General features: G+C 47.3%; 1 long non-coding RNA gene across 1 annotated transcript; it reads left to right on the top strand.

The window, feature by feature from the left end:
* The first annotated feature begins 40,005 nt into the window (after positions 1-40,005).
* Positions 40,006-96,160, top strand: LOC146810459 (uncharacterized). The gene is made up of 4 exons (XR_014965690.1): positions 40,006-40,136; positions 41,297-41,373; positions 42,832-42,974; positions 93,024-96,160. It is a non-coding gene; the product is annotated as an uncharacterized LOC146810459 (long non-coding RNA).
* The last annotated feature ends 48,019 nt before the right edge of the window (positions 96,161-144,179 follow it).

The raw sequence follows: 144,179 nt of genomic DNA, 5'->3' as shown, positions 1-144,179 counted from the left end.
TTGGTCCGGCTCCCATTACATGACAATTCCCTTCATATTCTCTTTTGGATGCAGCATTTAAGGCCGAACTGGACACAGCAATAGAGGTTTTGTTCGACATAAACATAGGTTCGGTCGAGCCCTTTTCCACGGCCTATGGGGAGGGGGAGAGATTGAGATCAGTGCTTGCAGCAATTGCATGCCGCCAGAGAGAAGCCAGCTTAGTAACTGAAATACGAGATTCAGGGGGCGAATTGCTAAAACATCCTGAGGAAATAGCCAGCAGGTTTAGCAGGTACTACTCGGACCTATACCGCTCTAAAGTGGTGTCGGAACGAATTGTAATTCAGGAATACCTGGAACATTTACAATTTCCGTGGCACACCAATAGGCATAGGGAATATCTCATGAGACCCCTGGACCCCTCTAAGATTCTGGTTGCCATCAATTCAATGCGAGATGGGAGCGCACCAGGACACTATGGGCTAGCAGCCGGCTTCTACAAAGCTTTTAAGGATATATTGGGGCCGATTCACAGAACTAATCTGAGACAAAATCCTAAACTTACTACTTTTGGTATTCACAGCAGGCATTTAGTAGTAATAAAGTTAGGATTTTGTCTTAAGTTTGACTTAAGACAGATTTAAGACAGACTTAAGACAAACATAGGACAGACTTAAAGACAGACTTAAGACAGACTTAAGACAAAATCCTAACTTTACTACTATTAAATGCCTTCTGTGAATACCAAAAGTAGTAAGTTTAGGATTTTGTCTCAGGTTACTTCTGTGAATCGGGCCCATTGATCCCACATTTGGGCACTTTGTTTGAAAAAATGGGGGAAGCTGGTGTGAATCCTCAATCAATGAGGGAGGCCCTAATACTCACTTTATTGAAGCCAGGGAAGCCCCCTGGCAAATGCGCATCCTATAGGCCCTTATCAATCCTAAATGTGGTTACTAAAATATATGCCAAAGTCCTGGCGAATAGGCTTGCCCCCCTGGTCCCAATAGAGGTGAGACCGGAGCAGGCAGGGTTTGTTTCAGGTCGTAGGTTAACATATAATTTGAGAACAGTATTTAGTACTATCCAACACATTAGTCCTGTGGTCGAGGCTGTTGTGGTCTTCTTATATGCCTAGAAGGCATGCAACTCTGTCGAATGGGCCCTCATGTTGCAGGTATTGCTACGAATCGGAATGGGTGAGATTTTCCTCAAGCTGGTTTCGGTCCTCTATTATAGACCAGTAGCTAGGGTTCGGTTGGGGGATGTGATTACTCAACCAATTACGATATCGAGAGGCACGCAGCAGGGCTGCCCTCTGTCCCCACATTTGTGTGCCATCGTAGCGGAACCTCTGGCATGTGCGCTGTGTGAATACCACGGGCACAGAGGGATTCGCTTTCCAAACTACAATCTCATAGTATCTGCTTCTGCAGACGACATCCTGCTGTATGTCAAGGAGCCGCGATCTAACCTAACACCGATAATAAACAAAGTGATGAGGTTTGGGGGTGTTTCTGGCCTGAAAATTAATTGGGCTAAATCTATTGTATTCCCGCTGACCCCGTCTACAAAGCAAGTCCCCCAAGACTTCCCTCTGGGGTGGTCCGCGGACCCGGTGAGATATCTTGGGATACAAATCAACACCAACTCAGAATTAGTAATCAGTGATGATTACGGCAGGGCGACTGTGAAATTAGAAGAAGATATTGATACGTCTTCCCTTGTCACTGATGGGACGTATCTCGCTAATGAAGATGGTGATCTTGCCTAGATTTTTATTTCTCTTCCTTCACATTCCCATGGTTCACCCCAAACACGCATTTCAGATCCTACGCTCGCTAATGGTGAAATTAGCATGGGCGGGTAAACAGCCGCGAGTCAAATGGTATACTTTTACACTTCCCTATTCAATGGACAGACTAGGAGCCCCGGATCTTGAATGATACTACAGAATTGCTCAATGCTCACACGCACATTTCTAGGTGCATGGTCCGTAGGATCTCCCTCATCTGTATATTGAACGGGTGGTGGTCGAATCGGACCCTCTCCAGCAGAGACTGTGTCGTAACCCGATTAGACGACATAGCATACTTGACTCAGTCAATTCAATCGTCCATGTTTGGCATGACTTAGCAAAGAGGCAAGCACTTGCACTGCTATACTCTCCGCTACTGCCTGTGGAGTGGTGCCACTGGCTTCCAATGAGTGTGGAGAGGGAGACGGTGCGGGCTTTACAATCCGTTAACATTTCTACTATGGGCGATCTATTCACTGAGGGCAGAGCTCGCACGTGGGATGAGGAAGCTGCAGAAGGACAGGACTTTACAGCACTCTCACAATTTCATTTCTTCAGGGTGCGACACGCTCTGCAGGCACTTATGCGAGACGATCTACAGGAATCACCTGAATTACTTACCATCTCATACTTGCCACGCTCCAAAATCCCCAAAATATGAATATCTAATCTATATGGTATATCACAAGAATTTAGGAGAACTCAGTATAGTAAGTCTAGACTAGACTGGCAGAGCGATCTAGGGGTAACAATAGATGATGATAAATGGAGATACTGCTGTGAGGTCACTCAGTATGTCTCATTAAACGGTAGACATAGACTCATACATTTTAAATTCCTAAACAGATATACTACGCACAGAGAAACTGATGCGATATGGCTTGAGAGACTCAGCCAGGTGTGATCGATGTGGAGAGGACCCTGCGGGCTTGCTTCATGTGGCCTGGCATTGCCCTCGGATAGCTGAGTTCTAGTGTTAAGTATCCCAGAGGATTAACGAGATTACTGGTCTCTCGCTTGCCCCAGATCCCCTGGTGGCACTGGTGGGTTACACTAGGGAGTTACAGAAAGACGTCCGAAAATTAATGGCAATGGGGCTGCTACTCGGTAAACGCAGAATAGCAATGCAGGGGGCTCTCTGGCCTGTCCCTACGGTTTCAGAACGATCCAATGATATGTTGTATTGCAATACACAGACTGAGTTGTATAATGAATTGTTACCCCCTCAAAGTCACGCTAAGAGCTTTTGGGGACTGTATAAACAATTCCTCACTGAAAAAGAAGCGGAGGTGACAGAGGAGGAGTATTAAGATTTCATGCATGCTGAAGGTAGGTAAAGGCGAACACACCTTTAATCATAGAACGCTGATATTGTCTCATCCTACTGCTCCAAGATGTATAACTGAGAAGGTCTTCGTGTGGTCTTCTGTACTTCTGGTGTGCTCTACTCTTGTAAAAGGTATTGATTTGTGCAAATATGTAATGTTTTACTGTGGAACGTTTAAATAAAACATTTTTTTAAAAAACTTTCACTATGACCATAGCAAAGCGACCCAAGAGTAGCATGCACGTTGAGAAGAGACCAATGATTGCAGTGAGTCGGAGGAGCTGTTATTATGCGTGACTAATGCATTTTTGTAGAATTATGTGTACACCAGCACTAAAATACGTTAGTCTAACTCCGATGAATGGTACATGGCATGGCTGAATGTGTAAAATATTTTCGTTCTATTGTAAAGCTGTCTATTGTTCTTCACCCAGGTTTGTGCTAATAAAAAAAGTAAAAATAACATACCTTTGCTTTCAAAATTAGGAGCGTTATGCATAAATTTGGAGTGTTGACATATCTTATAGTATTGTCACCAGGGGGCATATGTATCAAACCATTTTGTATTCGCAAACGCTGCGAATCGCAAAAGAACAGCGTTTGCGAATACAGAATCGCAAAATGTGATGTATGAGGCATTTCAGCCTTGCATTCTTAAGGAATCGCTAATTTTGCGATTTCTTAAGTTTGCGTAAGCATTTAAGAAATCGCAAATTGCGATTTCTTAAATGCTATGTAACACGCACCCAAGTTGTGCGATTTCTCCTTAAGAAATCGCAAATTACCACCAACTTCAAGTTGGTGGTAATTTGCGATTTCTTTGAAAAATTCACTTTTTTGCATTTTTCAAAGTGCCATGTGGCGCACATACATGCCCTTAGGGCATGTATGTGCGCCATATGCGCACACATGCTGATTTCAGGGGTGCATCAGGGTGTCATCATGACACCCTTGCACCTTTGCAAATATTCTCAATTTGCGATTAGCAACTAGCGAGTCGCAAATTGAGAAGACTTCCCATTCATTGCTATGGGCCTCCTGGCCCATAGGAATGAATGGGAAGGTATTCCTTAATTGCGATTTCGCAATTTGCTAATCGCAATTAAGGAATTTTAAGAATTCGCAAAATTTGTGCGAATTTTTAGATACATCCCGTTTTCCAATTCTCAAATAGCGATTCTCAAAAAATCGCTATTTGAGAATCGCAAATGGAGATGTTGATACATATGCCCCCTAGTCGTATTTTACCGATCTGGCTCGTATTTTTATGCCCATGTCAGTAAAAAATTTGAGTAAATTAGTGAAATCCAGGAATTGTTTTCCTTTTCAAATGTATACCCAAAACAGCACACTCATGAAAAATCACTTCAAAGTATTTGAGGGTGGGGTGTGGCGGACAGCCCAACATGGCGGTTGCACTTGAGTGAGGCTCCCCCATCCTTGTCACCTCACCCAGTATTTTGCCCTGTATCTGACATTGCCCCTGCTCAACATCACCATCCAGGGACGTGAAGAAAGATTGGCTGTCCAGGAATGCACCCCCCCCCCCCCCCCCCCGCCCCCCATAATGCATAGCCCTGGGGGAGGCACCGCTGTTACAGGCCCGCAACGATTTGGGCCACAGGGCCGACATGGCAGATCGCCGATAAGGCCCTATAGGCCGGGGACAGAAGAAATGGGCTCCACTTGGCACGTGACAGGATGTCAGCCACCGGGCTGTCATCTGGGTCCTGAGGGGCCAGGAGCCTGGTGTGGGGCCTCCTCGGTGGCGGGAGTCCCGGCTGGTGGATTCTAATGGTACCGGCGAAGACAAGGACATTTCCTCCAGGTGCCAGTTCATCATGGTTGGCGGCAGAGGGGGTAAAGTGATATAGTAAAACAAGATGGACAAATATGTAGTCCCCACAGGCACACAGCATGAGACTCTGCTCCCAGACGCACTGCTGAGCCCGACCAATGTGGCACCAGAGCCGAACCTCAAAGAGATCATGGCTGCCATCCAAGGCATAAAGGGAACACTGGAGCCCAAAATCGACTCCTTTGTGGTTGAAATGTCACTGTTACAGGTCGACGTTAACAAAACAAGCAATTGTTTGAAAGATACTGAAGAAAAGTGACAGAAATCCAGGACACTACCACCACTCTGCGAAAGCAAGCGGACTGCCTCCCAAAAGACTATGCCTTCATGCAAGCAAGATTGGAGGACATGGAGGGTAGGTCTAGGTGCAACAATCTCCACCTAGTGGAGGTGACTGAGCATTCTGAGGGACCGACCATGGATCTCTTTATAGAAAACTTCACCACCAACATCCTCCAGCCTAGGGGCATTTCAAAGTTCTTCTCTGTGGAGCGGGCCCACAGTGTGTCTATGGCTAGCCAGAGGCCATTGGCGCCGTCTTGAACTATAATAGCCAGAATCTTTAACCATAGAGATCATGACCCCATATTCCAGGCTGCACAGCAACAATCAGACTTAAAGTTTGAAAACACCTCGATCAGTTTGTATACGGACTTCACTCTTAAAGTCCATAACAGTGGCGCAGCTGCATCGAAGTCGAAAACGTCCTCCGTGGAAAAGAACTCAAGTATATGGTGCTTTTCCCAGCTAATCTACACATAATAGCAGAGGGAAAAACATGGTACTTTGACTTCCTGAGGAGGCATGGGAGTGGTTGGATGGCAAGCACCTGGTTTCCAGTAGCGGATAGCGTAGTGGCCCTCGCAGAGCCATGGAGGACATCGGTAGTGAAACTGATGGAGGCGGACCTGCATCATCCAGAGAAGAGACCATGGGCAAACAGAAGATTCATGCCGGATGGAACCTAGTGGCTAATGATACTTGATCTCACCCCTCTTCAAAACTGACACTGTGCAATGAATTACAATATCAGAGGGGGAGGAGTTCACTAACCAACAAAGTCATGCAAAATGTGAAATAGCCCGCCCTGAGTAGGGGACAGCCAAGTACAACTCACCCACCAGTTCTAAGGCTTGCTAACATATCCGGAGGTGCAAAAGCAGTGCTCAATTTATAAAAATAGAAGTGGCAGGGGACTTTTCAGAAGGCCACTTCTGCTTGTACCGCCCATTGCTGCTGTCAGCGCTGCCAATAACAGGAACAACACAACTACAAACCATAACACACCTACAAGTGTGACAATTCTGACTATTCCCTATTCCCCAAAGCTATAAAAATGGCTTTGGCGGAAGGTATTATTCATTTTTAAAGTCTATTCAATTAACAAACAACTGTAGTTATACTTGTCTCTAAATGAGACAAAGAGCACCACCATGCAGCAGAGTGTCATACGCGCTGGTGTTGACAGTTAAGTGCTGGTGTCGAGCACCAGAAAGCAACAGCTCAAATTAAGCACTGGGCAAATGGCGCTCTGCAAGTTGCAGGATGGTGGATAGTTCTGAGCTCACTAAGCAGTGTGGCAGGGAGGGAGGCCTTCATTGGGGGCAAGAAAATCATGTTTAAGTTACTCTGCAGTGACAACACCTATCGCAAGCGCACCACATAGGACATAGGTCTATTACATGGGGCACACTACAGAGATTAGCATGCAGGGAGCCACCATGACATATAGCCTTCGTATCTGTCTGAAGGTCCAGTCCTGGAATATGAACAGACTGGGGGACAGGCTAAAATGGGGAATAATAATTGCAATACCTCAACGTCACAATCCTTTTATTGTATTGCTACAAGAAACTCACCTTTTGGGTAACTCCTGCAAAGCTATATCTAGATGTCGATACAAGATGACCGCACATGCAGGTTTAACAACTGACTCCAGAGGGGTGGGAATTCTGCTCAAAAACAATGTCCCCTTCACCCCACACAAGACCTGGACCCCCCTCCAAGAGAAATACATGGCCCAATTGGGTTAATGGAAGGGTCTCCCTATCAATCTATGCTCTGTATACATCCCACAAGACAGCAGCGGATCACACTCCCGGGGTTGAGTGGCTTCTTACTCCAAATGCCGGAAGGCCTTTTACTTATGTTTGGGTACTTCATTGCAGTCATGGCTGAGGACATGGAAAGGCACTTGCAGGCACAGTCACCACGCTTAGACCCTTCTCTAGCATCCTTTGTGGCAGCACTAGGATTAGTAGATACCTGGTGCCTCCATCACCCGGAGGAGCGCCAATACACTTTCCATTCAGGAGCACACCACAGCTTCTCAAGGCTGGATGTTGTGGGTCCTACTCACTTGAGGACCAGGTACTGCGGGAACTGAGATAGTCCAGCATCTCGTCGAGTGGTTAACCTTCTACGCTGACTACTGGAGAACAGCCGTGGGCGGTAAGTCACTGGGGAGAATGGGAAAATAAGGAAAAAAGAGAAGGGCTCTTTAGGATGTGAAGTAGCTCACTCAAGGTAGGTTCTCTGGATGGGTTGTTTCACCTGGCCAGTATCCCTTACTTCAGGGACGGTGTTCATCAATATCTCCTTTAAGACAAATGAAACAAAAGATGAAAAGGGACTAGGAGCGTACATAATATTCATACCAGGTAGACACAGTCTGATTCATTCTACATCTATCAGGAAATTGTACGGGCAATGCTCACCCAATAAGATATCTCATAGCCACTCAGAAAGCACCCCAAAGCCATAGGCAACAGAACAGTACCAGGATAGCTCGTATTAATCCATAGGAGAGGGTCCAAACATGATTCCTATTAATACCATAAGAAGCGCTGAGAAGAATGATATGTGCCCTTCTTGTAGTGATTGCAAAAGGCAGTCAATTGAGGAAACAGGTAACCCCAGACAACAAACAATGGTGTGACTAGGAGTTTGAAAGGTAGCAAAATAGGAATCTTCTAGCAAAAGATTCAAGGGAAGCAAATCTCCAGAAATAGACTAAGATGTTGTTGGGTTCGATGTGCTGACCATAAGGGTTATGACAGACAGGAAAATGAAGTACAAGGTATAGATAGGAGCAGGCTTGTGGTTTCTGGCATTGGAAGGCGACGGGAGGCGGGACCAGCATCAGCTGAAGACAACATGGCCAGGGTAGATAAGATTCGACACTAGCCGGTATGGCTGGAGCTTTGGGAAAACTTGCAGAGGCTAAACGAGCCCAGGGCTGTCAGTGCCTGGCACCTAACAGATAAGACACTGAACAGGTAACTTCTTCATATTTTGAAACTAATGAGGGAAGGTTCCACTCGCAGCTGACGCTCTTGGAAGAGTACAAAGCAGTAATTAGGGGTCAGGCTTACTCCCTGATTACTGAGAAGAAAAAGATGAAGAGGGAGAAGCTTGATGCCTTAGAGGCACATTCTGCAGATCTAGAAACACAAGCACAGGACAGGAAGGCCATAGTGGACACACATGCCCGTAGACTAAAACAGAAAGAATGAAGGCATCAAACTGAAGACAGCGAAAGGTCATTCCACATACTGGCCCATAGAAGAATATATATAAAGTGGACAATAAGGGAGGAAAGCTGCTTGCATGGATGCAAAAATTATACCAGGCCCGCAGTTGGTCCCTACACATAACCACCAATGAGGAAAGGCAAGTTCTGACCCAGAGAGCATAGCAGAGGGATTCACAGATTATTGCGAGAGCCTCTACTCTGCTAAGACACACTATACACCATCTGACATCAAAGCTTTTCGAGATGACATTAAGGTCCCTCTGCTAACAGAGGAACATAGGCAGATGTTGGATACTGGCAAACAACCTAGCGAAATAGGCCAAGCCTTACGTTCCCTCAGCTCCGACAAGGTGATGGGATGTAATGGCCTCCCCATTGAGCTCCACAAGTGACTAACCTGTAAGCTAGAGCCTCACTTATTAAAGATGTGTCTGGAAGCCAAATCTTTAGATCAGCTTGCAGAGGATCAAAGGCAGGCCACGATAGTAGTGATCCATAAAGAAGGAAATCCCCCGCACAGATATAGCTCTTACAGGCCGATATCCATCTTCAATGTGGAGATAAAAATTGTAGCCAAACTACTAGCCAACCGACTCCGTTAGGTAATCATGTCTCTTGTACATCCGGACCAGTCGGGTTTCATGGCAAACAGGTGGACTAGGCTCAACCTTCAACATTTCTACGTGGTTCTGGCTGTGTAGACAGCTGCTAGGATTTCCACCATGGTGTTGTCGATGAACTCCACTATGGCATTTGACACTCTTGAGTAAAACTACATGTTTGGAGTGCTAGCAAGGCTAGGGTATGGGCCAAAATTCATAGGTTGGATATGCCTCTTCTATCAGCCTTGTCCCGGAGCATCTGACAACCTGGTTCAGTCAGGACCCCCTGGTGTGAGGCACACACTGGGGAGAGGCCGGGGAAAAGCATATTTCCTGATACACTGACAATATTTTATTTTATGTCTCAGATTCCCCCCTCTACAATAGCCATACTAATGCAGATCCTTCAACTCTTTGGAAAATACTTGGGGTATACTATTAATTGGAGTAAGTTCCTCATGCACCTGATCATGGGCCCCACGCCCACCTCATGTTGGGAGATCCTGATTCATGTCCAACTACGGATTTAAGTACTTGGGGATCTATGTCACGACTGATCCACAGTTCTATTTTTTTTTTTACCTGGCCCTATATTAGACTGCTTTTGCTGCAGATGTGCTGCATTGGAAAATGTTGCCGCCCTCCCTATTGGGTAGGGCGGCAACGTTAAAAATGATGACAGTACCTGGAATGATCTATCCTCTCCAACATACTTCGTACCAAGTACCCGAGGAGTTTTTCAGTAAGTCCTCGCTCTAGCTACTTCTCTGAGATACTGGCCTGCTCCGAATAGCTCTTCAAAAATTAATGTGCAGAGTATGTGTTGGGAGGATCGGCCTGCCGACATACAAAAATACTACTAGGCTACTCAGCTAGTGGTGGTTAATTAATGGGTTTTCACTGCATGGGAGGAACAAGCATTCAGGCTGGAGGGACTGGCTTGGGGACAGGAGGAGTATCTGGGGGTGCTAAACAGATCTTCCACCTCAAGTCTAATGCCGTCACATACCCAAACTGTGGTGCGAACCTGGAGAGAAGCAACTGCCTTTTGGGGATGGAAAAGGGAAACCAAAGGAAATAGTCCCCTTCTGGTCCAGTGACATTCTAAATAAGATGGGGAAGTCACGGGGATTGAGGAAGTGGAACCTAAATGGTATATCCATACTCGGGGACATATGGAAGGGGGACTCCATGCTCACACTAACTGAAATGCTAGAGAAGTATGAGACAGTGCCCTTGGAGGCATACAAATACAACCAGCCTCGACATGTGTTAGTGGTACACATCCCCAAAAATGCCCTGCTCGAAGACTCCTTGCCTTTAGAAAAACGCATCCTGACAGAACCGCTACATAAAGCGGCTATCTCACTAATATACAAAAAACTGATTAATAACTTCCTGAATATCCTGAAAAAACTTACCACTAAATGGGGAGCCAATCTGGGAAACTTTGAGGCAGGTGATTGGGAAGAAGTCATGGGTGCCTTCAGGGAGTCAGCCATTAAAACAGGATTTAGACTAGTCCAACTGCCTATCCTGAACCGATTCGAGTATTACCGCATGACTTTGCCTATTCTGAACTGATCTTACTATTATCGCATGACTTTGCACATCATGGGCAGATGTCCCACAAATCTTTGCTTCTCGGGATGTTGGGAAGCGGATGCATTCCTTCATATGACATGGCCCAGTCCGGAGACACGATCCTGCCGGTCAGCACTTAGAGGAATTATGAGAGAGGTCCTGGGCGCAGCAGTCCATGACACAGCCAAATGCTGTATCCAGCATATCCGGGGGGTAATCGCCCACCCAGATATGGTAAGCTCTGGTTGTCCCTGGGCCTAGGGTGGCAAGTGGACTACAGTCAAATGCAGGGGACAAGAAGCGCACCAGAGGTGAAAGAATGTGAGAAAGACATGGATTGGTGCATGTTAGCAGAAAAACGATATATAGTGGCAAAGTAAGCCCCGGAAAATTGGGAAAATCTGCCATTGATTCATACTGTAATGCTTTCTTATGTTTTGAAAACTCAATAAAAAAGATTAAAAAGATAAAAAAATATTTCAGAGGTATCTAAAGTATTGATGAATAAGTAATAAAGCACATAGCGGGATAATTACTATTTAAAAGGAATGATGAGGATTTTACTCTTAGCCAGTATCATTTCCGAGACAGGTGGACACCATCTTTGTAGGAGATTGTCAGCCTTTTAAGAACTCCTCTCAGACAACGCATCTGCTGTCAATTGCAAGATCTTTTGTTACCTCAAATAAAAATCTAAAAAGGGCTTAGAGCCCAACCCTTTCTTACCACTGGTTGTGTGAATCGTCACTCTCATTGTTCAATGCAAGCTGGTTTTACTTTCTCTTGTCGTGTGTTTGTCTCTTCAATGGAGCATAAACCAAGTACTCATTAAAATCTTTATCAGTATCCTTCCGCTGCTCAGATATAGTTACTTTTTTCTGTTGCTTCCCCCATTGTTGTTGCTTCCTCTTCATTGTTGCTTCCTCATCGTTGTTGCTTGCACCTGCCCATCTCCCATCCTCTTAAACACCGTAGCCCAACCGATGTTGTTGCTTGTTTTCTCCTGCCTGTTTAGTTTTGCTGTATCCATTTACTTGCTGCTGTGAGCCAGAGATCCATATTGTTGTGAAAACGCTGATGTTTACCAGACATAATGGTGATTAATCTGTTAGTATGAAACATGATGAGGTATTATTCAATTCAACATGTTTGCAAGACACATAATATGTGCAAATACGCCCCAGAATCCCAGCTTTGCTCATAACGAATGATGTTAATGAAATCACTCCTGATATTTCCGTATCACAAAGTTACACTATGGCGCAAGGATGTGTGCATTGGCACATGGCTATCAATAGAGTGCCAGAGCACAGAGATAGATACAAATGTACCATATCCTAGGAGGTAGCGAGAAGATATAGTCTATGGCACATTTAGGGCCTCATGTAGGTAGCGAAATACCGGTCGGTAACGGCCGATTTTCGGTAAATATGCCGTTACCGACCGGTATTCAGACAAGTGAGATGTAGGAGTCCAAAAACCACTGTTCGGTAAATATGAGGCGGTAAATACCGATTCATAGTTACCGAATGCTAAAATACCGATTCATATTTACCGAATACATAATTAACGAATCGGTAAATATGAAGTGGTAAATATGAAGTGGTAAAAATTAAAATGACATGTAGGAGCAGTCGGTAATTAAGAAATCCAGGAAAATCGGTAAATAAGAGTCGGTAATTAACACGGATTGAAAGCAGGTGGTAACCATCAACAATGCACATAAGCAATCCCAAAATGCAACAGCGTGGACAACATGGCCGCCATGTACGTCATTGCAAGGCGCCTACGTCTACAGGCAGCAGGACTGAGGGTGTGGCGACGGGAGGAACAAATCTACAGACAGCGCATCACACTATTCCAGCTGACTGATGCAGAGATACATGAGAGGTACAGGCTACACCCCGAAACCATCATGGACCTGATAAGGGACCTGCACCCACTCCTGGACCAGCCAACAAGAAGGGCGCACGCCATACCACCACATGTGCAGGTGCTCTGCAGCCTACATCTACTGGCATCCGGCAGTTATCAGGTGGTGACAGCTGTGGTGGGTGGTGTATCCCAGAGTTGCCTGTCCCGTTTCTTCAGGAAGTTCCTGGATGCCATGATGCAGAGAATGCACCACTACATAAGCTTCCCAAACACACAGGCTGCACTGCAGAAAACAAAAACAGACTTTTATCACATGGCACAGTTCCCCCATGTCATCGGCTGTATTGATGGTACACACATCCCAATCTGTCCACCAGCTGATACAGAGCACATCTACAGGAACAGGAAGTCCACCCACTCCATCAATGTGCAGGTGATCTGTGATGCAGGGAACATCATCACAGATATTGTTGCAAAGTTTCCTGGGAGCACCCACGACTCTTACATCTTCCAGAATAGTGGGATCTACACACGACTGAGTGCCGGCGAATTCGGAGAGGGATACCTGCTGGGTAAGTAACAGTGACGCCCCTTGAAACCTGCAAATCAGAGTGTATAGAGGCATGTAACTGATGGTTCCCTTTTACTCATCCAGGCGACAGTGCATATGCATGCCGTTCATTCATCCTCACTCCCTACCTACACCCAGCAACCCAGAGTGAGAGACGATACAACGTGGCCCACAAAACAACACGCAATGTGGTGGAGCGCACGTTTGGACTACTGAAGAGCAGGTTCCACTGCCTCCACAAGAGCGGAGGCGCACGCCAGTACAAACCCATCACCTGCTGCAAGATAATTGCCACTTGTGCAATGCTGCACAACCTTGCCACGAAAAAAGGTACAGATGTGGAACTAACATATTTTGAGGACAACGAGGATGAGTCAGGCCAGCCAGAGGGCAGCGCAGCTAGAGTGCCAACTGCAATCGATGGGAGAGAGAGACGGGCAGAGATCACATGCAACTATTTCTGAGTAAGTGAGGGGACACAGCGAGTTGTGAGAAGTCATGACGTAGTTTAATGTGGCACCACGCCATGAACACATGAACAGGCCAATCTGGCAATATACCATCTATACAAGGAGTATGTCCAGGGTTACGTCACCCAATGGGAAGTGGCTAAGCAGGGCCACATCAATGTTTGCGCATACGCGCTGCAGTGGTGGATTGCACGGCCTGTGCATCCTCACTAGAGCCAACCCCAAGCCGCCTGCTGCTCCTGCGTGCTTCGGGGACGGGGGGTGTGATGCTGCTGCTGGTGTCGATGCTCTCCGCAGCATCCCCTGCAGCAGTTGTCGACGCCTGACTAGTCAATAGCACCCCTAGTGCACTTGTCACCTGCACCATCCCCCGAGACAGGTCGCTGCAGCACTGTGTTAGGCCCTCCTGCATCGTCACAGAGCGCCGGCAAAGTAGGGAAGTCGCAGTTGCCAGACGGTTGAGTGCCCTGCTGGTAGTGTCCCTTCTCTGGCGTTCCCGGCGCCGTGCTTCGATGTCAGCATCTAATTTGCTGCACAACTGCTGGATTGACTGGGACATGTCCCGAATGCCCGCAGCCATGCCGCCAATGTTTGTGTCCATGTTGACTAAGCTTGTCTTCATCACCCGCATGTGCCTCTGGACTGACATAACTGCCTTTGATTGCAGGCGCTGTTGCTTCAACATTTGGCCCTCGAGCCCCAAGAAGACACCATGGCCGTCAGTGGGTGCTGGTGGACTCTGGACACGCGACCTGCGGCGCCCTCTTGCTCCCGTCTGTGCTGCCTGTGAGGTGTGGGGCACAGTGGGATGGCTCCCTTCCTGGGGCCCGGTGCGGTCTTCTGGGCCCATGCTGTCGTCTGACGAGGTGTCGAAGGCTCGTAGCCTGGCTGCTGGACGCCTCCTCATTCTCACACCTGCAAGCGGAGATGTGGCCGGTGATTCGAACATGAGTGGCGATGCTGGCTGTGGTTGTGGTGATGCTGGCTCTCGGTGAGGTGATGCTGGCTCTGTGTGCGGCGAGGCTGGCTGTGTTGGTGGTGCGGCTGCAAGTGGGCCTGCTCCCTGGTCTGAACTCGTGCTGGCTAGAGGTGATTTTTGTGGCCGGTGTGCCGTCTCCCCTGCAGCATGCCCTGTACTGCATGATGTCACATCTGTGGACAGAAAAACAACATTGGCTCAGTGTCCCCGAAGGGCTGCATTGCAAGCGTCACAATAAATCATTTCACATTCCAATCTGTCCTCTGTCTCCTTGTGCCTCGAGTGCGTGACATGCCTTGTTGCCCTGTAACATTTACGTCATGGTTAGTGTTGCCCTGACTACATCTCCCGGAATGCATTGCCTGTCTGCACTGACACGTGTGGACTGCAGTGTGATTCTCGTTTCACAATGGGGGATGTGGGATAGGGGTAGGGGAGGCTACATTGCTGTGCTTTCGTCTTACCTTGGTGTGTTGCGGCTCTGGCAGAGCTGTCGGCGTCCCCAAGACCCACGACGCTCTCTTGCTCGAGTGTGGCCGCCACCAGCTCCTCCAGTTCGGTGAGGGCAGGTGCCCTGTTGGTTCCACCTCCGGTCTGGCTGGCCTCCTTCTGGATGTCGCCCATCTTCCTCTTGGTCACAATCCTCAGGTCATACCAGCGCTTTTTGAGGACCTCAATGTCCCTGTGGGTCACTCCCACAGCATTGACCTGCGCCTGGATGGCCAGCCATATGTTGCGCTTTTCGGCCTCAGGCACTTGCAGGGATTGCCTCCCAAACAGCTTCTGGTGCTGCTTCACCACCTCCTCCACCAGCACCTGGAGTTCCTTGGGGCTGAATTTGAGCTTCCTCCTCCTTTCCCCTCCGTCTTTCTGTGTTCTCTGGCTGGACATGCTGTTCGTTTCCCGCTCGCACATGCAACTGCTCCCTGCCTCTCCTCTGCACTCCAAGCCTCTCCAGGGTCGGCTAATTATGTACACCTGCCTGGGTGTGGCCACTTCGGCTAATTGTGTACACCTGCCTGGGTGTGGGCAGTTCCTGGTTGGGTGGGCTGTCGTTGCACAGGATTAGCTGTTTCGTCAAGTCATGTGATGTTATTTACCGAATCCGTACATACCGATTCGGTATTTTCCGATTCGGTAGATACCACCTCGGTATTTTCCGATTCGGTAGATACCACCTCGGTATTTACCGAATCGGTGAATTCCGATTCGTATTTACCGAATGTTACCGAATCGGTAACTGTTACCGAATTTTTACCTACATATAACTTACCGATTCTAATTTACCGATTCGGTACGGCTCGGTATTTAAGAACCGGTAAAATTTATTTACCTACATGAGGCCCTTGATGTCTTCCCTTTTGACACTAGGCAGCACTGCAACTTTGGTGCATAGTAAATCTAGGCCTCAGTGTCACACAGTCTAACTCATTACCTGACACTGCCTCACTCGCTTTCATTCACACACATGCTTACACACACAGACACACATATACATGCTCTCTCTCACACACACTCACCCGCACACATGCACTTTCTATTTACTACAGCAGTCACCAAAGCTCCCATTCCAGCTAAGTGTGCTTAATTCTTCTATTACACTAACAGTGAATACTAGAATGTTATTCAATATTAGTATAATGAAAACAGGCAGCAAATAGGGAATGCAGAGCTGCCTCTGTGTTCTTGGCACTGATTTTGCCACCTCTTCTGCTAGGGGGGTCAAAGGCAGTGCCAGGAATCACAAGGGGCAAGACAGGGGTAGCAGCGTTGACCCCTGGTGAGCGGTAAATGACTTCCAAGAAAGCTGTCTCTTGCGCCCTGCGTTTGGTTATGCACAAAATAATGATAACCTCTACAGAAGATGAGTAATTTTACATGTAACACATTTCTCTATTTTTTTTTATAGTAGTGCTCATTTTTTGGATGCAGAAGACTGATTCGAGGTTGCATCAGAGCATGTTCACTGTGCCTGATACGTAGCGTTACATTATAATAGCCAGGGTATTTGTAAGGTAATTGTATGTGAAATGATACCTCAAGTAAACAAGGATTGGGAAAGCGAGTAGATATCGTCTATGCAAGATCTGCTGGCTTTGTCAATGGTTTTTTTAGCGATGTCCTACACCAGCTCAGCTGCTCCTTGTATGTGCACCCCTATAGGCTATTCAAGGGTTTCCTTTCACCTAATATGGCCGCCACGTTAAACCGTAATGATGTGGCGGTATGCAAAGGAAACTCTCGTTTCATTTTCCTTGATTTTCTCTTCTTAGGCACGGTACAAATAAAAATATTTTTTGCAGTTCTATGAACCGCTTTAGTTGAACACCAGTTTCATTACACAGGGTCTCATTCATGTTTTTTTTTAGGCAGTGGGTGTTGAGATGATACCAAGACCCAAACTTAGTTCCACAGTTCCAAAGTCGGCAGCTCTGGCCATAAGGCTACAGCCTCATGGGCTTCAATTAAACTTTCGAGAAACTTTAGAAACTCATAACGTTATACTTTTTGGGCAGCCACACCATCTGGATAGAAACAGTACAACAGGCTGTAATATTCAGCAACAGTCCCTGAAAACTGAACAAGAAAAGTGACTGGTTCCTGTCTGTAACGCACAGTGATTAGATTTCTATCATTATAGCGGAGGAGCGTCACCCTACTGCTGAGGGGCAGCAGAGGCAAACGTGAAAAAATAAAATGATAACAAAACCATTTTATTGTCATTTTATTTTTTGTTACCGTGCCATTGCCAGCTGACTCCTAGGTCGGCGGCAGGGCCATCCTAGGAGCATCAGTGCATCTGAAGGAGGGAGGAGGAGTGGTGGATTCACTGTAAGTGCGCATGTTGGTTTGGTTGGCCGTCTGAGGACTTACATATTTCCAACCCAGCTGTGTTGCACAGACAGGTGGAGAAATGGCACAGGCTCCCTGTGCATCAGTGAAGTCAGGTCAGCCCCCTCAGGCCAATCATGGAGCTGCTTTCCTGCTGGAAATAGCATGAGAGCAGCACCATGGTTGGCCCCTGGGAGCCTTGTAGTGCACCAGAGTCCGCAGAGGCGCACGGAGGCGGCAGCTGCAGGGCAGGTAAGTGAGCTAATCTAATATTTTCCGCTCATCCCCCCACAGCCCGCATGTTTGCGTTGCCCCTACACTTGCAAATTAGAGCAGCTGCCACTGTTTCTATCATCCTTGTTGCATGAGACACACTCCGAATTTACTATTACAAAGCTTATTTTATTTTTCTCGATGATGCGCTGCATGTTAAACAACAAAGTTAAGTTAGATTTTGTTTGAAGATAAAAAACAGACAGCCATGATTGCATTAATTGTTAGGGATAGAGATATATTTGCAGCCCTCTCTGTAAGAAGTTTACAAAGCATCAGAAAATGCAGAAGAGGGGAGCGTGGCCAAGCGACAAAGCAAGATGGCGGCAGGCTAGGGTTGCTCCGCTAACGCCCTTTCTCTCCGCAGTCATCCGTGACACTGATCCGTTCCCCGAGGTGGGGAATAGCTGGCGGAAGCACTGCAGATCATCCGGATCCTAAGCTCGAGCCGCTGGGACCTTGGATGCCAGAGATTGAGCCGCAGCAAGAGGGAGCCTACACGGACCCGAGAGACCGGGGCCTTCGTTACAGAGGAGCCCGCAGAGATGATGAGAGGTGCGGGTGAGACTCCGACCCAGCTTTGGAAGCGGCGCCGGTGCCGGCACGGACATCGCAGCACGACACCAGCGATAGGCAGCTGTGAATCCGCCCAGCGGACCTGCATCGCAAAACAGCAGCGTCGGCCCGAAGACACGAATTCCCGCTGAGTCACGGCCACTGTGCGGAGCTTCGGCATTGCGGTGGCCATATTGAGCAAGGGAGCACTTGGGAGCGGAGTGCAGGTACAGCCTTTGCGGCCCAGTGGGATAATTGGTGACTCTCCGGGACACTATACCGGCGCAGCCGCAAGCTCTCCATAGGAGTTGGACCCTTGGGGGCGAGGACCCGATAGCCAGTGGGTAGAGACCCAGCATATGCCCTAAAGATGCCGGATCTCCTGCCCGGTGGGTGCATGTCCCAGACAATCCTTGTCCGCTGGGCCCGCACTCGCATTATCCGACTCACACACTGACTCCACCGCTCCCCCCTCCCACAACGTCCAGCAGAGTGTGGGGGCCCATTTGATTCCCTTGACCCGTGGGGATATAGTGTAATCCATGGGAGCAGCTCCGCTGGGGAGCTGACTGGAGGGGCTGTACGGGGAGGCCTCACGACCATTGAGACTCCCCATTGAGCGTCGCCCAGTGCCTTGGGGACACCAGGGTGTGGAGAACCCCTAGAGTGGAGGCTGAACATTAACAAGCAGCAGGCTGCATAGGGTGGTGCTTTGCCCATTGAAGTGCTGGCAACGCGGCCGTTGGATAGTCGCTATGTCAACTTCTAGAGGCCCCAAGATCGCCCAGCAAAGCAAACTGGCCAGGCACACCTGCCCAAAGGGGGCCGTTTCCGAACAGCAGCAACCCCGGGAAAAATCGACGGGAGGATCGGAGGGGGATGTCCCAGAGCTCACATTGAAAGACGTCATGGAGGCAATCGGCGGAATCCGTACGTCGTTGGAGCAAAGAATGGACACTATCTCCTCTGAGGTAATGCTAATTAGAGCGGACCTTGCGACCAATAGGGAAAAAGTCAAACAACTCGAGCTCACAGCATCGAGCCTGGTGGATGATACAAATTTGTTGCAAAAAGAGGTCCAAGAACTGCAAGCATTCCGCAAGTTCGCAGAAGGAAAACTCAACGACTATGAAGGGTGCTCGAGGCGTAATAACGTGCGCATTTTAGGTGTACCGGAAAAGGCTGAAGCGCAGGTTGCCGACCTCTTTGTAGAGAACCTAATCACGGCCCATTTACAGCCCAAGGGCCTGTCGAACATCTTTGTAGTTGAAAGAGCCCATAGGGTACCAGGGGGTCGACCGAAGCCCGGGCCCCCTCGCGTCCAATGTTGGCGAGGCTCTTGAATTACCACGACTGCTAGAGTGGCGCCTCCGCCTAAATTTGAGAACTCAGTAATCACCTTCTTTCCGGACTTCACGTAGGCGGTCCAGAACCAGCGACGATTGTTCCTGGCGGTCAAGAAAAGTGTGGAGGCCGAGGGCAAAACCAGATTGTTTGACTTTCCAGATGCGGCTGCTGAATGGCTGGTGGGACGCTGGGGAGCATAACTCACGTGCACACTAGAAGGTACACCTGTATCCCATGACTCATGGGCTGACCCTGCAGCTCAGGCAGCCAGCCGGTCACTGTTGCGTCTTGACTGCTAGGATCGGGGGGCAACGGGGGAACTGCTGAGCCGGACAGTGATCTGAGGGCTACCGCCATGTTTTCATTACTGTACTGGGCCGGCCCTGCCTGGGGTACCTACATGTTTCCGCAATTGAGAGAGGGAGGGTAGGCCGGATGGGCAACCTTTATCCCCCCAGCTTTCTACATTTAGTTACACATGGGCGACAGGCACTCTGCATTAAGATAATATGGGCAGTTCTGTGCCCAGAGTGCAGGGAAGCAGGGAGGGGGGCAGTTGGGGGGGGGGGGGTTATTGCGTTGTAGTTTGTTTGTATTGAATCGACAATATATCACTGATCCAGGACTAAGTACAGTTGGTGACAAGTAAGTCCTAATGGCCACGCAATGGGATAAGAGTCTCAAACTGATGAGTTGGAACGCTAATGGTCTGGGGGATAAGATCAAAAGATGTGTAGTGCTGCAGTATATCAGGCACCATGCCCCCGATGTGGTATTGCTCCAGGAATCACACTTGCTGGGAAAAACATGTAAGGATCTTAACCGGTGGGGGTACAAATTGGTAGCACATTCGGGCTTCACTACGGGTTCAAGGGGTACGGGGATACTGTTGTGAAACTCCTTTCCACTGATGGTGAAGTCCATGTGGGTTGATGCTCGGGGACCGTACATAGGTATCACGGGACAATGGGAGAGACAGGCACTAACCCTCGTGTTGGTGTACGTGTAGCCTGGCCTCCAGGGGCTCACATTTAAGGATTTGGGCTCTATCATTCTGTCAGTTCCAGACGGTCTCTTGATGGTGGGAGGGGATCTCAATTCAATAGTCTCCGGCACGCTAGATAGACCCCACCCCCCGAGACCTTCGCCCCTCCAATAGCTGGCTTCCTGACTTCTTGGACACCCTAGGGCTCATAGACGTCTGGCGAGCTTGTCACCCTAACACCGTCCACCACACTTTCCACTCAGACACCCACAACAGTCAGTCGCGGATCGACTACCTATTGCTCCCTCCGACACAACTTACACACATACAGGAGGTTCGACACTTGGCGAGGGGTATCTCGGATCACTCCCTGGTATGGGCCCGCTTGGTAGTCGGACAACATAGAGTGGGTAGGGTGGTCCCCGTAAACCCGTGGCACCTCCGTAACCCGGTGATTTGCAAAGCACTACATATAGCAATAGAGCAGTATTTCCAAAACAATGACGGTTCGTTACGCTCACACCAGACGCTGTGGGAAGCTTTCAAAACAGTGATAAGGGGACAAGCACTCTCTCAAATAGAGGGAGCAAAGAAAGAGACATCGAAGGAGGTGGCAGTGCTAGAGAAGGACATCCTTCGCCTAGAGGAGGAGATGGGGGAGGGATCCATGCCTGATCAGCAACATGTCTTACATCTGAAGAGAGATAGCTACAAGGCGCTTGTAAGGGATAGAGCTAAGGCACTGGGAAGAGAGACGCAGGGTAGAGTAAATGATCAAGGAGATAAGGCCGGGAAATTGCTCGCGTGGCTGGACAAAAAAGAGCTCACGAGCAGACTTGTGCCTGAATTGACTGATGAGAAAGGGTGTCTGATTACCGACTCTCAGGGAATAGCTAACACATTTGCGGCTCACTACTGGGAAGTGTATCGCTCTCAGTCGTCACACACAGTGGATGATTCCCGAGGTCTTCTCAGGGACATTACCCTACCAGTTCTTTTGGCTGATAAACTAGCATATCTGGACGGAGATCTCACAACGGACGAGATAGCCCAAGCGATTAGAAGCCTTAGGTCCGGAAAAGCTTCGGGCTCCAACGGTTTGCCGATTGAACTATACAAGCTCAGACGTGACAAACTCGCCTCGTATCTGCGGAGGATGTTTGAGGAAAGCAGGGATAAGGGGGAACTGCCACGGGACCAAAGGATAGCAACTCTGGTCACCATACGCAAGGAGGGCAAGCCACAGACAAACTGCGCCTCCTATAGGCCGATATCTTTACTGAATGCCGAATCCAAGATCTTGGCTAAACTCCTTGCTACCAGGCTAGTCAAGGTGATTGGTGGGCTGGTACACCCGAACCAATCGAGCTTTATGCCTCAGCGCAATACGGCGCTGAACCTCCGCAGAGTTCACGGAGTAATGGGAAGGGTGGCCACCATCCAGGAGGCTGCAGTCATCGTGTCATTGGATGCCGCAATGGCCTTTGACACGGTTGAGTGGCCGTATCTTTTTGCAGTCCTCTGCAAAATGGGATTTGGTCCCAGATTCCTCCAATGGGTACAGCTCCTTTATTCAAACCTCCTAGTACAAGTAGTGGTGAATAACAAAAAGTCGGAAGTGTTCACTCTGGTTAGGGGGACTCAACAAGGCTGCCCACTCTCTCCTCTTCACATTGGCATTAGAGCCCTTAGCGTCGTGGGTGCGGAGGGACCCAGTGATACGGGGACTGAAGTGGGCAGACACGTGGAAGATCGTATCTCATTGTATGTGGATGACATACTTCTTTACCTGGCCTCCCCAAAGGCATCCCTTACATCTGTTCTAGATATATTAGCAATTTTTGGCAAATACTCAGGTTACTCGATTAACTGGAGTAAATCTGTATTGTATGTCCTTAACGGCCCTCAGCCTAATCTCCCTAGGGGATGTCCAGTGCAAGTTGCCGCGACTGGTTTAAAATACCTGGGTATCTATATAGCAGCTAATCCAGCGATTAGATTTGCCCACAATCTTCTCCCACCCCTGCAGAGACTGAAGAGGGACACTGAGCATTGGAAGACACTTCCACTCTCCCTGTTGGGCAGGGTGTCCCTATTTAAAATGATGTCCCTGCCTCTCTTCCTGTATGTCTTGCAAAATTCCTCGGATCCAGTACCCGCAAGCTACTTTTGGCAAATTGAGACCCTGAAGAGAAGTCTGCTTTGGGATGGGAGACCCCGTATAGCACTTGCTAAACTTTATCTTGCTTGGTACGATGGGGGATAGGCCTTCCTGACCTCAAAAAATATTACTGGGCAGCGCACCTAGCCACCATCAATGATGGCACATATAGATTGTGGGACCTCATTGGCATCTCCAAGGTTGGCGACCTCTGGGTTAAAGGGGAGGTTAAATCATTTCCGTCCTTGCAACAAGCATATGACATGGCTGCCACAGAATACTTTAGATACCTACAGGTGCGACATCCTCTCCTTGCACTCCTCCAGAAGGGCGACACCCCCCCTGAATCCTCGCCCCTTGAGGACAGAATTTTGGACGACTACCTTCCGGTAAAAAACCATATCACGTATATATAAAAAGTTGATAAACAATTCCAGTGATCCCCTTTCGACAATTAAGGGAGAAATGGGAAAGGGATGGTATAATCCTGGACGACGAGGCCTGGGTGGCAGCAGTAGCCTCCCCAAGGGAAGTAGCCATCTCAGCCAGGCTACGTCTGGTACAACTAAAGATACTGCACCACATTTACATTACGGGGCAGAGACTAGTGAAAATGGGAAAGACAGATGATGGGAAATGTAGGAGGGACTGTGGTGGGGAGGGAACATTCCTTCACATACTATGGCAGTGCCCGCACATCCAGGGATACTGGGCAAACATACAAGACACCCTCGGTGAGGTACTCACTCTTGCAATCCACCTAGAGGCCAAAAGATGTCTCCTCAATGTGTGGAGCCCACTGATTTGAACAGCAACCAAATCACATGGGTCACGCTGGGATTGATGATTGCAAAGCGTAATATCGCACAGATGTGGGGAGCAGCACAGGCACCGATGGTTGCAGCATGGGAGAGGGACATGGACTGGTGTATCTTCCGAGAAAAGACAGGGTATGCAGCAAGAGGGTCCCCCAGGAAGTGGTCCAGCATATGGAATGACTGGAATATATTTCGGAATCATATCTGTACACCCCCCAGCACGTAAACATCTGATGACCCACCATCACCGTGATCATGTCACTAACTGCGAAATACTAAAACACAACTGTCAAAATAGATTGTAATACTACAACTTGCCATCTGATTATACTATGTCATGTAATGACGATTCATGTTTCGTTTAATAAAAAGAATTATAAAAAAAAGAAAATGCAGAAGAAATGGGAAAACGATGGAGATGTTTGTAAGAGCTTACACAACATTAGGAAATAAAAGAGACAGCATGAACCCTAATAATAAAAAGACACCACTAGATGTGAAGGGTTTATTCATGCCGAACTGTGCTACTGATGCTGGGCCCGGTGATTGCAATGAGCGGCGTTGTGCACCGCCTGCGGCAGCGGATGGCCCCAGATGCAGGGGCATGGTGTGTAGAGATGGGCCTGTGTTGCATCAGATGGAAACCGATGGATGCAGTTCTGGGCAGTCCTCAGAAACATGACTGGGTATGGGAGAATGGCAGCGAAATCGGGAGGGGATGAAGTCAATTATGTTAAACATGTATCCTTCGGGACGCTATCCTAGGGGGCGCTGGCGAGGTCACAGGTGAACATGTGCTGAATTACTGTTTTGTCTTCAGATTTCACTTTGCTTTGATGTAAGTTCATAACACAGAAAAATGTGATAAAAAGATTTTTTTTAAATTACTTGCTTTTTGGCTCTTCTTTTAACTACACACTCTCTATTTAGGGTCGAGCCTGCGAGACCATGTGCTAGCGCATGCTTCTCGCTTGAGAGACACTTGTTTACAAAAGGGCTTGGAGCCCACCCATTGCTTACCATTTGAGCACTTCAGTGTCACTCTTCTTTCCTTCACTCTTCTTTCCAGTTCCTAATTAGCTAATCCTGCCAAAATGTCATTTCTGTTCCTTTCAGTGGAGCAGGGACCAAGCACAGATTTATTCAACTTAATCAGTGTCCGTCCCCTGCTCCCCACGTGATTGAGGTACAGTTTCTTCCTCCCTCCCACTCCTGCTGCTACCCCATAATGCTTTTTTTCTTGCTTTCTTGTTATTCCATACAGATGTTTAAATACAGAAGGGCCACTGCCTGTAAAGTGTATTCCCTGAGACAGCGCAATATAAAGGGGATGGGATGCCTTTTATTCACAATCATACATGGAAATTAAATTCTGAGCGTAGCCACACATGCCCATAAACGCTTTCCACAAAGAGTTGTATGTTTTATTTTTTATTTCAAGTTGACCTTCTTGCTGATAAGGAGTTTCCGATCTGGTCTCTCCTCACACTCCTTCACCCCCAGATGTGGGGATTAACAGCTTTCTTTCTCCTTTCTGTGCTTTTTGTAAAGCGAGAGTGACTATAGCAACACAAAAAGATGATGGACGGAATGCTGAACATTGTCAAACAGTCACCCCCAGTACACAGATCTCGGCCTAAGTCCATTGTGTTTTTTGCAAAGTAAGAGTGCGTACACCATCTCAATCAATTTTTAAGGAACAGAGAAAGTTGGAAATATTTACTTCGGCCACACAAGCTGATTGTTTTCAGTTGAATTATGAAATAAGGTAAGGAGACAAAAACAGCAAGGAGCTGGAGGGGGGCAAGTTACTGGGGCTATCTGACACAGCAGAGCCGCCATACCAGGCACTGTTGTTTATATGCAACACAGTGGCATATGTACTAGTAAAGTGGCAAAGCGTGTCGTTAAGCCAAGATGGCTAACGACACGGTCCGTCACTTTAGAAATGCAGTGCTGCGCCATATTTACAAGAATATGGTGCAGCCTTGCATTTCTCCCTGCACTGGCTCTAAATTTAGCTTCATAGTGCCAACGCAGGCACCCTTGCACCATAGTGCAAGGGTGGGGTGTCTGTGTTGTAGGGGAAGGAGTCTCTTTCAGCACATAAACAATCTTTAAATAGTGTTTTGTAACTTCTATGTGTGCTGCTCAATGCAGCACACATAGATGATGCAAAACGTTTTTGGCGTTTTGCTGTTTAGAAATTAAACATTTCTCCTCATTTGGAGAAATTAAACATTTCTCCTCATTTCCCCAGGCTAAGACCAGGTTTTCCCTGGTCTTAATTTTGGCACTGCCACATATTTACGCCACCCTTGTAAATATGGAGCAGCTTCAAAATCAATGGGTGTTGCTGTGGAACGCCCACAGAAACACCCATTGCCCTCCCCTTTCATGTTAAGTATAGCGTGAATGGGTGCCTTAATTACAATCGCAGCGTTAAGCCACGTTAAGTGGCTTAACGCTGCCTTGTAAATAAGTCGACACCCCTAATGCCATCGCAACCTCCTGAAAAGAGATGCTGTGGTGGCGATAGGGGCTTGTAAATATGCCCCCCCAGTGTCTGAGCTTTTTTAAACCCCTAACAAAACACAGCACTTCAGCACCAAGCCAGGTACTGCTCAGCCACCGGGACTGGCACGTGTAACCCCATTGCAGTATAGTCTCCAATTCGGAGGAACACGCAAGGCACTGCTCATCCACAGGGACAGGCATTGCTGCTTATCTGCTGCACAGTACCAGACCAATAAGTTCCCAATCATTGGAACAGGCGGTGGTGTTCACTTCCAATGTCAGAGCTGCCACACTGCATCAGAGCAGCAGCAGGCCAGGTACTGCAGGGACACCCGGGGTTTGCACTGGTACCCAATGTGCTTTAACTGGGCTGAGTGATACCGTCAGATACTGAGTACCTGACCTTCTTTAATTTCAATAGGCGCGCACCTGCACTTCTCAGCAAACGTGCAGTACTTTTCATGGGTGAGTACAGTACTTCTTAGTTGAAAGTGGGTACTTGGATATAATGAGTACCTGCACTTCTATACTTCAATTGCAAGAGCTGGGTGCCTCTTTGCAGGGGAGACTGCTGCCCACCTGCAGCACAGTGCCAGAACACTGAGCCAGGTACTGGTCAACCACAGGGACAGGCTCTGTGGTCCAGCTCAGAAAAGTATCAGACCTGCACCCGCAGGGGCACTGCTGTAGACCTCCAAAAAACACAACAAATTAGCAGCAGCAGGGGGGACACTACAACCCCCCGGGCTTGGCATTTCTGCCCACCTCCAGCACAGTAGCAGAGCAGCAGTACTGCAAAGTTCCTGGTCTGTGTCCCACCTGCAGCACAGTAACAGAACAGCAAGTGACAAGGTACCTTGCCCCTCCCCTGGAGCACAGTATTAGAGCAGCATGCAAGGTACTGTTTATCAGCAGGCAAGGGCACTGCCACTGACCTGCAGCACACTGCCAGAATGGCACCAGACCAGTGCCAGGCAAGAACTGCTCAATCACCGGGGCAGTGACAATCACTCACACCTCTCTTGTCCGTATTGCCTCCCTAATTCGAGTTCCCTATTACCCACCACATTCTAACCTGCAACAAAAACAAAAAACGCAATAACACATCCCAGCACTCAGACCTTTTTCCCCACACCCTCAGTTGTCTGTGACTGCACCCACACTCCTTCCCTGTGTTGCCTTCTGTCCTGCCAGCAATGAAACAAAGTGTGACGATTCATCTAGCGCTAGTAACGTCATAGCAACTTTTTCTTAACTTTCAGCCATGCTGCAAAGCAGCTGTACTGCTGAGCAACATGGCTAAAAGACATTCACAAAGCAAATAGCTGTCTTGTATGCGAGACCGACTGGCTTTATCAATGCTTCTTTTGTTTTGGAGTTTTGTATAGTGTGAAGCTGACCCAAAGGTATTTGGAGCGATATACATGATGCTTAGTTACATTACAGAAGGTCACATTCATTTTTTAGGAACAGGGAGGTCAAGTGATTTGCCCAGAATCACAGGATGTTGAGAGACGCCGAGACTCCATCTGTCTTATTTGTTTTATGATATGACTGAAATTCGGCTGCAAACCTTGGTCTTGTGTGCAAATGTAACTTTCTTCGGCTTCCTAGGAAAGGGATGTACTAGTATTGCAACATTGCAAGACTATAAGCTAACCTCCACCGTTATGAATGTGCAGAACCAGCTCTTTTGCTTTCACTTGTTTTTGTATTAATAAAACATATGGCGCCATATTCACAAGGAGCTATCGCCGAATTAACGGCACTTTATCGCAGCCAAAGTCGTGATAAATTTACCTCCCCATTCACAAGCTGGTGCTAACAGCCCACAGCTCCAGTTTACCCACGATAGCAGCCGTAAAAAACATCGCCACAGATGACCCCCACAACTATCGCTAATGAGATGCAGTGTGGGCTTTCCTGTGCCAAAAGCCGCAACCACACCACTCCTCACCATTCTCAACGACCAGAGAGATCGGCGATAAAAACACAAAACAGGCGATAAGGCGCGTTAGCACCAGGAAATATACACATGCCCTGACCTGGTGTAAAGTCGGACCACAGCCAGCACCACAAAAGGGATACCAGACCAGGGCCACTTCGGAAGTGCAACAGATGCCAAGGAGCCACTCATCATGCGGCCCGGACACCCAAGAGGGCCACAACACACACCGACACCACCCCAGGACCCCACCCCACACCCGGAACACCCCCACTCCCCCGAACAGCCACAGAGGCAGTGAAGACAAAGACAGCGGACACCCAGGAAATGCACCAGCCTCACAGACCCAACATCTGATAATGTCATCGTCCACTACAGGCTGAAAGGGACAACCATCCTACGCATCCTGACCATCATCGCCTAACAGGCCTACGGCACCAACACAGCGGACAACCAACATCCCAACCCACACCAAGCTGCTGCATTGGCTGCACCTGTTGGCCCCTGGCACCCCCCCAACAACACCCGCCAGAGTTGAAGGAGTCTCACAGCCAGCCACATCCATGTCCCCCACACCTGTCCTGGACATCACCATCACCCTGGTACCCCAGTCCCCATATGTCCAACACAATGCGCAGGATCCGCTGGAGACCAAGCAAGGATCATAAGCCATAGCAGGATGCACGCAAGTGTTGGGGGCAATCCACAGCACACATGTCCCACCTCTGCCCCCTGGTGACACAGCACACAATCACCGCAACAGGAAGCACACGTCTCACATCAATGTGCAGGCAACAACAGAATACCTTGGAACCTCCAACAATGTCGCCTCCAAATACCCTGCCACTGTGCACGATTCCTTCACCCTCCGACAGTCCATCAGCAACCAGCCTACCCTGGATGGCAACAATAGTAATGCACAGCCCCATGGCAAGTTTCAAATGGACACCCTACTCACCTCAACTCCACAACCATGCAACTCACAACTCTGGCAATGCACACGTCACAAAATCCCTACCAACATGCACAACAACATGACCACACACCAGACACCAAAGAACAACTCACAATGGTTACCTGGCCAAGACGTGAACATGATCCATCAACGGCATGGCACCTCAGCCACACAACAGCCGAATGTGTGGAGAGGTGGCAAACAGGCATGTGTGAAGGAGGCAGTAGTACCATGATTGGGAAAGTACACAATGCCAAGAGTGGCGGAGATGTGCTGGACAGACCGCAGTATGCAGCACACACCCATATCCATGGCGACATAAACCTCTGGTGTATGGAGTGTAGTGGACAGTGGACGCAACCATGTCACCACAGCCAGTGGGGGACCTCGCGGAAATCTTGCCTGTTACGCCCCCCCTAAGCGTGACCGGAGTGGGACGGCCCGGCATACGCCATGCCAGCGTAGGGGTGTGAATAAGTAGCACGTTGCCCTGGGCGTGGTCCTCTTCCGGAAAGCCCAACGTCTCTGCCAGGGAGGCGTCTCTCACAACGCCACAGGGCCGACGCCATCCTCTAGAGCAGAGTTGCCTGCGACGCTGTGCGTCTGCCGGACCACGAACCTGTCAGGCCCGCCCCTGCGCAGCCAGGCCTGACTGATCACCTGCCGACACCGGTGTGTGTCAAGGAGGGCCCACCACGTTCCAGATCAAGGTCCAGGCCCAAGTCCCGCGACCTTGGCAGCCTCCTCAGACCATCCCAGCCTCCATGACTCTGGCCCGCTTGAGTCCTTTTTCGTTGACGTACTCTACTGCCGCCTCAGGCCTACTCCTTGGCCCAGTAGGTCCCATATGTGAAACTGTGTCCTGAGTCATGAATGGCAGTGACCCCCAAATCCGGCGACACGTGGATGAGGGACCAGGACTACCCTGCGGACCAGTAGGTCCCACATCCAGCACCTAGGCGCAAATCACGAATGGCAGAGTCCACACCAGTGGTCACATGGAGAGGAGTAAGAGGAAGATGTAGCTCAGTCCGGACGAAACCCGGGTCACATACACGGAGGTGTCCCAACACGTGGTGCCACTGAACCTGAACTACGCAGGCCGGTGGGGCCATCCAACCTATGCTGGCGACACTCGGTGAATGGGCCGTGCTGACCGCTGCCTCAGGCCTACACCATGGTCAGGTAGGTCACACATTTGGTACTGAACATCAGTCATTCAAAAGGCAGAATACATGTCATCGCACGCACGGAGAGGCGTAAGAGGATGATGCGTTGCAGTCCGAAGGGAACAAGATCATCGTTACGGAGGTGATCGAACACTACCGACAACTGCCCTTGTGTCACTAACTCTGTGCCTCACCAGCCAATGACATGTGGCTGTGGGCCACTGCTGACCGCTGCCTCCGGCCTACACTGCGGTCCGGTAGGTCACAGAGTCTTCAATTTGCAATGGCTGAGTTCACATCAGCGTACCGGCATCATCGCACACAGCATCCCCTCTCAGCCCCGGTGCCACTGAGTCTGTTCCCCGACAATCATGGACACTCTCTGGTCGAACTTTGGTGGTGTCTGAGCTTATGGACTAGGGGGCAGTTTTCATCCTCATGTAGCTGATACCTAATTGGTGGTGGCAACAAAGCTGTCTCATTCCACTCCTCCATTTGCTGCTTCCAGATAAAATCAAACCTTTCGGCGTCATGCCCTGGAGGACACCTTCCACTGTCCCACGACACCCTCCGCAACATACACCTCGTACATTGATGGTGACCCGCTCAGGTCGCATGGCCCATCTGACTGCACTGCAAGTCACCGTCCCGTGGCTGGGTGCCTGTGCCGGCCGCTGTGCTGCTCAGGTCCGAGACCCCTTCTTCTGAGATATTGGATGGACCCTGAAGTGTTGGCCTCGGGTCATCAACACCATTTCTCTGTGGCCCTGTGCTGTACGCAGCCTCCGGGCCCAACAGCGTCCCACCATGGCTCACACACCAAATCGAGTCCTGACCGGCCCGGGCGTGGCATCACCGCAGGAGGCACACGCCACCACCGCAAGGACCAACTCCAACAGCCATCTGCCAGAGTCGAAACGGTGGTCCTGACAGACTTACGGAGTTGGACAGACCTGGCGTGGATGCCATCATCGTCCTGATACTCTGCTCAGCACTCAGGTGCCAGTGAGTTACTGATTAAGTAATGAGCTGTGGAGAGGTTGTGCAGCTATGTCACCCCAAACAGTGTGGGGGCCCTAAGACATTGATGGGGAAGATGATGCAGGTGTGACACACCCCACTGCATCTGCATCAGGTGCCTGTCGGAGGGACACGATCCTAGACTTTTTCTTCACATGGGTGTGCTCATCTCTAGTGTCCCATCCCCAGTGCACTTCAACTCACGGACACTTCTGTTTGCATGTTGGCTGTCCTCTGGACTTTCTCCAGCTCCCTCGATGTTGCTAAGCAGTTGACTCTTTTATTCATGTGTTTTCTGTTTCCGTTGCACTGGTGTCCAATGTTCAAGTGGTTGCCAGCACCAGACATTCTGTGCGTGCTGGCTTACACTCATCCCAAACACATCCAGCACAGGCATCACTGTACATGTGGCCCTGCCAATTAAGGGGCAGGGCTCATGTGCCCGTAGCCAGTTCAACATGGTATCTGCTTGTGTCCCTGTGGTCTTGTTGTATGCATGCGGGCCCTGGGCCCGACGCCATTACATTGTGCTGTGTACATCGGATGCAGACGTGTCACCGCAGGCAGCGGGTTGGAGCTTGGACATGTAGCTTTGTCGTCACCCACTCAATTCGTAAGGGGAGTGGCCAGGGCCGACGTACGCAGAGCCAACATGGGTGTGTGACTGGAATTTTAGCTCCCAAGCCCATGGTTCTGTACTGTGGTCTTAGTTTAAGCAGTCTGTACGATGCAGAGGCAGGGAGTTTGAATGTTGCGTAGGCCGTGGAAATTACGTCCGCAGAACAACGGTGGGCGGTATTGCGGCAAGGTTGCGTTGGGTCTGGAAATCCCGTCGGGAAAACAATGCGCCGTATTGCGGCAACCAGTGTGTAGGGTGCACACACAGATAGTGTGAATGTGCGGTATTGCGGCAATGTTCAGTAGGCTGTATAAATCATTATGGGAAAATAACAATGCGCCGTATTGCAGTATTGCAGCTTTCCTTTAATATAATGCGCAGTAATGTTTACTTATAATGCAGTGTTCACTTTTATCACAGACAGTGTCACTTTCTTAGACGAAATGTAATAATTTGTGGGAGGGTGTGTTCTGTTTCTGTGCCCGGAACCAAATTAACGTTTAACCCCTTGTGTGCCCATGACGAGCTGGACTCGTCATGGAGCACAGTCGCGCTGTGCCTATGACGAGTCCAGCTCGTCATGATGCATTCCCCGGGGAATCCCTCTGGTGCGGGCACCAGAGGGATTCCCTTTTAGTGAAAATAGCCTCAGGAGCTGGGGAAGAGCTTCCCCTGCTCCCGAGGCCCCCCCCTGCTTTCAGTGTAATGACGATCGGCGCGCACGTCGCGCCGACGTCATTACACTGAAACTGAAACTGAAATGAGCCAAGAGGCTCATTTCAGTTTCACTTTGTACGTGCTCAGGGGGCTATCTCAGCCCCCTAAGCACATAGAAAGACGGGAGAGGTATCGTTGGAAAGGGGAGAATCTCCCCTTTCCAATGGTACCCCTCCCCAGTGGATCCCTGCTTGGGGATCGCCACAGGAGGGCGATCCCCAAGCAGGGATCCACCCACTAGACAGCAGGGAGGGGGGAGCGGCCCCTTGGGCAAGGGCCTTTGCTCCCCCCACATAATTTTGGCCAAATTTAGTCTTTTTGCCCCCCCTGGGGGACAGATGGGGGCAGTAGCCCCCAATCTACCCCCCGGGGGGGGGCAAAAAGACCACTAGACACCAGGGAATTGTAAAAAAAAAAAAATAATAGGGGTGGGGGCTGCCCAAAACGGGCAGGCCCATGCCCCCACCCCAACCCCCAATTATCACAGTCTTTCTGCCCCCCCCCCGGGGGGCAGATGGGGCATTGGCCCCTAATCTGCCCCTTCGGGGGGGGCAGAAAGCCCACTATACACCAGGGATTTGTTTTCAGTTTTTTTAGGGTGGGGGCTGCCCGAAACGGGCACGCCAATGCCCCCAGCCACCCGCCACCATTACAGCCTTTCTGCTCCCCCTGGGGGGCAGATGGAGCATTGGCCCCCAATCTGCCCCCCCCGGGGGGGGGCAAAAAGACCACTAGACACCAGGGAATTTTAGAAAAAATAAAAATAGGAGTGGGGTCTGCCCAAAACGGGCAGGCCCATGCCCCCACCCCACCCCCCAATTATTACAGTCTTTCTGCCCCCCCCGGGGGGCAGACGGGGCATTGGCCCATAATCTGCCCCTTCGGGGGGGGCAGAAAGCCCACTAAACACCAGGGATTTTTTTTGCGCAATTGTTTTTAGGGTGTGGGCTGCCCGAAACGGGCACGCCAATGCCCCCACCCCCCCCCCCCACAAAAATGACAGTCTTTCTGCTCCCCAGGAGGCAGATGGGAGCTGTAGCCCCCAATCTGGCCCCCCCTGGGGGCGCAGAATGCCCACTAGAAACCATGGATTTTTTTGTTTTATTAGTGTAGGGGTAGGGGCGCCCCAAAATGGGCATGACAATACCCCACCCCACCCCCAGAGAAATTCCAGTCTTTCTGCCCCCCCCCGGGAGGGCAGATGGTGACAGTGGCCCCTGATCTGCCCGCTGGGGGGGCAGAAAGCCCACTAGGCGCCAGCGAGTACGCAGGCTTTTTTTATGCGTGGGGGTGGGGGCTGCCCAAAATGGTCATACCAATGCCCACACCCCCACAAAAAATAGCCACAGTCTTTCTGCCCCTTCAGGGGCATATCAGGATGAAACCCCCTTCCCTGATTCCCCCCCAGGTCGGCAGAAAGCCCACTGGGCTCCAAATTTTTTTTAGCAACGTGCATACCTGTGGATTTTGGGCCCTAGCGCAGTTGGCACGTAGGCAAACCTAGCAAACCTGTAAATTTTTTTAAACTAGACACCGAGGGGAATCCTGGATGGGGTGACTTCACTGGCTCTCACCAGGTTCTGTTACCCAGAATCCATTGCAAACCTAAAAATGTGTCCAAAATAACACATTTTCTTCACATTTCTGTGGTGGAAAGTTCTGGAATCTGCATGGGTCCACAAAATTCCACCCACCCTGCGTTCCCCAAAGTCTTCAGAGAAAAATGGTACCTCAATTGCGTGGGTAGGCCTAGTACCCGCGTCAGGCAAGGGCCCAAAACCTATTGAGGAGACATCAAAATTACCTATCACAAAACAACCTGGTTTTGAAAAGGGGGTCCCATGAGTTTTTGGCCCCGGGCTTGGCGGCCATCTAGGGAAACCTACCAAACCCACACATTTCTGAAAACTAGACACCCGGGAAATTCCAGGGAGGTATGGCTTGCGTGGATCCCCCCAACGTTTCCTTACCCAGAATGCCCTGCAAACCTCAAATTTAGCTGAAAAAAATCACCTTTTTCACACATTTTCGTGTGGGAAAGTTGTGGCATCTGGCATCACCGGGCTGACATAAATTTCCTACCACCCAGCGTTCCCCTCGGTCTCCCGATAAAAACGGTGCCTCACTCGTGTGGGAGGCCCAAGTACCCGCGACAGGCAAGCGCCCAAAACGGAGTGAGGCGACATGAAAATTGCCTACCTCAAAACGACCTGGTTTTGCAAGGGGGGTCACCTGGGTGTTTGGCCCGGTGCTCGGCGGCCACCTAGGGGAACCTACCAAACCCACACATTTCTGAAAACTAGACACCAGGGGGATTCCAGGGAGGTATGGCTTGCGTGGATCCCCCAACGTTTCCTTACCCAGAATGCCCTGCAAACCTCAATTTTAGCTGAAAAAATCACCTTTTTCACACATTGTTATGTGGGAAAGTTGTGGCATCACCGGGCTGACACAAATTTCCTACCACCCAGCGTTCCCCCGGGTCTCTCGATAAAAACGGTGCCTCACTCGTGTTTTTGGATCTGTTTGCTTGGGCCTTGTTCATGCACCCGACGTTTTTAGATTTGAATATTGTTCACTTGTCTTTTTCTGGGTACGTACTTTTCCTTCCTTTCTTGTTTTCTAAAGGTGCGGTCACTTTTCCCTTGGTGTCTATCCCACATTACTTTTCTGCCTCAATATAAGGAGACAGTCTGTGGTTTTATAATATAAACTAACCAGAAATATTTTGTGCTGTATATATATATATATATATATATATATATATATATATATATCAATTTTTTTGTATTTATGATTACTTCTACAGCCTTGAGGAAGTCACGGTGGTGACGAAACGCGCGTTGGCTGTTTCTGATGCTCTACATGACAAGAACTGGACTCTCAAGAACTTCGTGGAACTAATCACTTTTATGAAAACTTTTGATATCTGATGTTATGATATTAATCATGCCCTTGGTCATTTCACCAATTACTAAATTAGTGTTTGAATGATAAACTTATGCTCTCCTCGACGTTCTCTGTGTCAGGGGTTATTCCTTCACATCACCTTGTTTTTCTGCTCTGAGCGATTTACATTCAAAAACTGTATATGCATATAACTAGAATGTCGGGGTTTCTTTTTCTGTATATTTCTTACAAGTCATTTGGTGGCTTGTGTGATTGATACTCTTAGTAGTGGGGTATCTTACCCCAAGTTGGCACCTGTCATACGTTTGACTCTTACATGACCATGTTTAATTGATCTGAATACCCTAATATTTGTTAATACCTTTTTGAATGTGCGACAACGTATCCACCACTACCTTATGTGACATTTTGATATGATGTGTGGGAGTCTGCACTCAATTCTTCAGATTTAGGGGATCTAACTATAGGACTTATTACGTCCATTGGTATTACACATAAAATGTTTCACGAACTATGGCGACTTTTGATGATGAGAGGGACCAGCTGATCAGGGAGCTGTTTACAGGGTCGGTAGATAACATTTCTACAAACAAAATACACCCAGAACAAGAAGGTCTAAAGCTAAAGTTTATTAAGTTGGAAAGACTGAGAAAGCAAGAACTAGCTAGGTGGTGAGACCTAACTATTCTTAAAAGATATATTGATATCAAACAGGTCCCACCTGGCCTACGAATAATAATCTTCCCAACGTTTGAGGATCTAGATCCCAATCTTCTTAAAGAATGGGAATAACTAATTTTTTCATCATCATATAACATGATGGACATTTTGATTAGACATGCGGAGCGCAAACGGACCAAATTGTTAGATGAGATAGAGAAGTCAGAGTTAGAGATCAAGAATCTTAATCTACAAGAAGTGACTGAAAAAAACTTTAACATTTTGAAGGATGTATTAAGTGCACATCAACTTTATATAAAGGACAAGAAAATGAGAAGCTCAAAAGAGACGAGAATGACTATAAAAATAACAGAGTGTTCCCGTTCGCCAAAAAATTTGATGAGGTGAAATCACGTCCTGTCACTGTGAACACCAAACCCAATAACTTGGGGGTAGTGGCATCCACAAGTGAGTCTGACATCTCAAGTGTACATAGTGAAGTCAGCTTGGGGGGCGACGTGGATACAGGGCTAAGGGGCATTGTACATGAGAACACTTCCTCGTCTTTTTTAGAAGAGATGACACGGTTCAGGAAAGGTACCGGACAGATTTACAACAGACCAAATTCAAAAAAACAAGGAGGGGGCGACACCGGAGCAAATATGAGAGAAGGGGCACTGACCAGATCGGTTTCACGCAATCTGAAGAATTGAATCAGATCTTATCTTTGGTACAGGCCAGTGGAAGTACGTTACATGAATCATCTGAAGAAAATGTAACTATTGTTAATTTGTCTGATTGTGAACTCACAAAATGTGATGTAGATGTCCTAAGCAAGGGACTCAGCTTTGGTCCCACATCAATGCCAGACTTCACACGCATTCACATTGACTTATTTAAGTTTGTTCGCCGATTAAAATTGAAAACATTCTTTGAGAATAAAACAGCTGGCATGCAAGGTGTGGAAATGACAGCAACACCTTGTAATAAAACAATCAAGGAAATACAAGATCTGCATGTGTTGTTATCATTAGATGATTGTTCTGGTACACCCCCGTCAATGTTAGACATTCTTGCAGACTTGGATATTGTACCTAATCTCAGTCTAGACAGTGGCCTCAAGCAGAAATCCTCATTTATACCTCCTTTGCCACTGGATAACTTGGTGGACGCCTTCTATAAAGCAGTTACTTGTGACTTACATAGATTAGAGGATGCTTCAGCTTCTTGTCCTCAGTCCTCTAAATTTAATCTTACCAGACAAGAAAATGAGGCTCTGAAAGCTCTTGCTAAGAAGTCAGACATTATTATAAAGGAGACGGACAAAGGAGGGAATATAGTAATTATGCGAAACATTGACTATATTCAGGAGATTGAGAGGCAACTTTCAGATGGGCAGGCATACATCAGACTAACATGTAACCCACTAGGCGATGTCACTAAACTCATAAGGGAAAAACTGACCAATTTGAGGGAACAGGGGCTCATCTCAGACTTTGAATTTAAATATCTGTTTAATTGTTCTCCCAGAGCACCATGTTTTTCCACAGGGTAGACCGATAATATCTGATATAGGCTCTCCTACTGAGCGAATATCGGAGTTTATCGATGTCTACCTGCAACCACTGGTACACAACTTACCTTCCTATCTTAGGGATACGGGAGATCTATTGAATAAATTGGAAGATGTAAAGTGGTCAAACGATTTCACTTTTGTGACACTAGATGTCCGGTCGCTTTATACAAGCATACCATTAGAAAAGGGACTTCAAGCCTTAGGTGAATCATTATGTCAGAGAGATGCGCCGCTTTATGAACATACACAAATGCTCCTAGATCTTACCCGCCTTGTATTGGAAAATAATGTGTTCTTACACCAAGGCAGTTGGTACAGACAAGCGGTAGGAGTTGCTATGGGTTCGAAGTTTTCGCCATTGTACGCAAATTTGTATATGGGAAACTTCGAACGGAGACATTTGTGGAGAGCGGGTCCCCCAGAAGTGACTGAACATATTATATACTGGTCAAGGTACATAGATGATATTTTTTTTATTTGGTCTGGTGATGAGAGCTGCCTCTTGAGATTGGTGGAACACCTTAACAATAATATGTACAATTTTAGTTTCACACATAAATCCAATCGAACAGAAATTGACTTTCTAGATGTTTTTCTTTATGTAAAGGATAACAAAAGTTTATCGAGACTCTTCAGGAAAGAGACATCGTGCAATTCTGTTTTACATGCAACTAGTGCACATCCTAGCTCCCAAATTAATGCCATCCCATTGGGAGAAATGAGAAGAATTAGGAGAAATTGCTCAGACCCCTCAGTGTTTGCCTTGGAGTTGAACAAACTGGAGGGACGTTTTTTACAGAGAGGTTACTCACAAATAGTTTTGGATAAGGCAAAAACAAGAATCCTTAAAACTTCCAGGCAATCGTTGTTGCATAAAACACATAAGAAAAAGAGCAACCAACGAGACAGTGATGGCAAATTGGCTGTTGTCACCGGTTTCAATACCCATAGCCATGCAATTTACAGGTTTTTACTTAAACATTGGCACTTACTTCATCTGGACAAATCACTTGTTAAACACATCACAAGAAAACGTATGGTGGCACATAGGAGAGGTACAACTTTACGCAGTATCTTGTGTCCCAGCTATCTTCCTCCTATAAGTCAGAATGTAACCTGGCTTCCGACAAGACCAAAGGGTTTTTTCAAATGTACGCAGTGCAATGTCTGCCCATATGCCTTAAATAAATTGACTGACTTCCAATATAACACACAAATAAAGTACTCTGTACCGGGATTTATAAATTGTAACACCAGATATGTGGTCTACTGCATAATCTGTGTTTGTGGACTCTTCTACAAAGGCAGTACACTACGTCCCCTAAAAGAGAGAATTCGAGAACATATTAGGGCGGTCCGAAATAACAACATGGACTACCCCTTTGCTGTGCATTTTAATGATTCACACCCACTGGCAAGCATGACGGGTATCCGATTTCATGGCATCACCCAAATACAATCACAACAGAGAGGGGGACCGAATTCTCAATCTACGCAGGACAGAAACGCAATGGATAATTAGATTGAGACAGGTTGAACAGGGATTACATTTTGATAGCGAATTACATGTCTTTATATCTGAATAAACTGTGAATAACTTAGACTGTTTCCCTAGTGTGATGCGAAAGTGACGCTGTATTTTCAATAAATATAAACATGAACATGTCCATATGGTTCGTATAGGAATGTTTTGAATATATAGATCATGTGGTTAACATGTTTATGCTACAACTACTATATCATGTAGGATGTCTTTGAGTGTGAGTTAATAATGTAGGGAGTGAGAATTAATATTATGACTCCCTGCTGAAATATGTTGGAAGGGTTGTTTTCAACGAAAATTTGCCTGTTTAATAATGAGTTGGTACAATCCCTAGTCTGAATGTGTTAAATCATGATTTTGTTCCAATTGAGGCAGAACTGCTTTACTTTGTACATGGTGCTCTTGGTCTTTCTCTTTATTATACATAAAGATATATACAGATCTTAGTTGGTGAACCCAATTTGGGTGCTGTCTGATCTTTGGATATTACTGGCCTTGGGGATCTTCTTTCTTTTCACCTTTTTATGCCTTAGTTTTTCAATGTCCGCTCTTATTATGCTTTGTTATTAAGTCCTGTGTATTTTACATCGTTCTACCAGGCGCTGGCTTTAATACGTTTTTCCTTAGTAATCCTCGTTTTTGCATACTCCCAATGGTTTTGGAAATCAGTTTATTTTTGCTATTGGGTTAAACAATTGCACGTACTACGCATAGGGCTAAGAATGAAGATAACTGGTGACTAAGTCGCTTGAGGAAAGTTTATTTACCTTTCCAATATGGCTGCTGTGTAGTCTGGAACGGCAAGTCCGTCCTCTAATCATCGGATGCTGATGTGTGAGCTTTGTCCGGTTAACATTTTTATTTAAACACGATCGTGAGGTGAGCCTTAGGTGCTTGGCTACAACGGACGGCAGGGTACTATTGGTCGTTGCCACATGGATTCTTTTCCCCAGGTGAGTGAGAGCGGTGATTTTTGGACATGAAGATAGCAAGCTAGTGCGAGCATGTTTTTAATAAACATAGACTATTGACCTCTACTTTTCTTCGCTGGGAAATGCCTGAAACTTCAACTTTCCGAATTACCATCTAGGATATTGGGCGTTTATCGCTGCCTATAATGCACGATGTAGTTTTGAAAAACGTGCATTACTAATATAGTTTATGTACGTTTAAACGGGGACTTCCTTGTGATTTTTTTTTTTTAAAGCATAACTGGGTTGGTATACAAAACCGCCAGTCTATAGATGCAAGTAATGCTAAAGTCAAAATGAGATGGGAAACATTCTTACTTCTCAAATGGTTGCTGGTGTATCGGGTATAATTAGGCTTGCTCAGGGCTCGAGTCGGGGTACCACGCGGGTGGACGGCGTCCCCCCACTTATTTTACCGGGTTTTTACCGGGTGGACGCCGTCCACCCTGCCCAAAAGATGGAGCCGGTACCCGAGCCTGCGCGCGCGCTCAGCACTCACCAAACCTAACCTTCTATTGTCGAGAGAGGGCGAATAGAGCTCTTTAAGTTGTTTCACGTTGATGGAGCCGTTCAGTATGACAGACGGGCGCTCGTGGCCCTATATTAGAAAAGGTCAGTATGTGTTTATGCATTTCAGACGGAGACCGGCAAATTTACTGTGGGCAATAAATGCGCACCGAACAAGCGCATCTTTAATTTCCCCGCTCCTTTGAGTGTCAATACGGTGACTAATTCCAACGTAAACATTCTCCTTTGCCCTTTGAACCTGCCCCCATCGCCTTCTAACCTTTGTTAATTAGTGGGGACTCCATCTCGTGACGTCACTTCCGGCTGTGAGGTCACTTCCGGTGACACCACCTAACTTGGAGCGTCCCCCCACTTCTTTTTTTAGGACTTGTGCCCTGGGCTTGCTCATATAAACTTAAGTGTGTATTCACAATTCGCTGACTTTCTAGGGCCTCATTGTTTTACCTTGAGTCTTGGACTCTGAACCTTATGAATATTTACAAAGAAATCTTTAATATGTTAATAAACCTTGCTAGTTTAATACAAGATCAGTGTTAAAACTTACTTGTGTTAAAAGTGTTTTTCCTCTTTTTTTCCTCTCTTTTTTCACTTTATACCCTTTTGTTGAGCTACAGGGCCTTATCATGGTTCCCTAACTTGTGGATACACTTTTTCTGATGACAGCGACGACCATTACCTCGTGCTATTAAGTGTAAGTGTGATTTACAAATTGAGTTATAACACAGGTGTTTGTAGAAAAGTCGAGTGAAATTTGTATTTTTTGATCAGGGAAATGTTATTTTATGTAGTAATTTTCAGCTTTTAAATATGTCTCTGGCACTAAGGATTACTTCATAATACTATGGGACATCTGATTCGATTTCCATCCTATATTGACTCAAGACCTTGTGAAACAAAAAACACAAAAAAGGTTTAGTGTATTGAAAGTAAGTGTGGCTTCATATTCATTTTTGGAATCCTAAGTGAATGTAGAGATAAAATTAATAAATTCGATTTGTAAACTGTTCAATAATATTTGAATGTTTGTCCTTATTAATCAACAGATACAAACGCAGTACGTTAGACGTCCAGAAGAACTATTCTATTATACCTAAGTCATACTCAAACTCGTAGTAAGTAAAGACAAGGATCTAAAGCAGTCCTCAGCAGTATCTTATTAGGTATTCATCTTTTAAGACATCTTGGACATCCAGATACCAATGTATATGAAATGGAGTCTTACCAGTTGGTGTAACACTCTTCTTTATTCTTAGTCGGTTAGAATATTGGAATGTGAACCTGGGAATTTACAGTTATCCAGGATATCTGAGTCAACAGGGGAGTAGAGACTTTGAAGCCTCTATGTGAACTCCACTAAAGGTCATTAATTTTATAACTGATAATTTTCGGTTTTGGGGTATACTTAAGGCCTGAATGGCGACCCTCTTTTTCTTAAAAGTTTTCTTTTTCAAAAGTTTTTTTTTTTCTCAAAGGTTTTTTTCCTCTTGTGTTTACGTATTTTCTATTCAGAGACTTACTGTAATTGAAGGTTTTTTTAGACCAATATCTATACTATAGTGTTTTTGGGTCTGTTTGCTTGGGCCTTGTTCACGCACTCAGCGTTTTTAGATTTGAATATTGTTCACTTGTCTTTTTCTGAGTACTCTTTACTTTTCCTTCCTTTCTTGTTTTCTAAAGGTGCGGTCACTTTTCCCTTGGTGCCTATCCCACATTACTTTTCTTCCTCAATATAAGGAGGCAGTCTGTGGTTTTATAATATAAACTAACCAGAAATATTTTTTGCAGTATATATTTATCAAATTTTTTGTATTTATGATTACTTCTACAGCCTTGAGGAAGTCACTGTGGTGACGAAACGCGCGTTGGCTGTTTCCGATGCTCTACATGACAAGAACTGGACTCTCAAGAACTTCATAGAACTAATCACTTTTATGAATACTTTTGATATCTGATGTAATGATATTAATCATGCCCTTGGTCATTTCACCAATGAATAAATTAGGGTTTGAATGATTAACATATTGAATTGTATTAACATGCAGCTTCAAATCACACATCAAATGCAAATATGATATAAGTGAACAGAAACGGCAAACTGTTAAAGAAAGGTGTGAGTTAACTCCATGTTTAATGTAGTCTGTCTTCACAGTTTACGAAATGTTCAAGTCACATGTGTCCGCGGCTGCTGCTTTCCAAGGAGGCTTACAGCGGTTGGTGTGATGTTTTGAGCCTCGCCACCTCGCCGCGGACCGCCGTTGGAAGAGGCGAGGAGGAGGCGTTCTCAGTGCTTCGGTAATGTTTGTGTATTTGGATGTGTATGTATATGTGTGTGTATATATATATATATATATATATATTCACTGAAAAAACCATAGGTTTCACACATGTTATAGTTAGCTGGACATTTTACTGATAAAAAACCAATGAAATTCCCCCGTTATAGTTACTGCAGGCAACTATAACTCACGCGACCGCAATCTTCTGCTGATGACATATGTGTCTTTATGAAAAAAAAATATTTGTAATATATGTAAAGCTAAAATTTAATGGAAGAAGACATGGGCAAATAAGTGTCTAAATACAGTATTAGCATCAGCAGAAGATTGCGGTCGCGTGAGTTATAGTTGCCTGCAGTAACTATAACGGGGGAATTTCATTGGTTTTTTATCAGTAAAATGTCCAGCTAACTATAACATGTGTGAAACCTATGGTTTTTTCAGTGAATTTGCAAGGTTTTTTAAATGCTAATTCCTAACTATAACGTGTGTGAAACCTATGGTTTTTTCAGTGAATTTGCAAGGTTTTTTAAATGCTAATACCTAACTATAATATGTTTGATACCTATGGTTTTTCCAGTGTCTTTGCAAGATTTTTAAATTTCTAACTATAATGTGTGTGATTCCCAAATTCAGTGAATTTGTATTGTTTTTTAAATGCAAATTTTTTTTTTATGTCATTTTTTGTAAGCCTTTTTATATAATAATATATGTACTATATCCTGCATTATGGAAAGGTTTTTTTTTTTTAATGCATTTTTTTCCGTGCGCGTACGGTAAGCTGACGCTACGCGCTTGTAGGATACGCGTACGGTAAGCTGACGCTACGCGCTCTGGACGTCATTAGTGCAGCGCGCCTACGTGATACGTGCGTGCCGTACGCGTATACCCGGAAGCAACGTCGCGGTTACGCTGGGGCGTGTAATGCGCATGCGCGAAAGTGACGTAAGCGCTGCGTAAGCGCACCGTAAGCGTCACGTGCGCGCACGGCAGGTCATGTGACTTACAAAGATCACTTTTTATTGGTTGAAATTACTTTCACTTCCAGAAACTTCCCACACCACACCCATTCCCCTCATTACTGCTTGAAAGAACACTTTTCATTGGTTGAAACTACTTTCAGTTCCAGATTCTTCCCACACCACACCCATTCCCCTCATTTCTGCTTGTGATTCTCTAGGAGCAGGAGCTGGATTGACATTGGGATACAATGGCAGAACAGCAGACCTCTTCTGAGAGTGAGGCCAGCAGCACCACCATGATCCAGAGAAGGAGGAAACAAAAGACTTCTTTTGTATGGGAGTATTTCACTTTTCCAGAGGGGGAGAAAAAGGTGAATGCTCAATTGGTCACTTGCACACTTTGTGGTCGTGTTTTATCAAGAGGAAATCCAAGGAGGAAATATTCCTTTGGAAATCACTCTATGATGAGACACCTCCAGGACAGACACCCAAGGACCTTTGCTCGACATACTGGAGAAAACTCTTCAGTAAGTCACCAGAGCCCAGCTTCAGATGCTCAGCCGAGTACATCACCGGCAGCTCAGCTGAGCCCTTCCTCTGTTGTTGGAGCATCACCTTCTTCTTTTCCTTTGGACATCAACCCTCGATTTGGGAGTGTTGAAATGAGGTGTACAAAATGTGGTGGTCTTATTGTTTTTGGGGAGGTCAGTCTTCCCCTTATTAACAATAAGATAGACCAGCATGTTTGTAGACGCTTATAATACTCCCATTCTTTCTTTCCTCCATCCCTGTATGAACCCAACGGCTCTTATAAGAGCCAACCTTACCTCACAATTTTTTTTATTTTTTTTTAAGCTTTCCTTTTTGCAATTTTTTTTTTTACCGTGCGCGCACGGTACGCGTAATTCCGCGAATTTCGCGGAATTCCGCAGGTCACCGTGCGCGTACGCTACGCGCATACGGCGATTTTTCGAAATTTTTTTATTTTTTATTTTTGCCCTTGAGGGTCCTTCTGGGACCCCCTGACCAAGGCTAGGGGGTCAGGAACTGTCGAGCCTGCCCCCTTTTCACATTATCCACCTTTTTTATTCACCCCCCTGACAGTGCGAGTGAGAAAATGGCGGCCGCCGCTTCCAAGTTTCGACCGATTCGAATGTTTACTATGATCTAACAGCCAATCAGAATCGCGCTCGCGCACGGCACCGTACGCGTACCGTAAGCTTACCGTAAGCTTACCGTAAGCGCACCGTAAGCGCACGGTAAGCTGCCACAGATATATATATTGATTTAAATGCTATTTTCTCAGAATCTACTGAACAGATTTACACCAAACCTACAAAAGGCACTTCCCTGAGCTGAGGACTACCTCTCTGCCCAATTTCAAGTAATTCTGTTCAGTTGTTCGGGCTGTAGCTGTGTCTAAAGGTCCTATGGAAAAATGCATGGGAAAAACGCGTTTTGGGACCCCCCTTTTATCTCAGCCCCCGCTTGACGAATCCCCCCGAGACTTTCAAGGTAGGAGCGGAGCGTAGCGCCCCACCTATTTTGAAAAATTCGCGAGGATTCGTCGACCGGCGCCAAAGTTATTCAAAATAGAATGTTGCGGATTTCCTATGGAAAAGGGGTCCTAACTATAACTACCTACTGGCGACCGCCAGTAGGTAATATATATATATATATATATATATTCATTAAAAAACCATAGGTTTCACACAGGTTATAGTTAGGTGGATATTTCAATTGTAAAAAACCAATGAATTTCCCCCGTTATTGTTAGTTCAGATAACTATAACTCGCGCACCCGCAATCCACTGCTCATGACATCACATATTACATCACTCATGACATGGTCAGTGGCATCACTCATGACATCATCCTTGTGATAGAGTGGCGGTCGCGTGAGTTATAGTTATCTGAACTAACTATAACAGGGGAATTTCATTGGTTTTTTACGAGTGAAATATCCACCTAACTATAACCTGTGTGAAACCTATGGTTTTTTAAGTGAATTTGCAAGGTTTTTTAAATGCTAATTCCTAACTATAACGTGTGAAACCTATGGTGTTTTTTTAAGTGAATTTGTACGTTTTTTTAAATGCTAAGTTATGTATTTAGAATTTTTTTTTTTCTCAAGGTTTTTCACCGTGCGCGCACCGTGCGAACGATTTAAAAAAATAAAAAAAAAAAATGTTCCCCTTGGGGGTCCTTCTGTGACCCCCTGACAAAGGCTAGGGGGTCAGGAACTCTCTTCCCTGCCCCCTTTTCACATTTTCCACCTTTTTTCCCCCTTTACTTTTCAGTGCGAGAGACAAAATGGCAGCCGACACTTCCTGATTTCGACCGATTCGAATGTTTACCGACATCTAACAACCAATCAGAATTTCGCTCGCGCACAATGCGCACACGGTACGCGCGTATAGATATTTATATGCTTTTAAACGCTATTTTCTCAGGAAATACTTAACAGATTGACACCAGACCTGCAAAAGGCACTTCCCTGAACTGAGGACTACCTCTCTGCCAAATTACAAGTAATTCTGTTCAGCCGTTCGGGCTGTACCTTCGACTAAAGGTCCTATGGAAAAATGCATGGGGAAAACGTGTTTTGGGACCCCCCTTTTTTCTCGGCCCCCGCTTGACTAATCACCCCGAGACTTTCAGGGTGGGAGCTGAGCGGAGCGCCCCATTTGTTTTGAAAATTTCGCGAGGATTCGTCAACCGGCGCCAAAGTTATTCAAAATAGAATTTTCAGATTTCCTATGGAAACACGGTCCTAACTATAACTATCTACTGGTGACCGCCAGTAGATAATATATATATATATATAGATATATGTGTATATATATGTATCTATCTAAATATATATATATATATATATATAATATACATGTTTACATTTCCAATATGAGTAGTTACTAGCATATTAAAATAACTCTTACATGTAAGTACACATAGGGCAATAGTGTGAGTTACACAATTGACCCCACATAATCATATAGTGCAGGTAATGCAGAACTCCCTGTAACCAACTGCAGAATTACCATCAAGATGTGTGTATGTGTAGAGGTATATTGTAATACACTGGACAGATGTGTATGTGTTTTAGGAACATTTCTACATCAATCAATCAATCAAGAACCTTTATAAAGCGCACTACTAATTCCGATGAGGTGTCCCGGCGCTCACAAAGCAGACCTTAAAGATTGAGGCTCATGCAGCTATTCCCGTTGCTTGAAGAGCACGGTTTTCAGTGCCTTTCTAAAATCCTGCTCTGAGTTCAGCATACTTAAGTGGAGAGGTAGGGCATTCCAAGGTTTGGCAGGCCTTACCGTAAAAGACCTGCCCCTGTCTCATTTTAGAAAAGCGAGGGACAATTAGGAAACGCTGATGGTTGGATCTTAGGGGCTGATTACGATGACGGTGAACCCGCTACCAGCAGACTGCCGGTGGTGGGTTCACCGCCATTGCACAAGGCCAATTACCGCCCACCAGATTAGGATGGTGGGCGGCGTGCCTGGCGGGCAGAAAGCTCGCTCATCACGGGTCCAACAGAGACAATCGTTACGATTGCCTGTCGGACCGTGCTGCATCCACAGAATGGTGGCAGTGCCTAGCAGGCACCGTCTGCCAGATCAGGATGCTGGATCCCCGCCAGCCCCGCTCAACCACCATGGAAAGGCTGGGGGGCTGTACTTTGGGAGCCTGTTGCGGGCACCCCTTGTGCAGGGGCCGTCGGTGTGTGCACTTGGGGAGCACCTATGGTAGCCCCTACATTTCCCTGCACCATGTGGCAGGCACCGCATGGTGCCTGTCACGTAGTGTAGGAAATATGAACAGTGCTTTTTCAACATTGCGGCAGGTGCTGATGGCTGCAGCACCAGGCACCATGTTAAACATGCCGTTTGCGGCTGCCGTGGTGGCGGTCGCATCCTAATTTCATTTGCAGGACCACCGCCTTATAGGCGGGCGGTCCCCATCTCCGGGGCGATGGAGGACAGACTGAAGTCCATCCACCATCGTAATTACCCCCTTAGTGTCCGCTCCTGGCGGTTGGAAGCCAGTGAAGCTGTCTGAGATACGGAGAAATGTGCAGGCGCATAGTAAAATTGCGGATGAGCCTTGCCACCGCATTCTGCTCTGTCTGGAGCCTTTTGATCAGGTACCCTGGCATCCCCAGGTAAAGACCGTTGGCGTAGTCCAGATGTGATGTCACAAGGGCATGAACCGTGATCCTGCGGCTCTCTTCCGGCACGAAGCCTGGACATTTTCTGATAGATCTAATTTTTCTGAAGCATGCTGCTGAGATTTGCCGGACTTGTGCAGTGAGGGCCAGGTCCTTTTCCCATTTGACTCCAAATTTTTTAATCAAGTCCTTAGGGGAGGGCAGGGATCCCAGCTCTCCAGGCCACCAAAGGCTAGTGGAGGAGGTGATGCTTCATTAAAAAATAAGACCTCCATCTTATCGGCATTCAGTTTCAAGCAGTTTTCATTCATCCATCCAGCAGTGTCTATCAGGCAGTCTTTAAAAGAAGAAAAGGCCGCCGTAGAATGTTCTTTGAAGGAGAACACCAACTGGGAGTCATCCGCGTAAGAGACCGCCTTGACCTCTCTCATAGAAATTAGGGACACCAGCAGAGCCAGGTAGATATTAAAAAGCAAGGTACTCAAGGCCAAGCCCTGGGACATCTGAGTTGTTTGGATGCTGAAGTGAAAGGGCGGAGAAAAACGTGCTGCCCACGGCCTTTAAGGTAGGAAGAGATCCATTCAAGTGCTACCCCCTGTCTCCTATAAGCTTTAGCCTTTCCAGTAAAATTGCATATGACACTGTGTCCAATGCTGTGGAAAGATTTTTTTTTTATTTTTATTTTTTTATTCAATAATCCCATTAAAGGTTTTCACTTTATTTGGTTTCCATCAATTCCATTAAGAAGAATAGACAACTTGTTTCGCAGTGTTCATATATATAGTTACTCAAGACCCTTGATACTCCCTATTATTACAGTCTTCTTATCCTGATAGTTTGGTTAACTAGATCAACTAGTTGCTCTTTTGAGTGCAGCTATGACTTCTTTTTCACTGGTCATCATTTCCACAAAGGTTTTACATCACAAGATGGCATCCATCATGATCTCGCGGTTATAGTTTAGAGCAAGGCTTACACAGTACAGTAAAGTTCTCCTTGATTTCTAATGATGGATGTCTGCAATCAGAAACATCCATTAATTGTTTCATTTGTTTTTTTTTAATATGTTTATTGAGTTTTACATTTAAAAAAAAGACAGTGACGTATTTCGAATGAGGTAAGCATCATGTGACATTCAGGAATAAACAGCGCAGTGCTATGGTGGAGACAAGGAGACCTCATAAAACAGTGGGAAAGCCCATCTCCTAAGTATAATAGATCGCTCCCCTGTCAGATGCGACATGGCCAAAGTCGGACGCTCGGTTGGACCTGCATCTGTCAGGTGGGGCATTAAAGGGGGGGCTCCTGGGCGGGGGAGGCGGAACTCCGTCGGGGGGAGCGTCGTCAGGGTCGGTATCCACCATGTTCGTCCTGCTCGTCATATATAGGTCCCAAAAATATTTTGGTCTGTTGCGGCGGGGGGGGGGGGGGGGTGGGGGGGGGTTGAACAGCTCACTGTAGGTTTCGGTCTGAGTGCAACAATACAGCATATCTTTTGACTACTGAGCTATCGTAGGTGTCGGACCACAAAGCCAACTAACCGCAACACATCTTCTGGCTAGGAGTGTCGCCATGTCTACCAGTCGTCGTAGCTTCTTAGGGAGAGGCTTAAAGTATCCCAACAAAGCTAGGAGCGGGTCAGGGGTCAATGTCACTCCAGTAATCCGATTTATTTCCATAAATATCCAGTCCCAGAAGTGGCTATACCTGGGCACATCCAGGCTAGGTGAAAGAAGTCCGCGATTTGTTACCCGCATCTTTCACAATGAGGGTCCTCGCGGAGCCCGTAACGGTGCAAGCGTTCCGGCGTGTAGTACACCCTGTTTAAGTATTTAAAATGTACAAGCCTATGCCGCCTGTTTAGCGATACGTGTTTAGTGCTCACGCAGCAATAGAGCCACTTGTCATCTGTAAGGTCTACCTGTAGGTCTCGCTGCCATGCCAGCCGTGGTTTGGTGTAATTACTGCCCGCAGCCGCCACTGTGATATGGTAAATCTTAGATACCATCTTAGAAGGTGTTTGCGCTTTAATGACAGCAGTAAGGGCCACAACCTCAGGGGGCTCCTTCATGTCATCCCCTAGTAATGACTTGAGAGCATGTCGAAGTCTGTGGAATTGGAATTGAGCGATAGGCATCGGATCGGCTTCCCCACCAGACACATCCCCCCACGAACGCGCCACACCATCCGCGAAGAGGTCCCAGATAGTGTGGGAATTCAGGGTTTGTAGAGCAGCTATGACTCCCCTGTCTCTACATGGAGCAAGCCAATGGCACCAGTCAAGTCGGGCCATCGGGGAATACATTATATTATCCGCCTGTGTAGTTAATAGATAATGCCAGGCATGGACCACCGAGTTCAGTGAATCCAATATACCCGTGTGCCTATCCGGGGGCGTGAACAATAGGGTCGGAAGAGGCGCGGCCACTTTCGTCTCAATGCATACGTGCGGGATGTCAAATGGACCATGTATCCAGTGATACGCGTGGGAGCATTGTGCCGCTCTATAGTATAGATTCAAATTGGGAGCACCAAGGCCCCCCATCGAGTATGGTAATGTCAAAATGTGCCAGGCGGCGCGCGCCTGGTTGCCCGCCCACGCCATGTGCACCATTAGAGAATGTAGGCGCTGGAAGAAAACGCGGGGCAGCACCATTGGTATGTGCATGAAAAGAAAGAGAAAACGTGGTAGCACTACCATTTTCATAAGAGACACTCTACCTATTAGCGTTAAAGGGAGGCGCACCCATCTGTCAATGTCATCTTCCAACCTGGAGATAGCGACTCCATAATTCTCCCTCAGGACAACCTCAGAGTCAGTGTGTAGTTTGATCCCCAAGTATTGCACAGCTTCTGTAGTCCACTGCAGTGGGTATTCAGGTTCGAAGGCTGCCATGGCCGGTGCATTTATTCCAGTTGACTCTCAGGCCAGAGAGGGAGTCAAATAGCACCACCTCTCGCAGGACCGGGGAGAGGTTAGTCTTAGGGTCTCTAACATAAAGCAGTGTGTCGTCCGCATATATAGAGACAATCAGGCATAGTTGGGGAAGCGAATTCCCCTATGGCTATGGTACTCCCGCAGGGTGCATGCCAAGGGCTCAGCGGTCAGGGCGTAGAGGATCGGAGATAAGGGGCAGCCCTGTCTCGTGCCCCTGCATATGTGTATGGGGTTAGTGACTAGTGCGCCGATTTTGATGCGCGCTGTGGGAGAGTTGTACAGCACTGCAAGAAGTTGCAGGAACACCTCCCCAACTCCCATGCGGCTGAGGACCTGCCTCATGAAGGGCCATTCGACCGAGTCGAATGCCTTTTCCATGTCCAAAAATACCGCAACAGCCGGTACTTCCTTGTGTAGAGCAGCAAATAATGTACACAGGTTGTACGTCAGGTTTCTACTGGGCACGAATCTAGCCTGCTCTGGGGCTACCAAGGTCATGACAAGTGGCGCCAGACGATCGGCCAGCAGCTTAGCAAAAAGTTTGGCGTCCACGTTCATAAGGGACAGTGGGCGGTACGAGGCGCATTCGTCCGAAGGTTTTCCTGGTTTAGGTATAGCCACTAATATCGCCTCCCTCATAGATGGGGGCATCCCTCCCATGGTGCACATGTCCTCAATGAGCGTAAGCAGGTGTGGGAGCAAAAGATCAATGAACGCCTTGTAAAAGGCCACCGTGAGGCCATCGCTCCGCGGTGCGCTCCCCGATCTCATACCAGAAAGAGCTAGGATTATTTAATTTCGCTCAATTGGTCTCATCAGAAACTCAAGGTGCCAATTGGACAGCCACGGGAGTTTGATATGTGTCAAATAGTCTAATATTTGCTCGTCAGGACTGCAGCCTCGGGATACGTAGAGGTCCGCATAATATTGTCGGAAACTCTCCGCCACTTGGGCCTCCGCCAGGGGAGGGTCTCCAGGCTGTGGTCGAATTTCTGGGATCGCCGTTTTATCTCGACGCTGCTTGAGGAGTTGCGCGAGAACCGCCCCCGGTCGATCTCCCTCGCCATAAGTGCGAGCTGTGGCATATTTCCGCGTCTGCCTCTGCATGGTATTCCTGGAGAGTCTGCGTCAGTTCCAGAGTGAGCGCTACATTCTGGCCAGCCAGCAAGGAAGTCTCTAGATTCTTGATCTTACGTTCCAAATCCACCAGTCTGTCACGAATCGATTTAAGAACCCATGCATGTTTAGATATGGCAACTCCGCTAATATATACCTTGAAAGGCTCCCATATGGTTTGAAAGGAGTCCACGGATCCCACATTGGCCTCAAAGAACGTCTCATTGGCCGTGGCCATATCCTTAAAAGCAGCGTCCAGGAGAGAGTAGGGCGGGAAGCGCCACAGGAAAGGGGGGATACGTTTCCTAGGGGAAGCGAGCACCAAGAGCAGGGGCGAATGATCAGAGTACGTGCGCGGGAGTATTGTGCAGGTGCGAATGCTGGGGAGCAAGTGTCTGGAGGCAAGCCAGTAATCAATTTTGGTATGGACATTATAATACGCAGAGTAATGCGTATACCCACCCTGACCCGGGTGTCTGCTTTGCCAAACATCACACATATCCAATCTGATCAAGGACGACTCCACCGCTCTAGCCAAAGCCAAGGGGCGTCTCGTCGGGCCTACCGACCTATCCAACTCCGGGTCCCTCACCAAATTGAAGTCACCTCCCCACAAGACTTGTCCTGCAGCGTAGGACTGAGTTAGGTCAGGCAGCTTAGTATAGAAGTCTGGGTGGTTGTAATTTGGGCCATAAATGTTAAAAAAACAACAACTCCAGTCCCTTACCACAGCATTTGGTGAGAACAAACCGACCTTCCCTATCCGTCTCCACAGGCGACGAAACGCCGTCTTTGGATTAACCCACGTCAGGACCCCTCTAGCATGAGTAGTGAAGCCAGCTGCATGCACGTTACCCAGTAGTCCCTTAGTGCGTACGATAGGGCTGTTTAGGGGAAGGTGTGTCTCCTGAAGGAGGGCGATATCAATCCTGTGTCTGTGATTTGATTTTGGGTTTTGTAGAGCGCACAGCTACCCTTAGGCATCCCGGCGCTAGTGAACACAGTCCTGTAGGGTGGGAAGTCATGTGGGGGAGTGCTCAGGGGAAGAGTAGGGTCTTCAGTCTTTTCCTAAATCTGAGGTGGTTTTGTTCCTGCCTCAGGGAGAGTGGGAGGGCATTCCATAGTCTGGGGGCATTGTACGAAAACAGGCGACCACCTGTTCTGGCCTTCCTAATTCTGGGGACTTTTGCCAGGGAGAGGGAGTTGGATCTAAGTTGTCTGCTTGATTGTTGATGGGACACAAGAGGCCTGAGGATGGGAGGGCCTTCATTGTGCAGTATTCTATGGGCAATGCACAGGGTCTTGAAGTTGACCCGTTCCTTGACTGGCAGCCAGTGCAGACTTCTGAGGGCTGGCTTGGCCGAGTTCCTTGCTGCGGTTCCTGTGAGTATTCTTGCCGCCGCATTTTGTGCGCATTGAAGTCTGTGGACTACAGAGACTGGGGCCCCCAGATATAGGACATTCCCATAGTCCAATCTGGAGTTCACCAGCCCCTGCATCAAGAGCTTCCTGGATTGAGGGGGGAGTAGATGGAGGGTCTTTCGTGCCATCTTCATAAGGCCGAAGCACGTTCCCGCAGTTTTCCTCGCTTGTGTTTTAAAACTGAGATCCTGGTCCAGCCATATCCCTAGGCTTTTTACTTCGGATTTTGGGGATGGTGGAGATTCCATGCATGGTGGCCAGGGAAGAGGTGTGGGGGTTTTATTTGGGTTTCCTAGGAGGAGTATTTCTGATTTTTCCCCGTTCAGTTTCAACCGGGACTCGCACATCCATTGGTGCACTTTTTTCAGACCGCTAAATAAATTGGTGAGGGCGTTGTCTGATTGGTTGAGGGAAACGACGATCTGAGTGTCATCGGCGTACATTATTGATTTAATCCCAAAAGGTTTGACAACATCCTTGAGGGGAGCCATGTACACGTTAAAAAGTGTGGGGCTCAGGGAGGACCCCTGGGGCACCCCACACTTGAGTGCCTGAGCCTTGGAGATGGAGTGCCCATCTGTCACTTGAAAAGACCTGTCTTCAAGGAAGGATGAGATCCAGGCTAAAGCGGAATCCGCCACTCCTATCAGTTCAAGACGGTGAACAAGGGTTGCGTGGTCCACCGTGTCGAAGGCGGCACTCAGGTCGAGGAGGATCACTGCCACTGATCCTCCTATGTCTAGTATGCCCCTAGCATCTTCGACCACGGCTAACAATGCGGTATCCGTCCCTTGTCCTGGTCTGAAACCTGTCTGGGTTTGGCGGAGGAGATGGTTGGTCTCTAGGAACTCAGAAAGGTGTTGATTCGCTACTCTCTCGGTGATTTTGCTCATCGCCGGTAGCAGTGAGATCGGTCTAAAGTTTGATGGGTCTGTGGGGTCAAGATGTGGTTTTTTTATGAGAGCCTTCACAGTGGCTTTTTTCCAGTTTGCTGGGACTGTGCCATGTTCGAAAGAGGCGTTGATCAGGTTGGTGAGAGGAGGGGCTATAGTGGAAGCAACTTGCTTCAATTTACTGATCGGAGCTGGATCTGACGGGGCGCCGCTTTTGACTTTGTGCAGGACGTTGAGAAACGTTTCGGTGGTGATTTGGGGAAAGGAGAGCAACCTCGGGGTGTCTTGGGAGGCCGGGTGGTAAGGGCCTCTTAGTGCAGTTGGCGTCGCCGGGAGGGAGTTGAGGATTTTTTTTTTTTTTTTTCGAAAAGAATTCTGCCATCTGGTTGCATTTTGTGCCATCCAGGTCTGGCAGTGGAGGGGGTTCCTGTATTTTGGAGAGGAGTTTGACTATCCGATAGGTCTCTTTTGCGGAGTTGGTCGCGGCTGCTATTTGATCCTCAAAGTAGGCGGCCTGTGCCGCTTTTAATGCATTTTTGTAGAGCCTAATGTGGGCTTTGTATCCACTTCTGTCTTCTGTGTTCCAGTGCTTTCTCCATTGGCGTTCAAGCCTTTTGCCTTTCCGTCTTAATTCACGTAGTTCCTCAGTGAACCACGGTATTTTGGAGGATTTCCTGTTGGGAGGGAGGGCTTTGAGTGGCAGGACTGTATTGAGAGAGTCGCTAATCCAATTATGTAATTGAATTTCGGCTTTGGAGGGGTCGGGGTCGATTGTGGGTAGAGTAGAGGACAGAGAGCGTTCCCATAGGCTAGTGTCTAGTTTTTTCCATGGGCGTGACGGGGCCCGGGGGCGAGGAGTATCCGAGATCTTCCCTGGAAGTTGGAATTTGAGTGGAACCAAGAAGTGGTCAGACCAGGGGAGAGTGAGAGGAGTTTGAACAGAGAGTTTGGAGAGGTTAGAGAAGATGGGATCCAATAGGTGTCCTTTCATGTGGGTGGGATCATTACTGAGTAGTTGTAGATTCAGGGAATTTAGATCAGTTTTTAAGTCTGTGGCAAGTTTATTGCCTTGATCATCGAAGTGGAGATTTAAGTCCCCGAGGATTGTAAAGTTTGGCGTCCCGCACGCCAGGGAGGAGATGGCATCAATGAGTGAGTTTATGAAACTCCCTACCTGTCCTGGCGGACGGTAGATTAACACCCCAGTTAGTGTAGTAGAAGGTGGCAGGTGTAAAGAAAAGAGGACATTTTCACTGTCGAGAATGGGGCTGTCTTTGAATTGACATGCGAGGTTGTCACGATAGATAATCGCGATGCCCCCTCCCGTTCCTGTCGGTCTATTGAGGGTTTTAATGAGGTACCCAGGAGGTAGTGCTTGGATGATGTCCGGGTCGGAGCTCTCGGACAGCCAAGTTTCTGTTAAAAACAGAACGTCCAAGTTTGACTCTGTTAATAGTAGGTTAATTTCAATGTGGTGTTTAGGGAGTGACCTGCAATTCAGCAGGGCCATCTCCAGGCAGGCAGGTTCGGAGTGGGATAAGGGCGTAGCCCTGTAGGCGCAGATAGGGCATCTAAGAAGCTCCTGTTCCGGGGTAATAAGTCCATTACATCTAGTGTTTAACGGATCTCTGAGTTGGTACAGAGTTTCTTGTGAGTATTTGATTCGGGGCGCATCAGAACCGGCCAGGGGTGTGGGCTCTAGGCTCGGTCTGGCGCGGACGGGCGCAGACGGGCTTGCCTTAGGCGCGCCTTCGGCGCGCAAACGGCGCTCCCGCTGCGCTCATCCGCTGCGCTTCCGCCATAGGCACATTTTATGGAGGTTGATTGAGGGAGGGGAGAGGGGGGTGTGGCCAAACAAGTGGGCGTGGCCTGAGTCCTCACGCTGCGAGCGTCCGAGGAGTGGAGCAATTTAGGAGTCAGCTGGCAGCGTTAGAGTCCGCTACGTGAGCTGGGTAAAGTGCTCGATTGTTTAGCAGTTGCAGGGTGCTGTGGTGAGTTTTCTAAAAGCTAGCACACGTTATTCAGTGACAGTTTTTAAATTATAAAAGCAAAAGCAATGCGCTGCGCGCTCTCCCGGCTTCCGCCTCAGGTATAGATAGCTCAAAACTTCCCTCACTTATTTTTTCGGGAATCATTGAGGCCACGTACATTCCATGTGAGCACGGCCACCGTGTCCGGAGGAGTGTCATCACTAGCCCCGGTCCTATCCGTTATAGGAGAGTCTACAGTCTCGTATCCATAACGTCAGTCTTGTCATGCCAGTACAGCAATAGCGTCGTCCATCCAAAGGCGTCACATCTGAATTTACGTCCAAAAAACATCTCAACTTATTCCCATCCCCCACCCACATCAGGCCCAACCCAACCAAGCCTGTGCAATACAACTCCCCATTGTACACACAACAACATATAGAATCTGGCCATGCGGCCAAACGAAAAATCAATTCGGAACACAATCCCCACCCTCCCTCCACCCACGCTTGTCCCACCCCAACTTGGCTGCAATACCATCCCACACACCAACAAAACTGCCCCACCCTCTCCCCACCAGAAAAATTCATCCCCAGTGTGAATCACGCAGGGGTGGATGTAGCTCGCTAAACAAAAAGAAGGGTATGGCCCATAGAAGGCCGTACTCCGAACCCCGTCATCTAAATCGATTGCAACTGTGTATCATTAAGGACCTCCAGGACCCGGCGGGGGAAACCCCAAAAACATTACAGTTAGCGGGAACCCAGCTCTATGACGTGCCCCATTGCGAGTTCAATCCTAAACAGAAAAACATAAGTTCTGAGCAGCCTTCATCTGCGTGGGTAGTAGAAGTCCCAGCCCTACCTTGTCCATGGACCCCCTAGTATCGGCCCCCTCCCGCGAGACTCTAAGGGCCCTGGACAACCACACCGGGCTGTGAAGTCCCCCAAATAGAGAGTGAGGCTGGTATAGTCATTAGCAAGAGAGGGCAAAAATCAGCGGTCCACCTGTAGAAGTGGACCTCAGCTAGGCCTACCAGTGCAAGGGGTTCGCCCTGCACAGAGTCCTCAGACCAATAGGAAGAAGTTGGCACAGAAACTGGAATAGAAAATACAAAGTTTCATAAAACTCATGAGGTGGAACTACATTCACACAGCACCCTTCGGTATTGAATGAAGTAGCACACCGAACAGAAGGAGCATGGTCCTTTTATACCCACACAGGGGCTCAAAAAGAAGGCGGTACAAGTACAGAAGAAGGTTTTATGCACATATAAGGTCATATAGAAATGCACAGTCGACAAGTAGGAGGAGTTAACAGTTTGCCAATGCTAGTAAACACATCCTGACAGTTACATACTACTAACAGCTGCAAGGACAGCTGAAAACTCAACTGGGCATGTGCAAAGGTGGAAGATGCTAAATATAATTCATTTCTAGGCAGATTACAAGAGCAGTCAACACTGAGGGAGGACAGAGCACATGGTGAGCATGTGGCAGCACATGGCAAATAAATGGCTGCCAGAAATACAAAATGGATTCCACAAAATGGACAAGATTAGCCTCTAAATACAAGATGGATTCCGCTAATGCTAATACAATCGCTGCCAATTTACAACAGACGACCCTTTTAGCATTAGCTGAAGACATTCGTTCCTCTGGGGTAATCTAAATATGCATCCCGTACATCTATTAGCATTATTTCGGCCACCTCTTTATTCAACATTTGTTGGGCCTTTGTTTCTGCAACATTCCTTTTGACAGGTATACAGACAGTGATGCAAATGAAGCAAAGCATTGGACCACATTGGATACATACACAGCATGTAAAAAGTATCGTAATCATTACACACAGGATAGTCAGTAGCTTCCAGCCCCAAGCAGAAACAAGAGTCCAAAACCATCCCGCAAAAGTCCAAGTACCAGTCTCTGGATGAATTTCTGCAGCAATTTTATGCAGTTTTGATATTGCGTCATATACTGAAGGTGAGTGATCCGGTATGAATACGCAACAGCTGCTACCGATGATGCTACATGCACCACCTCGATCAGCCAGAACCACATCTAGAACCATTCGGTTCTGGAGAGCTGCAATCCTTGCAATTTGCAGCTCCTCCGTAATGTTCCCAAGTGCCATAGCTGTCTGATTGGTAACAGCTTCCACAACTCTAGTCAATCGTCTTATTTTCCTACTGTTTAATGCAGCACCTACAAAGAAGAACAAACCTAAATTAAAATCAACATATTGTTGCAGAGTGGTATCAGTTTGGTTTACTTCGTCAGGACTTATTGTCCTTTTGTATCTATTTCGAGAGATATCATCGAATAATTTAAGGTCCAGGTGGTATGATGCAGGTGTCATAAACACAGGGGTCAATAGAAAGGACACATGGCTCACACCTGACCACCCAGCAGGTAGTTGATAATATCCTTGGCTACCACATATAAAGTAAGTATTATGTGAGGCTATAAAACTACTGTTGTTTACACCTTCAATAGTCAGAATTACAGTACATTCGCTTTTCCCCACTGGAATTCTCCCAATACTGCTTATACATTGATCTGCTTTAGCTCCAGTAACAGAAATCACAAATTGTTCATTACTGGTAAAAGTTCTCATATTTGTGAAGACATATGGTGTTGAAATATTGTCCGGTTGATACTCTTCCCATTCCCATTTGGTCCCTTTGGCTTGAGGATAACCATCTTTATCTTGGTAGCATACTTTATTAAGGCGAAAAAGAAGCCCGCCTACTGTACGTCTTCCAGATGCAAACAAAAGCGCATACCAAGCTTGACAAGAACCATTATGAGAAAAGTGAAGAGGAATAAAAGGTGTTCCTCCTTTCTTTTGATGTGCAGGTATCATCCCACACACCCAACAGTTGGTAGTATTTGTGGCATTATGAGTATGATGCAATATCTGGATAAAGATATTATTTAAGTAGGATTGTCGATGCTTCTGCTCATGGTAGGGAAGCGTAAAGTAGTGGTGTTCAACTGATACTGGAGTAGTGGCGATCAAAAGCTCTCGAGCAGGAGCAACTTTCTCAACGAACCAGGTTATTACTGCTACAGCCACCATAGCAACAGCAAACCCTATAGCACAAATGATCTTTCTCTTAGCAACAGTTGCTCTCATTGTAGACATGATCAGCTTGTCATTGAAAACAATCGTTGGAGCTCTTATCCCTGGGCAGCCGTTGGTTTCTTCACCGAGGGTCAAGACGGGTGTCGCTACACTATACAGGACTGATCCCCCCCCGCCCCCCCCTTTGCACATCGGCATTCCGTTTCACTAACCCAGGGTGGTTGCTCAACCAGTCTATTTCGACGATGCAGGCTCTTTCCGTTGTCTCAGTTGGTATCGGGATACTCCAGGAATCGTGTGATCCGGGAAGACTTCCTCAGGTTCGTCAGGTGATATGGCTTGGCCTCTCTCTGTATCCAGGATGTCATGATGGTCGATCAAGGCAGCAGGATCCACTAAGGTAGACAGCACTTTCTTGCAGTGGGTGGAGTGCACCCATTTCCTTCTGTTCGTCACTCGGACCGCAGTTCTCGTTGAAAGGAGCACCTGCTCCGGGCCGCGCCACCTCGGTTCCAAGCTGCTCGACCTCTGGAATGATCGGATCATCACCTGGTCTCCAGGTCGAAGTCCATGGCCTTCACCTGCAGACCTATCAGGAAGAGCTTCTCGAACCTGTTGATGAATAGAAATCAAACTGTCAGTCAATTGTGATAGGTAGTCACTCATCAATCCACATGGTACAACATGTATGGGACGTGGTTTAGGAATTCCCCAAATGTTCATAGGCCTTCCAAACACCACCTCATATGGTGTAAGACCAGATCGCGAATGTGGCACTGATCTAATGGACAACAGTGCCAAAGGTGTGGGAGCCAGTATTTTAGCCAGTTTCAATTTAAGTGGGCGTTATACCTTTCCACTAGCCCTGCTGATTGTGGATGGAAAGCAGCATGACATTTCTGCTTAATCCCTAATCCCTTCAGGACATATTCGACAACTTGCCCAAAAAAATGGGGTCCGTTATCACTCCATAAAAGTTTACAAACACCAAATCTAGGGAAGAATTCCTTCAAAAGTACCTTTGCTGTAGTGAGAGCTGTATTGTCCTTCGTATGGTATACCTCTATCCATTTACTGAAGGCACATACCACTACCAAAACATACTTTAAGTTGTTACAGCGCTCAAGCTGGATGTAATCCATTTGCAAAACTTCAAAAGGTGCGGTTGGCGTAGCAAACCCTCCTGTAGGAGTTTGTGTCCCTTTACCAGGATTATTCTGAAGACAAATCAGACAAGACTGAACCATCTTTTTAGCTGTGCCGGCAATTTCTGGATGCTCCCAAACTTGCGTGAGCAATTTCGTTATCGAGGAGGCTCCAACATGTGCCGGCCCATGTGGCATATGAATCATAGGTTGTAAATAGGCTGTAGGCAATCTACACTTGCTCATCTCTTTATTCTTCCAACAGCCTTCATCGTCCAATGTTCCCTCCTTAGACCATTGCACAATTTCTGCTGCAGAAGCAGATCTCTGCATATCTAGCACTTCCTGTCTGGTTTGATGCCAACGTTCAGCCTGTGACTTCACTACGTACATAGACGTGGTGCTTCGCTGCATGGCAGTTTCACAGGCTGTTTGGTCTGCAAAAGCATTGCCTTGTCCTATCTTATCAATTACTTTCTTGTGTGCTACATTTAACAATTGCTATTCTCTTCGGGTATGTTAAAGCAGTCAAGAGATTATGTACTAATTCTCCATGCATTATTTGCATCCCGTGGGATGTAAGAAAGCCCCTCTCCTTCCAGAGTAGCCCAAAATCATGAGCCACTCCGAAAGCATAGCGGCTATCTGTATAAATGTTCACAGATAAGTCAGTACTAAGTTCACACGCTCGTGTCAAAGCTATTAGCTCAGCTGCCTGAGCTGACTTCTGTGGAATACGAGCTGTCTCAACTACCGTCTGAAGTGTTGTAATTGCATATGCAGCTGGCGTTGTACCATCTGGTAACTTCAAACAGGACCCATCAACCCATAGTTCCCCATCAACACTTGAAAGGGGCGTGTCTTGCAAATCGACACAACCCTTTGTCTGTTCCTCAGTAAGGAATATACAGTCATGAGACTCCTGTGACTGAGACTGAGTCACCGGGTATGGCAACAAAGTGGCTCGGTTTAGTGTCGCACATCTCTTCAGTGTAATGTGAGGGGTCAACAATGTCAATTCGTATCCTGTCAGACGAGCACTAGTTAAATGCTGCGTCTTCGTCTGATTTAAAAGGGCATCAACCGCATGGGGTACTAGCACCAACAGCTTATGTGACAAAACTATCCCTTCACTCTGACGTATTGACACAGCTGTTGCTGCAACTGAACGGAAGCATCCAGGTAACGCACGAGCAACAGGATCAAGTACTGCTGAAAAATATGCACAGGGACGCTGTTTGTGACCGTGTGTCTGCACTAAAACTGACAATGCGCATCCATCTTTCTCATGTACATAGAGTGTAAAAGGCTTCATATAATCTGGAGTACCTAACACTGGTGCTGAACAAAGAGCTTGTCCTAACTGTCGGAAAGTAGTCTCACATTCATCTGTCCATGGGAGGGGCATTGGAGTATCTTTAGTCAAAACTGCTAGCAAGGGTTTAACAATGTGTGAAAACCCTAATATCCATTGCCTACAAAAAGAAGTAAGACCAATGAATGCACGGACATTTTTCTGAGTACGGGGCACTGGTGTGTCTAAAATAGCTTGAATGCGATCTGGTGTGAGTGCACGTCCCTCCTTAGACAGAAGGTGACCTAAGTAGGTTACCTTCGTTCTACAATATTGCAATTTCTTTCGTGACACTTTGTGATGATGGGAAGCAGGAAAAGAAAGCAAGGACAAAGTACATTTTTCACACTGTTCAGGGGGTATCGGCTGCCAACAAGATGTCATTGACATATTGTATGAGAGCCACACCTTCAGGCAAAACGAAAGAATCAAGTTGTCTTTTTAATGCTTGACTGTAAATACTAGGACTCTCAGTATAGCCTTGAGGAACTCTACAAAATCTATACGATCGATTATTCAAAGTGAAACCGAACAAATATCAGCTATCAGGATGAATAGGGATCGAAAAGAAAGCATTCTTCAAGTCTATCACAGAGAATGTAGTTGCTGACGGAGGAACCATAGTAAGAAGTGTTATGTCAGAAACCACAGGTTATTGTGGTACTACAATCTTGTTAACTTCTCGCAAATCAATAATGAATCGGTAAATCCTAGTGTCAGTATCTTTTTTCAGAATAGGAAGAATTGGACTGTTACAAACATTGTAAGGAACTTCCTCAACAACCCCCACTTCAATGAGATCATGGACAATACGTATGAGTGCTTCTTCGCCTTCCTGTGAAATTTTGTATTGAGGCAAACGTGGCAGCACAGCGCCCTCCTTGACACTAATATGTACTGGTGGAATAACCATTTTCCCTACATCAGTGTCTGAAGTAGCCCACAAAGTACTAGGGAGTGAAGCTAATGCAATATCCTCTTTAACAAGACAAGCTCTCTCCGTCACAGGATGGTTGTCATTCAAGATAACACGTACACCTTCTGGAGAAAATTGTATCGTAGCCCTGAAATACTTGAGCATATCAAGACCCACAATATTGTCTGGTGTATTCGGGGAAAGCAAAAATGGACATGGAGCAGTACATTTATCCACATGGAATGCAAGTGGTTGTGACAGTGGGCTAAGGGAAGGGGTTCCATCAAAAACCTATCGATGTAATGGTTAAGCCAGACAGGGGAGCCCTTGGAACCAATTGTTTAGACAAGGCGCTACGAGTGGCTCCTGTATCAACCAGAAACTGATCAGTAGAACCCAAAACATGTGCTGTAACATAGGGACCCCTCTGATCTACTGGAACTTCAACTGATTCCTTACCCTATCCTAGCCAACCCTATGCATAAGCAGAATCTTGAAAATCAGACGGCACATAGTCGGACATTTGATATTGGTTCCTTCTATCAAAAGTGTTAAACCCATCCTTCCCACATATTAGCATCAAACCTAGCACGATCACCTGTGCTTCCTCTAGGCCCTGAATATCCTGAACGATTTCTCATTTGTCCCCGACCACGGGGACACTGCTGAGCACGCAGTGCTGGACAATCGGAAGCCGAATGCCCAAATTTCTTACAGTACGCGCACTGGTCAACAGACAAATTCGAACGAGTATAAGAAGGGAAAGACGAACCATAAGATCCACGTCCACCTCTATCACAACCTCTAAAAGGCGGACCATAAGCCTGAGCCAACATAACCTTCGTTTTTAATTTTTTAGTCTTCTTATCCTCATTACCCATTGCTTCTAATTCCTGGCGTTCATAATACTGAGCCATAGTCAAGAGAGAAACCGGAGAAGAGGTAGTCCATGAACTCTCACTGGCTTTTAGGCGACTAGCTATTCCTGGCAACAGGTTTGCGACATATTTATCGACAAACAGATGTCTGCCCGTGTCATCTGTCAATGACTGGCCACTAAAATCGTGGAATGCTTCTTCAAAGCGTGTAAAGAAATCAGAGACCGATTCATCTGCCTTTTGCTTACAAGACGCTAAACAGTCCAGTCTATCTTTTTAGGGGGAATAATCGTTTTTAACTTAACTAATATAGCTGCGGGAAGATCTAAAATTAACTGACATGGCTTCTGTGCGGCTTTCCTTTCTACATCCATTTGTTCTAAGTCTTTCCATAACGCCCCAAAAGCTGCACGATCATCAATTTTACGAAGAGTTCTCCACATATCAGGCGGTAATATCAATCCGAAAAAATAATCAATATCAGGCAAAGTCATAGTACAAGAGCTAATAGCACCCTCAACTTCCTCATAAAAAGCGGCTGGATTTTTCTGCAAATCAGGCAATGCAGTTTTAAGTGCCATGACATCCGTCCTATTCCAAGGAGTGTAAACCCAATTATAAATAAAATAACCCTTTGCATCGATAGAAGCCTTATCATCACTTGTACCTGTTCCTTTAGGAGGAACATACAAAGGCGCGGCCTCCCGCATAGGTTTCGCATGAACTATCATAGTCTTATCTGTTCCGAAGATAGAAGCTTGTGCCATGCCGGTCTGAGATGTCTGTGCAGCTACGTCTGCAGCCTTTTTCTCCTCTCGCAAACGTACTTCATCTACACGCAGTTTAACCAAATGCCGGATTGTATCAGTCACCTGGGAGAAAACAAAAAGACCATCACGCATTTGCTTAAAATTATCTGCTACATCGTCGGGCTCGAACTCCTCAGAATATTTCCTAAACAGCTCAAGGACCTCTGCGGCAAACACCTCAGTAAAATACAGCTGCTCCCTTTCCTGCCACCCTTTCATACTATCTAGAAGTTCAGAGGCGGGGGCAGTGCCACGAACTGCTTTACGAGCAGCATATCTAAGGTGGGAAGCACGCTCAGCGGCCAACATAGAACGAGTTTCTCGTGCCTTGTGTTCCTCCGAACCGGAGTCTTCATCTGACTCATGAGGGGCAGAAGGAACAGTATACGGAGGTGGAGAACGATCTAATAATAAGAAATCATCTTGTGGTTTATTAAGTATAGGATAAAGGGGCCGCCGAACAGCGTATTGGCCAGTTACCTGTAAATTGCGCTCCCTATCTTCTCTCTCTTTTAACTTTTTTATTTCTCTGTTTTTCAAATCTAATGCTTTCGCATAAATGTTATTTTGCTGTTCTTTTTCAATCAAGGCTTGCTCACGCTTCATTCGTTCACGTACTTCTTTCTCCCACATTCGTACACAGTCAAACATATCTTGCCTAGTCTTTCGCTTAAACATACATTGTTCCACATACTCAATCTTTCGTAAATCAAATGACCCATGCATAGGCCAACGCAACTCAGGATCCTTACGAGTGTATTTATTCCATAATGTGCTGTACATTATAGAAGAAAGACCATACTTAATATACATATTCCTATTAGGCGTCCCCTCCGGGGGGGGCGGTTGTGCTTCATCGAGTCTCAAATTGGTAGCACTACAAAAGCAACACATCCTACGAAGTGTGCTAAAAACAGGCATGCCAAAAATAGTGCAGAATATGCAGTATTATAATCAAAGTAGCACTTAAGGTACCTTTTAGTACGATGTGCCGTTCAAATCAATTCAGATAGAGAACATTCTCCCCATTACCTGCCTATATAAATTGCAATTTATATATGCATCTCATAGAAATCCAAGTTGGCCAACACAAGTTCCAAAATACAAAAGCCGCAGTAAGTGTTACTAAACTACCTTACCAATCCCAGGCATAAAAACCAACAGCAAGCGCCGCAGAATGACTCTTACCAATCACTTGGTGTCCAGGTTCCAACTGCCAAGTTCTAAAATCGACCAAATGGTCACTGTGCGGCGAATCAACAGAAGAGATCTCAGTCGAGGTCAGAAAGTAAGGAAAAACGCAGTGGTTGCCAAGACTTGGGTCTCATCGGGCAGCGATCGCGTCCAGAGCGAGATTCCAATCCTTCGTCGCGACCAATCCTTCGGGCATCCGAGTCGCCGATAAGCCCCACGTGTCGGGCGCCAATTTGTAGAAGTGGACCTCAGCTAGGCCTACCAGTGCAAGGGGTGCGCCCTTCTCTGCACAGAGTCCTCAGACCAATAGGAAGAAGTTGGCACAGAAACTGGAATAGAAAATACAAAGTTTCATAAACCTCATGAGGTGGAACTACATTCACACAGCACCCTTCGGCATTGAATGAAGTAGCATACTGAACAGAAGGAGCATGGTCCTTTTATACCCACACAGGGGCTCAAAAAGAAGGCGTTACAAGTACAGAAGAAGGTTTTATGCACATATAAGGTCATATAGAAATGCACAGTCGACAAGTAGAAGGAGTTAACAGTTTGCCAATGCTACAAAACACATCCTGACAGTTACATACTACTAACAGATGCAAGGACAGCTGAAAACTCAACTGGGCATGTGCGAAGGTGGAAGATGCTAAATATAGTTCGTTTCTAGGCAGATTACAAGAGCAGTCAACACTGAGGGAGGACAGAGCACATGGTGAGCACGTGGCAGCACATGGCAAACAAAATGGCTGCCAGAAATACAAAATGGATTCCACAAAATGGACAAGATAGCCTCTAAATACAAGATGGATTCCGCTAATGCTAATCCAATCGCTGCCAATTTACAAAACACCCACCCAGGGCTTCCACAGGCACACTCCCTCCTGTCCAGATGTGGGTCAGTCATACTTATCAGTTAAAATCACCAAAGAATGATCAGTCCTGTTCCTCCATCCGACCGCCTGTCGCTTCATCCAGCAAGTGGTTCTCCGGACTGAGGTGTCTCTCTTTCATCCAGTCCTTCAGCGCACTCTGCAGTGCCTTGGGATCTGTGAAGATATGAGAGTGGCCCTGCCTATTCACTCGAAGTTTCGCTGGGTAGAGCATGGCTTAGTCCGCCCCCAGTTCACGGAGCTGTTTCTTCATGGGGGCAAACAAACGTCGTGCTTCTTGGACCCGGATCGTAAAGTCCAGAAACAGAGATATCGTAGATCCCTCAAATCTCAGCGGTTGTTTCTCACGGGCAAGCTTCAGCGCGACATCCCGGTCTCGGTTGTTGAGCAGCTTTGCTATGATTGGCCTGGGGGCAGCCTCCGGCTTCGGCCTCGGGCACAGAGAGCTGTGAGCCCTCTCCATCACAAACATATTGGAGAACAAAGTCTCACCCAGTAGAGTCTTCAGAAGCTTCCCCGTGAAGAGCTCCATATTACCCGTCTGGGTAGATTCCGGAAGGCCCGTGATGCGGAGATTACAGTGCTGAGAACGTGCCTCCAAGTCCTCTGTTTTGTCCTGCAGGACCTGCAGGACTCTGCCCAGTTGCTTGTGTCCAGTGTCTAAGGCAGTCTGCGCTTCCTCTGCCTCCGTTAGTCTACGCTCCGACATGTCGAGCCTTTCAGCGTGCTTGTCCAGTCTCTCAGCTATGCGGTCCATCCTGTAGGACAGCACATCCATCTTGGTGCCCAGAGCTGTGATGCCCCCTTGTAGATTCTTCTCCATGGCTAATAGGGGGTTACGAATGTCTTGTTGTGGGTCCATGGTGGACTGGTCCCGCTCTCTAGGTCCCCTCCTCGATGGAGGCATCACTGGATTTGGACCACTGCTGAGCGAACGATAGCTTCGGGTGTGCTTTGTCCACTCGCCCCATCCTGATCACGTGAGGGGACCTCCACGGCCACGTCTCCGAGTCCGTATGTGGGGGCAGGTGCGGCACGGAAGTCACGTCCGTATAGCGGTGGCCGGGGTGTTCCCCTCTTGTTGCCGTCAATCACGCTCCCAGCTAGGGCAGACCTCATCAGGGCGTCACTGCTCTATCCTCCGGCAGATAGCGCCTCGCTCCGTCCGCACAGGCGCTGATAGCACCGTAGTACAAGTCCTGCAAAATAGGGTCACCTCTCCCTCTGCCAGCCAGGGACTCACAAACCCCGCGGGGGGCAGCTCCACAGTCACTTGGCTAGACAAGCCCTGCAGCAGGAGCACTGGACAAGGCTGCGCGTGCCAGGGTCGGGGCCAATAACCAGCGTGAAGCTCCTCTGTCCCTCCGCAGCACAGCAACCGGGGGGAGTGCAGAGGGAGGCACAGCGCCAGTCAACTCAGTCCGACTTCATGGGGCAAGGGGGAGCAATGCGCAGGCCACACAGCTCCCCTAGTACAAAATGGCGTCTTCCCTCCAATCAGCCCGTTCGGGGTCACAAGGCTCAGTGAGTCAGTCGATGCGGGGGGCCCCCTTGGCGCGTGACCGGGAGTGACCCTAACAAGTTCAGGCTATCAGCAGGGCGATAATGTGCCAGGCGAATAACAGGGCACGGGCTGCCCGTCAGCAGTGTACTTGGGTAAGTCCAGCTCTCAAGGGCGGCACTCACGAGGGGGTGCTCAGCAGGGGTGCAGCGCCAAACTCTCCGGGTTCAGTGATTCCAGGCGCCCCCCACTCACTGGGCTCCGCCAGGATGTATGTAGTGCAAATCCACGTGGCGCCGTGCACTACTGCCGCTCCGGAGCCGATCACACTCCGAGATTCCTGGGTCCGCCGAACAGTTGTACCGAGCCCTAGCGGGTCTCGTTCACTTCAGGCTCCAGCAGCACAGGGCCCCAGCCGGTAAAGGTAACGATGGCCGGAGGCGCGATCGCGCCGGGCAGACCTCCCGTCGGCCGGCCCCTCAAAGCAGCCCGGCTACAGGGCCCAGACGTCGTCCTGTCCGTGTCTGCAGCCTTTCCACGGGATTACGCACCGCCCAGCTCAGCGCGGCCTCGGCATACAGGGCCAGAACCAGGGGCTCGCTCTCAGCGCAGGTGGCAGCCAGAAATGCGGCGCCTCTCTCCGCCGACGCCGCACAACCTGTGGAAACAGGGTATCCGAGTTGGGCGCTGCAGTAGTGCCACAGGTGCAGGATTAATTATGGATAGTGCGATGAATTATGGGAGCTCTCGGCTCAAGCGGCCATCTTGGTCGCGAGCTAGCTCCGCCCCCCTGCTGTCAAAAGATTTAATAGCAACATGCCGCCATCCACTGTCATTCAAACTTAGTCGGCTACTTCTATCTGCAGTCTCAGTGCTGTAACCTGCGTGGAAACCCGATTGAGAGTTGTGAATAAGTTATTTGGTTCCACATAGTTGGCTAATTGTTGAACCATTTTATTTTTAGCACTTTGGCCGGTGCCGATAGCAAGGAGATGGGTCTAAAATGGCTAAGTATTTCTGGGTCAGCATTGGATTTCTTCAGTAGTTACAGCAAATAAGCTTGTTTCCAAGGGGCTGGTTAGATTCCAGTCCTGAGGGAGGCATTATTAAGCCACACAGCCAGCAATCTGAACCACCGGGCTGGGCAGGGATCACCTGGAGAACCTGATGTACAATACAGTTCAGCCAAAGTCACCTCTGCTAAAATCGGGAGAAATGCTGTGGATTCATGCAGATCATTAAGGGGGACATGGGCGTCTTCACTTACTCTAGACTCTGTAACCGGAGTAAAAGAGGAGTACAGCTGAATTATATTATCTTTGAAAAAATCAGATAAGCTTGTGCATAGAGCCTGAGAGGGACGGAAACCCGTGTTCTAGGGTTTAGTGAAGGATTTCACAATCCTAAAAACGTTCTTTTTAGGAGTTTTCTGAGCAAGCGATTCGGGTTGCCAGGTATTCCCTCCTCTGAGAATTTAGTAGTTTATGGTATATCTACAGGGCCTTTTTGTACCCACTTTTTGCGTCCGGCAAGTACAATTTTCCCCAGCCTTTTACACCTACTTTTTTCCAGTCTAACTACCTTCGAAAACCACGGGGTAGACGAGGCCGATCTGGATGAGGTGGCAGATCTCAGAGGGGCCGTCTTGTCCAGTGCAGACGTCAGCCACTCGTTGAAATCAATAGCATCTCGGTCAGAGTTGTCAGCTAATTGAGGCCTTGATCTGTCAAGAATTGGGGGCAGGGTTTCAGTGGAGACCTTGTTCCGGTTCCTTTTAACTTCACAAGCTGTTACCTTGGCCACCTCATGCTCTGTGGCTTATTGGCCCTCAGCTCCTGCAGATTAGAGCAGATGAGGTCTAATATGTGGCCGGCCTTATGGGTGGGGGATGTCACCAGCTGGACTAAGTCACAGCCAGTGAGTGCTGTTGTAAAATGCGCACTGTTGAGGCAATGGGGGTCATCAACATGTAAGTTAAGATCCCCCAACACTGTGAAATTGGCATAACGTGTGGATATCTGAGCAATGCAGTCTATTAGTTTCGGCGTATAATTGTGTGGCAGTCTGGAGGTCTATTGAGCAGTAGGTTCGAAAAGAAGAAAGAGGGGGCTAATTTAATACAAAAGATAAGTTCTTTGATGTTGCCTATCTTGCCCAGGTTGGAGGTGGTAATCTCCCAAGAGTCCTTATAAACAATGGCCACCCCACCCCCATATCTATCGCCACCCCTGTTGGCACATGCTATGTGTTATATCCCACTTGTCATCCTCCAGGGACTGGCAAACATCGGATGCATGCTTGGGTAGGGATCTGCAGTTGATGAGGTATGCTTTTATCTCACTAGGTCTGGTGGTCTGGAGGGAACTGTTGTCTTAGTCTTAGTCCATGCGCTCTACAAACCCCTTTATTATTATTTTAGTCTCAGTCCAAGTTTTAAATGTAAAGTCACAGGCCGCGCAATAAAAATCCAGGTCCCCTATCCCAATGTTGGCGAGTGGCATACATGTACATGTTTCCCTTCTTAAAACCATCAGCTCATCACGCCCCCATCTTTGAATCCTGCCGCTGTCCTTTTGGGCAGCATGGCTGGCGCTGGCATCAAACAGGCTGCGGACGGGGGCAGACGGGCTTGCCTTCGGCATGCCAGCAGCACATCCGCTGTGCGTAGCGTTGTGGTGGTGAAGATATAGCAGCACAGAAGGGGACTGGACTGCTAACCCTCCCAAAATGGTGTTGGGGAAAGTTGCACTGGAGCGAAGAAAAAATGGCGCTCCCAACAGGACGTCTCCACGCCAGAGGAGCACCCGCAGATGGGTCTGCCATGGTCGGGGTACGTTTTAAGAATTGTACATAAGTAAATGTGTCCTCAAGTGCAGCGTCAAGCTATCAACCAAGTTGCAATAAAAAAAATTGAAATATTTAAAACTCGGGTAGTCCAGCACCCCTTACAGTGCACCCTGCAACATGCAGTAGTACACACAGAAGGATAATTTTATGAACCACCACTAGCACTGAAACAGAAGCGGAAGGCAGCACAGGCTTGAAAATTCTTCAAGTCCTCTGCGCATCTGCATCGCCGTGGTGAAGATATATCAGCCAGGAGGGGGACTGGACTGCTAACCCTCCCAAAATGGCATCGAGGAATGTCCTACCGGAGCGAAGAAAAAATAGCGATTGCAAACTCTTCAAGTCCGCTACATAACATCAGTTCATCTGTGATGCACACACATCTGCTTTCACACAAACATAGGGGGTGTAATGTCCGGCGCGCGTGAGGCGTTCTAGCCTTCCGCGTTGCCGGGGCGCGCTAGCGCTGACGCGTGACGTCAGACGCTAGCGAGTATAAATAAATAGGCGGGAGCCGCGTGTTAAGTGCAATGTACCGGCTCCTGTGTTTATTTAGCGCTACTGCGCGAGCATGCATATATTAGCGTTAGGAATGCTACACTGGCGACGAGGGGTGTACTGAGCCCTGCTTTGCTGCCTTTGTGCCCCACAGTGTGTACATCGGCCACCCATGTGTCCTGAGCCTGGGTGTGGTGTCCACTCCTCATGGTGACCTGGCTGTGCCTGCTGTTAGGTCAGGTGGGAGACACTGAAAGAGCCCTCAAGGCCCATCCTGCCATCTGTGGAGACTCTGTGAGAGCCCTGGAGCTCCATCCTGCAGCCTGTGAGGGGTAAGTCTCGCCTTGGTGGTGACACGCCTGCAGCCAAGAGGTGCCTGACGATGGCCGCACCCTCCGCCAGAGCAGGCCCACGCCCCTGAGCACCTGGAGAGTCCCGCGGATGACGTCTGGAGGTAGGCGCGCCCGCTGGTTGGTGTAGAAGCACGAGGGAAGTCCACGCGCAACGCCCATAGGGGGTGCACACCTATCGGCTTCGACGAAGAGGAGAGGTAGCCGGCTTCCACTGCGTGCTGCGCACATGCCAAGATGGCGTCGATTCCCGCCATTGAGCCGTTTGCCGTTGACGATGCCCCGTCGTCCCTCGCCCCGTGCTGGAGGGATTGGACGGACCGCCTCCAAATTTACTTCGAAGGGGCAGGCATCGCGAGGGAAAGGCGCAGAGCACTGCTACTCCACCTAGGAGGCAAAGACATCCACCGCATCTACAAAACTCTTGTGGAAGCCACGCTGAAAACGTACCACACGCTGCTAAACGCGCTCAACGCCCATTTCGAACCCATGGCGAATAGAGACTATGAAAGGTTCATCTTTCGGCAAGCCAAACAGGAGGCGGACGAGTCTCTGGATGCGTTCCACAGCAGGCTGAAGGAGTTAGCCAGCACGTGTGGGTTCCGCGATGAGCAAGAGGAGATCCAAGGGCAGATCATACAGGGGTGCTACTCGTCCAAGCTCCGAGTCACGGTCCTCCAGGAAGAAGGAAAGTCCCTCGCGGACATCCTCACCCTCGGACGGTCGAAGGAGCTCTCGCAGGCGAGGGCCTCGCACATGGAAGCAGCCCTACATCGTCCCGTGAAGACGGAGCAAGTGCAAGTGGCGGAAGCGGTAAACGTAGTGCGGCCCAAAGGGAGACCGGCCGGAGGGAAAAGACAACCGGAGACGAAGAAGAAAGAATGCGGGTACTGTGGCGGCCAGCCCCACCGCATGCAAGATTGCCCGGCCAGAGGGAAAAAGTTCAGCGCCTGCGGGTGGATGAATCACTTTGCGGCGGTGTGCCGGTCCACCAGAGTCAAGAAGGAGGCGGCCCATGCGGTGCAGGAAGAGGCAGACAGCGAAGACATGGACGATGACACCGAAGAGTACCCAGTCCATTATGTGTTTGCGATCCACCAGCCACAGAAGAAGAAGCGCAGACTTCCGAAATGTCGCATCTTAGTCCAACAACAGGAGGTAAAGGCGACAATTGACAACGGGGCATCCATTGAGTTGATGGCCGCCAATGTCTACCACCAACTGCGCACCAAGCTCCCGCTGCGAGAGGCGAAGATCCGGATGTTTGCGTACGGCCAGAAGACACCCATCCCCCTCATCGGGTGCTTCAAGACAGAGCTACAACATGGTGAGAGGAGTATCAGCACCACCGTCTATGTCACGGAAGAGGGCAGCGGGATGCTGCTGAGCGGGCAATCGGCCGAAGAGCTGAGACTGATCTCGTTTGCTATGGCAGTCCTAGAAGAAGAACTGGATACCATCATGGAAGAGTTCGGAGAGGTTTTCAAAGGCATTGGGTGCCTGAAGGGAAAGGAAGTGTCCTTACACATCGACCCGTCGGTCCAACCAGTGGCGCTGAGGCACAGGCGGATCGCATTCCACCTGAGGCAAAAGGTTGAGGAGGAGCTGGAGGCCCTGGAGAGACAAGGCATCATCGAAAAGGTCAGCGGGCCAACCCCGTTGGTATCCCCGATCGTCATCGCCAGGAAGCCGAAACAGCCAGGACAGGTCCGCATCTGTGTGGACATGCGCCTCCCTAACGCCGCGGTCAAGAGGGAGCGACACCTGACGCCCACCATTGATGACATCCTGGGAGAGCTGAACGGGGCCAGGTGGTTTTCGAAGATGGACCTACGATCAGGCTATCACCAGCTACCGCTTCATCCGGACTCGAGGTACATTACCACGTTCTCCACACATGTGGGTCTCCGACGGTATCGGCGCCTCAACTTCGGCATCTCGAGTGCCGCCGAGGTATTCCAAAATACCATCAGAGAAGTCCTCAGTGGGCTCCCCGGCGTGCTTAATGTGAGCGACGACCTGCTAATCTATGCGTCAACTATAGAGGAACACCACCAGCGGTTGAGAGGGGTCCTCAAACGGATTCAGGAGTCAGGCCTGACCCTGCACCGGGAGAAGTGTCAATTCCTGCAGAACAAGATCAGCTTTTTCGGATACACCTTCTCTGACCAAGGGTTGGCCCAGACCCGGACAAGGTGAAGGATGTCCAAGACGCCCCAGCCCCGATGAACATCTCGGAGGCCCGGAGTTTCCTGGGCATGGTCCACTTCTGCGGCCGCTTCATTCCGGACCTCTCCAACCTCACCACACCCCTCAGGGAGCTGACCAAGTCGTCGACCACGTGGCAGTGGGGCCCGGAACAGGAGCAAGCGTTCCAAGCAACGAAGGCAGCCCTCTCTGCGGACACTACCCTCTCATACTTCGACCCGGCGAAGCCCACCAACGTGGCGGTCGACGCAAGCCCCTTTGGTTTGGGAGCGGTATTGACCCAACTCCAGAGCAACGAAGAGTGGGCCCCCATCGCCTACGCCAGCAGGTCCCTGACCGAGACGGAGCAGCGGTACTCGCAGATCGAGCGAGAGGCCATCGCCATCCACTGGGCCTGCCGGCACTTTCATGTGTATGTGTACGGCCATCACTTCACGGTAACAACCGACCACAAGCCCCTCATACCTCTGTTCCAAGGGTCTGCCTCGAAGCCGCCACCCCGGATCGAAAAGAGGATACTCCAACTACAAGGGTACGACTACCGGGTGGAGTACAAACCAGGGGCCACGAACCTGGCGGATTATCTGTCAAGGCACCCGCGGACAGCCACAACGGAAGAGAAAGAAGAGGCAGAGGATACCGAGGAGTAAGTTCGGTATGTGACAGAGCGGTCACGACCCCTCCCGATGAGCCTGGCCGCAATCATAGAAGCGTCAAGAGGTGATGAATGCTTGAGAGCAGCGGCGGAGGCTGTCAGGACGGGAGATTGGAGGACAATCCAGGAATCGCTAAACAGGAGGACTCCCCAAGCCAAGCTGGCACTGGAATCCATCTTGAGAGTGAAAAGCGAACTGTCCGTTGACGCCCAAGGATGTCTTCTGCGTGGCCCGAGACTGGTCATGCCGGCCAGCATCGCTCAACAGGCGGTAGACCTCGCCCACAGGGGGCATCAAGGAATGGTGAAAACGAACGGCAGGCTCCGAGCCAAAGTATGGTTCCCTGGCATGGATGCGATGGTTGAGCAGGCGGTGAGAACCTGCACGTGGTGCCAAGCCGCAGGACAGCCGGAATGCCCTCACCCGGTGGCGACCGAAGAGAATCCCCTGAGACCGTGGGAGTGTGTGAGCGCCGACTTCGGACATCTCCCAGATGGACGGTACGCGTTAGTCATCATTGATGATTTCACCAAATACCCAGAGGTCGAAATCGTGGGGAGCCAGACAGCCACTGAAGTAATAGCGAAGTTTGAGAAGACCATCGCCACCCATGGCATATTCGGGGTGGTCAAGACCGACAATGGACCGCCCTTCCAGGGGCAGGAGTTTGCAGAATATCTCAAGAGCTGGAGTATCCATCACTGCAAAGTAACACCACGGTGGCCCCAAGCCGGTGGAGAGGTTTATGAGGACACTCAACAAAACCATTTGCATAGCCATGGCTGACGGATCTACACTGGAGCGGGGGATATACAGTTTCCTGGGGGAATACCGGATGACCCCCCATGTCACAACAGAGGCAGCGCCAGGAACAGCCACCATGGGAAGAATCGTAAGTGACACGATCCCTCACCACCCTACTTGGGCTCCGGCACAAGCCACAAATGAAAAGACTCTAGCCAATCGGATGTGCTCGAATGACCATGCCAGCCGACGAAGGGGAGCTAAGGAATCCACGATACAACGGCAGGATCGAGTGTATGTGAAGGACCGCTACCCAGGCAGCAAGTTCAGACTTCCTTTCGAACCACAGCTGTGGGTCGTCACCCGCCGGACCGGCACGATGGTGACCGCTCAAAGGGGAGCTGAAACGGTCACCCGAGATGTGTCTTTCTTCAAAAAAGTCCACCCAGGAACACCTTCACGTCCCGGGGCCGAACCAGAGGGGCCCGACCCCGACCAGCTGAGCGGAGATCAGGAGGGGGAGGGCGGTCGGAGTGAAGATGGTGACTCCCAGTCAATCCCAGCCACCCCTGGGGGTAACCTGCCCGGCTGCTCCCCGTCCCGGGAGGAGCCTAACACCCCAAGGCGCAGAACCCCCGAAGTGGCCCTAGCCAGAGGCGGCCAATCCCGCTACAGCCTGAGGAAGAACCCGGCACCGTCGTCCCAGTTGGCGGACTATATGGTGTAACCTGTAAGGACTGGCAGACTGGTAACAGACTCATCGTTGGTTTTTGATTTTTGCATTTTGGTTTGATGTTTTATAAAGGTTGGAAGGAGTGTAATGTCCGGCGCGCGCGAGGCGTTCTAGCCTTCCCCGCTGCCGGGGCGCGCTAGCGCTGACGCGTGACGTCAGACGCTAGCGAGTATAAATAAATAGGCGTGGCCTCGGCGCGGCAGTCGGGAGCCGCGTGTTAAGTGCAATGTACCGGCTCCTGTGTTTATTTAGCGCTACTGCGCGAGCATGCATATATTAGCGTTAGGAACGCTACAGGGGGTACATTCTGACACGCTGCCCTCTACTGGGAAAACCATCATGGCCCATTGTTGTATGTATTCTCAACTTCAGAGATCAGGATGTCCTGATACAGAAGGGCAGGGAGAAAGCGTTCATTGCTCTGGACAAGGCAACTGTGTCTCTTTTCTCAGACTACACACTGGAGGTTCAGTGCTGCCTTGCATCCTTCAAGAGGCAGTATGAGACTGGTTGGAAGTCGGAACAACACTACCTCAGGGTGTACCGTCCCCCACCATTAGGGTTGCCAACTAGAGAACCGTGGGTGCAACCCCATAAACGTTGTCGTGGACCCCCCTGTCGGGGGCCTCTACATCCATCCCCTCTCCTCAACAGACACTGGAGGGCAGACGGGCCGTGCTGGCAACGGTGTCCTCAATCAGGACCCAGCAGAAACTGTCCACCTCCAGTTCCTCGGCAAGCACCACATCTGATTCTAATGCCAACACAAGCATGGCTCTCTTTCCCTCTGTGATGTTACAGGCAGCCAATAATGTGATTTAAATAAGTGATCACTGTGATGAGCACCATATCTACTCTGGAGATAAATCAATTGCCCTCAATGGAAGGGCCTTTCCCTTTGGCCTACCTTCTCAATCCACTTTCCCTTCTTCTCCTCCCCTTTCTCCGTACTTTTCTTAACCTCCCCTCTTCTTTGCTAAATACAATGGGCACTATTAATTGAGGTGAAAGTGGAATTTCTTATTTGTTTCTCCCCTCATGCAGATGTCATCTCTATTGCCTGGTGATTTAATTACATGGTTCTCTCATGGCACCCGTGCGGGGTATCTGCACCTTCAGTGACAAGTGCATGCTTGCCCCGACTTATGATATTGTTGGCCTTCCACAAACCGATTGCACAACATATTATCTTGTTATAATGGTTTCAATGTTTGTTACAGTTTGGTCGAATTAATGTTTTTTGCTAGACCTAGCTTGAGGAAATGTTCTTTTCTTTTTTACCATTACTTATGTTCCAATGTCTTACATGTAGCTGCTCATAGGGTGTTGGATCCTCCCATCTTGAACATCTGGCACACCGACAAAATATCGACACCCAAAATATCCCCGTACAAAAATATTGTTACCAAAATATCAATTTCAAAAATATCTACATCCAATACTTATAATGGTAAGTTGTGTTTGCAGTTAATAAATCAATCTGAACTGCAAATCTCCTGGGTGTCCGTGTGATTTCATATTGGAAGTCGTTTGGTGTTTCATATATATATATTACCTACTGGCGGTCGCCAGTAGGTAGTTATAGTTAGGACCCCTTTTCCATAGGAAATCCGCAACATTCTATTTTGAATAACTTTGGCGCCGGTCGATGAATCCTCGCGAATTTCTCAAAATAGGTGGGGCGCTACGCTCCGCTCCTACCCTGAAAGTCTCGGGGGGATTCGTCAAGCGGGGGCTGAGATAAAAGGGGGGTCCCAAAACGCGTTTTTCCCATGCATTTTTCCATAGGACCTTTAGAACGAGCTACAGCCCGAACGGCTGAACAGAATTACTAGAAATTTGGCAGAGAGGTAGTCCGTAGGTCAAGGAAGTGCCTTTTGTAGGTTTGGTGTAAATCTGTTCAGTAGATTCTGAGAAAATAGCCTTTAAATCAATATATATATCTGAGCCCGCTTACGGTACGCTTACCGTACGCTTACCGTACGCGTACGGTGGCGTGCGCGAGCGCGATTCTGATTGGCTCTTAGATCTTAGTAAACATTCGAATCGGCCGAAACCAGGAAGCGGCGTCCGCCATTTTGTCTCTCGCACTGAGTGTTATTTATCAAACATGATGCCCAAAAACATGTTACGGGGCTGTTTTGACAACTCCCTCCCACATAGTCATGTTGAGGGAGTCCCCAAACATCCCCCAAGAGCAAAAACGGTTTTATTTTTTTTTCGGCAATTTCGCCGAGTACGCTTACCGTACGCTTACCGTAAGCGTACGGTAAAAAATAGAAATAAAAAAAACACTATCCACACTTACCCCACCCCCTGTGCTTTTGGTGGACGTCGGCCACCAAATGTACAGGGCTTATTACATCAGTAAAAAAACAATATTTTGGCAACATGAAATTATAAAATCGAAATAAAAAAAAACACTATCCACATTGACCCCACCCCCTGTGCTTTTGGTGGCCGAAGGCCACCAAATGTACAGGGCTTATTAAAGTTGATAAAAACCGTGCACGGAACGCACTGCGTTAAGTGGGCGCGCACGCCTCGAATGGCGTAAAGTAACTTAGCATTTAAAAAAACGTACAAATTCACTGAAAAAACCATAGGTTTCACACACGTTATAGTTAGGAATTAGCATTTAAAAAACCTTGCAAATTCACTGAAAAAACCATAGGTTTCACACATGTTATAGTTAGCGGAAATTTTACTGATAAAAAACCAATGAAATTGCCCCGTTATAGTTAGTGCTGGCAACTATAACTCACGCGACCGCAATCTTCTGCTGATGACATATGTGCGTTTATAAAAAAAAATATTTGTAATATATGTATAGCTAAAAATGTATGGAAGAAGACATGGGCAAATAAGTGTCTAAATACAGTATTAGCATCAGCAGAGGATTGCGGTCGCGTGAGTTATAGTTGCCAGCACTAACTATAACGGGGCAATTTCATTGTTTTTTTATCAGTAAAATTTCCGCTAACTATAACATGTGTGAAACCTATGGTTTTTTCAGTGAAATATATATATATATATATATATATATATATATATATATATATATATATATATATATATATTAAAGAATAAAATTAATTAAAAAAATTACTTAGATTTAATATACATTTTAACAAATATAACAAATAAACTAAATTTAAAAAAGTTAAGCACACATATATTATAATTTATATATTTATTTACTTTAAAACAATTATTAAACTAATCATTTTTATGGTTGCTGGTGTGATTACTTATGACTCAGTTTGCATGCTGCTAAAGTACTGGGTGATTTTTTATGTCTTGTTGGGGTGGCGGGTCGTGGGCGAAATGTAATCTGTACATGACTAATGATGCTGATACTGCTTTGTTTTTTACAAGATGGGACAACTGGCTGTTTGTAACTGATGTTACTCTTTTTCTTTTGAAAATGCAAATAAAAAAAGAAATAAATAAACTAATAATTTTTATGTATTTTATCATTTTAAAATATATAGAAATATAACAAATATATATATATATATATATATATAAAATCCAAATTGCTCCTTCCGGCTACTTGTGACCCAAGGGAGGTGGCGTACACTCCGGCGGAGCGTGCCGGTGAATAAAATCCAAAGAACGCTGTGCCACTTTAACATACGCTCTCAGAAAAACAGACCACAAAAGAAACTTGTCGTCAAGGGTGTTTAATCCACTACGCGTTTCAGCTCAAAAGCCTTGTTCACGTGAACAAGGCTTTCGAGCTGAAACGCGTAGTGGATTAAACACCCTTGACGACAAGTTTCTTTTGTGGTCTGTTTTTCTGAGAGCGTACGTTAAAGTGGCACAGCGTTCTTTGGATATATATATATATATATATATATATATAGCTTGAGAGGCAGGTGCCCTTGGATTTGGCACGTCTTAACTTGCTTAATTTCAAGGGCTTTGGAGCAGGGTGCCACTGAAAAACGGCGGAGATGAGGGAGAGCCAAACAACCGAGGGTGAACAAATTAAAGCTGCTACTTTATAACACAGCACTTTTCATCGTGCTGCTTGAATTAAAAGAGTTGACTTTCAAATACTTACCGTGCAAGCTTTATTTGTGCACATGAATGTTTACCATGACGTCAGCACGCGAAAATTACGAAGAGTATTTGATTCATTTTTTACATAAATGGAGGGTAAATTACATTATTCAAATTGAGCACCATGAGACTTTAGATTGAAAAAGGCAATTAAGTGCCGAAACGCGTCTCTAGGATTGCAGTGTTTTAAATAAAGCTTCACCATTGTTCAACCTTTCTCGAGTGCATGGGCTCTTTGTATTTGGAAAGGAGGCTGTCTGGAAATATATATATATATATATATATATATATATATATATATATATATATATATTATCTACTGGCGGTCGCCAGTAGATAGTTATAGTTAGGAACGTGTTTCCATAGGAAATCTGAAAATTCTATTTTGAATAACTTTGGCGCCGGTTGACGAATCCTCATGAAATTTTCAAAACAATGGGGCGCTCCGCTCAGCTCCTACCCTGAAAGTCTCGGGGTGATTCGTCAAGCGGGGGCCGAGAAAAAAGGGGGGTCCCAAAATGCGTTTTCCCCATGCATTTTCCCATCGGACCTTTAGTCGAAGGTACAGCCCGAACGGCTGAACAGAATTACTTGAAATTTGGCAGAGAGGTAGTCCTCAGGTCAGGGAAGTGCCTTTTGCATATATGGTGTCAATCTGTTCAGTAGTTCCTGAGAAAATTGCAGTTAAAGCACATAAATATCTATAGCTGCGCACCGTGCGCGCACGGTGCGCGCACCCTAACGTGCGCGAGCGTAATTCTGATTGGTGGTTACATGTCAGTCAACGTTCAAATCGGTCGAAATCAGGAAGTGTCGGCCGCCATTTTGTTTGTTGTGGATGCGAGAGTGAAAAAGAGAGGTGGCGAACGTGAAAAGGGGGCAGGGTAGAGAGTTCCTGACCCCCTAGCCTTTGTCAGGGGGTCCCTAAAGGACACCGAAAGGTGAAAAAACATTTTTTTTTTTTTACAAAAAATCGCGGGGTGCGCACGGTGAAAAACCATAAAAAAAACAAACATACATAACTTAGCATTTAAAAAAACGTACAAATTCACTTAAAAAACAATAGGTTTCACACACGTTATAGCTAGGAATTAGCATTTAAAAAACCTTGCAAATTCACTTAAAAAAACCATAGGTTTCACACATGTTATAGTTAGGTGGACATTTCACTCGTAAAAAACCAATGAAATTCCCCCGTTATAGTTAGTTCAGATAACTATAACTCGCGTGACCGCCACTCTATCACAAGGATGTCATCAGTGATGTCATGAGTGATGCCACTGACCATGTCATGAGTGATGTAATATGTGACGTCATGAGCAGTGGATTGCGGGCGCGCGAGTTATAGTTATCTGAACTAACTATAACGGGGGAATTTTATTGGTTTTTTACGAGTGAAATGTCCACCTAACTATAACATGTGTGAAACCTATGGTTTTTTAAGTGAATTTGCAAGGTTTTTTAAATGCTAACTCGTAACTATAACGTGTGTGAAACCTATGGTTTTTTAAGTGAATATATATATATATATATATAACAGCCACAAGTCCTGGAACAATCCGATAGGATCCAAAGAAAGCAGGTACGGACCACTTCGTGGAGATAGTTTCTTTTATTAATGGTGCAAATTAAAGTGCATAGTGCATTCTCAAGCAAGTGCTCAGCTCAGCCTGACGCGTTTCGACTGCCCACGGCAGTCTTGATCACATGACGCGCAGGACCAATCTATATCCTTATATAAGCTGACCAATTACATCACCGCTTAGACAATTGCCAACACAGTTTGCTGTTAAACATAAACATGGGACTTCACTTTGCGCTACATCTCAATATGTTTGCCAAACTATTGTTAAATGCAGAGATGTTTTAAACTAGATATACATCAGACATGTAATTCTTAACATCCAATCAGAGCATAGTGCTCACGATGCGCAAAATATAATATTATATCGTCTAACATTGTCAATAATTTATCATTAAGAACATAGTGTTCATTTATTTTGCGATTCACAAATGATCGATTTCTCTATAATGGAAACCAATAACTTCTGTCAAAATTCATATCAATAGGAAAAAGCATTTTTAGTTGGCATCTAATAATTAACTCGTTTGCCCATGTTTAGTTCTATATATATACAATGCATCTTTAAATCATCAGTTTCTTAAAGAATATATTTGGCATACATAGCGGTGATTTGTAAAAACTAGTGCAAAATAGTGTAATACCCATTATTAATGGTAAAGTGCATAACAAAGTAAACTTATAAATATATAAATATGATCAATGTATAATACATAGCAGCTTGTAGTTGACGTTTCCAAGTTTTTCCATGTTTCAATATTCAAAAGTGCAATGTTCATACAGTAGCACGCAACAGTTTCTCCAAAACATTCTTATCGATGGCATCTGATAAAATGAGGAAGTCAAAATTATTTACAAATTAGAATTTGGACACATATCTAGAGATATTTGAACTCTAGAAAAGTTGAATAAAGTGCATAGTTTAGTAAACATCATTAAATGATCAGAGGTTAACAGACACAAACCACACCTAGTTTGCACAGCTTTAAATAGATGTCTAAAAAGAATAAAATCTGGAAGCTTAAAACCAACACTAAAATCCAATAAAACCAAACAAAGTCTAGAAACCTAGACAAATTGGTAAAATTAAAAATAAAACGTCAGTTCAAAAGCAACCAGGAACTCATTAATTCCTCAACATCCTTGAATTCAACAATTCATTATAAAAAGTTATGCAGATCTTCATTATTGTTAAGCCCATTTGGCATCTTAGTATCTAATAACATAATGAATTCAGACTCTACTTGTCTCAATCTTTTCTCCCTATTTCCACCTCTGATGTTTTTCGATATTGCACTGATGACATAATATCTTAGATCATAGAGGTTGTTTTTGTGTACCAATTTTAAATGTCTCGCTACAGGGTATGTGGGATCGGAATTCACCACAGCTCTAAGATGTTGAAGGATCCTATTGAAGACTTGCAACTTCGTACTGCCCACATATAATAGATGGCAAGTGCATTCTAAAACATAGATTGCATACTCAGTTCTGCAAGTTAGATGTCCTTTTATCTTAACTGGCTCAGGACTAAATGCTGTGACATATTCTGAGACATTTTTTCCGAACTTGCAAGCGCGACAAGAATTACACTTGAAAAAGCCATTTCTGGCCATTAACCAGGTATTGGAAGTTACCACCTCTGGACTATTTTTGACTAAAGCATCCCTCATTGAGGGTGCCCTTCTAAACGTCAATAGGGGAAGTTCTGGCAAAATTTGAGACATGGTGATATCTGTCTTAACTATTGGCCAATTTTTATATAAGATTCTACGAATCTGTCTTTCTTGTCTGCAAAAGTTAATTATTAACCTGATGTTACTTATTGGTTCCGGGATAGTAGAGTCCGTATCATTAGTACTAGGCCTTATCATTTCTTGGGCCTTAGGAGCAATGTGTTGATAAGCAACCAGAGCTGTATTATTTGCCTTGTCTCGAGCTGTGTGTAGATCAGAGGCCTTATAACATCTCCTTAGAAATCTTTCAAACGTCTCATTTTGACAGGTTTTCAAATCTTCCTCATGGCTGCAGATCCGTTTAGTTCTTAAAAATTCCCCATAGGGGATACTACGAATCAGATGGCGAGGATGAGAACTCTTAGCGTGTAATACTGAGTTCCCGGCTGTTACTTTTCTGTGCATTCTAGTGTGTAATGTGTCTTCTTTAATAAAAATTTCAACATCCAAAAATTGTACTGCAATATTGCTTATATCAGAAGTGAACCTAAGATTCAATGTGTTTTTATTAATTTCATCTATAAAGATGTTAGCTGACTCTCTGGTTCCTTTCCAAATTAAAAAAACATCATCGATAAATCTCCACCAATGGAGCACATGCTGTTCAAACATGATTTTATGGGTGGCCATCAAAACGTGCTCCTCCCACCAGCCCACATGTAAACATGCGTAACTGGGGGAGAAGCATGCTCCCATGGCCACGCCGCGCAGCTGTTGAAATACTTCCTTATTAAAAAGAAAATAATTGTTGGTTAAACAAATGGCAATCATTTTTATAATCATTTTGTTATGCTCATACATATTAATACTCCTTTTGTCCAAATAATAGCGAACTGCATTCATACCATCACTATGGTTAATACTCGTGTATAACGAACAAATGTCCATCACTATTAAATGACAATCATTTTCCCATTTTACATTTTTTAATTTAGCTAAAAAATGTCCAGTGTCCCTTATATATGACGGCAAACTTTCCACAAATTCATGTAAAAAATAGTCTATATATTTGGACATAGCTTCCCGTAAGCTTTTTTGTGCAGATATAATAGGTCTGCCTGGAACTGGTGTTAAATTTTTATGTACTTTCGGGATGAAGTATAAATAGGGAGTCATTGGGTGATCATTTTTCAAAAAATTATATTCAGTTTTAGTTAATAAGCCCACTCGTTTCCACTGCAAAAGTTCAGCAAATATGTTGTCTTTTATTTGACGTAATTCTTGAAAGCTGGCTTTCTTATAACAGCTGGCATCATTCAAATGACGCCCTGCTTCCTCCATATATAGGGGTCTAGGCCATAAGACAATATTGCCGCCCTTGTCCGCTTTGTTTATAATTACTTCCGTATGTTTTTGTAGCTTATGGATAAGTTTAAAATACTGTAGTTCAGAGTAGTTGTTGCGTCTTTTCTGTTTAAGAACATTGCAATTTAATTTTTTAAGATCTTCAATTATACAGTCACTGAAAACATCAATTGCGTCTCTAGGCATCATGTGGATAAATGTGGACGGAGGCTTGAATGGACTAATCGCTGGAATATTGCATATGATACCTGCTTCATTGAGATCTTCTTGTGTAGAGTTCCCTATGGGGTTATTATCATGTGATAGCGAATGTACTGCCAACAATGTATCTACATCTGAAGCTTGCAGGTTCATATGTAATCCTTGCGGCGCTTTAATTTGTGCTGCAATATTCACTGCGCTTTTGAGATGTAAATGTTTTTTCAATTTCAACTTGCGAATAAATTTAAAAACATCCACTCTTGTTTGTGTGTATTTAAAACAATTAGTTGGACAAAAAGACAAGCCTAAGGATAACAGTTGTTGTTCAGCAATTGATAGCGTTATCTCTGATAGATTGATTACAGTATTGTCCACAGTTTCGCCATTTACCTCATTTACTTTCGATTGTTGTAATTCTTCTTGCCTCTTCCTCTGTAATTTCCTTTTCCGCCTCTGTTTCCTCCGTTGGTTCTTTCTATTTCCTGACCCGTTGTCTGGTTTCGTGGTCTCAGAGTTTGCCGGCGGTCTTCGACTAAAAAAGATAATTCTTCTCCCGGAGCAAAATTAGTGGGAACTTGTGGATTTTTACTGCCGATGTTGTCATCTGATCCACCGCTACTATCCACACTGCTTGATTCAACTGAAGAAAAGTTACTTTCATTGGTTTGCATGTGAGACGTTGACGCTCTGATGATTTCACTCTCATTGCTGGTTAATGCTCGTCTTTTTATGTTATCGAATTTCTTTGAGAATGTGAATACTCGTCCAGTATTGAGGTTCCGTGTGGGACGGAACGACACTTTTGGGTGGTGATGAATATGGATGAGTTGGGTATCTACGAACCGCAAATGACGAGTATAGTGGGTGTACGCAGTTTCGCTACGCAACCACGTATGGTTCGTCTTATTTTCGGGTTTGTTCATCTGAACCCTCGGGTTCCATTTTAGATACGGCATCCATTTTGTTTCTTGCCCTCAAGTAGCCAGCGAACGGACTTCGTCCGCTTCGTGACCCTGGGACTCCCAAGCTTACACGAGGGACACGTGTTCCTTTGAGTATGACTTTTATGACGAGGGAAACGACACGACGAAGGCAGATGGCCCCGCTCAAGGCTCATCTTGCCGTGCCGGTCTATTGTTTCAGTCATGCATACATTAGACACGGTGTCTCTGATTCCGTTATCAAGTTTCCTTTATTGCCCCCGACACTCTTCTTTAACCTGTTGTGCATCCTTGTCCTTTCTTTGCATCTGTTCTTGCCCCTTCTCCTAATGTGTTTACGATCAGGATGGAATGTGTTTTATTGTAGAGAGGATATGTTTTTACAGTTGGGAACTGGCAATACTGTTGTAATTATGTTCCGGCCTCCTGAAACATGAACGCGACCCTTTTGAAGTTTATTATGGGAACTGAGTTGTAATCTTTGTTCACTATACTGTTCTATGGGAAAAGCGTGTATAAAAGGAGCGACCCACTTTTGCAAATTGAAGCAGTCTCCGAGAACCTACACGCTGTGTACTTCTTGTGACCTCTGTATCCCTGCAGTAAATAAATGCTGATCTCTGACGTCGCTGGAAGTGTCCAGTGTCTCTGTGTTTGGTACGCCAGAACAGGTAACCCACGAAGGTTTCAGGTGTTGTTCCCTGGCACCGCTGGGTCTTAGAAAAACCCAGTCCTTCAGTTGGCGCCCAACGTGGGGCGACATCAACGGTACCGGTCCAAAGCCCGACGATCGTGAGGAACTTCGTGTGAAATCTCCGAGGGAAGGTGCACCCCGCTTCATCGATCCAGTTGTCGAAATAAGTGGCCCGACGTCTTTTCCCGCGAAGATCCCCGCCTCCTGACGGCTGCGACGGACTGATACCCTGACTGTCGACCTGTTTTGGCGCCTGGCGTAGTCCTTTGTACGGCGAGACGATAGACGGGCCTTCCTGGTGACGCCATTGTTCTTTCAGTTAAATATTTGTGGGTCGCTCCCAGTGTTCCTTTGTTGTTTACATGGTACCATAGCATTCGTGGTTCTTAGTTGTTGGGTTTTATTTGACGATTGCAATTGCCAAAAACCGAGGGTCTCGCAAACCTTTTTGCGAGGATATCATAAATTCGATAGCCCTTGAAGTTTGTAAACTCGGTTAGTGTGCGCGATGCCTAGCCGTAGTACTTTGTTTGGATTTTTCAAATGTTGCAGAACGGATTCCCGGCTGGAGGATTCCTGTCCGATACCTCCGGTTGGAACTCCAATTTACGAGCTCTATAGTCGCCATGGTGTGGGTCCTATCGTGTATAATGAATATTGGGTCCGCTACACTAAAAATGATGGCGTCCTTAGTTGGCCATCTCATGGTAGTTTCGAAACTGCCGTTTTAGATAATTTGGAAGCTAAACTGTTTAAAAAGAAGGTTAGGCCGGCCATGTTTGATTCCTTCCGGTTATGGCGGAAAGAGGCCAAGCAGAAAGAAATCAAACAGAGTAAGAAAAATAAAAGAGAAGGCGTTCTTGCGGTGATGCAAGATGCTGAACAGTATCAGCGAGACAAAGATGAGAAAGAGCAGGAAGTTCGTGCTCGACTTCATCATATGGCGGTGGATAAATGTTATCCGGTGCTACCGTCTAATGTCGATAAGTCGGGAGAAGAAGCGGTAGAGGATTCGCTATTGTCTTATCTGTTGAAATCACCACCTCCCTATGCTCCCGATACTCTGGGCCCTGTGATTCTACCTCTTCCCCCACCTGCTGTTTTGGCGGCCGCTGGTCAGCCCGCCGTTCCTCCCGCTCTCCCGAATCCCCTTGTGCCGCAGATACCGGCTTCTTTTCCTACTGCGCCTTTTCAAGTCCCTCCTCAGTCTGTCGTTCCCACTACTCCTGGTGCCGCGTCTACTTCTATTGCCTCCACCCCTACTGTTGCTGCGCCTGCATCTTCTTCCTCTTCTCCTTCTGTTCGTAGCCGTCTCCTGACTGCTGTTGCTACTCTTTATTCTCCGCTTTTTGGGCCAATACTCGGCTCGACTCTTTCAGATGCCGCCCAGAGGCGCAGTCAGCTTCCTGATGATAGGGAACGTGAATCGCTGGTAAAAATGGCACGTAAATGGATTCGTAATCCTGTTAAATACTCTTCGCGTGTAGTGTTTGAAACATTTTCTCAGTTTAATGCGCCCACTCAACGATTCGTGTTTGAGGAATTGTGTAAATCGTTGAAGGAGGAGTGGGATCATGATGTGGTAGATAATGTACCGTCAGAGGTTTCTGATCTCCAGCATCGGTTCACAACTGGTGTGATCGTAGGTGACAAGGTTCGAGAAGCTCTAGAACGTTTGTTATCATTTCGATGTACAGTGCAACCTCGAGCATTGTTTAAGGAAGAGACCGCAGAGTGGATGGCAAAACCTGGTCAATATCCGATGCGGGAAGTTCCCCCAGTATGGATGCCAGGTGATCCTAATGCTAACCCTGCTGTCCCAGGCCGTTTTCAGAGAGTGTGGATACACCTCCCTTGGAAACGATCGGAAGTCTTACAGGTGAAGCAAACTTTGCCTGATCCCCGTAAAAATCCAGCGGGTTATTATAAGGAGCTGTCCCAATTGGTGGATGCTACCGTTATGAACCTTGCAGATATTGACATGTTGTTTGGCAATGTAGTGCCTCAGCCGATTTGGGCGAAAATTCGTCACGAGAATCACGCGGCCGAGTTAGGCGGTGACTGGGCTGCCCTTACGGCGGCAGACGCTCAGCAAGTTGGTGGGGCTAAGCCTGAGCAGCTTATTGTGGAATTGCCCCAGAGGATAATTACCCTTATGAAAACGCTTATGCCGGCGATGCGCGTTAATTGGGACAAGTTGTCCGCGTGCAAGCAAAAGAGGGATGAAAGCGTTTCCGATTTCTTTACGAGATTCGAGGAAGCATTTGTTGATCATAGTGGCCAGGACATGGGTTCAGAGGGTGGTCAGCGACTGTTTGTTGATAAGTTTGTATCGAACTTGTTGCCCGAACTCAGCATTAAGTTGAAAAATTCTGAGAGTTCATGGGCTGTTTCTACCACTGCTCAAATATTGGCTACGGCCCAATATTACGAAAATAGGGAAAAGGAGGAAAGTGAACGTGCAGATAAGAAAACAAAGGATCTTAAAACTAAGGTCTTATTGCAGCAAGCGTATCCTCCGCGCTCAAATTTCAATGATTCGCAACAGCCAAATCGATCGCAATCACAGTTCTCCAGATCTCAGATGCGAAATGACTCTCCCGCACCTCGTTTTGTGTTGGGATATAATCAATGTGCGTATTGCCGAGGAGAGGGCCATCTGAAGTTTAATTGTCCGGTTCTCCGTGATAGGAATAATGGTGTGTCAGCTCGAGGAGGTCGTGGTGGTCCTCAACAAGCTTCACGTGGTAGAGGTCGTGGAGTTACTCAGAATCAGGTCGAGCGTTTTGCCACTTCCTCAGACTCGCAGAATTGTTTCGATCGACGTGAACCATCGTCCGGTAGATCTACACAGTATCATGTGGATGACTGTTACGTAGAGCGTGATGTTGAAACGGATGGTATCTACTAGGACAGCCATAGACGAAGGAAGGGAGAAGTATCAGTTCCGGTTTATCAGAGAGGGCCTTATGTTGCAGTAGCCACATTGGGCGTCGTTGAGCCTTTTCTGCTGGACACTGGTGCAGCAAAAAGTTCAATTATGCATTCGAAACTCCCTGGCGCGCCTTTGTCTGGCTTAACGAATGTTTCCGTTGGATTGTCTGGCGCCCCCGTTAGCAATCCAGTTTCTAGTCCCTTGCCCCTTACGATTGGGTCTCATGAGTTAGAAGCTCCTTTGATTTTGACTACTGGTTGTGGTGAGAACCTTTTGGGTTTGGATTTGTTGAAGAGGTTACATGCGACTTTGTACTGCTCTCCTACGGGTGTGGAGCTTACATTGGGTGAGAATGTGATTTCCCCTATGTATCTATCGATCGATAAGCTCCCACCGGAATTGAGTTCACTTCCGGTTTCTTTGTGGGCGACAGGTCCCAATGATGTGGGCCTGCTGGATATCCCACCTTATGTTGTTCAATTGAAAGTTGATGCGCGCTTACCACGCATACCCCAGTATCGTATTTCCCTTGATGGTGAACGGGCACTATTAGCGATCATTTATGATCTGATCGGTAAAGATGTTATCGAGGAGACACGAGGTAACGTGTGTAATAGTCCCGTGTTGCCTATTCTGAAACAAACTGATCCGTCCAAGCCTCCCGTGTACCGTCTAGTTATTGACTTACGGGAAGTAAATAAAATTGTTGTCCCGCAGTTTCCTGTGGTTCCAGACATTACAGCTTTACTGACTCTGATTCCAGCCTCTGCATCATGGTTCTCGGTGATCGATTTGAAGAATGCGTTCTTTAGCATTCCGATTGCTGAGGAAAGTCGTGATTTGTTCGGATTTTCGTTAGGAGGTCGCAGTTTCCGGTTCAAACGCGCACCTCAAGGCTATTGTGAGAGCCCATCGATATACAGCCAAGCTCTTAAAAGTCAACTAGATGCATTTGTGCTGCCGACTGGTGCGGCTTTGATTCAGTACGTCGACGATCTGTTGGTAGCTGCAGATACTGAACAAGTTTGCAAGACTGCTACTGTGTCACTGTTGCAGCATCTCTGTGACTTACACCACAAAGTGTCACCTTCCAAATTGCAATATTGTTGTCAAGAAGTTACCTACTTAGGTCACTTATTGTCAAAGGCGGGAAGAAGGTTGACCCCTGAAAGAATCGCAGCAATTGCCCGAATGACTGTGCCGACGACCCAGAGAGATGTGCGTGCCTTTTTAGGTATCACGTCATACTGCAGACAGTGGATTCCGAATTTTTCATTGTTAGCGAAGCCATTGATAGCTCTTACGTGCAAGGACGTTTCGACTCCTTTGCCATGGACGGAGGAATGTCAGAAAAGTTTTTCTGAACTACGTGATGCACTGTGTTCGGCTCCTGTGTTAGGTACTCCTGATTACAGCAAGCCATTCACATTATACGTTCACGAGAGGGAAGGTTGTGCGTTGAGTGTTTTAACGCAACAATTTGGTGACAAGCAGCGCCCGTGTGCATATTTTTCCTCGACCTTAGACCCGGTAGCTAGTACGTTGCCAAGTTGCTTGAGGGCGACAGCGGCAGCAGCAGCGTCTATTCGGCAGTCCGCAGGTCTTGTTATGGATAATATGCTCATGGTGATGGTTCCGCATGCAGTTGATACTCTTCTGAATCGGACAAAGACTCAACATCTGACGAGTGCAAGGTTGTCTGGGTACGAGCTGACCCTTTTGGCAAGTCATATACAGATCAAACGTTGTAATGTACTGAATCCGGCGACATTGTTGCCGATTAATATGGAATCAGATGATGTGCCACCACATGATTGTTATTTACGAACTGAGGAAGAAACAAAAGGTCGTGTGGACCTGAAAAACACTCCCTTGACAGATCCCGATGGTACTTTGTATGTGGATGGCTCGTGCTTTAAATTGCCGAATGGCGATGTGACGACTGCGTATGCTGTAGTGACGTTGAGCACGGTTGTGGAGACTGCAAGATTGAATCAGAATTCAGCACAAGCTGCAGAGTTGATTGCATTGACAAGAGCGTGTGTTTTGTCTAAAGGAAAGCGAGTGAATGTGTTTACCGACAGTCAGTATGCATTTGGTGTTGCGCATAACTTTGGAAGACTGTGGAGAGAGAGAGGATTTATGACATCGCATGGTACGAAGATTCAGCATGGGCAGCTTGTGAATGACCTTTTGGATGCACTTACACTGCCTAAACAAGTGGCGATTTTTAAATGTAGTACACATCGGAAAGTGACGGATGATGTTGGTCGTGGTAATGCGTTTGCGGATGAGATTGCTAAGGAAACGGCTAAGGATCTTGCGACCCGAATGTATGTCACGAGTTCAGTGAGGTGGCCGATGGAGACTGGTATGTGTGAAAATACTATTGAGAGTGTGAAAGCAATTCAGAACGAAGCTACTAAAGCCGAAAAGACTAAGTGGAAAGAAAGTACGGGAAAGATGGACATGCATGGATGTTGGGTTGACCTGATGGAATGTCAGAGGTGGATGTTACCAGATGTGTACGTATTAGCTGTTGTGACGATGGCTCATGGGTTGTCACATATCAGTGCGAAAGGAATATGTAGGTTTTTGTCCCCTGTATGGAGGAATGAGGGTATTGCTAAGTGTGCCGAGAGAGTGGTTAAGAACTGTAGGGTGTGTTTGATGCACAATCCTGGCAAGGGCACTCCCACTCCACCTGGTCATTTTGCTCCGCCTGTTTGTCCCTTTGAGGTTATCCAGCTGGACTTTATCCATATGGAGAGATGCAATAACCTAAAGTATGTTTTGGTTGTGGTTTGTGCGTTCTCCAGATGGATTGAGGCCTATCCTCTTAAGGACAACACTGCCCTGTCCACAGCGAAAATCCTGCTGAAGTAATACTTTCCTCGGTACGGAATGCCACGGATTGTATGGTCGGATAATGGAAGTGAGTTTGTGGGAAGTGTAATGCAGAGTGTGTGTAAGGGTCTTGGAATTCGTCAAAAATTCCATAGTGCTAATCATCCACAGGCAGCGGGTTTGGTTGAAGGGTACAATGGTACCCTAAAACTGAAACTCGCCAAGATTCAAGCTACGACTGGTTTATCATGGCCTGATGCCTTGCCTCTGGCTCTCCTATCGACCAGAGCGACCGTACACTCTCGAGTAGGGCTTAGCCCATATGAGATTGTGTTCGGCCGCCCTGCAAATATTTGGGGGGTCCCGAGGCCAAGGGCTTTTGATAGTCTTGAGTATCCAATGTTAATTGATTACCTGCATGATTTGACCACTAAACTACGGTTAATCCATCAACAGGTCTTTGAAGCTCTACCGGCGCAGACAGAGGGTCCTGGACACCAGCTCCGGCCAGGGGACTGGGTTGTTACCCGAAATTTTGGTCGGAAACGTAACTTGGAGCCAAGATTTGTAGGACCCTTTCAAGTCTTGTTGACCACGAGGACTGCGGTTCGACTGGAGGGCCGGAAGAACTGGGTACACGCCAGCCACACGAAGAAGGTACCGATCCCCTTACCAACGGATGGTTGGGTGAGGACTGGGATTTCGGCAACAGAAACTGAGACTCCTTTGCACTTTGTGCCGTTTAGCGACGCTCAACCTGTGGGGAATGATTTGTCACTGCCAAACCCACATGTGGAGTCATCGGTAGCAGAGAGCCCAAGGTCTGACTCGTTGTCTACTTCATTGAATACTGTTGCGCCAGCTGAACAATTGTTCGTAGAGCAAACTCGACCTGGAAGAAGTCGATACTTTCTTCGTTCAAGGACTAATAAAAATTAGTTGTATATTTGCTTTTTGATGCTATGAACATTATGGACAATTATATCCTTTCTTTTTGAGTTTTTATGTGCTGTCCCACGGCTAAGAGACTTGTAATAATACTGAACTTTTCGAGGAAACCTCTCCATCCGGGTCACCGTAGGGCCGTGCGGGTACTCCTTTCTGTTTAGCAGGTTTCTGACGCTAGGTCGGTTACTTTTGTCGATTCCTGGGAACTCCTGGGGATTGATAATCGCTACTCAGAACGAAGTGCGTCAAGTACGTCACGGACGGTTTGTAGAGGATGGCATTCTCTAAGCTGTTGGAAGTAGAAAGGATGTCGGCGCAGAGATCAGAATTAAGAAGAGTTGTACGTACAAAATGTTTTTTGTTTCAGGTGTTCCTACTGTTCCTGACCGTATCTATGTTATTGGTGGGTGGAGTGTATTTTGGAGTACACTTGTTATTACCTTCTGTTTCACCTACCTCTTCTCCTAAACTGAGCTCCCTCACCACTGTTTCCCCACATTCTTTTCATCCTCTGCCCCAACATGAACAGGTTAGACGTGCGGAATTTATGAATAACTCCTTCGTTCAACTTCTACATCAGCATCAGTTGGTGATGAATACTACCAATTGTTGGGTGTGTGGGTTAATGCCACATACCATGGATAGGGGTATTCCATATTTGGTCCTTCCGTACAGCTCCCAGGGTTCGGCTCGAGCATTCCAAACTATGTTCCGTAGTGCACTAGATTCCTACCCCAGTCGAGAGCCACGTTCTGCCAACTTTGGTCCTGGGCCGTATCACAAACCTATAGCGATAGCGGATTTAGATAGAGATGTTTTTGATGCATCGCTTATCCCAAGTGAAGAGGTACAGGCTTATAAGGATCTGAGCGAGGCTGAGTATAGTACGTCAGTGGGTGATAGGCAGCTTAAGAGCTCGTCCCCAATATGGATTGTACCACACCTTGGTAATTTCTGCTTGAAAGGTCTGGGTCGAAATCCGAGAGCACAACTTGGGAACAGTGCTTGCACTGACATGTATGTTCTGCCGATGCTCTCTTCCCCTGTTTTTCTGACCGCTAAGGGCACTTATTTTGTATGTTACGAACGCGCATATACATGGTTACCCCGTGATTTCTCGGGTACCTGTTATATTGCGAATCTTTTACCACCGACTTTCACAGTTGCCTCAGATTATCACAAGACTAGAGTTGTGAGAGGCGTTATTAGCAAAGAGGATACTGCCGGTCAAGAAGCAGGAGACTTTTTTTAAGGGTTTCTTGCCGTTTTGGGGACCTATGGTTAATAGTAGGAACCTAAGACAGCTGACACGTGTAGTAGAGTCGACTGCTAATATTACTGCGAGTGCCCTTGGTAATCTCACAGCTGAATTTCAGGCGGATAGACTCATGACGTTGCAGAACCGTATGGTTCTAGATGTTGTTCTCGCAGATAGAGGTGGTGTGTGTAAAGTTATCCATTCGAGTTGTTGCATTTTTATTCCTGACAATGCTCCAACTGTCTACCAAGCCATCTCGAAGTTGCACAAGATTTCCGAGTCCATACACGTGGACGAAGGTAATTGGACGCTTCTAGGATGGTTTTGGGGCCTGATGTCAACTTGGGGTTGGAAGATTCTGATGATCGTAGGAGTTGTTGTAACGTTTCTGTTCACGTGTTGTCTTTGTGTACAGTGTGGTCCTGCCTTATGTGGCCTATGTGCTACAACGTGTATAAGACGACCATCTGTTACCAATGAAACGTTGATGAATAGAATGATGTTCCAGCAGCAATTGAACGATCTGATGAATATTGAAATAGATTCCGATCTTGACTAGTGCTTGCCTACATGAGGGCAAAAGGAGCGTCTGAGGTTCCGTGTGGGACGGAACGACACTTTTGGGTGGTGATGAATATGGATGAGTTGGGTATCTACGAACCGCAAATGACGAGTATAGTGGGTGTACGCAGTTTCGCTACGCAACCACGTATGGTTCGTCTTATTTTCGGGTTTGTTCATCTGAACCCTCGGGTTCCATTTTAGATACGGCATCCATTTTGTTTCTTGCCCTCAAGTAGCCAGCGAACGGACTTCGTCCGCTTCGTGACCCTGGGACTCCCAAGCTTACACGAGGGACACGTGTTCCTTTGAGTATGACTTTTATGACGAGGGAAACGACACGACGAAGGCAGATGGCCCCGCTCAAGGCTCATCTTGCCGTGCCGGTCTATTGTTTCAGTCATGCATACATTAGACACGGTGTCTCTGATTCCGTTATCAAGTTTCCTTTATTGCCCCCGACATTCTTCTTTAACCTGTTGTGCATCCTTGTCCTTTCTTTGCATCTGTTCTTGCCCCTTCTCCTAATGTGTTTACGATCAGGATGGAATGTGTTTTATTGTAGAGAGGATATGTTTTTACAGTTGGGAACTGGCAATACTGTTGTAATTATGTTCCGGCCTCCTGAAACATGAACGCGACCCTTTTGAAGTTTATTATGGGAACTGAGTTGTAATCTTTGTTCACTATACTGTTCTATGGGAAAAGCGTGTATAAAAGGAGCGACCCACTTTTGCAAATTGAAGCAGTCTCCGAGAACCTACACGCTGTGTACTTCTTGTGACCTCTGTATCCCTGCAGTAAATAAACGCTGATCTCTGACGTCGCTGGAAGTGTCCCGTGTCTCTGTGTTTGGTACGCCAGAACAGGTAACCCACAAAGGTTTCAGGTGTTGTTCCCTGGCACCGCTGGGTCTTAGAAAAACCCAGTCCTTCAGTATCATAATCTCTCTTATCCCTTGCAAACTTATAAATTTTCCTTTTTTATATATATATATATATATATACTTCCACAATGCTTGAAAACAGCCGCCGCACTCCTGATCAGCGGGCGCGTCGTCGAACAGACCTCACAAGCTGGGTCCATAATATGAAAACACACTCCCCAATCAAAAAAGGAACGACGACGCCACGTCTTGACAATCCACACTAGGTTTTAATCATCGGCAGTGTCGGACGCGTTTCGCCTGAACTAATATTAATCCCTTGTTCAATTGCAATCTCTTCTGTGGTTATATGTCCATCATCTGGTGTCGTGATTTCATCGTTGATACTACTAGATCCCATTTGTTCCAAATCAACCATTAAATCCATGTCATGCACTTGTAGGTTACTTAATTCTCCTTGCACAACCGTCAGCAAGAGCTATCAGGCATGTCCACTTGGGCAATATTCGGGGTACTCTGTGTTAAATCGAATAAGAATGTATCTATAGGGAATATAGCATACATTGCGTATTTGTAAAACAATGGCACTAGCTGTAGGAATTGTTTTAATTCTTATTGATTTCAATACCATTGTGTCCGCTCTTGCATTAATTGTAAGTTTCAAATGAACTACAAGTCTGTTTTCCATTGCACTACATTTGTAGTTTATCACGTGATTGTCATATGCACAGCTTTAAAATTGTGTTTTTTTTTTACAAAACTTTGTTGGTGAACAAGCCTGCTGGTTCAGGCGAAACGCGTTCCGACACTGCCGATGATTAAAATCTAATGTGGATTGTCAAGACGTGGCGTCGTCATTCCTTTTTTGATTGAGGAGTGTGTTTTCATATATATATATATATATACGTGAGATGGCAGCAGAGAAATAGTTTTTCATCTTTCCTATAACGAAACAAAGTGGGAAAACAAACATTAAAGAAGTTTATGAGAATGTGGATGTCAGGAGCTTGTTAAAATCTTTGGAAAAACATAGCCGCAGCGAAATGACGAAATGGTGGGAGATTACTTCGTTAGAAAAATACCATGAAGTAGGTCGAATACCAAGAGGATTAAGAATTATGCTGGCGCCAAGTTTCGATAGCCCAAACCCTATGCTTCTCAAAGAATGGGCAGAAAGCAATTTAGAAGCATCCATGCGACTAGTATGCTTGTTAATAAAATACGCTAAAGTGGATAGAGCAGCAAACATGGAAGAAATAGCACGTATCCAAACAGAACTCAACAAACCAGAATACCTTGCGAACAAAGATTTCATTGATAAAAGCGTTAATGAAATGAAGGAGCGCATTAAGAAACAGGAACTGGAACTGGTAATCAAGACAAGGAAGGCATATAAATTTGCCCGAGACAAATGTGATTACGAACAGGGGCAGGTGTTGACAAACTACGTAAGAACCAGATTCAACAACAGAAAAGTATAACAGCAACAATGGTTCCTCGTAGTAATGAGCCTGCAATTGAGGTAGATAGTGATTCCAACATATCTACGGATACAAGTGCCATGACAAGCGCAACTGCCAGCGAAGTGGACTCTGACAACCCCAGTTCAGGAAATGAGGCGGGGGATTTAGGGCTTTTAACCTTGGCAGAAGAATTAGATTATGTTCACATGCAACGCAAACAATCGCTGAGGCCCCGACAACAACAAACACAACCCCCCAAAAACGAAATGCTAGAAGGCGGCAAAGAAGGAAATGTAAAAGGGCGAAATCAACAGAGGCAACAATGGAGACAATACAGAAAGTAACAGATAAAACCATTGTAAATCTTACAGACGTCGAATTAAATGCGGCAGAACAGCAATTACTATCACTAGGCCTCTCCTTTTGCCCGGAAAGCAACTTCAATTATGTGAACACAAGAATAGATGTTTTCAAATTCATCAGGAAGATTAAACTTAAAAAATACTTCACTATCAAAAACAAGTTGAATGATGGAGCTAGCAATGTGGATAAAACTGAAACCAATACAAGGATCATGCCAATGGCTGAGGTGCTTACCAAGGGACTGGTTGTATCAGATATGCATATGATTAACACCTTAAGTATGCTCAACATGAGTCAAGAAATCGATGTCGCTACACAAGATGTGGCAGACAACGAAGGAATTAACATTTCTAAACCATGTAAAAGCCCTTTCAAACCAATATCCACTTTTATGCCAACCATGCCGCGTGATGCAATTGATGTATTCAATGAACGCATTACGGATGAATTGAAAAAGTTACAACGACAGACCCAAGTAAGGAACAAGATACCTGCACAGAAATCCAGTGATTATTTTAAATTAATGTCCAAACTAAAGAAGAATAACAACATTATTATCAACAAATCAGATAAAGGTGGCAATGTGGTCTTATGGGGTAAAACAGAATACAAAGAGGAAGCCTATCGACATTTAAACAACACTGATTATGGTAGGATTCCCAAAGCTCTCATCTCTACAACACATAAGCAATATAAAGATTAATTATATGCATGGTGAAAAGAGGGTTTGTTGACCAATGAAGAATTGAAATTCTTATATAAAGAATATCCAGTACTACCAAGCATTTATTTTATCCCTAAAGTGCATAAGGGAACGGTGCCTATTCCAGGTCGTCCCATAGTGTCAGCAATTAACAGCATGTTTGAGAACACCTCCAAATATATTGACTATTTTCTTCAAGATCCAGTAGCGGAACTACCGAGCTATATAAGAGACACTACAGATTTTTTACATAAACTTAACAATCTTATCTTGCCCACCGATACAATTTTATTGACTATGGACATTACAGCGCTATACACTAGTATAGCCCACATGGATGGACTTAGGGTTGTAGAGTATTTCCTGGGGAAAAGGAGCATTGAATTTTATAATCACAATGTTAAGCTTTTAAATATGATCCGTAAATGCTTATGTAACAATATGTTTCAATTTAACAATGAGGCTTTTCAACAGTTGAGAGGCGTGGCTATGGGGGCATGCTTCTCACCCAGCTATGCATGTTTGCATGTTGGCTGGTGGGAGAAGCATGTCCTCATGGCCCGCCATGCTGAACAGTGGTCTACCAACATCATATCTTGGTGGCGATTTATAGATGATGTTTTCGTCATTTGGAAAGGAACAGAACAAGAGGCACTAAGTTTCGTCAATAACATCAATGGTAATGATTTAAATTTGGAGTTTACTGCAGAAGTGAGTGCTAGTAGTGTAAACATCCTGGATGTAACTGTAAATTTGAAAGAAGGGATTTTAGAGACTTGTCTATTTCGCAAAAGCACATCCGGGAATACAGTGTTGCATGCAGACAGTTTCCATCCGCAACACACTATAAATAGTATACCGTATGGAGAATTTTTGCGTATCCATAGGGCGTGCAGCACCATAGTGGCGCGTGATAAACATCAGATGGATGCTAAAAATAGACTACTGGCGCGAGGATATGAGGAAAAGAAACTGAATATCGCAATGAAAAAGGCGATCCTCAAAAATAGAAACGATTTACTTGTACCTAATAATACAACAAATCAAGAAATCTTAGTCCCAACCAGTATCCCAGGTAATGATAAAACAGAGAATGAAATAAGATTGATCACTACCTATAGTAGACAGGCCAAAAAAATTAAAAGCATTATTTGTAAGGAGTGGTCCATAGTTTTAACTGATCCGACTCTCAAAGCGGTGCTGCCTATGAATCCTACTATTACTTATAGAAGAGCTTTTTCAATGAGGGATGAACTAGTATCCAGTAGTCCTGAAATTTCATCTAGTGGCAATTGGCTTAACTCTTCAAAAGGGTTTTTTAAATGCTCTTCTTGCAGAGAATGTAAATTTGGATTTAATACCAACCAATATACCACACCTTTCAGCGATATACCTAGATCTCTGAAAGGACATTATACTTGTCGTACTGATCATGTGGTATATATATTACAATGCACATGTGAACTGAAATATGTAGGGAGCACTAAGCTGCAAGCATTCACTCGTATTTTACAACACCTTAGAGCTATATTAATTCCGACCCAACTTACCCGGTAGCGAGACAATTTTTTGCAGGTTTTGAAGTTTTGCTTACGGATCATACGAATCTCTGACTACCGCACCTCTAAACACTGAAACTCTTTTAAAATAGTATGCATTTTAAGGTTTTAATTGCATCACTATGTGTATATATTCCCACACAATGGTAGAAAAAGTTTGGAAATCAGCTTTTTCAAAGCTGACCACGGTGGAATTGTGTAGAAAAAAGATTCAGATTTATTTTTGATTATATTTATGTATTCATATGTTATACCCAGAGTAATTCCTAATAGAGACATAGCGTGGCATTGAATCTTCATATAGTTATCCAGACTCTTTTAAAACTATTTTTTAGTAATGATGTTTATGGCAATAATTAAGATATCTGCATATTTTGCACATCATATTGCGTATTTGCACATTTTTTGCTGTATTTGCACAGATATTAATAATTTGCTTCGTTTGCACATAATATGCGTTATTTGCACTAACCCAGAGGGGAATGTTCCCATTAGAGGGATAAACAGTGATCAAATATATTATACAAAATTGTCATAGCGCAGGCAAGACATTATGATTAAGCAAAGTCCTCGTCTAGCGGAATATACGCAATATTATGTATCAAGTCAGTATTTAAACAAACATATATATTTTTCTGTTGCCTAAGACTTAAACCCCATGAACAAACTTATTTTATGTATCTGGATATGTAATGTGACGTTTAACATTGGTATTTCCTGCGTAAAGTTTTGCAGGCTTTGAAGTGACAGCCTGAACGAGTATGTTTTCTATGTCAATAGGAACGCTGTTACGTAACTGGGTACCTTGCACCTTTAAATTGTCACGTTCAGTAAAGTGTAGTCATGTGAGCAAGACCGCTTTGACGGTCGAAACGCGTCTGCACTAAACTGAACTTTAACTGTTTGTTTAAAATAAATTTAGCACTATTTTGCACCAGCGAAAACGTGTCCGTGTCTTTGGTGGTACCGGCTGGTACTACGGAAGGTGGATTGGATATATATATATATCTACCAATAACATTAAATCTATTTTCAAAAAACATTCTTTAATGGATTAAAACATTAAACTATTTAAAAATCTTTCAACTTAAATTTCCCACTCCAGTGAGTAGAACAGTAGAGAAAGTGTTAGAAAGCGGAGGCGTAGAAATTACTATATCCACTCCAATGAGTGCAACAGTAGAAAGAGTGTTGGATAGCGGAGGGGTAAAAATTACTATTCCCACTCCAGTGAGTGCAACAGTAGGGAAAGTGTTGGATTGCGGAGGGTTAAAATTACTTTTCCCACTCCATTGTGTGCAACAGTACAGAAAGTGTTGGATAGTGGAGGGGTAAAAATTGCTATTCCCACTCCAATAAGTGCAACAGTAGGGAAAGTGTTGGATAGCGGAGGGGTAAAATTTACTATGGCCACTCCAGCCAGTGCATCAAAATAGAAAGTGTTGGATAGCAGAGGGGTAAAAAGTACAATTCTCACTCTAGTCAGTGCATCAGTAGGGAAAGTGTTGGATTGCGGAGGGGTAAAATTTACAATTCTCACTCCAGTCAGTTCAAAATTAAAAACAAACAAAATATCATCAGCAAAAGAAAAATATGTTTTTTTAAAGTTAATAATTTTTGTTAAAAAAAGTAAAATACAAATATATTTAATATTAAAAATAAAACAAAACATGTTATAATGTTAAATACATATCACAAATACCTACAAATATTATATTAAATAAAATTAATTAATCATTAACAAAAACATTAATTATTACAAAAATGTTGTCGATTTACTTCCTACCCTATAACACCACACAACTCACAACCCACGTCGAAAATAAAAAACTGTGTATTTGCATAATTCACATTATTAATTATCAATTAAACAAATATTAATTAAAAAACAAATTAAAACACATAAAATGTTATTGACTCCCAACCCTTTACACCTATAATCCCCACAAGCCACACCAAAATTAAACTATAAAAAAATTAACTACACAATTAATAAACCTTTACAATTAAATGACTAATAGTATTTAAAACCTAATTATAAAGTAAGTAAAATAAATATACTCCCCACCCTTCACCCCATAAACCAAAACCCACACACAACAAATAATTAAACAACTACACTAACTAATTATCAATTAATTAATATTAATCAACTAATCATTAATTGAAAATAAATTACTTCCCACACTTTACCCCTAAACCCCCAACCAACACCTAAAATTAATTACACAATTACCATACTTAATTGTCAATTAATTAATTAATATTAATTAACAACTAATTATTAATTAGTTAAAAATAAATTACTTACCTCCCTTTACCCTTATAAACCCCACAACCTGCACCTAAAAGTTACCCCCCAAAAATTAAAATTACAATTAACATTATAAAATCTCAATTAAAAAATATTAACAAATAAATATATTCATTAATTGATTATAATTAAATTACTTCCTACCCTATTCGCCTATAAACCCACAACCCGCTGTGGAAATAAAAAATGCAAAATTTAATTCACAGAAAATTATTAACTACTAAAAATGTAACACATATATTAAAAATCATAAACAATACTTATACAAAAAAATCACATACATTTAAAATGTATGCTAAAATACATAACACTAATTGATATTTTAAACAACTACATTTTTGCAAACAATATTAATAACTTTTATATTTTTACAATCTATATTTCTTACCTTAAAGTCGATATATTCTTGACCACGGTATTCTTGCTGTCGATATTTCTGTGTCATGATATTTAAAACTCAATATTAGTGTAAGTCGACATTTCAAACTCAATATTTTGACTGAACAACGAACATCTATAGTTTGTTCACATGTTACCTGTTATACAACATTACAAAATACTGACCTGGAATGTCAGAGGTAAGGGGTATGTCCACAAACACCACAGACGTTTAGCACAGCTTCAAAGCAGCAAAATAAATACAGTTTATTTACAGGAAGCTTATATCTCTTCTGCCGAGGCACCTAACATGCGGACACAAAGGAGGGGGACAACTAATTGTTACTATCTATTCAGCAATTGCCCATGACGGGGGGGCTTCTGGCCGAGGGCTGGGGTCCCATTTGAAGCATGTGACACAAAAATTGACACCAATGGTTGTTAACTCTTTGTCTGTGGAGAGTTGGATGGTGAAATGTTGGTGCTCAGTAGTATGTATGCTCCGCATATGCTCAAGATCATATCTTGCAGCACCTGTCCTCAGTATTAGCTGAATGGTCACACCTTTCATGGATTATAGGGGGTGATTTCAATGTGGTTCTGGATGTAAACCTTGACTGCTTTCATCCCCCTTTGCCAAGTGCTGGTTCTGTCAAACAGGCTAAGGCCCTCTCTAATTGGGTGTCAAGTTGGTATTTGGTATGTGCTTATATTGTGTCCTTTGCTCCTCCTCACTGTTGGAGAAATTTACACAGGCGACCTATCTGAGTAAAATGGTCTCAGACGACAACCCTCTTGGATTGGAGATAGATTGACGTATGGTCCCAACCTCTATCCCAACATGGCACATGCAGACACTACTTCTTGAACACATAGGTTTCAGGGACACCTTAGCCACCATCATAGAAACATATGTTACTAATAATGAGGGCACTGTGTCCTCACTACTTATAGAATGGGAGGAGTTCAAATTAGAGATCAGGGGGATGTCCATAGCTACAGTTACTGGGGTCAGACAGTCCGTTTTACGTGACTTACAACACACTGTAACACAAATGGAGCTCCTTGAACAGGTGACTGCACATGATCCCACACGTTTAGATGACTTACAAAAAGCCAGAATCCAACATGCAGAGCTCTTGAAACACCTGAGGGTTATGGACCATAAAACATATTTACAGAGACTACACTCTCAAGGCAAGCTGGGCAAATGCCCTCAACACCTCTAACCCTGCCCCTCCACCAACCTTGAACAGGGAGTAAAACACTTCAATGCCTGGATCACCAATTGTGCCAACAGCATATACCCCGTCAAGAGCAACATTGAGAGAACATCCTCCAAAAAGGCCAACTGGTATACCCAAGAACTCAGAACTGTGAAACAGGACAACAAACAGTTGGAGGGGGAGGTTGGGGATTGGGGCGCCAGCAAGGACCCTTCTGACAGGGCAGCATTCAAGACCTCCCGCAAACTCTATCACCGCCTGCAGAGGGCAACAAAGAAGACAGCCTTTGTTGCTTGCATCGAAACCAGAGCCAACAACACCAAGGAACTTTTTAACATCGTTACTGAATTCTCCAACCTGGCTGCAAGCAAAAACAACATCATACCCTCACAGGAGCCATGTGACAACCTTGCACAATTCTTTGACAACAAGATTGCAACAACATACAGAAACTTCGAACCCCAGCCCACACCTACGGACTTCCTTGACAGATACGCCACCATCGTAACTGACACGAACCACACACTGATCACCTAGAACATCCTCTACAACCAGCACACTACCTCCCCCATGAAATCCATCCACTCGGGAGCTCCCACAGACCCATACCCTCACCATATCTTTAACCTCAGAAACAAAAGGATCGGCCAGGAACTCACCACCCTACTCAACACATCTATCCCCACCACAACATATCCTGATGCCTGGAAACAAACCACTACTCAAAAAACCCTCCACCGACCCCAGCGAACTCAAAAACTACTGGCCAAGCTCCCTGCTCCCATTCCCAGCGATGTTAATAGAAAAGATCATCAACAATCAACTCATGACACACTTAGAGCAGAACCAGCTACTTGATACCTCCCAATTCGGCTTCCGCAGCAATCACAGCATGGAAACCCCCCTGATCGCAGCCACCAAACACTCCTCGACCGATGAGAAACAGCAGCTTTAATCACCTTGACCTCTTGGCAGCCTTCGACACCGTATCCCACCACATGCTGATCAAAAGACCCCGCATTGGGATCAAAGAGTATGTGCTCAGATGGATCACCTCCTTCCTCACCGCAAGAATCCAGAGGATCCACCTCCCACCTTTCACCTCTGAACCCAAGGAGGTCACCTGCAGTGTCCCCCAGGGCTATCCCTCAGTGCCACAATCTTCAACGCATATATGACCCCGATGGCCAACATCGTCAGATCCCACAGTCTCAACATAATTTCCTACACAGACAACACCCAACTCATTCTCTCACTTACCGACGACCCCGCCACCAAAACCAACTTACACAGATGCATGACAAGTGTCACTAACTGGATGAGGAGCAACTGCCTGCAGCTGAACACACACAAGACAGAAGTACTAATCTTTGGCAGGCACCAGAAGCAACACATGGAATGACTCCTGGTGGCCATCAGACCTAGGACCTGCAACCACTCCCTCTGACCATGCCAGAAACCTTATAATCATCATTGACAACAAGCTCACTATGAAATCGCAGATCAACGCCATCTCCTCCGCCTGCTTCCTCACTTTAAGCATGCTACGTAATATCTTCAAGTGCTACCCCTACATACAAGATGCACCATGACACTGGCCCTCATCACCAGCCAACTGGACTATGGCAACCCCATCTACATAGGAATCGCCCCATACCTGCTATAGAGACTTCTGACCATTTAGAAAGCCACAGCCAGACTCATCCTCAGACTTCCCAGATGAACCCACATCACTCGTCACCTCAGTAAACTCCACTGGCTATCTGAACTGAAGAGATGCCAATTCAAGCTGCTGACCCACGCTGACAAGGCTCTACACAACCAAGGACCTGCACACATTAATCACCGCCTGAACTTCCACCAACCGTCGAGAAGACTACGCTCCACCTCCCTTTCACTTGCCTATACTCCCTGCATCTCCCAAAGCAGAAGTGGAGGATGCTTCTACTCCCTCATCGCAGAAAAGACCTGGAAAAACCTCCCCACGCACCTCAGGACCATCACCTCACTTCTGGAATTCCAGATGGCCTTCAAGACCTGGCTGTTCGAATAAGCCTCCAGGACCTGCAAGTGCCTGGATACCCTATTGGGTGATTTGGCATGCTTTATAAATCCTGACTGATTTATTGATTGATAGCGTGGGTACATTACTGGCCGCATGATACAGCTGCCATTATCACCCACACTGATCCTTTCCCTGGCAACACCCTCAAACACAAGTTGCATTACACAGTTGGAGATCAATGAGGCTTTCAGTGCATACTATACTAGGCTGTGTGAAGCTTGCTCTTCCCAATCCACCACGGACGTAGGTCCTTTGCTACATGATCTGATGCTTCTACAGGTCACGGCAGTGAATAGACTGGGACTGTGTGCCCCGCTGTCACTGGGCGAACTACGCCAGGCAATCAGGGACATGGCAGATAACATAATTCCAGTAATAGATGGCTTACGCATTGACTTTTAATGATGTTCATATTCCGGTTGGCCCAGCTATTGGAAAATCTTTACAAATCCTTGCTTGATGCGGGCGCACTACCAACTACCACTTGCCAGGACCTGGTCACCTCTTTACTTAAACCTGGCTGGGCTCAAGAAGAACTCTCTACTTTTAGGCCACTCTCCCTTCTGACCTCCGAATATAAAGTATTGAGCAAAGTGCTAGCACAACGACAGCTCTCCCTACTCCCTAAATGTATCCATATTGACCTATGCGGTTTCGTTCCGCACAGGAGCACCTCTTTAAACATATGGCGATTATATTAGGCGCACGAACAATACTAGGCTTGGGCGGTGAACTCCGCTCTGTTCACAGAGTTTGTGCAGTTTTCTGCACTCTGCGAAGTTGAGAGGAGTTTATACCTTGCTCACCAACGTTAAGTTGGCGAGGGCGAGTGAGAAAAATCCAACTAATTCCCAGCAAGATTTCTCAACGCGGGCAGTCGGGGATGGTCACGGCCGCTCGCGTTGAAAAATCTATCCGTTTGTGTTGAGGAAGCTGCCGCTCGAGTAGAAAACTACTCAAGTGGCAGAAAGAAGCAGTGCCTCCAGCACTGCTCATGGTGCAGTTTGTGCTGATTTTCCAGCGCGGAACGAATACCCGGCGCTGAAAATCAGCACGAACTGTGTGATCTAACACACTCCGCTGCTAGTGGAAATCCATGTAGCATGGTGGAGTTCTTCGGTCAGGCCTAAACAATACCCAAACGGGGGCAGCCTTTCCTCAGATCACCAGTAGGCATTTGATTCCCTGGAATGAGATTATGTGTCTTCACACTGCTCAAATTTAACATTTCCCTCACCTTTATTCATTGGGTTAAGCTCCTCTACACTAATCCCTTAGCGAGGGCCAAAACTGGGACACATATTTATCACAATACTCAATATCCAGTAGCTGCCCAATATCAATCCTTTTGTTTGTTTTAGCAATGGAACCCCTGGCTCAGACACTTAGGCAGGAGGCGGTAGACTGGGGCATCCCATGAGGGCCTCAGACCCAAGCGGTTTCGTTACAAATGGACGATATGATACTTTACACTCGGACCTGGCCATGGACCTCACACCTATCTCCACTATACTTCGGTCCTTTAGCCCCTGTGTGGCCGCCAAGTCAATCATACCAAATTACATGTATTTTTTTCCAAAACACTATGCCCCCCTAAATTGGTGTTCCTTGGCACTCAGACCATACCAGCTGCACATAATACATTTTGTTACCTGTGTACAGGTGTACAGATCAACTACAGATTTGTTGGACGGGAAACTACTAAAAGCTATCCCGTCATTAAATTCTAAGGTGAAATCATGGGTTACATTGCCCCAGTCGGTGGCAGGCCGTCTGGCGTTATCTAAAATGTTGATGCTGCCCAAGCTGTTATACTATTTTGTAAACTTACAGGTTGCTGTCCACGGGGCCATTTTTAAGACATTAAACTCTCTACTGTTTTATCTCATTTGGGGCTCAGGGCGGCGGTGCGTTAGCCTACTTAAATTGCAGCTGCAGCTGGGGAAGGTGGGTTGGGTGCTCCATAGTGCCAATATCGGCAACTGTAGTCACATAACACACATAATACATTAATAAACCACACAACACTTTTGTAAGTGGAGAAATATTGCTGCAGGTTTATTAGCATAACCAGTATGCAAACATGGTGGGTTATCTTACGGGCGATCCCTGGGCAGGCCAACCCCTATGCCGCCTGCCCGTCTGATAAGCCTAAATTACACTGTGGCAGTCGCCAATTGGTGCATACCAAATCTTGGGAGGGGCCACCCCTCCCATCCGTGGACCACCAGTCCACTTGCTTACTCACGCCCCCACCCCCCCCCCGAAAGAGGTGGGCGGAGCGTCTTCAGGCAGCCCACGGTTGCTCAGACCCACAACCGCCCGTAGGACTAACGGGGCGCTGTAGTTCTTCCAGGGGACAACGCTAAGACATCCCTGGGTATCCTGGCTTAGCACCACGCTGTGCTGCTGCATGAAGTACCGCTTGGTAGCTGCAGACTCTGGATCGCCCTGTAACTCCTCCTGCAACACAAAATAACATGTTAGAAAAACCTAACCCCCCCTCACACCTTGTACCTCCGGCTGCCGGGTAAGCAGAGAGGCGGGCAAGGTGAGACGGCGAGGGACAAAGAGGGCGAAGGATGGGCGGGGACAGCCTAAATACCCCTGTCCCCTCCCCCGTCCCCGGAAATGGGTTGGCCGGACGTCTTCCCTGGCCGTGGCCCAGGGACTAGACCGGCGACCCCAGTGCCTTCCTGTGGCACTAAGGAGGCCGCCCTTTTAGGGTGGCTGCTGCGCAACCCCTCCGGGCAGCCTTGCATAGTGCCAATATCGGCAACTGTAGTCACATAACACACATAATACATTAATAAACCACACGCCACTTTTGTAAGTGGAGAAATATTACTGTAGGTTTATTAGCACAACCAGTATGCAAACATGGTGGGTTATCTTACGGGCGATCCCAGGGCAGGCCAACCCCTATGCCGCCTGCATGTCTGATAAGCCTAAATTACACCGTGGCAGTCGGCAATTGGTGCATACCAAATCTTGGGAGGGGCCACCCCTCCCATCCGTGGACCACCAGTCCACTTGCTTACTCACACCCCCCCGAAAGAGGTGGGCGGGGAGCGTCTTCTGGCAGCCCCCGGTTGCTCAGACCCACAACCGCCCGTAGGACTAACGGGGCGCCGTAGTTCTTCCAGGGGACAACGCTAAGACATCCCTGGGTATCCTGGCTTAGCACCACGCTGTGCTGCTGCATGAAGTACCGCTTGGTATCTGCAGACTCTGGATCGCCCTGTAACTCCTCCACAGCCTTGGGAGTGGCCACCGTCACTACCAGGGCCCCCCACCAAGGTAGGCCTATTTACTTACAACATGTTGATAACCGGGCCTCTCCCAGGTCCAGCTAAACAAGTCTTATCCCAACAGGACCGAGGGCCAGCATGCCCCTTCTGGACAGGTGCCCCCATCCTTTCTACCTCCCCGTGGATTTTTGACTGATCTGACCCGAAACCAATGCTTAGGTGATGATTCAGTGTTAATATAGCCTGGCTGAAGAGCAATACCGATGACAAGCCACTCCTGCCAGGAAAAGCCAATGCGGGTGGAGGCAAGAGTTGACAAGCCCGCCTTGCTTCCTCTTTCACTCAGTTATCTGAGTCTCGCACTAGTCGGAGTGTTTCCGTCGCATTCCGTTAGTCACCTCCCTGTGTGAAGCCTTGCCCTCCACAAACTTTAACTAGTTTACCAGAGAGCAGACAGGACAGAGTGAACCAGAGAGGAACCAAAGTATAAATACCTCTCTTCATGAATACTGGGAATGCCAAGTGTTCTTCTAACACTTTGTAGCCCCATTGAGTTTAATCCGGGCGTTTCCCCCCAGACACATGGACCATATCGCCCCAGTTGGAAGACAACTTCCACGACCTGCCTAGCTGCCAGCTAAGGCGATAGGGCGTGAAAAAAGCACCTGTTGTTACTCGACTCCATGGTACTTGTTTCGACGACCTCAAAACTGAACTGCTAAGTGGACCGGCCCGGATCAGCACCTGTGACCCGCGGTGGAACCCAAGCCCCTTTCCGTTCTGACGCTCCACCTGCCTGTGAACTTGCATCACAGGGCCGGCTGTAGGCACCAAGACCCATACCTGGACATGCTGGAGTTGGAGCTCACCTCTAAATGGTCTGCCAACCGGCTCACCCCTAACGTTGCAGTCCGGCAATTCGCTGACAACTCCCAAAGTAACTGGCTTACTGATGCAACTCGTAACATGCCAGCCATAAATCAATGTAACCTAACTATGACTGCAAAATGTGCTCTGGTAGATGTCCGCATAAGTGCTCCATCCCCCCCATCCCCAGCACAACAAGGCAACCCTCACTCTCTTGGGAATAGCTCACACCCGCGCCAGCTGACAGAAAGTGCCTGTTCACGTGTCGCCAACGGCCTTATGTTTATAACTGACAGTATACCAGGATTAGTTGAAACTTAGCTGGTTCTGCAGCTTAGTGCCCGTTGCACCATAACTGGTACATCTTGGCCAATCAGATTCTGGCCACAAGGCTTTGGACATTGCCAGCTCCCGTCCCAGGCGAAATGAAGGAAGCTATCCTGCAACCCCTGTGAGACGCTGCAGGTGCTGATGATGGACAACTAGCCCCGCTAAACTAGACAGGGAGTGGTCCAGGAAAAAGAGGTTGGACCACCACCACCCCCAAACCCCGCCTGTGAATCGGTAAGGTGTTCTCTGCCAGACCTGCCCCCAAGCTCAGCGGAAACAACGAATAAGCAGGATACGACAAAAGGTAGGGGGTCCCTGGATGTACTTAAAATCACATACTGGCCAACCAGATGTACCCCTCGGACAGGTACCAAAATCGCTTTGGATTTGCGCCTCACTCAGCACAACCTTTCATCCTGGACCTACCTCCAACATGACGTGTCATTGAGCGAGCTGTAACCTTAGGGGTCTGCTGGCTCTGACAACGAAGTGACAAGATGCCTGCTAACCTGCCCCAAACTCCCAGCACACCCATGTGTGCGAGCTAACCACCGATGTCTGCGACGTTTGCCAACCCAAATAATGCATACTACCCCTTGATCGAGATGGGGCAGTCCTGTCCAAGGAGTATGTCTTGACCATACGCATCCTGTAAGTACCTATGCATAGAGTGCCTGAATCGTTCATAGTACCTGGAGATTTTAATAACTAATGGCAGGTCTAACAGCATCAACAAGCATCCTCAGCTTACAATAGGATTGTTGGAGTAAGGGGATCCAGTGAGACTAAAGATATGACAGCATCCCATCTGACCAACCGTGGTGGGAACCACTCCTGTATATTCTAGTACAAAAGGTCCCTGTTAACCTGGCACTGCCCGATGTGTGTGACCTAAGTACATGGTCCCTTTGCATGGCGGCCTGCCAGTGAGACAAACATCCAATCCCCGATAAGTACCACTACCTGCCTACACTACAATCTTGCCTGGCATTCCTTCATGCCCAGATATACCAAGCGATAATTGCTCTCCTCCGTCACTTGACCCGACCACACTACAAAACCCACACAGCGAGAAGATGCGGCCTGTGACCTGCCCCAAAATATCACGGAATCATCATATGAGCCGGATGATGTGCGAGCTCGCCACCAAGCCTCTGCCAACACCACAAGTATTTAGTTCCCTTTTGCTCAAAATTGGGGGGGGGGGGCCAGGGGGGCAGTCCTGTCTGGAGATGTGTGTATTGGAGGACATGTGTCCTAGAGTACCTATTATTTGGGTACAAATGCAAGTACCTCAAGTACCTGGTGTGTTTAATGTTAATAACAGGTCTAACAACACAATCAGAAACTACATGCCGTCCATTTGCCTCACAGCACAGGGCTAGTTGACAAGACCCACCACCATGTGCCCAGAAAACCACCATCCCGCATCAACAGGCCCGATGTAAAGACAACAAGAGCCTAACACTCTACACCCGCGGATAACCCCGCAAATAACCAATTGTTTAACGATGGAATAAATAACAACGGACATCCTTTCAGCATCTGAAGCCATAGCCAATTCAGAAGAGACCTGGGGCGCCAAGGCATCGGTACAGGCCTCGGCACCTGTAGGAGTGTGATCTTTGCCCACTTTATTGTGAACCAGGGCCCGCGAAGCATACTTTCTTCCTGGTCGGTAAAGCACACGTAAACCACCCTAGCTGCTCCTTGCCGCTGGGTCATCCTACTGTAAGGAGCCCTAATGAAAGACCTGGGAACATACAATCTCCCTCAACACTAAGCTTAAATCTTTGCTTAGCATAGGTGCTGAAGGCAAAGTGACACCTTCCACCTGCTCCCGGCCACCGCGGTGAAGAGTCCCCGGAGCACCCGGCTAATATAAAAGACACCGACAAAACCGAGGAAGCCCTGCGCAAGCTTCAATTGTTTACAAGTGTTACAACTGGTCTGCAGGGCTACCCAGTTTGCTCAGGCACTGGCTATGGCATACAGACCGGCCACCAGCACACCGCGCATTTACTAGGTGTTCCAAGGCCACTCAGTCTCAATTGCCAAAGGAACAAAACATTGCAACCAAGTCCCCCAAACCAGGTCCAGTTCCCTGCTGCGGCACGCAATACTATTAATCAACCTCCCCTACTGGGGCCCCGCAACCAAGGCCCCAAAACCAGGTCTAGTCCCCCGCCGTGGCACAAAATACCATCAATCGACCTACCCTACTGAGGCCCGATCGGGGCTGCAGATGCACTGGTCCCGGGGACTCACCTTGGCTGCCTAAAGCACAAAATTGCAGGAAAATAAAAGGTTCTATCAGCCTTCGCGGCTATCAAAGCACCATAAACTGGCCTCAGGACCGCCCCAGGCGAATGAATGGTCCCCTACGGCCCTTAAGAATGTGTGATTCCTCCTATCAGCCAAGTCACGTGTGCTCCACCCGAAAGCCTGTACTCCTTGGCAATGCACCCCTGGGACAAACCCACAGTGCCCGACCATGACGTGGACAAATAACTACCCCTAATACCTTCCCTCCGGCTCCCTCCATAATTGCCCCACCAGCCTGCTGAGCGGGGGAAATCAGGTGGGTTGTAAATGAGGGAGCTGTGTCCTCCTAAACTTGAAACTGCCCAATCCAGATGCTAAAGATGCCAGCATGGGGTCGCCTAGCCTGCATCTCAAAGAGCTTAAAGAGCATCCATTAAGTTTGCCTTTCCATTCTGGAAGCATTCATAAATTCAACATCAAGGGACGAGATCACGATACTGAGATCCAGTCATGCCGGCCAAACTCCACTGTGGCCCTCATCCCTAGTACACTCGTGGCCAGACCCAGTGTATCTATATATTTATATTTCAGTAACTGAAAGAAGCATCCCGGATCGGCAGAGTGACAATAGCTGTCTCTCAAAGAACTGCTGAGCATAACAACAAGATCTACAGGTTTCTGGGTGTCTGAATTCTATTAGCGGAACCCCGGACCACAAACAGCCCTACCGGCACCAAAGAAAAGCCGAAGATACCGCAAGCAGCTGCGGAGGAAAAACCCCAGCAGGCAGAGAAGGAAAGCCCTATACACTGTCGGTAGCTCTGGTTCCGCCTGTGTCCAATCCAGAGCCAGCAGTGCAGTCTCTAAGCTGTATAACTAGTGAATCTAACTCTCTGCGTCACGTAACTGCCCACCCGTGCAGTGGTTGCTTTGCCTAGGGGGACTCCGCGGCACTGTGCCACGTCTGCCAGCCAGGCGCCCTCAGTGGTTTGAAAAGACTAATTTTACACAAAGCTGTGTTAAACCGGCAGATTTTCTTTTGCTTCTTTCCCCTTTAATTAGAGTTCACCTTCATTCCTTTGAGCACTGAGTGGTGCAGTTAGTATAGCGCGAACGCGACCAGCTGGTAATGGAGCACTTTACATGAGGACCATTCACATTACACACAGTTTTTATTTTATTAATTGGACAAGGGGAGGTCGAATGATTTGCCAAGAATCACTGGTATGCTTGCCCCTGCCGAGACTAGAACCAGGGATGGCGCAGCCCAGGTCCGGGAACGAGCGGGCTGCCACAGGTGCAAGCCGGGAGGGGGGGGGGACCCACGTGACTCACTTTGCGACCCCAAACTCACTTACTTACTAATGCTCTGAGTATTAGTGGACTCCTCTGTGTCTCTCTCTCTTAAATGGGACCCGGCCCAAACAGGATGTGCGGCCACAACAATACAGCTACCAAGAGATGGCCGTCAGAAAACCAATTAACTACGAAGAGACAGGAGGAGCCTAAAAGCACTACACCTGAACCAGTGCTGTGCCTGAAAATTACACACGATATTAGAACAGATGCTAACCTCCCTGCTTACGAAAACATAACAGAGGGGCCTAACAACCAATTCACCAGCCCCTCGCTACAAGCCTGGTATTACCCCTAGCAGCACTTTTCAAGCAGTAACCATTCTGTAATTTACAGTGGCGCGCCGACCCCCAACCCCCCACTGCCGCCACCCAGAGGGGTTTGGTGAACAACGCTTGCCACTGCAAGATTGTGTTACCCCAAGTGCATACAGCTTCGTTTACACATGAGCAGTTGCATTTGTATTCCTAGCTGAAAATAACTGACAGCAGAGGGACTCGGACCAATGCATTCGGAAACTGAAGATGTAAACGTCTATCGAACATACCTCCTCACCTTTGCACGAGAGGAGAGCGGCGCAACCTCGCTGCCCGCCCCACATCTCTGCAAGTTCAACCCCCAGTCCTAGTCGCCCGGTGCTAGCATGTGCTGCGTCATCGCTGGGATAGTCCCCTAATTGTGACTTCTTACAATTATCTGTTTGCTCCAGGCCCTCAGATACGCCCTGGAGGTATGTGGCTGTGAGGGACAATAATGCGGCTGGGTCGAGTAAAACTGCACCAAGAAAAGGCAAATGATGTGGCACAATACGGCACATATTGTAATGGTATACTTCATTATTTTCACATTTTTTTATTAAACTTAGTCCACTTTCTGGGCATTGGTTGCACTTCATTAGTACCAGTTTAATACCTAAATACCGCAATAAGCTATAGAAAGGTGACCAGTGCAGCTTTGCAGGGCTTTCCACTGCTTGGCAACACGTGTCACTGCCTCTTTTTTTTTTTTTTTTTTAATTTTTAATTTAATTCAGGCCCAGGGGAAGTTCCAGGCGCTGGCCTGACTCGGACCCCAGGGCCGCCGCTGCTGGTCGCGGGGGGCCCCCGCCCGCGTGGTGGGGGTGGACAGCGAGCTGCGGCCGCCACCAGCATGCCTCCCTCAGGGCCCCGACCCCTCGCCTACCTCTCGTGGGGGCCACACCTCGAAGGGAAGGAACACAACGTTGCGTGTGGGGCGGGGGGTGGTGGGCAGCTCACCGGATGCGTGCACGGCCGCTCCGACCAGGCGGGGACAGGACAAACTGGGCCCCACCAAGTACCTCTACCTCCCTGCTGAACCCCCATTGGAGCCGTCCTCGAGGCCTAACAGTCCCGCTCAGGCCAGCTGATGCCGCGGTGGGGGGGACAACGAGTGATGGGCCCTCCCCCCAGATGTCCCCCCCCCACCCCCAGGCCCCTGCCCGACTCGTCTGGTCCGCAGCATCTTCCCCAGTGCAAGTTATAAAGCGCCACTCCTACCAGTGTAGGGTGTCCGAGCACTTTGCATCTCACACAAATTACGCAGAAACAATCAATCATACGCGTGTGAATCAGTGTATAGGAAATGTTACTTAAGCCAAAGGACTCAAAGTGTAGGAGTCTCATGTCATCCCTACTGGTAGGCAGTATAGTTTAAGGTTGCTTGGTGTGACTTTAAGTTATAAATTGCAAGTAACAAAAAGATGCCTCTTTTGAAAACAGTAACCTGCTGACCTATTTACATCATACGCACTCTGTAATCTACTTGGCACACGTTCTTTGCAGCAGGCAAATTAACCCTCTGCACTAACTTCACCGAAGTCAAAACCTCAACTATACAAAATGCTGATCTCTCTCCAGGAAGATAATTAATCACACGAGTTATCTTGACATTTATGTGAGGCCTGGTAATTGCCGCGGAAAGAAACGCAGCTTCAGGTGCTTCAAAAGCATAATAAACTTCCAAACACGGCGCCCCCAAGAAGCCAGCACCCGGTACGGTGGCCCCGGTCGCACCGCCCTAAATCCGGCCCTGCTGGGGCCTCCTACACGCAATCCATGAGCTCTACCACTGAGCTACACCCCCTGGCATAATGACGACCGTGCTCCCCCCCCATGTATGCCTTAATGAAAAGCACCGCACCGGGCCCTCCCGGCCACGCAACAACACCAAGAGCATCACCCCGCCGCTCCACAAAGACTCTCGCTCTCAACAACCACCAACACTCACCGGGATCACGAAAAAAAAAACGCCGCAAGACCCAGAGGAGCGAACGGCGTCAAGGCGAGACAGCTAGGGACAAAGAGGGCGAAGGATGGGCGGGGACAGCCTAAATACCCCTGTCCCCTCCCCCCTCCCCGGAAATGGGTTGGCTGTACGTCTTCCCTGGCCGTGGCCCAGGGACTAGACCGGCGACCCCAGTGCCTTCCTGTGGCACTAAGGCGGCCGCCCTTTTAGGGTGGCTGCTGTGCAACCCCCCCGGGCAGCCTTGCAGACTTTAAGGCCTACTGCCTTGCGGACCAGTTACAATGGCTGTCCTGTTGGCTGGCGGTGATCCACTTACAAGAAATTGGTTATTCGCCACCCATGTTGCAATCGGGCATGGTACAAAAGCTGCTGTTGCCTAGGACAGTGTGACCCCCTGGGAGCTCCCCATACTGCTTAGCAATGCTTTTACATACTGGAGAAATGTGCTCCGTTATACTAATACACCCACAAACTATGCCCCTAATATCCCTTTATGAGGTCTGCCAACACCGGTAAGCACACTCACATCCACCAGACTACTACCATAGGAAAATGAAGGGATCACTACGGTGGACGATTTGTTCAGTGACGGGACACTCATGTCCAATGAGGGCTTTACGCAACTACACAGGCTCCCTGGTGTCCTCTTTCTGACACATGCAAATATACTATGCTATGTCCACTGACACTGGTCACCAACAGGATCTGAGCCTGATGCGCATACACTGATTCAGGCTGTTTATGAAATGGGCTCTAGCAGATACCTAGTCAAGTGGCTCTACAATTGGTTCCGTGCTCACATACACACTTCTTTATTCCCTTTACGTACACAATGGGAAACAGACGTAAACCAGGCTTTCAACTTCAAAAAATGGTTTTCTCATTGAATATCGTAGCATGATCCCCCACAATGCACACTTCAAATGTGTACAGTTTTCACTCTTGCATTGGGCGTATTTGACACCATTGAATCTCCATAGGATATTTCCCACAACTTCATCTTCCTGCCCTAGATGCAAGGCTGATAATGCGGATTTACTGCACATGCTATGGGCCTGTCCCACGTTATCGTCCTATTGGAGGGATATTAGGGAATCGCTCACAACACTTACAGGGACCACACACTGGGACACTCCTGAACATTACCTGTTGGGCCTATACCCTAGGCTCAAGACCTCTAAGGCTGAGACTCGCTTTGTCGATTTAGCACTTCTCCTGGCCAAACGATGGATTGCACACAGTTGGAAATCCCCTATAGCTCCCCTTATCGCGGGTTGGCTAGACAAGGTTTGGCGCTGGGGCACACCAGAAAGTTGCTCACTTCGCAGGGAGGAATCCCGTGGGTTATCTAAGTAACCCATAGCAATGCTGTGGAATGATCCACGGAACAATTTAAATCTCAGGAAGAGGACACCGCCTGACCTCGACACATACAAAGCAGATTGTACTTTCTTGTCCCTGCCTCTTGTCATTCCCCATCGCTAATGCCACAGGATGTAAGTTAACCCTTATGCTTACTTACAGACATGGATGGATCTCACCCACTATGTTTTGAGCTGATTTTCTAGTGACATGGATTCAGTATGGCCGATTATGCTGGGGGTAGGTAGGTATTGGTTAGTAGATAAATTCCTTTGTTTTTTTATTCAATCTTTTTCCTATGCATCTAAACATGATTCTATGTATTTTACAATGTCTACCACTGGTTATGTGTTCCATATGCTTATTTATATATGTGTGTGGGTGCTGCCATCCCTGTTGGTTTACACCACACTATATTTGGCAATAATTTCCTCTATTATGGCTTAGTTATGATCGTCAAAATGCAATAAAATAGGTTTAAAAACAATGTGTGTAGTATTGGTCAACACACATGATAGTAATCTAATAAGCAAATAAAATACCCTTCAGGACTACCATATATAAACTTACTTAATTCACACCGCCTACAAATACCAAGAATGAATGCTGGATTAACCACTAGCCAGCTCATAGTGTAACACTGACTGCCATTAGAATGTAAAATGGTAGCATCTCTAACATTGTATGAAGAAGTTAGCCCCATTATCTTTAACACAATGCTGCTGATCAACCTCACTATAGTGGCTGTGTTGTCTCACAGTTGACATGATAAAGTCATTAATTACCAGGAGTTCGGTGGCCAGCTGATAGTAGTAAAGGTTGAACATTCCTGGACTGCCATCATAGCGAGTGCACTGAAAATGTGCAAGGGCCATGCAAGGCCTTGATCCACCCCAAAAGAACGAAGCAGCCAGCCTGTCCTGGGTAAAAAAAAATGATGTGGCAGGGAAAGCGGGAGGGTCTGAAAGACGTAAAGGAATTGGGGAAGGATCATCATTTTATATAGGGCTATTCTGCCATTGGGCTTAACGGCAGGATTTTCCATCTGCTTAGGGTCTTCTTTAGCTTTTTTAGTCAACAGGGTAAGGTTCAAGGCCCAGGTGAGCTCTGGGAGTAGTGTCACCCAGATTCCTAAGTATTGGAAATTAAGACGTCAAATTGGGATGGTGGATTGACATGTGTTACAGTCCTGGGAGTCTGTTAGGGGTACTAAAATAGATTTAGCCGAGTTAACCGGCAGTCCAGAAGCCTCAACAAAGAGCTGGAATACCCAAAGGCATCAAGGACCCATCGTCGTAGGGTCCACCATGAAGAGTAGGATATCGTCCGCATAGAGTGCAATGCAGTCTTCCTGGGTCTCCCCACACCACTAGCCACTGATCTGGGTGTCACATCTGACGAGGCAAGCCAAATGTTCGATTGTCAAGGCAAATAGAAGGGGAGACAGAGGACAGCCCTGGTGTGTACCTCTGCGGATAGGAAAGGGGTCTGAACGGACAACATTGACCTGGACTCGAGATATGGGGTTGGAATAGAGCACACAAATGAGTTCACAAAAGTGTGGTCCCACACCACCTCTTGCCAGCACTTCCTCTAAATATCTCCAATCCACAGTATCAATTGCCTTCTCAAAATCTATAAGGGGCAAGGACAAGTTGTACGGCAGGAGGTGTAAATTAGCTAATGGCACGTGAAGGTGTCAGAGACAGTGCCTGGTGCTTCTAAAGGCATGAAGCCACATTGGTCTGGGTGAATAAGAGTACTAAGCACTGGTCTAAATCAGGTAGCTAATATCGTGGCATAGATCTTTACTTTGGTATTGATAAGTGAAATTGGCAGAAAATCGGAGCAGGAGGGCAATGGAGGATGCATCTTGGAGATCACTGCGATCATGGGAATATCAATGTCTGAGGCAAAGGTACCCCTTTTTGCCGCCTCCTCATATGAGGCATGGAGTCGGGGTATCAGGTCCTACCTAAATGCAGAGTAGTATTCAGCAGAAAAACCATCAGGGCCCAGAGTCTTCCCGGAATGCAGAGTTGAGATAGCTGCTCCTACCTCTTCGATGGAGAAGGCTGGTCAAGCAGTTGCCATTACGGCTGGGAGAGTCGCGGGAGAGGTATCTTTTGGAAGAGGTGGGCCTTCGGCTCAGGCTCAGCCAGTGGGGATGCCTTCCACATCTGTTTCACCGTCTCAAAAGAGATGTGGCAAATTTCATTCCACACAGGGTCAATCTGTCGGGATGCTCCTTCCCCGCTATTTAGGTTTGTGATTGTTCCTTCTAGGTGAATGGCCTGTGCCTCCAGGTGGGAGAGGTTCTGGCCTTCGGTCTGTTGTTTCTTTTTTGAGGTACCTCTTGGCATTGTTGCAGGGATTCTGCTCATGCACAGAACTATGCGCAGGAAACCAGGACCTCAGTGAATTGCGGTGTACCAAAAACTCGCCTCAGTACCCAGAACCCCTATCCGACTAGCATCAGTGTCCCATTTGTTCTCCGTATCATCTCGAAGATACCAATATATAGACAACCCAGAACAAGCGACTTAGAGTACTCTCAGGAATGGTGAGAATCAGAAATACCTTTTTGTTATTATTCTCATATCAGTCCACAACAAGAGTAATCAGAGACACGATAAAGTTTAAAACGTTTATTTTATAAACTACGTGTCCTAAGATGCAGTACTTTGGCTAACATAAGCAGACAAATGATTAAAATTGAAACCATCAGCATTGTTACAATACCATTGAAAATGAAGGGAGAAGTCATATTACAAATGATAGTGGAATACAACCACCCTCCCTTCGCTAGTGAGCTAGTATTATTGTACAAATAGAAGGTCTCTAGGTTTGAATGGGGAACCTCATACCGTAAAGATCAGCTTAGGTGAATCACATCACAGGATCAGCTTTGCTCTGCGCCTGGAAAAGTTCTTCTCCAGAAGGTGTGTCTAATGCATGCAAACTGCAATATTAAAGGCTCTGGACTTTCAGATATTTGCAGCTGTGTGCGTGTTATGTCTAGAGCATGGGCCGATCAACTTGAACTCAAAAACATACATTGTTTGGTGGCTCAGACTGTTTCTGCACACAATGTTCAGACCAAGGTCGCAGTGCACGTCTAGGGATGTGAACAACAGACAGTTCTCATGTGAAGAAAAGGCAAGCAAGCAGTTTTCAAATAATAACATCTATCTGCAGTGTCGTGTGCAAAAGCAGCAAAAGTGGCAAGATGGCGTTTCTAACATCTAAGACGCTTATGCTAACATAGCAATGTATGTATTTAAAACGCTGCCTCCACTACAGCATAACCTCTAATGGTAGCCTTGCTTGCCGCCCACAGTGGGCCTGGTAACTGAACTGTGCCGTCATTAAGTTGAAAGTACACCTTGATTTCAAGTACCTGTTTGTAGGCCTCATCTTGAAGAGTCCAGGCATTCAAATGCCATATAGTTCGCAGTTCCCTAGTGGGAGCACGCAGACGAAGAAGCTGAGGGCCATGTTCAAAAATACTGCGAGAGAGTATTTGAATAGGAGTGACAGTTTAGCAATCTGTGGCAGGCATAAATATGTGATCTATGCGGAAATGAGTATGATGTGCTGCAGAGGTGTGAGTGTACTGATGCTGCCGGGGGTTCCATATTCTCCAGACATCACATAAGGCGAGACTGGAGGTCCAGTCCAATAGACACCCAGGGCCGAACGGCGACTCGTCGAGGGAACCCCAGTGGCATCCTGATTAGGAGCCATGACTGCATTGAAGTCACCTTCAACCACCGTCAGGCTCTCCGGAAGTTTCAGTAGTACGTTGGAGACGTCCTGAAGGAATATATCTAGGGCCGCTGGGGGTGCATAGGCAGAAATGAGATTAACTATCCTTCCTACTAAAGTCCCCGTTAGGACTAGAAAGCGTCCCTGGGGTTCCCTAAGGAGCGGCGAAAGAGTAATGCCATTCCTCAGGAGCCAAGTGAGAAGCCAGAGTGGAAGACTCCATCGTATCCCTGTTGTGCTAAGAATGGACCGTGATCCCCCATGAAGTGAGTCTCTTGCAGCACCAGGACCACCAGAAGAAATCAGTGGGAATATTTTAGGACTGCAGTACACATTACATACTCCAAAAGCCCAGTGACATTCCCAGAAAACACCTGTAAAGATACTAGGTCAGTGTACAGAGAGGCCATAGATGTGTGGTGTAAGGAATGATCCCACTGATGTGGGATGCGAGGTGGTGGCACTGTGTCATACAAGAAGAGCAGTGGTGTATCTCCAGCCTAGTGTAATTTACATGGAAACAAGTTATTGCTAAGAGATGTGGAGTGTGGTGTAGACAGAAATTAAACAAAAACAATAAAACGTATTCCCTAACTCCCACCCAACCGACCCTCCTCCCTTTACTTCGATCCCTGAAGCATTTGTCGCCCCATAAGTGAAAAACGAAACTAGAACACAGTCTGAACTTCGAAACGGAGTGGTGGACCCCTCCATTATGTAGGATCATGCTCGATAAATCAGGACCAAAAGTCATTTGTTAAGTGTCGATAAGTGTCACCAGTGCCACCCAGCTAGCGGCAGCAAGCATGATCTTTGTTTCATCATATCGTGGGGCTCCTTGAAAGGTCAGTGTCGTCCACCTGAGCAGACAGCAGGGTGGTGCGTTGATCACGAGTATCATATTGGTTCGTGGCAACGTCTAGAGGCCCGAGAGGCAAAAGGACCCGTTTTGAGGACCCAGTCTGGTTTCCTGCCATCGAGGTGGGCAATAAGAGAAAGGTGGGGCCGGTATCGGCCCCGCCGCAGATATGGCAGGGCACTGACCCCCTCCCCCCCCTCGCCTGCTCGCCCGGCCCGGCGCGTTCCACCGCGTCAGTATGACGCGGTGGGCGCGCCTCGGCGGGGATTGGCTGGTGGCGGCGAACCCTTGGCCCGGAAGCGATTAAGGCGCTTCCGGGTCAAGGGGGGGCAGGGGGCAGACCAGTTAGAACTGGCCTGCCCCCAGTACGAAGAATAAAAGGCCGCGGAGCGCGGGACTCGGACTCTTTGTCCCGCGCTCTCAGGCATCCGGCACGCAGCCTCTGGGAGGCTGCTAACTTTTGTTTTCATTTATTTTTGCAGGTCTTCGTGTTTTGACTGCGGTCGGCGGGACGGAGTGCGGCGGATTTGTGGTTGCAGCGATCGTGTGGGAAAGTCGGAGGCGACCTTTCTGCAGATGCGGGAAGCTTCTGCGGTCGGCGGCAGGAGATTGGAGCGTCGGTGCGAGGAATCGGCGGATCAGCATCTGCGAGGCATCGGCGGTGTGAGAGGATTGCCGGAGTTACGGGAGGTTTGTTTTAGGTGCGCGCACGCGCCGAGAAGGTATTACAGGAGAGGGGGGGAGGGGGGGGGGAGGGGGCTGGGTGTCAGAGGCACGGGAGCTGCTCAGCAGTCAGTTGCATCTGTCGGCTGTTGGATATTACAAGCCCCTAAAAAACAAGGGTTCGATCCCCAGCAGTGGAGGCAGAGTCATCTTTGAGAGTGGCCTAAAGGTTAAGAACTGAGACTCTTGCTGTGAAGGATACAGGTTTAATCCTCAGTGACTCTGTCCAGGTGGATAGGATTGCCCATGTGGATTGAGGCATAAATGTGAAGTGTTGAGGGGGGGAGCCAGGCTTAATTGGCTGTGTGTAGTTCCTAGTATTTATAACAGTAGCTGTGGATTGGAGGGCTGTATAGAATTTTCGCAATTTTCAGTGATTCTCCACAGTTTAATTTTGTTCGCAGGGTTACAGGCTCTCACGATCGATTCTGGCGAGAGGTGGTGTGTAAAGCGGGGTATAACACTGTGATTTTAATATTGCAACAAAGCCTGTGTTAACCGTTTTTCCACCGTAGGTATCCTGTGAGAGTGCGCATCACGCTAGATGACAGGGGGTGTGTCTGACGGTGTCGCAGCGAGGGTGCACAGGCAGGCCTGCACTTCATTGCTTCTGTGGGCCGCGGGGCTCAGAGTTCGCACGCCTTACCACCCAGGTTAGCTAGTGTGGTGCGGTTCCAGTTGCATGGTGCTTGTGGCCAGCTTGTGTACTCCCAACGCCAGGTAAGGGCCCGTTGGGTCCCGGTAAAGGAGCAAGTAGCATTGTATTAGCAGGATAATGAGGGACCGGTGTGTGGGTTATCTGATATTCTAGCATGTCGGGTAAGTGGGGAGCTAAGCGTTCCCGCATGGAGCATATGCTGGAGGCCATGATGCGCAGGATGGCGACTATGGATTGGAGATGGGGCAAGGTAGAACAAATGGGACACAGCCTAGCGGAGCTCAGGCAGAAAGTGGAGGATCAGGGCGGGCCGTCAGGCAGGCCTAAGCGGACAATAGTGCCTCCAAAGCCCAGGGGGGAATTGGAAGCTCTCCCCAAGCGTGTTAGGAACAAGAAGGGGAAGAACCAGGACCCAAGAACAGGGCAACCTTTAGAGACACCGGATGGGGGCAGTCCCTCCAGGCTTCCTGTAGCGCCAGAGACCCCGCAAGGAATTCCTGATTTAGCGCCCAATGTGCCAATACCTGCGCCAATTCCGGTGCCCCCAGCAGTTGAACCGGTGGTACCAAGTACCATACCAATAGTGCCCACACCATGCCCAAGTGTCCCGGTCCTGAACCCCGTTGCCCCGTTCCCGGTGTTAGCGCCAGCAGGGGGAGGGCAGGTGCCGCTGGAACTAGCTTCGCAGATAGCGGCTGTACTTCCTTGGTTAGGTAAGGGGGGTATGTTACCACTGTCCGTGGGCGCCAAAGAAGTAGGGGAGGACCCACTGGCAGAGGCTCAACGAATGGTGGCAAGGATTATGGCGGCCCGAGCGGGGAGCCAAGTCCGGGCACAGATAAGGCCAGTCAACCCCAACCAGCGCTTCCAGGGAAAGACAGTGGAAAAGACAAGACGGCAGAGCCAGCGGGAGTTGGGGAAAATGGTAAGGAGCTGGCCTTTTTTTGAACAAAATTATATAGGAAACAATTTATAAAAGAGCAAGGTAATGTACAGACAATTGAACACTTCTTATGTGTACCCCCATCAATCAAATATGACTAATAATAGACCTTTCTTTCAATAAATCTCTTTATTTCTTATTTTTTTATCTTCTTTTTAACAGTAGAAGGTCATTTCATCTTTCTTATTTCTTTATAGCCCTTCTTTATAAATGTTTACTATCGTCAACATTATATCATTTCATGTCCATTCAGACGATTGCATTTATATTCCACATTTTAAATACAAAAGAAAGGAAACAAAAAAGGACAGAGGGTAATCATTAATTATGGCTAATATTAGGTCTACGCGCGTTTCGGCGTTCAGCCTTCCTCAGGTGGCCATATTTTTGATAACTCCTATAATAAGAGAAACACAAACTGTAATTGCCTGTACATATCGGCTCAATTGAGTGTACATTTACAATTCTAAAAAAGCTTTCTTTATATACATCTATCTACAAACATATATACATCCTAATCTTATATATATTCATGTACATATTATTTACAAAAAGTTAAACAGTCAATATCGTCCATTTCCAATTTAAACTGACAGGTCCACAAAATCCTACATGGCCCAAGACAGAGGCTATTCAATATAATCCTAGAAATGCCGTAATTTATATCTAGGTGACTTCGGCCCATAAGGTATAGAGTTATATCCCATCTACTATTTATCTTATTAATCTTGTATTTTTATAATCTGAATACGTAGATTTTGACTACAGCTCTCTAACATACTGTTCACTATAATGCAGAATCATTATGTTTCTGAGAACCTATTTTTAGTTCTAACCAGGTAGCTATCCACAGAAAGCAGGTTAATTCAATTTATATTCCCTCGCTCTGTACATATAATCGCATTAGCGTATTATCCTTTTTACCTTGGTTCTTATATGTATATCAGTTTACAGATTTCGGATGGGGATGGGTTTAAAGAGTCCTCCCTCCTTATTTAAGGATATCTTGTTATTGCAGAGACCTGTGGGCCGCGCTAGTAACTCCGATTCTGGAACAAATAGAAACAGAAACGGCACAAGTGTTTTAAGGGTGGCACCTTCTATATGCTCCGGGCCTGTGAAGAATACTCAAATAAATGTAACACTTGCTGACTTACTTCCGGATGTTCACGTAAGTCTAATGTTTGCTGGTTAATCGTTCCCGCCAAACTGAAGGCGTGTCAATAAATGCTCACTTTTCGGGTTATGCTACCACGCCATCTAGAAAAAACGTGCATTATCACTATTTATTTGAATTAACGTCTTGTCATAGAGATATCACTCACTATTGCCATGGACTTGATGTTTTTTATCGAATACTTACTGGAAAGTGTTAGCGTATTGCGAGCATACAGCAATTAGGTTATCCCACCAGAATCAAAGCGTATGAGTGGACCGCTCGTTCTCTTAAAGATGCAGTACCGCCATCTAAAAGAAAGCACGCATCATTATAACTACCTGCCACAACCGCAAGTTCAAAAGAGAGGTTTCCCTACACTCGCTTAGGAATATATTCAACCCGCACTCACCAGGTCATCGTCATTTTCATTTCGTCTGGGTTCAGAAAGTCGCGTCGACGTAAAGCCGATGCTGTTTGTCGACGAGTTTACTATATGGCCTAAACCTTTCTACTATTGGTCGAATTGTTGTTTGGTTTGCCCAATAGCACGTCTTCAAAAAGCCAATGTCCATTTGTAAGTTAAAGGCGTATACACGCATCATTGCAGTCACAGAAATCGGCAACACTGCCAAAAAATAGGAATGGGGTCAATGCCCAACGGCACGCTGCAGACACATAAACGCGCCCCTGTTTTGCATGTGACTGCAGTCACAAAAACGACAGAATCGACAAACAATAGGAACAAGGGAAACCAAGGCCAACAATGCCTCAACACCTCGGAGACATGTCCAATACCCTGGGCTAGGATATAAAACCGTATGCTCATTGTTGTTTCAATCATGTGTATTACATGGCTATGTGTATACTCATGCTTGGCATCTGTACTTTTTAACAATTGCCCAGTGTACTGCCCCTATCATATTCGAAATCCCTATATGGTTACTTGCATATTGACACAAATGTCCCGTCATCACCTAAGGTATGTAGTAACTTGTCATACCGATTCCTTTCAGTTCAAAGCATACATCAACGCACACCAGGGAACCGTCAAGTGTTGTAACGAATCGCTTGACTCCATGGAATCTCGTTATTTAAACCCCTTTTGTATGTGTCCAGAGAGAATATCCAATATACTTCCCTTCTTTTACGGATCTCCATTCCTTGAGGTCCACTGATGTTAACTTTCTCCAAGATTAACCATCGGATGTCCTCAATGGTATGATTGAAATCAATGAAGTGCTGTACCAATGGTGCTTGTAATTTTTTCGTCCTGATGGCAGATCTATGTTCAGTTAGGCGGGTCGCCATAGATCTAGATGTTTCACCCACATAGGTCTTATTACAGGGACATAGAACTGCATAGATTACATTGGTGGTTTTACAATTCGTTAGACCTTGTAATTCTATTTTGACTCCATTGATGGAGTATTGTTTTACCTCTAATGCAGAGTTGCAAGCAAGGCATGACATACATATGTAGTTCCCTTTGATGGCCGGCAGCCCTCCAATCGTAGTTTGTATGGAGGTAGATGTGCGCTTTTGCATCCGGGACCTTATTTTTTTTTTTTTTTTTTTTTTTTTTTTTGAAAAAGTTTTTATTGAGCAATAATTCGGTTACAAGTACGGGCCTACAACCACCCGGGCCGGCCGCTAGGTACAGAAGGAAATCTACACATATCAAGGCTACAATCAGTTCCCAGGGCACTGCCCCGCAGTGGCACCAGATAGTTCTCAAGGAACAGGAAGCGTGAGTCCAACAATCACCAAAACAAAAGGACAAACAATAAAAAACATAAGGCGAGTTATGAGGGAAACCAGTGCGGGTCAGGCTCCCCCCGGGAAACTCCAGTCAGGACAATTGAGCAAACCGCTAAAGAGAGGAGTACCGGGAGGCCGGGGACGGAGGGGGGGGGGGAGGGGGTCAAGGGAGACGAAGGTCCATATGTAGTTGTTCCAAAAGGCGCCAGGAGCCATCAAGGGTCAGGGGGATATGGCGATATCAGTATCTACCAGGGGGGGCGTACAGATGCCTCCGCGATACGCGTTCCATTGCCCCCAAATTCTACCCCATGCCCCCGGCTTGCCACGGGCCACATACACAGTCTTCTCCCTAAACATACACCAGTCCATATTCTCCTTCCATACTGACACGGTGGGCGGCCGTTGAGCGCCCCAAAGTTGCGCTATGTCCCTCTTGGCAATCATGTTCCCTAGGGCCGCCCACCGAGTCTGAGCCGCGCTGTAGTCATTGGGCTCCCACACATTCAGGACACAGCGACGCACCTCCGGCAGCAGCACAACCCCAGTGACCTGTCCCATAACCGTGTGGACCCGGCGCCAGTAGTCCGCCACCTCGCGGCACTCCCAAAGGATATGAAGAAAGGTGGCGCTGAGCCCACAGCCTCGCTTACAGAGCCCGTCGCCGGAAAATCCCATCGAGACCAAGCGCGGACCCGTCACATACACCCGATGGAGAATCTTGAGCTGTACCAACCGGAGACGAGCCGGAATGGCAACCTCCCTGGGGGACGACAGTGCAGACTGCCAATCTTCGTCGTCCAATTCCACCCCATCCCCAGTCCAAGCCTCCCGAAGGCGCACAAAAAGGTCCGCCCGGTGATTAATTAATTTTTTATAAATTAAAGAAATAGTACTATCAGGGACATGTCCGTCAAGTATGCGGTCCTCGAGGGGCGAGGAAACAGGGATCTTGGTCCCCTCCCCGAAGACCGAGAGCAGGGCGTGTCGAACCTGGGCGTAGCGGAAGAACTCCCTGTCGGTCAGCTCGTATTCGGCCTGGAGCACCGCGAAAGTCTTTACCGCGCCCTTGTGCCACAGGTCTCCCACTTTGCTGATACCAATCGTGTCCCACTGGTCAAACCCCTTCGTGGTCCACAAGCTGCCCAGGCGGTCGGAGGCAAACAAGGGAGTAGCACATGTTAATCGCTCACTCCAGCCCATGGCCGCAGTGGCAGCCCTCCAGGTCCGCACCGCAATCTTAGTAGGACCCGTAAGGGTCCGGCCAGCCAGGCGGGAATAAAGTGCCCTGTTGTAGTTCCCGCCGGGAAGCAGGAACTTGTCCATCTCATACGCCGGATTCAAGCCGGGCGCATACGTGGCGTGGTTAATGGCAGATAGCTGCGAGGCCCAATAGTACCTGCGAATGTCGGGAAGCGCGATGCCCCCGTCATACCAGGGGAGAGTGAGCTTGGCAAGAGCAATACGCGCCCGCCCGTCCCACACCAGTCTCCTCTGCAGGCTCTCCACCTCCCGAAAGTAGGCCACTGGGATAACGTCGAAGGAGTTCTGGAGTGCATAGAGGAACCTGGGAAGGGACATCATTTTAAACAGCGCGGCCCGACCCAGCGGGGACAGGGGGAGCCTGCACCACCGGGCCGCGTCCTCCCGCAGTCGCCGAAGTGGACGCAGGAGATTCTGCTCATAGCGAGCCACCGGGTCCAGCGAAACGTATATCCCCAGGTACTTAAAGCCGCTCAGAGATATCTGAATCGGGAGCCGAGGCGGCAGGAGAGGAGGACCACCAGAGATGGGATAAACGCAGGATTTAGACCAATTGATCGTGAGACCCGAATTGTTCCCAAAGGAGGTCAGAACGTCAAAGAGGACGTTGAGTGACTGCCGCGGTGAGGTGAGATACAGGAGAATGTCGTCCGCATACAGCGAGACCCGATCTTCGAAGCCCGGGCCCCACCGGATCCCTCTAAGCGAGGGCTCCCAACGGAGCCAGGCAGCGAGCGGCTCCAGGGCGAGAGCAAAAAGCAACGGGGACAACGGGCACCCCTGCCTCGTGCCCCTGCCGAGGGCAAAGGACCGAGAGACCCGCCCATTCACCACCACTTGAGCCATGGGTCCCGTGTAAAGGAGCCTCACCCAGCCAATAAATCCCGCTCCAAAGCCGAATTTATCCAAGACGGCCCAGAGGAATGGCCACTCAATAGTATCAAAGGCCATCGTGGCATCCAAAGAAACCAGCACGGCCGGTTCGGAGAGGAACTCCGCCCTGGCAAGGGCACCGTGAAGACGCCGCAAGTTAAGAGCGGTGTTGCGGTGCGGGATAAAGCCGCATTGGTCCGGGTGAATAAGGTCGCACACGACACTCAACAATCGATTGGCCAGGACTTTCGCCAGGATTTTAGGCTCCGCATTGAGCAGTGAAATGGGCCGGTAAGAAGTACAGCGGTCTCGCGGCTTGCCCTCCTTGGGGATAACGACTATAGTGGCCAAGCGCTGGTCGGCCGGAAGGGAACCCGCCGCAAGAGAGTCGCGGAACATGCGGCTGAGGAAGGGCGCAAGCTTATCAGGACGCAATTTGTATAGTTCAATGGGCAGACCGTTAGGACCCATAGCCTTGCCCGAGCGAAGGGAACGGATCGCGGTCGCTATTTCATCCGACGACAAGGGAGCGTCAAGCCGCTCCCGGTCCTCAACGGACAGGCCGGGCAGAGCAATATCTCTCAGTAGGAGGCGAGAGTCGTCTTCATCCCTGTCGGTCACCGGGGAGTACACCGCCCGGAGGTGGTCAGCGAAACATTCCACAATCTCATCCGGCTCAGTCACACACTCACCGTCAGCAGCACGCAACTCGGGGACCACACGATTCACTCTCTCTTTTTTGTCCAGCCACGCAATCAACTTTCCCGCCTTGTCCCCCGCGTCATACAATCGGCCCTGCTGCTCCCTATACATAGTTTTGGCCGCGTCAGTGACCAGGGACCTATATTCGAACTGTTTCAGGCTAAGGGCATGTAGCCCGTCCGGAGTAACATTAGCCTCCAAGGCAGACTCCAACCCCGAGATGTCAGTCTCCAGCTTCACCACCGCCTCGCTCCTAACCTTCTTGGCCACCACTATCTGGGCGAGGGCGTGTCCGCGTATCACAGTTTTAAAGGCTTCCCAAAGGGACAACGCAGACGACACCGACCCCTCGTTTTCACTGAAGTATTGGTCCATGACCTTAACCAGGCTGTCACGAGTCGCAGGGTCACGCAGGTACCAGGGGTTAATAGGAGCTATCCGCCCTGCGGACCGCCACCCAGTGTCAAAGAGAAGCCACAGCGGAGAATGGTCGGAGATACCACGCGCCAAGTGTCTGACCTCTCGAATCCGACCAGTCTGCGCCGCGGGCATAAGAAAGTAGTCCAGCCTGGAGAGACTCCCATGCGCCCCCGAATGAAAGGTGAACTGACACTGGGTCGGATGCATTAGTCTCCAACTATCCACCAAGCCGAAGGTCTCCAACATCCCACCCAGCCATGACTGGGCAGCGGGGAGGGTCCTCGGTGGGTGACGATCCAGTTCACCCGAAACCACAGAATTAAAGTCCCCGCCCATGAGCAGGAGGCCGTCCGGAAGGTCAAGCAGCATTCGACCCAAGTCAGTAAAGGTGGAGTTCTGGAGGCCCGGGGGGACGTAGACTGAAACCAGGGTAAGGGGCTGCCCCTCCCACCTCCCAATCAAACACACATAGCGCCCTCTGTCATCCGAGACTATCCTCGTGATCTCCACCGGAAGGGAGGTTCGCAGGAGAATGCCCACCCCCCTGGAGCCCGTTGTGAAACCAGAATGGGCTACGAGGCGGTATCCCCCCTGTTCATCGCATGGCAGACATTGCCGACCAAGTGCGTCTCCTGGAGAAACACCACATCAGGAGTCACACGACGCAAATATTGCAGTACAACACCCCGCTTAATACGATCCCCCAACCCATTGACGTTCCATGACATAAGCCTCAACCCGTCTCCCCCCATCCCCTCCAATAGATCAAGAAACCCCCAGCCCGCAGCACGGTTCCCAAATATGGACAAAAATCAATACCTCGCCCTGTAAACAAAAAACACACAACAAAACAACCCCTCTTCCCCCCCAACCCCACCCCAAGTCCAACTCCCCCCACCCTGCACCCCTGCGGGCCAATGACCCCCCCCAACTTGCAGTGTGCCTGTCGCCCCCCTAACCCCATTCTACAAAAAGACCCCGGAGGAGGAAAGGGACCCGAACCCGCCCGCACCTCTCACGGGTCCTGGTAAGACACAGTATGCAAAAGAAGTAAGACCCAACTGTACAGTGCAAAACCGCAAAAGCAAGGACCAAATGTCAGTCTAAGGGGACCCGTCACCTGCGGTGCCCCCAGAGGGCCCGGGCCGGCCACCCCCGTCCGGCAGCGAGTCCAGCCAGTCACTTGCGGCCACAGGAGAGTCAAAAAAGGCTGTCCGCTCTCCATGCTCCACTCGGAGTTTCGCCGGGTAGATCATCGAATACTTCAGGCCCAGCTCGCGGAGACGGCGCTTCACCCCTTGGAATCCCATCCGCTGTTTCTGGACCAGTTGCGTGAAGTCCGGATAAAAATTGATGGTCGAGTTCTCGTAGCGGACCGGGCCACGGGTCCGTGAAGCCTGCAGGATAGCGTCGCGGTCCCTGTAGTGGAACAGTTTAGCCACGATAGGTCTCGGGGGGGCCCCCGGCCGCGGCCGGCCGCCCGGGACTCGATGGGCCCGCTCCACGGCGAAGAATTTGCTTAGGCCCACCGGGGACAGCTGTTGCAGGATAAGTTCCTCGACCACGAGGTCCACCGGGCGGCCGTCGGAGGACTCCGGTACACCAATGATGCGGATGTTGTTGCGTCGGGCCCGTCCCTCGAAGTCCTCAAGCCGCCGGGCCATATGGTCGTTGACCACTCTAATGTCCCCAAGCGCGGCCCGCAGATCCGACACCTCCGCACCCAGGGTGGAGGTCCGTGTATCAAGGGCCTGGACCTTCTCGTTGGTTTTGGAGAGGTCGGCCCGAATCAGGGTGACATCGATTGCGACAGTGTCGATCTTACGGGCCAGGGCCTCATATTGCGTCGCGATGGTTTCCCTGATGCCCTCGATGGCGCCCATAATGTCCTGCAGGGAAAGTTCCGCAGAGACGGTCGTGCCTCCCCCCGCAGCATCCGGGGAGAGGCCAGTAGCGCCAGGGGACCCCCTGCCCTGGGTGTAGCGGTCCATGTTGTTGCTCTGGACCGCTCCCCAGCGCAGAGAAGCCTTGGTCTTGCGCCCCTCCGGACCCCCTTTGCCCGCCATGCGAGCGCAGTCTCTCAATGGGACCTCCGATCAAGAGGTGTGCGGGCGCCCGCAAAAGGACCGCAAACTGTCGATGTGGGGGTCGGAGGCGTTAGGCCCACCAGTAGCAGATGGAAGCAAGCCTCGGGCAGAGGCCCAGGAGGCACCTCGCCACCTTGAGCACGCACGCCAGTCGATCTCCTGAAGGCCAAAATCGAAACCGAAAGTGCTGACTCGGCAACTGGCACCGCGCTGAGGCCGCTGTTGTTCAATTGCAGCCCGGCCCCACGGGTCACCTTCACCCCGGCCACCTCCGTCGGGTGGGTCCCAAAAGTTCCGACGACGACAACTCCGGATTCCCAGGTCCGATTAGAGTTTTAAAAAGAGATATATGATCAGCTGGTCTTCATCTCCCAGATTCCATAAACCAAATCAGGATAATCTCAGGATATATTCCGAGGAGCAGAAAGGGTCCGGGGAGCCCTGTGCTCACGCGACCATCTTAGATGCGCGCTAGGCTCCTCCTCCCCATCCGGGACCTTATTATTAGATCTTTAAGGTTCTTATTTTTCCGGTACGCAAACATGGGTTTTGGTAGGGGATTTAATTCATTTCTAGTTGCATTGAGAATGTGCCAGTTCGAATTGACAATCTGCCGTACAGACTCATTCATAGTCGAGTGCCTCATTACCATTACCAAGCGATTTTGTTCTTTGGGTGTCTTCTTATTTAACAAACATTGACGATCATAATAGCGTGCTCGTTTAAAGGAGTCACGTACCAATCTTTTAGGGTAGCCTCTAGCTATAAATTTAGCCTTCATGATCTCTGACTGTTTATCAAAATCCACAAGATTGGTACAATTCCTCCGGAGACGGAGGAATTGTCCAAAGGGAATAGTAGTTTTTTGTGTTCTAGGATGGTAACTAGAAAAATGCAAGAGTGTGTTCCTTGCCGTGGGTTTGGTGAACAGATCCACCCATAGTTGCTGCCCATTAGATTTAATAGTCACGTCAAGAAATTCGACATTATTTTTATTACTGACAGCTACAAAGTGGATATTCGTGTCACAAAGGTTTAACCAAGAGACAAATTCCGCTAGATCATCTTCTGCCCCATTCCAAATATAAAAGACATCGTCTATGAATCTAGAACAACTGGTGATGGACTCGCTGAATGGTGCCACATCGTTGTAGATAAATTTGTGTTCGTAATGCGCCATGAAGATGTTTGCTACCGTTGGGGCACATGAAGCCCCCATACTTACTCCCTGGGTTTGCTGATATAAGGACCCATTAAATTCAAAGGTGTTTTCTTGGAGTATGATGTCAAGACATTCCAGTATGAATTGAGCCGGGCAATTGATTTCATAGGTCTCAACGAACCATCTCACGGCTTCAAGTGCTGCTGCTTGTGGGATATTGCTATAGAGGGCCTCTATGTCCATCGTGACCAAAAATTGTGCCGCCTGATTAAAATTGATTTGTTCAATTTTATTAATGATATCAGACGTATCCCTAATATAGGATTTTATTTTGGGGACATGAGGGCGCAATATAGCATCAACATATTTGGATAGTGCCTCTGTGGCTGATCCAATGGTGGTTACAATGGGCCTGTACGGAGGGTTTGTGACACTTTTATGGATGTTAGGAATCCCATATATCGAGGCCATCTTTGGCTTGGCCACATTCAGAAAAGTCCATTCTTGTTCACAGATATCCCCATTGTCCAGGGCATTTTTGGTCAAATTCTTTATCAATTTAGATACCCTTTTGGTGGGGTCAGTACTGATGGGGGTGTAGTGGTTCCGGTTGGATAACATGGTTGTCATGTTTGTGACATATTGGTCTGTGTCCATCACCACTATACCCCCACCCTTATCACAGCCTTTAATCGTGATATCCTTGTTGTTTTTCAAGATGGCTAGGGCTTGATGTTCCTCCCGAGGTATATTATATTTGGGCGCTGGAATAAATTTAGTGGCTGCCGTGATTTTGTTGAACACCACATGTTCAAAAACAGCAACCTCAGGTCCCACCTGTTCAAGTGTTGGAACAAATGTGGATGGAGGTGCTAGCCCTGATCTGTTGGGTGTGGATGACACTTGATTAGGTCGTTCCTCAAAAAAAGCACGTAATCTGATCTGATCTTCCGAAAGAAGGAGATTAAGTCCTGAAATAGTTCAAATTTATTCGTTTTTGTATGGGGGATGAAAGATAGCCCTTTAGTTAACATAGATTCTGTCTGACTATCAATGTTAATAGTGCTTAAGTTAAAAATAGGAATTTGGTTCACTCGCGCCAATAGTGAGCATGTCTCGTCGTCAGTACTTGGGGGTCGTCCTGATGAAAATTTTGTGCCTGCGGGTAATTGTATGTCTGTTGGTAGTTGCCCCGTTGTCGTCGCTGGTACCTGGGTCGCCATCTGGTTCTCCGCGCCCCTCGCCGGGCTAAAAAACCAGATCGATCGCCCCTATTACTACCTGGGGTCTGTCGGCCCGATGTATTGGCTTGATATTGATTGTAGCCCTCCCCTTCTGAATCTGTTGTGTCCGAAAAAGTCACTATTTTTTTAGCAAATCTATCATTCCTTGGTTGGAATTCATCTTCATCTACCGGTGATTGCTGGTAGAAGTTGTCAGCTAGATACGGGTAAATTTTTTCCTGGTTAGTGTACCTCACATCTTTTTTGAGCTTTTCTGTCTTTCGTTTCATTAGATATTCATGATAGGATAACATCTCAGTTTCTACCTCTTCTAGTTTCTTTTTCGCCTCCTCAATAGCTTGATCGTTTTTGATTTTATTTTCCAGTTCCTGGATTTCCTCCATCAGTGTTTGAATAATTTCTTTGGACGTTTCTACAGTAAGGATCATTAGATCCCGGGAGCATCTGTTTGCTATATGAGACCAGCGTTCCAAGAATTTTCGGATTTTGACAAAGAGACCTGGAATATTTCTGACCCTTATTCCTACTTTTAAGTACTCTAACATGAAGTGCCCATGCATTTCAATTCGTTTAGCTTTTTTCTTTAACGATGATAATTTGTTAAAATCCTCATTACCTATAGTGTTAGTTATCTGTCCCATCTGGCCCCCTATGGCGAAGTCACCCAATAGTGACGCTAGATCCTCATCCGTGAACCCAAATGTTTGGAGCTTTTCCATGTTGCTAGACTAGAGTACCAGGAGATTATTGATGCCTATTCGACTATAGACTATAAGTGAGGTTCCTTAGGCCTTGCCATTATTGGGCGCAGGGGTGTTACCTTCCAGGAAGGAATATTTAGCACGGCATGTAGTACGCGATGTGAAAGAATTGATTTGGTCTGGTGCCTATGTAAACATGTTTTCTTTACTGGTTGACAGCAGGGAAATGGAGTATGCTAGGAGGCAAAAAGATTGGATGCTTCCCAGTGATTGGCGGGTAGAAATGTCAAGATTCAGGGTAGAGGAGACATTGACCAATTGGATAAGGGCGTTTTCAGTGTTTATGGCCATAACTGCTGAACGTTCACCTAATCTGCAAGCTGAAATGGCATGTTATCAGAGCAGGGTAACGTTGACACATGATAAATATGGTGGCGTGGGTTGGAAAGAATACGATATGAATTTCAGGAAGGCGAAATAATTTGAACCCTCACTCACATGGAACCGGGTGGATTCTATCTCATAGTTTGACCAGTTTGGCCCAGGACAGCCGGGCAATGCAGGCCAAAATTGGGGCAAGGGTCACACTTCTCAGCCACCTCAGTCCTTTCGGCCAACGCAAATCGGGGGCATGGCCCCGGGTACAGGAAATGGGGGAGGGCGAAAAGGAGTATGCTGGGATTTTAATAGAAAGTCATGTACCAGAGCCCAGGGCACCTGTAAATCCAGGCACGCATGCTCCATATGTAACCATCCCTCTCACCCAGAATCAAAATGCCTCATAAAAGGGAATGGTTTTTCGGGAAATAGAGGCAGGAAGAAGCAAGAATAAGGAAAAAGAAAAAAAGGTAACGCATTCACCCATTGATGTATTTGCTATGACTCCCTGGTTAAATAGGTACCCGGACCATGCCACTGCTAGGATGTTGCAGGAGGGGTTTTTGTATGGTTTCAGGATACCACGGGGAATTACACAGGGACATCAGAGTGCAAAAACCAGTTGTCAGTAAGATCAAACACAGGGGTGGCAGAGCAAAAAATTAATAAGGAATTGCGCTTAGGTAGAATAGCGGGTCCATTTGACTTCGCCCCTGTGCCAAACTTTGTCTGCTCCCCCCTGGTAGTGGTCCCAAAAAAGGAAGAGGGCGAGTTCAGGTTGATTCATAATCTATCGGCCCCCAGAGGCAAGTCATTGACTGACGCCATCAATGAGGAACTTTGCAGTGTGAAATATGCTTCCTTTGATCAGGCTGTAGAGATGTTAAGGGTTTTGGGACCAGGGGCCCTGCTGGCAAAATCGGATGTTGAATCTACTTTCCGGCTGCTGCCGGTTAATCCTTTAGATCATCACCTGCTAGGTTTTTCATTTTAGAAAAAATTCTACATGGATAGGTGCATGCCCATGGGGTGTTCGGTTTCCTGTGCATACTTTGAAAAATGTAGTTAATTTTTGGAATGGGTTTTCAGGCAGGTGACGGGGCATCAATTTATCATGCATTATCTGGATGACTTTCTATTTCTGGGGTCGGCGGGCTCCCAGGAATGTTCTGGGGCATTGGAGGAATTCTGTGTGCTAATGCGTACATTTGGGGTCCCCTTGGCACCGGGGAAGACGGTAGGGCCAACAACCACAATTGAATTTTTAGGCATTGAAGTGGATTCAATACAGGGGTGTTTTAGGTTACCGGAACAAAAAATAATGAAATTTCGTGCAGCTTTGCAAAAATGTCGAAAGACAAAGTAACTTTACACCAGCTGCAGCAGGTTGTAGGACAGTTGAACTTTGCGCTACGGGTGATACCTATGGCGAGACCATTCTCCCATTCCATCTCACAAGCCATGACAGGCCTGCACGAAAAACACCATCATACACGACTGTCATCTGAGGTTCGCCAGGACATGAGGATTTGGATCGCATTTCTGGAGGGTTTCAATGGCAGGGTAGTGTGGCCCGGTCCCCCCACTACTTCTGCTGAGTTGGGTTTATGGACTGATGCAGCGGGCAGTGTGGGATTTGGTGCCATACTTGGGAATCGGTGGGTGGCCCAGCAGTGGCCGGCTTGGTGGGTGGAGAGTGGTTTAACAGCCAACATAGGGTTTTTGGAATTATTCCCTATTTGGGTGGCATTGACGGTGTGGCCCCATTATCTGCAGAATCAGTCTGTAATTTTCTGGTCAGATAATATGACAGTGGTTGAATCCATCAATCAACAGGCGGCAAGGTGTAAGATGATTCTCCGCCTGTTGAAGGAGATAGTGCTGCTATGTATGAAGCTGAACATACAGTTTAGGGCTAAACATGTACCGGGAGTGCGGAATAATGCTGCTGACGCACTCTCTCGCTTCAAGATGCAGGTGTTCAGGGAACATCTACCATCGGCAGAGGCAGCAGCGGCACAGTTTCCCGAAGTACTTTGGCAGATTGGTGCCCCCAACTACAGAACCTCGTGGCTGCTAGCCTAGCACCGAGGACCAGGAAAGCTTATGAAGGGGCGTTTTGGTCTTACTGTACGTTTTTGGGGCAGGACTGGGAGGATAGATGGCATACGTCTGGTGCATTCCTCTTGTTTATAGACAACTTGCATAGGGAGGGACGCTCCGCGGCGGCGGCCAGGCGACTTGTAGCGGCAGTTTCTTTCTTTGCACAGATCAGAGACACGAAAGATCCCACAAACAGTTTCATTGTACGGAAGGCATTGAAGGGGTGGAGACGCATGCAGGGTGCGGCTCCTGACACCAGGCAGCCGATAGGGTTCGAGCGGCTGAGTGCGTTGCTGACGGCATTGGGTGTCATCTGCAGTTCAGAGGGGGAGACATTATTATTCAGAGCTGCCTTTGCATTGGCTTTTTATGGGGCATTCAGGGTAGGTGAATTGGTGGCACGTAACAAGTTGGATGGGCAGGGTGGGCTCCTACTGGAGCACGTGAAGATACAGGGTGATACTTTGTTATTAACCATCAAAAAATCAAAAACCGATCAGGAAGCTCAGGGAGAGGGGGTGGTCCTTCATAGGGCACAAAACAACCCTTGTTGCCCGGAAATGCATGGGACATTGTTACTACACGCGGACGGTACCCCACTTACCATGTTCCAGTTTAAAAAGGTATTGGCGATGGAGATCAGCAAAGCAGGTCTGAATCCAAAAGTTTTTGGTACACATTCATTCAGGATAGGGGCTGCCACTGAGGCAACGGCTAGGGGGTTGCATTGCAGTAGTGTACAGAGGATTGGACGATGGGCTTCCAATAGTTATAAGCGTTTTGTGCGGCTGCACATGTTGTGAATACACAATGCAATTGGGGTCTGATGCTTCTCTTGTTTGTCGATTTCTTTCACAGTTTCTCGAACCTGTCACGCAGGAGGGAAACTGCCGTCGCCACAACAGCAAGACTCTGCTCAACGACGGTCAGAACTACAAGGAAAAGGAACACGTAAAGTGTGGGTTGTGGGGCATTCGTATGTACGGCGTATGAAATCTGTTTTCCTTTCAGGCAATTACAGGCAAAGAGCAGAGCAGCAGGGTTTCACAGTATCTTTCCACGGAAAAGGGGGCCTTTGCCTTAGTCAGTTTAGGGGTTTTATGACTGATCTTCTGAAGAGACACAGTCCTCCGCCCACAATAGTTATTTTGCATTTGGGGGGGAATGACTTGGTGACGTTAGGCAGAAGGGTCTTGATTGAGGACATAATCTCTGAGGTCGGCTGGTTAGCCAAGGCGTGCCAGGGCTGCAACATAGTTTGGTCGCAGATGATACCCAGATTTAAATGGAGGGGGGGGAACTCTGTGAGAGCGTTGAATCACTCGGTAAAGAGGGTCAACAACAAAATAGGGAAACTGTTCAGATCTCCTAAATTACAGAACATTGCACATGGGTGTGTTAGGGGAGAACCGTGCTTCTTAAAATACGGGGTCCACTTGACTAGGTTAGGTAATGAAATAATGTTAGAGAATTTCATAGTTTGGCTAGGGAGTTTAAGGGCGGGGTAATGACCTTTCTGAGTGACAGGATGGGGGGGCCAGATAGTCGGGCAACTACGCTGGCCTGTGGCGGTAAGGTCATGACTGGTGAGCAGTAAATTTAAGGTCCTTAGGGGGCGGCGCCATTCTCGGATGGGGTCGCCCAGGGGGAGGGACAAGGGTTCCCTCCTTTTACTCCAGGGGCGGTACATCCGGTTGGCTGGATGGGTGCGGGGAAAGGGGGGAGTCACGCTTTCTTTAGGCTGGTTGGCCACCCCGCACTGGCATGGACGTCACTAAATGGCGCAGAGTGCAAGACCCCCTAAATTTGAATGGAGTCAGGGAACGTATGGGTGTAACCGGGGGGGGGGGGAAGTACCCTCTCGGTAAGCGGGCCCTCTGCGCATGCGCAACTCTTACGGGAGGGCGTGGCTAATTGATAAGGATCTGACGCCAGTTAGCGACCTTGCCGTAGGCCCAAATAGGATACGCAGAAAGTAATTAATGTATGATTATGATCCTTCTGTTAGATTCGGATAGGAAAACTATGTATTAGAGATATGTTAAGGTTAGCCATCTGATATCTGTGCATATGAATTGTAATCAAATGTCGTGTTATGTTTCTGCGTATAATTGTATAAATATTGTTTATTTAAAAAAATTGAATTTTGTTTGCATATTTTAATAAATACGGCTGGGGGTTGTAGGACCCCCGCCTCCAAAAGAAATTCCCTTCTCATGTCCATCATTAGAAATGTGGTTATGCGCAGGGGGGAGGGGGAAATTCGGTAGTCCTAGACCATATGAGACCGCACTTTTGATGTCGCGTCCCCTTCGTGAACGAGAACGGTGCCTCAATGGCTTGGGGGCCAGGTCTACCACACTCAAGCCACTCGACTGCGGGCCGGAAGGAGAGCCATGTCCAGGCTCTCTCTGGAGTGTCAAAGAAGCAGGACGTTCCGTCAAATACCACCCAGACCGAGCTGGGAACAGCAGTCAGTATGGAAGGCTAAGGACCTGGAGCTTCTGCTTAACTGCTGCATAGGACCGTCACTGAATTTGTACCTCTTTTGTGTATTGTGGGAATATAAGAATCTTGCTTCCTTGGTAAGATAAATGTGGATGGGCCCGGGCTTATTGCAGAACAGCGTCTCGGTCTCCAAAATTAAAGATGCAGGCAACCATGGGCCTGTAGGGGGCACCCAGCGGTGCTTTGACTTCACCGTCAATGCCTGATGTGCCCACTCAAAGGGCAACCATGGAGACAGGCGCTCCAGGGGCATCCAGGATCTGATTCAGTTTTCTATAAAGGTGGCTATTTGCGCCAGCTCTGCCCCTTCAGGAATACCCATGAATTCCAGATTGTTATGGCGGAAGTGGTTTTCGCTAGCCGGTGGAGTTCAGCTCTATGAGAGCTATCGGGAGACTTGAGTTTTCACTGTGGTGATGTGTCATCTTCCATTGTGGATATGCGGGATTCTGTTTCTATGATCATCGCTGTTGCATTGCGCAAGTCTTGTCGCAAGAGTGCCATTTCAACGCATACCACTCCTATTATGGCTTCAAATGAGATTTGAGAGGTATGAATGGTTTGGAGGATGGTGGCGAAGTCGCTCTCGGGCAGCAGGCCTTGTCCGATGAGGTACTGGTGGTTTTGCTGTGACTGGTGCCACATTGATCTATGCGGGTTTGGGAGGCAGCAGGTATGCTGGCTTGTCCTTGCCTATAGCTCTAGTAAGATAAGGTGATGTCCAAGGCGTGTCGAAGAGGTCAGCACTGGAGCACGAGCAGCACCCAACATTTTAGTGCACACCAGACAAGGGGGCCAAGCTGTGTGCTGGAGATAGCCGCCGCCATCAGACAGTCAGTGGGTCTGCTGCTCTCAGAATAGCGTGGAGCTCACAGCCCCCTCTTCTGATAGTAGGGCCCCTGGAAAACAGAGCATAGAGAAGCAGCGCCTCTGTTCAGTTCTCGGCTCGGATGGCGCATTCATCAGGATCCAGATGGAAATGTGTGTTCTGAAGGGGTGCTGCCAGAGCTGCCAACTGCTGTAACCCCACTCTCAGGGGCACCCCGGAGTCCTGCACATCAGGAAATGGAAGTGTCAGACCGGAGACTCTGTAGATTGTCTGCCAAGGAGGAGGGAGTCCTCGCCCACGTTGCCCCCATTTCCAATGGTGGGTAGAGGGAATGGGGTGCTTATAAAGTTCACAATGGATCGGGCAGGCCGTCTCCAGGCCGCCACCCATGCAGTGACAATGGACAGAGGTGGTAGGAAATCCGAGAGTGGGTCAGCGCTTCAATGGTCAGGGCTTCAATAGGTCCAAGGTGAAGGATCCAGGGCCACTGACACTCCTCTCAGCAGGCAGGCCCTGCTGCAGTCCACGACCAAGCGGCTAACCCCTCGCTGTTCTTTGTGTTGCAATTCAGTGCCCAGCTCAAACTGTAGTAGGCCAGATGTTCTCCCATGCCCTTGGCGGCCCACAGAGTCACACACTGCATGCTGCCTAAGGTTTTAACACCCAATGGTCCTAAGCACGTTAGCAGGGCTGTAGGCCTTAGGGGCCCCAGAGTGCCCCTAGGCAGCTCGCCATCCCAAGGAAGTCCCCAGAGGCCCGGGAGGTTTGGTTCTCCGTATGTGCCCAGTTCAGGTGGGTGGCTGTGCAGGCTTCCCACTTGCATGCTGGGTGTGGTGGTGGAGAAGACAAAAGAAACTAGGCGGTGGGCAGCCTATCTCAGTAATTTAGTTCTTCCCCTCTGTGGGTTATAAATCTGACTGTGCACTGCTCATTATCATGCCCTCCTATCTGCAGCCTGATGAAAATAATGTTAAATGAACACAGCCTTCCCTTTAATAGGAAAATGTGACCCTATGCTTATTAAAAAATGAGCTCAAGGCTAGGAGCTACTCTGAAGGTGTCTGGGAGCTACTAGTAGCTCGCGATCGACTGGTTGGAGACACCTGACCTAAGTGTATTGTGCATCTTTTGTTCAAAAGTCAAGGATGCACCAATTCATTTACATACACAATGCAGCTTATAATGCTGCCACACTTACACCATGGACCCAGACTGGCTGTATAGGGGCTGTCCCGCATACAGTGGATGATCTCTCCGAGACAGCATATAACCCACACAATATGCCAATATTTCAATATTTCATCCTCCGAAGTAGTCATGTGAATATATAAGCATAGTACAGTGTTGGATGGTATTTTGAGGCTCATACCTAAAAGATTTACAGCTTCATTGCAATATGTATACATATGTTACAAAGATGTTATGCTTCAGGCCATGTATAGATATGTTTAGAAAAGTCACAAGAGAGTGCTTACCGTTGACATATTTGTGACTGTAACTTTTTGTCTAATGAGGCCTTGACTGCCAAGGGTGATTGTCTGATAAAGGTGCACAATAGTAAGCATCCCTTGTAGTAGATAAACGTCAGGAAGGGAATCATCATATGTTGTATTTAATACACAGGCATGTAAAAGCATCTTCAGTGGGTTGTTGGTCACACAACTTATTTCATGAGTAGTCTAAAATGTTATATATCATTTAGGCCAGTAAAACTTCATTTTTGTGTAAGCTTGGAATGTAGCATGAAGCTATCTTTAAGTGAGATCCTTAAGTGTTTCTTTGTGTGAGAGAAGGGGAGACATATACAACATCCATAGTGTGCTGTCCGACTACAGGTGGAGTGAGTGTTCTCATCACATGATGCATGTGACACTGTACAGGCCAGGGAATATATAAGAAAAACCTAGGTGCAACAAGGAGAAGGGCACTGTGATGAAAGATGTGATTAAGAGTCGTACATATGTATTTGTGATTGGTGGTGATATGCTGCCTGTGTTGTTGGTACCCACAGTCATGGCAATCCTTCCAAAGAGAAAGCGTCCTTTTCATATTTT

Source organism: Triturus cristatus, chromosome 7, assembly GCF_964204655.1.
Source record: "Triturus cristatus chromosome 7, aTriCri1.1, whole genome shotgun sequence".
NCBI classification, from domain to species: Eukaryota; Metazoa; Chordata; class Amphibia; order Caudata; family Salamandridae; genus Triturus; species Triturus cristatus.
The sequence above is the reverse complement of the archived record's forward strand: the minus strand, read 5'-3'. Positions and strand labels throughout refer to the sequence as shown.